The sequence below is a fragment of the Apodemus sylvaticus genome, chromosome 17, assembly GCF_947179515.1.
Source record: "Apodemus sylvaticus chromosome 17, mApoSyl1.1, whole genome shotgun sequence".
In the NCBI taxonomy this organism is placed as follows: Eukaryota; Metazoa; Chordata; class Mammalia; order Rodentia; family Muridae; genus Apodemus; species Apodemus sylvaticus.
The window spans coordinates 11,357,107-11,501,285 of NC_067488.1; the positions used below are offsets into that span (position 1 = coordinate 11,357,107).

General features: G+C 36.8%; 1 protein-coding gene across 1 annotated transcript; it reads left to right on the plus strand.

Moving 5' to 3' along the window:
* The first annotated feature begins 33,576 nt into the window (after positions 1 to 33,576).
* Emc2 (ER membrane protein complex subunit 2) lies at positions 33,577 to 74,158 on the plus strand. Its single transcript, XM_052161175.1, has 11 exons — positions 33,577 to 33,693; positions 47,059 to 47,172; positions 48,429 to 48,493; positions 49,038 to 49,123; positions 52,068 to 52,125; positions 60,708 to 60,793; positions 60,932 to 60,991; positions 63,842 to 63,923; positions 64,771 to 64,881; positions 67,092 to 67,196; positions 73,794 to 74,158. Exons 1-11 carry the CDS (start codon positions 33,654 to 33,656, stop codon positions 73,878 to 73,880), a joined length of 894 nt encoding a protein of 297 aa, XP_052017135.1. The 5' UTR covers positions 33,577 to 33,653; the 3' UTR covers positions 73,881 to 74,158.
* Positions 74,159 to 144,179: the final 70,021 nt, after the last annotated feature.

The following is a 144,179-nucleotide window of genomic DNA, read 5'->3' on the forward strand; positions in this document are numbered from 1 at the left end:
ATAAGGTTGAGCATCTGTGGCATCTGAAAGAAAATATAAATGCATATATTTCCATAGGTAGTAAAAACACAGTGTAGCATATTGACAGATATGTCCTATTAACAATAGGGAATCAGCTTCTCTATGACCATGATGAATAAAGGAAAGACGTAAGAGATAATTCTTAGTTATGGGATTCACTAAACTACTCTGTGGCTACAGTGTCTATGAGAATATTTAACCTAATATATAGGAAGTGCTGTGATATTTTATTCAAGTCTATTACTTTAAGGTAAATATCATTTGTTGTTAGATAGAATCCAGTCTTGGCAAGTATTTTAAGAGCTGTTTTATAGCATAAAATTTAAATATAATCAGAAATAGTGAAAACAGTGTGGTTATTAATTCAGCACTGAAGGAAAAGAACTCTTGCTCCAAATATTTTAAGACTAACTTTGACAAATGAGACCCAAGGGGCAAGAAGGATGATCAGGAGGTGTTGGGATTGGATACACACATCCATTACTATGTTACAGCTGGGTGATTGGAGATCCCAAAGCTAATGCATATCACCAGGAATCAGAAACTCCCTCGAGGGCCATGTGTACATGTGTAAAAATAACAGAATCTGAACACAAGTGTTTGTACTCCACCATTTAGTCTGAAATTCGAGCTTATTTATCCAAGCCCTGAGAAGTGTACTGTTTTAGCATGAAACATCCCAGCTTTAAAAGCAAAATATTATTATTACCATAGATGTGCCCACTTTTCTAGGCAGTCTTCATTTCATATGTTCTTAATAGAACTCTGACATTGCATCTAATCAATCCATATTACGAGGCAAGCAATAGGACTTGACATTTCTTCTGGAAAATTACACATGTCAGTATAAAATTTGGGCATTTGCCACAGAGTTGTTCTGTATTAAGTGAAAACTGCTGTTTAAGAGAACAACAAAATATTTCCTGAAGAAGGTTTGGAACTTTTTATCCAACTTAATTTGATATAGAAATGCCAAAAAAATGAGGCAGGATAATAGATTGCTTTTTCTATGATGTTATTTATGCACCAAAGAAAACTGTTTTTGTTGTTTGTGTCTCTGTGCCTTTCTTGACACAGTTTATCCCATATTAAATCTAATTTTAAAACAATAATCTTTTGAAAACTATTAAAAAAAACTTATCCTGAGGGAGAAACTCAGTTACAATTTGGGTAGAGGAGGGTAATTGGATAACTAGACACAGCATTTTCTAGAGAGTCTGTGGTTGCACTGTGGGCAGCTTACAACTGTTCTTGAGATAGAAGTATTATATAACAGCAAGACAAAATGCAACTCTTATGAATTTTAACCTGATAGAATAGTTGTCTTTAGTGCCAAAGTCATCAATGTAAAGATTTCAACATTTAAGAAGACATTGTGTAGAGGCTGTCCTTCTTCTATTAGACACTAATTTGTATTGTCGAAAAAGTGATCATTAACATTATCCATTCAATCTATATTTACTCAGTTTTTATAAGCTAAAAACACAAGCTCAAATTAAAATCTTATTTGGCAAAGTCACAGTTAATGATAGTAGATTTGATGAGAGTATGAATATGCCAACATCACAGACATCTTCATGTTGTGCTTCCCAGTAGCTAAGTCTCTGTTGCTCAGAGTCTAAGATTTTCTTTGATCTCACTCTTCTCTCCTCTTCAGCTCAACTTTTGTGTATGGAAACTTTAGGTTTTAATCTTGTATTCTTTTCTATTTTCTGTCTAGACCTTGTTCCTAAGCTCCGCAGCGTGTTTACTTACTGGGCTCTAAAAAGCACATGTAGAAGACACCACTCACCTCAGGTGCCTTTTCATCCCCACTTGGAACTATGTTCCTATGAGAATCTAGCCTTCAGAGGGTAACCAACTAGAATTTAATCATCCTTCTTTTCTTTCTGGTTGAGCATCTTCATTGACGTCCAATTTCTCTAAGAATTAAATTCAAATTCCTCATCATAGTCTAAAAGATTTTGTTTTACCATTTTCTAATTCTTCCCTTCATTTTTCACAGGTCAGGTCAGAGCACTTCTGGTCTCCCGGTTGCTTGGAGTGAATAATAGCATTTTGTTTTTTCAGGGTTTTACATGTTTGTGGTATCCTCACATACACTTGTTCTCACAGACTTGCTTATCTTCAACCCCTTTGTCAAGGTGACAAGATTATGATCTCGACTTCCTCTGAAAACTTTTCTCTAGGGCTTCTTTTTCTGTTGGCTGAAACATCTCACACAAATTGTTATTTATACTGTCATTTTCTTGTTCCTTATTTCTTCTTCCTCTCCTTTCTGCTTCATAATCATGACAGGTTTTATCTCATTTATTTTCGATATTTCAATTTCTATGAATGTGTGGTTTTTTTCTTATATTGCCTAGGTAAGCCCTACTTTCTCTTCAACTAGATACCTCAAAGACTCAGTTGAATGCTAGCATATGGTCACTGCAACCAAGAATGCTAAGAAAAAGGAAGATTCTCCTTACTTCAGTGATACTAGAAATGGTATTTGGCTTATTTATATAATTTTTAGATCGTTTGTTACAGGTTAAAGTTAACTTCTAAGTCCCACTTGTCCAAGAAAAGATAACCTCCTTGAATGCTGGGGGGGGGGGGGCTGTGGTCTCATATATAACACGTATTTTTGATTCCCCCTACACATGTTTGTTTGACTCATCTACACCAGATGTACTTGGTTGGGTGGAGGTGGGAGATTGGCTGTGGGCAGGAAGTATGTCAGGATACATGCTTGCCCCCGATTGGCTCTGATGAGAAAGACTCAATGGTTTTGCCTTTCTAAGACTCTGCAAAATGTGACTCATAGCCATTTTCTGGGAATCTAGAAATAGAGTCCAACATCCTGTCCAGTATTTTAAAGCTTGCTTCAGATTTGGCTCAAAAATTGAGGATCAGGTTTTCCTCTTGCAATTCTCAGGTTTAACATATTTTTTTTCTTAAAGAAATTTTTTTTTCAGAGGAAAGTGTCTCTAAAAATGAAGATTCTTTTTCTATGCCTATTAAAATTTTTTTTAAAGTAGACCAAAAGATTAAAATTGTGACAAATGAGTTGATAAATGAGAGCCTGTGAAGGCTTCATTTAAGGGCAAGGTAGAGTAAGGGACTTCATTTGGTCACTCTGTTCAGGCTGAGCTGAACAAAGGGAGAGGCTATACTGCACCCTCTGCCTTTAAGGGACCCAGCCATCAGCATTTATGGGACAGCATTTTGGAATGCTATCTACCAGCCGAGATGCTGAGTCAGATGCCTGAGTGAATTGTCCAATCTATAAAATTGAATTATTTTGACCTCATCAAATCTTGAGGATAAGAGTAACTAATACTTGTACAGCAATTAAAGCAGGGTCTGCTAGGAAGAGGACAGTACTAATTATTATCTCCCTATCTGATAATCTCTGACTCAGTGTTAAAAGTTGTAGGCTATGCTTCATTCTCTCTTGGAAGTCATGAAGGCTATTCGATTTCTTGTCTGGTTTCTCTTCAAGTCCTTGTGTCTCTATACTTTGAATTTACTTTTTGACTCATAAAACACTCATACTCCAAAATTATTAAGCACAATATGGATGGGTGACACCCTATTCAAGTACTTCTCATTCCTCCTAAAAGAACATCCTTATCTATGCTGCAGGTTTCTATACCAGCTGTGTTTATATAAATTATAAAATTTTAAAATTTTACTTTCCCAAAAAAGTTTATTTTCTCTGAGGAACTTTATCAGGCATACTGTCAACTTAATTTTTGAAAGATCTCAAGAGGAATTTATATGCTATTCTCAAATGTTATGTTTTTATAAACTGAAAATTCCTCTAAGTTGATTTATTGTTGGAAGAGGCAATACACTCTTCTATTCTGAGCCTAATATGAATGTTCCCATCTCATACTTAATGGCATCATTATTATAACAACATGAATTCATAGCCTAATCATTCTCAATTTCATGTTGTTATATCCTTTCTTTTTGTGAGACTGCTTTACTTAGAAATATATCATATCCATTTGTGGAACTTATAGAAACCATACTAATTAAGAGCATATGGATTGGTACTCTTGGCTTGCTACACAGACTATAATTACCTAATAGACTATCAGAAAGAGAGCAAGGAGAATTAAATAAACCTTAAGTCAAAAGAAAAATTTTAGATTTGTCTCAAAGAAAATGTATATTTATACCTCAGGCAACTATTACTAAGCAGTTATTCTAGGGGAACCTTTAAAAATATAACAGTTCCATGGCTACAGGTTCTGGAATGCTTCCTAATTCCTGTCAAGCAAATTGTTACTGACACACACACAGATATACACAGACACACAAGTCACACACACACACATAGACACACACACAGACACACACACACACAGACACACACACACACACAGATACACGCACACACACACACAGATACACGCACACACACGCGCACACACACAGGTTTAAGTTTCCTTTGACCAATCAAACTGATTGAGTTGATTTCTTCAAATAACAGTTCTAATTTGTGCAAGTGTTGAATTTTATCATGCTCCTAAAACTATGGAATCACCAATATGGATATTTGTGCTACAATAATCAGACCCTTTTTCCTTTGCTTATGAAACCTTCCTTCTTTCACTCAGTTTGGTGCTACTATTGGAAAAGCATTTGCATTCCATGGAACTCTGTTTTAACCCAAGTGTTTAAGCATGTTTTTCCACCCTCAGGAATGTCTTATTTATTCTTACCTTCTGTCCTATTAAATACCCTTAGCTTTTTGCACTAAAGTGCCCCTAAGTCTCATCTTGTTTACAAAAAGTGTGAAAAAAAGGTATGATATCTTTTAATTTAAATCCACAAAGTGGGACTAGTTTAAGGTAAGTATTAATTTTGTTTTTTTCTAATCATCCCTATCCTTCTCTATCTCATTGACTTCACCCTAAATCTCTAGCTCTATACATTTTACTAGCCCTTAGTTCCCATTCTCATGAGCCTTCAGCATTCTTTAGCATTCACTTTGGTGAGGAACAAACTTGAGCTAGTGTGTGAAAGTGGACATGTGATAGGGCAGATAGAAAGCATGTGATCTAAGGATGTGAGCTTAGACAAGGCAGAGGATACTTGCCATCAGAAGTGGGAACTAGGACCAACCACCATCATTGCTAGAGTTAGGAAAATGCACCATTCTGGCTCTTTATTTAGCACATGATACCCATTTTAAGCTTTGTTTCTGTAAAAAAAAAAAAAAAAAAAAAAAAAAAAAAACCAAAAAAACCAAACTTAATGACTACTAACAATCTCTTTAGAGAATACAGTGCTTTTAAAATGCCAGGGAATAAACAGAACTCATTGAATCCAAAATTTATCAACTTAAATTAGGTAAATAACAACTACATGACTTCTGATTAGATATTATTTCTCTTGAGCATGTTTTGACACATGAACCAATCTAAGGGCCAAGTGACTTCATTTTTGTTAGAAGGGTGGTTTACCAGCATGGAAAGTAGTATTGTGCTTTTGAAATAGACCGTGTGGCACATTTGTCACAATTAAGATATTTTGAAGGAAATAGTATATGTCTAGTTAAGGGTTTTATTGCTGTGAAAAGACAACCATGAATATGGCAATTCTTATAAAAGAAAACACTTAATTGGGGCTGGCTTATAATTTCAGAAGCCTAGTTCATTATTGTCATAACAGGCAGGATGGTTGCATAAAGGCAGACATGGTACTGGAGAAGGAGCTAAAGAGTTCTATGTCTGGATCTGCAGGCACCAGCCAGAGAGCGGAGCCACTAGACATACCCTGAGCTTCTGAGACCTCAAAGCCCACCCCCTAGTGAAACACTCTCCACCAAGACCTCACCTACTCCAACAGGGACCCAAGAGAATATTTAGGAAGGTTGTTTGTGGTTTTTTAGTAACCATGGTCAAAGAAGAAACAGAAGGAAAAATATTAGACTTGGATAATTTCCTAATTCCTCTTTCCCCTCTATTCTTGTTTCTTTCCTAGTTAGTGTTAGGGGGAAAACAGGGGGATAAAGTGTAGGAAAAAGAAGAACCCACAAGATAGCAAAAACCAGCTACAAGTATGAGAGGGTTTAATAAGTAAATTCAACATTATTAAAAATTTATATTATATTTTGGGCTGGTGTCAACTTAGTCTTTTATCTATTTGTTTTTAAATATATTTTAAGTTGAAATAGAGTTACATCACTTGTCCCCTAACCTTCCCTCACTCCAGCTTATCCAAACTACTGATTTACACACTTCTCTTATGTCTCCTTGTCTATCAAATTTATGACATTTTACAATTCATCTTTTCGAGATTATAATATAATTAGATCATTTCCTTGTTCTATTTCCTCCTCTCCTACCAAACCCTCCTTTCTTCTTGCTCTTTCAAATTCATGCCCTCTCTTTTTATTCATGTTACATGAATATGCTTGGTATTGGATAACCAATTGGTGTGATAGTTCCTAAGGAAGACTATTTCTCTCTTCTTCACATTTCATAGTTGCCTGTATTTGTGTATAGGGAAGGCCTTGTGAGATCTCCTTGTCCACTTTGACATATCTTATTGGTGTCTCTTTCCAGTTTTTGGTTAGGTAGTCATGTTGGTGTTGGTGAGAGTTTATGATGTAGCATCTGATATTTCCAGGACATATAGTTCCAGAGTAAACTCTTCTGACTCTTAACAGTATTTTTGACACCTCTTCTGCAATGTTCCCTGAACCTTAGGAGTAGGTGCTTTCTAATGTAATTATATTATATAAAAAAGACAATAACAATAAAAACAACAACCCCCAAAATTTAATGAGTTTGTAACCCAGGCATTCCATGAAGATTTTGATGGGATTTACTAGCACTTAAAAGAATGCAGCCCCTGACCTGCTGCTCACATATTCTCAATAAGTACAGTTTGGGAAGGATGTAAACATGCAAGATTAGGTAGTGATCACTTTTGTAAATTCAAAAGATCTCTATTTAGTTCCTGAGTCACTGAAAAAGCATTGACTCAAAAGTCAGGAATAGAAAATTTATTAATGCAATCACACTAGCACCATATTAATAGACAAAAAAAAGCATAACAGAGGACACATGGAATGGACGGACATTGTGAATAGGAACATGCCTGAAAATAAGGGAGAGTCATACTAGTATATGTCATGAACACAAGGCTAGAACAAGACGTCCACTGGGGCTAGATAAAGGGGAGAAATTGATAGGCAATGAAAATGGAATGACACTCAATAATTAGGCTACTGTATTTTCCATATGTTCAAAGTATGGCAGAAGCTGTGGGGTGAACTTTAATTGAGAAATGTTGAAGCAGAATGGTAGCACACATTTGCATACTCAGCACCGAAAGGTAGAGGTAGAAGACAGGCTACAAATTTGTGGCTACCATTGGTCACATAATGATTTTGAGGCCCGCAAAAGCTACACAGGAGATCTCCATGTCTTAACAGCAACAAAACAAGTTATTTTTTTTAAAAAAATAGTTTTTATATTAATTCTAAAAATACAAGAGGTTTTGCAAGAACCAGCAAGAAAGTATTTGTAATAATCCAAGTGTGAATGATTTGTGATAAAAAGTGGTAAAATTGTGTATGTTTTAAAAGATAGGGTCAACAGAATATGCTGACTGATAGGATTTGAGGAGTGAGAGAAAGATGATAAGGTTTTGGCTTGAAAAACTAGAAGGATAAAGATGCATGTACTGAGGAAGGGAGACTATTGGGGAAGCTGGCTTAGAATAGTTGGAAGATTAGAACATCAGGAATTTAATTTAATCATGGTAAGTAGGAAATGCTTACCAGACATCTAGTCGGGGGTATTAAATAGACAGACATACACAAGTCTGAAGTCAGGTAACAACTTTTGGTACTGAGAAGTCACCAGAAGAGAGTGACATTTAACATTCTGGGACTTGTTGGCAATATTAAAGAGTGTCATCTCAAATACAGCAGCACACCAAAGACACATTTCTAACCAAGTTTAGCTGGCTGAACCAATACACTTAATCTTTTTTTAATAAAGTTTTATTTATTTATTATATGTGAGTATACTGCAGCTGTATCAGACATTCCAGAAGAGGGAGTCAGATCTAATTAAGGATAGTTGTGAGCCACCATGTGGTTGCTAGGATTTGAACGCAGGACCTTCGGAAGAGCAGTTAGTGCTCTTCACTGCTGAGCCATCTCTCTAGACCTCTTAACTAGGTTTTCTTACATTAGCATAGATGAGGAGGCCTAAAATAAAATAGATTTACATATGATTGTTGCAAGAGAGTGAAACACTTAGGAAATGACAATATATGCCCAAGACAAGGTTCAGAAGTTTCAAGAAAGTTCCACTTAAGTGTTTTGGTAATAGTTATATTTGTAATTTTGGTGGCTTCTGAAGTTCAAAGTACTTTATAAAAAAAGTCCAGTACTCATTGTACATGGTATTATATTACACAAATCCATTCTCATACAAGCATACACTGTGTGTTGAACACATTTGCTCCTCCATACCTATCTTCCTTCCTTGTCCTTTCCTGTCCATTCTCTTCTGTTTTATTCTTCCAATAGATATTTTCACTTGTACTTTTATATCTTATACATATGATTTTATGTATCTACACAAAATCTAAGAAGCACATATAAGAGAAATTACATGATATTTAATTAGCGTTGTATGATTATTGCCAGTTACCTCCATTTTCCTGAAAACAATTTAATTCAATCTTTATGGCTAATTTCTTTTCCATTCTCTACATGTGCCTTTTTCTTTATTCCTTTTTCCTTGGCTATCTAAGTTGTTTCCATATTTAGGTATTGTATATATAAAGTAATGTACAAGTATCCCTATGATATATATTTTTTATTATCAGATACTTTATTATTTACATTTTAAACGGTATGCCTTTTCCATATTACCCCTCCTAAAACCACTCTATCCCATCCCCCTATTTTCCCTCCCCAATTTCCTGACTTGTATTCCCCTATTCTGGGGAATCGAGCCTTCAAAGGACCAATGGACTCTCCTCTCATTATAACTAAAATGGTCATCTTCTGCTACATATGTATCTGGAGCCATGAGTCCCTCCATGTGTACTCTTTGGTTGGTGGTTTAGTCCCTGAGAGCTCTGGGGGGCACTGGTTGGTCCTCCTGCGAGGCTGCAAACCTCTTTAGCTCCTTGGGTCCTTTCTCTAGCTGTTCCTTTGGGAACCCTATGTACATACTATTGGTTGGCTGTGAGCCATTGGTATTTTGATCTACTTTTCAATAAGGATCAAAGTATCCACACTTTGATCTTCCTTCTTCTTAATCATGTGGTCTGTGAGTTGTATCTTGGGTATTTTGAACTTTTGGGCTAATATCCACTTACCAGAGAGTGTATAACATGTGTGTTCTTTTGTGATAGGGTTACCTCACTCAGGATGATATTTTCTAGCTCCATCTATTTGCATAAGAATTTCATGAATTCATTCTTTTTAATAGCTAGTAGTACTCCATAGTGTAAATGTACCACATTTTCTGTTGAAGTACATCTGGGTTCTTTTCAACTTCTGGCTATTATAAATAAGGCTGCTATGAACATAGCAGAGCATGTGCCCTTATTACATGTTAGAGCATCTTGTGGGTATATATATGCCCAGGAGTGGTATAGCTGGGTCCTCGGGTAGCGCTTTTTCCAGTTTTCTAAGGAACTGCCAAACTGATATCCACAGTGTTTTTATCAGCTTGCAATCTCACCAGCAATGGAAGAGTGGTCCTCTTTCTCCACATCTTCTCCGGTGTTTGTTGTCCCCTGAGTTTTTGATCTTGGCCATTCTGACTGGTGTGAGATAGAATCTCAGAGTTGTTTTGATTTGCATTTCCCTGATGAGTAAGGATGTTGAACATTTTTTTAGGTGTTCCGCAGCCATCCAGTATTCCTCAGTTGAGAATTCTTTGTTTAGCTCTGTACCCCATTTTTAATAGGGTTATTTGCTTGTCTGGAGTCTAACTTCTTGAGTTTTTTTTTATTCGATATATTTTTTATTTACATTTCAAATGATTTCCCCTTTCCTAGCCCCCCCACTCCCAGAAAGTCCTGTAAACCCCCTTCTCTCCCCCTGTCCTCCCACTCACCCCTTCCCACTACCCCGTTCTGGTTTTGCTGAATACTGCTTCATTGAGTCTTTCCAGAACAAGTGGCCACTCTTCCTTTCTTCTTGTACCTCATTTGATGTGTAGATTATGTTTTGGGTATTCCAGGTTTCTAGGTTAATATCCACTTATTAGTGAGTGCATACCATGATTCTTCTTGAGTTTTTTGTATATATTGCATATTAGTCTTCTATCAGATGTAGGATTGGTAAAGATACAGGGGTAGGGAGAGGGTATAGGGGATTTGCAGGGGGGTATCTTAGAAAAGGGATACCATTTGAAATCTAAATAAAGCAAATATCTAATAAAAAATAAAATAAAAATGCTATTCACTGAATTTTACTATGTAATAGTAGCAACTTGATTGGCAACTTTACTTTCAAAATGATACTAAGGGGTTATGGAGATGGTTTACCCCATAAAAACTTTTGCTGTACAAATCCAAGGACCTTGTACGGTTCCAGAAACCATGTGAAAGGCCAGATGTAGTGAAGGGCATTTGCAACCATCCCAGCACTGTTGTGGAGATGAGGTCAAGAAAACTAAGTGGACACTTGAGCAGTGGAAGAAACAAGAGGGAGTGAGATGGCATTTGAACAAAGACAAAGGCGGAAGAAACTGACTCTAGAAAGCTTCTCTCTGACCTCTGCTCACGTGCTGTGGTAAACTGCTGCCAGCCCACCTGCTTTTACAGAAGTATGAACATTATTTCATGTTTTCATTTTATGAGTTTCATTATATCATGATTATTAATGAAAGTAAAAATGGACCAATAAAAATAACTCAGTTGTTTTCCTGATAATGTTAGTAGTTACATCCATACAGTGTTACTGACATGACTGACTAAACATGAGTGTACAAGAATACCAACAACAATACCAGCAACAGTCATGCCAAAGTTTCTGGATGGGGGTGGGGCAACCACAGGTCTCTACAGAATAACTACAGGCAACTTAGGGATGCTGAAAGAAGGAGAAACATTCTTCCCCAGGAAAGAATATGTAATTGGTTATTCAAATCCAAATGTTTATCTCTGAAAGCATAAATACAAGTAACATTATAAGACTAAGAAGGTTACAATATATATATATATATATATATATATATATATATATATATATATATACACACACATATAATAAAAACTAATGAAAATGGACTGTGACCTTGAAAAAGAGCAAGGAGGGATATGAGATGCTTGAGAGGGAGGAAAGGAAAGGGAGAAATGATGTAATTATATTAAAATCTCAGAAATAAAATAATATTATTAAAATGATACAGGAATTAACCTATATTGTACCGTAGTTGTAAGAAATAAAAGCAGACTCAAACTGGTTGAACACTAATGGAGAAAATCTTAAAGAGAGGTTGCATGAGGCTGGAACAAGAAAATGAAGTACTATCAGGATTTAAGATATTTACTTCCTGTTTTTAGTCTCTTTGTATAACATGTCTTCTATGTTGAACCTGAATCATTACTTTCTCTAAGAAGAGATTTTTCTATGTGTCACTTCAGAAGTTCACATACACCCACTAAAAGGCTACTTTTATTTGATCTTAGATGCCCCCAATTTTTCGCCTAGAATTTCTGAATGTTACATAAAATAGTTGAAAAGAGGATCTGAGCAACTCATTTTGAGAGAACTACCTAGACCTGATTTAATCAAATGTGTGTGTGTGTGTGTGTGTGTGTGTGTATGAATGTGTGTGTGCATGTATATATGTGAGTATACGTGTGTGTATGTGTATGTGTGTGTGCATGTATATATGTGAGTATACGTGTGTGTGTGTGCATATATCTGTGTGATTGCCTTGTGTTTGTGTGTGTGCATGTGTGTGCATATGTGTGTGTGTGTGTTTGTGTGTGTGTGTTGGTAAGGAGGATTGCTGATATGATATTAAAATCTTAGGGAATGTGGGAAGTAAAGAGTTCATGGGAAAACACGGCATGTTGATGCACAAGTTTGCTATTTAAGCTCATTTGATATGGACCAAAATGGTCTCTTTCAATTTCTAGCTCAACTTCAACAAAGTAAAGAATAAATAAATATGGGATGATTGATGGGAATTCTAAATGATGTGGTAAAGTATAAAACATATACAACAGAATGTATATCTCTCTTCTCATACTTGAATTACTCATTCATGTGTTTTTTTCTGGGATTTTAAATCAAAGGTGTTACAGAAAACCATCCAGACATTTTATTTCCCAGACATTACCATAACTGAACAACATTTTAGGACAGATTGAGTCCCTCATGAAGTGATTTGTTCTGGTGGATTTTATCTTGGTTGCCACCAGTATGAGGAAAGGCCTTGTATCCTAGTTTGTCTTCTAGAAGTTCATATTCATACTGCTACTGCTTTGCTTATTAATAAAGGATTACGATTACATTTGTATTAAAAAATGTGTGAAGCCATTTCTTATTTTTCCATGTTCAAGCAAGGAACAGGACTAGGAAGATGAGAGATGGAAGGGGTAGATTACAGAATCCAATATATCTGAACTAGTATGTCTTCTGCTGTGAACGAACCTTATATGTCCTCTTATTGACAATTGTCTTCACTTCCGTTTGAAGTTGTAAATAATTAAAAACATTAAAGTTGTACTATTTGACACTTGTATCATGGCTTTTTATAGTTAAAATGTTTAAAGAAAAATCTAAACAGAAAAAAAACAGAAGAAAAATTGTGTTTGTTAGTAAGTTTATCACTGGTAGTTTTATGGCTAAAGAGATAATAGTTTTAGTTACATATAGCAGGAGATAGAGATAGACATGACTATAGCTCCACTTCACTTGAAATTTTCATGGGTTTCTTTGATGATTTTGTAAGTATATGGAAATATTTGAGCTTCTTTGATTTCTTGCTGAATATTCAATATATTCTACATATTTGACAACTTAAAATATATAGATTGGTAAAGTATAGATAAAACGCTAACAAAAACCACCTTTACTCCTTCTGAGGTTTTTTTTTTAAACCTACATCAGTCATCTATAATTGTCACTAAGCAAATATTACAGAGTTTGCTAGATCATCTTGTACCAGAACTGAATGATAAATGGAAAAGAAAACAGAAACAGTCCAAGAAATGATGACTTCATTACAGTGATTATTTTAACCACTTAAGACTTATTCATGTTAAGTATTGTGCTACACTTTCAGATATTTTTATATTTGACCTTCTAAGGTATGTAGAATTAGCTTCTATTCAATAGGGTAGTCAGACTCATAAGCTTCTGTGTTTGTTGTTTTTGTTTCGCTTGTTTGTTGTCGTTGTTATTGTTTTTGTTTTGGTTTACTTTTTTTTTGAAACAGGGTTTCTTTGTGCAACAGAGCCCTGGATGCCCCTGGACTTGCTTTGTAGACCATGCTGCCTGGTCTCAGACGCACAGAGATCAGCTGCCACTGCCTCTGGAGTTCTGAGATTAAAGGTGCATGCCACCATGCCTGGCAAGCTTATGTTTTTAAATACCAATAATGCGAGAAGTTGAGCCAGATTAAGATCTTAAGAACAGCAGTGCTGGGGCATACCAGCTACAACTGAAAAACCAAACCAAGTGATGGAGACTCTCTTACACACAGTGATCAAGGCAAATATTACGTACCCATATTTGTGCAATGTGTTTGTTCAATGTATTTGCATGATTATAAGTTCATTTGAGTATCTATTTCTCAACGACATTTCTTCAAAAACACCATTCCCTCTTTATATTTGCCTGTTGATGAACCAAGGAAAGCTTCAGAAGTACCCAAGTTTTTCAACAAATAATTTTATTTTGAATAAATACACCCTTTCCTCTCTCAAATATTAAAAAAGTATTTTTCTAGTTTTGACAAATTCTCTACTCGAGTTAGTTTCATATAGCTTCATTTTAAGTGACTATAATCTGAAAAGGCAGTAACCACTCTAAAAATGAAATCTGACCAGTGCACTCTGGTTGACCTGTTGTTTTCCACTTAATTGTGCTTAGCATGCAACGCATTGTTGATAGTCTTGCCTGTGTTGACACTTGGGTATTTATTCATTGATAATATGCTGCCAATTATAACTAGTTTCATGAGTGATAAACCAAACTTAGTTCTTGATAGTACAAAAATATTTAACCATTATCATTATCACTTCTCAAAAATGATACCCAAATCTTTCACTTTTAATATTTTTAGAATGTCAAAACTGATGAGGATTTATTAATCTATTTATGAACTAAATGAAAACTTACAAGACCAATTCACATTGTAAAGTTTTATAATACAAATCTGGTTTCTTGTGCTTTTTACTCATCTTGTGTTGATTATATATATATATATATATATATATATATATATATATATTCACATACACACACACTTTGGACTATTAAATTATCTCTTAAATATAAATTAGGAAGTTTCTTAATGACTGCAGCCAATTTATTAAAACACTTTTTTAATGTTTGATTATTTAGGTCATTTACTTCAAAACAAAGTCAAATATATTTTCAAAGAATTGTGATAAAATAAAATCCACCCCACTATGTAATGAAGCCACAAATAACCCTGTGAGATCATAGTATTAAGAGAATTATAATTCATAGTATGTTCAACTTTTTATTCCTATATAATGATATCCCTAGGTTTACTACTTTATTTGAAGTTACAAGTTTAGTTGGGAAATATACCCACAAAATTGTTTTATAACAGAAAATAACATGATTTCTTTTAACAGTAGTATTGTAATTGAGTATAAAGAGAATAATAAGGCATATTTTCCCTCCATAAGGATAGCAAGTAAGTTACAACCGAAAGTAGGATAAAATAAGGAGAGAATATAGATCTGTAATTATCGAACCACTCATATTTGATTTATGACAACAGGCAGTACATACAGGCAGGACTTACAAGGGAGTTTCCTGTATCATCAAGAGTCTTACCTCACATCATCGATTTAATATTTTCCATCTCCTAATTTTAATGACTCTGCTTTCCCAAAGACTGCTGTAATTTATCCCACAGTCTCCTTTTAAAAAGTGGAATTTAAAACAGAAACACTGTTGCTGAATTTTATTGTCTTTTCCATTTGTTAATACCCCACTTCAACACACACATATCTGTAGACATAACATCACTCCTTGTTCTTATTCTAATGAAAATGGTTTTTTATATATTCACTATTTGATACTGGAGCCATTTTTATGTTTGTGAATAATGTGTACACCACTTTCTCTGCTCCAGTGTAAAATTTAAGAAATTCAATTTTGTTGAATTTATGAGACAAGAAGTATATTCAAATCAAATCTGCCACAAGTTTGTGCCATGAGATACTTAAAGTGTAATTTTATTTTTTTTCTTAGATCAGACTGGAACGATCCTTCTCCAAACATGGTTTTAAAATAAACAAAGTTACAGTAGCTCTTGCTCTCTGACTTGTTCACTCCTTCAGAGATTTACTTAGAAAAGAGAGGAGAAAAAAATTGAAAAAAGTCCCAGCTGGAAACCATATGCCAACACTCTCCGAGTCTTTTTTTTTTTTAATTCTTTAAAGATACAGAAAATAAGAGTAAGAATCAAGTCTATTTATTTGGAAGAGTTATCCAGAAAAAGTTGTTCTAGAATAGGTGAATGCAGTTTCCTATTGGGACAAATGTCTATCAAATGTCATTTAGAAACTGTCAGCATTACTGCAAGTGTGCTGTGAGGCTATTCCAGATAGAAGTTGGCACTGTTTTCTGGTAAACTTAGATATACTCCTTTTCCAGGAATTTTCTAGCAAATCCTTATAATTCCCTTGGTGTCAAACAGAGGAATTTTAAGATACAATACTGTGAGGGTAAATAGTGGCTATTATTTAAAAAGACAGTTGACACATTTTTCACTTTTCCTGTATACTCTATTCCTTATAACTCCACGAGTCCAAAAAGTTCCAAAATTGGTAAAATAAAATAATAAAATAAAATGAGATAAATGTTCTGATGGGGTTTCTGCTTTTCTACAAATCTTCACTGAGTCTCTGAGCATACGTGTTGAACATGACATGACAATGTGAAGAAGGTTTTACAGTTTACTGAAAAGCAAAATAGTATTTATAAGAGAACAGGGTAAGTGTGTCTAGGTAGCAGGAAGTTATCTCCTTCCTCTACCTTGTCCTTTATCTATGCTGTAGGTATATGTGTAGGCGAAGGAGGCCTTTACAGAGAGCCCTTTGTAAGATGGCTTTACAGAGAGCATTCGACAAGTAGTCGCTAACACTTAAAATACTGCTATTTGAGCTCAGTGTGGCTGGAGAGATGGCCCAGATGACCTCAGCATCTCAGTTAAGGTGTGAGGACTGAGACTTTGAAGCTAGCCTGGACTACATAATTAGACCTTGTCTCAGAAAACATCTACAAACCCTAAACAAAAAAAAAAGTTGCTACGAAGAATGAAGAATTGTATGGTCGCTATTTATAATTCCTGTCATAATTAACAAGTGTCACCGTAACCAGTTTACATTTTAGGAAACTAGGGCTCGGGAAACACATTGTTAAACATCTGTCAACATGCTTAAGAACAACTTTTTAACTAAAATCATTGAAGAAAAAAATGCAAATCTAGTGCTACTAGTGATCACTATTAGTTACTAATGGATGATTTCCTATTTGAGTTTGTTTGATGCTCTCTCATGATTAGATTGAACTTATAGGGCTGGAGAGATGGCTCAGCAGTTACAAGTACTAGCTGCTCTTACAGAGGTACTGAGTTCAATTTCCAGCAACTGCATGGTGGTTCACATCCATGTGTAATGGGATCTGATGCACTCTTCTGGTGTGTCTAAAGACAGTTACAGTGTATTCATAAATAGATTGAACTTATAGTTTAAATCTCAAAATATTTCCATTATTATAAAATTATAGAAATGGAAGCCCTTCCTATATAATCTTTGCTGGATGAATGTTCTAGTATATTATTTTAAGATTCAAAATAAACATTACAGAAATACAAAGAACAAAAGTAATCTCTAATATCATGGCAAACTACTGAAGTTATAACAGTATGAATTAAGTGGTAGCATTTTATGCACATTTATGTTGATTCTTATTTCATAATTTTATTTAAAAGAAATCTGAAGTGGAACTTATGTTGCCTAAATATGTCTAAAATGTTTTTTTTTTCAGGAGAGAAGGTGGTGAAATATTGTGGGGTTGATGAAATGGACTTGGAAGGTAGGCACATTTTCTGGAAACATTCTACCAAGAAATTGGCCTTTTACCTAAATAAATCTATGGAGCTGACTACGTATTGCTCTCTTATGAGCAACATGGCTTGTGATTTATGAGCTGAAAGATGAGACTTTATGCTCAGTGTGGTTATTTGCCTTTAAGCTAATTCTAGGCAAAAGTGTGATCAGTGAAAGAAAAAGAGGAGCAGTAAAGTAAGTGGTTGGTCGCTGGTGGCCAGCGTAGACAGTTCACAGTTATGGGTCTAAGAGAATGATTTAGTCACTTGTAGGTAGAATGCTATTACCAACCCATTTATGAGAGGGACTACCCCAAAATGAAAATTGCATCTCTAATAGCAGAACACATAATTATTAGCATATGCATAAAATAATATTTAGTGTTTACTGAAATAACTACTTTTATAGGCATTTTTTCATGTTTTGAACCTATGCTTTTGTGCAAAATAGAGTCAGGGTTTCTCCAGGGACCACTGGGTCGCACAGTACTTGTACTGAGGGACTTCTGCATATTCAGTATTCACGATGGATATTTTTGAATTTGTATTTTACACGAAAACTGTTACATTTACAGATGTATGCATGTCTCTGAATAGAATGCACTATGGGAAAATTAAGCAAAAATTGTTAGAAAAAGTGGACTCTTAAATATGGTTATAAATCTCAAAGAGAAGAAACAGCTTTAATTTATGACCCACGTGGGATAAATTTCTGGGTGTTTTCTTTCTGGATGTACTCTCTCCTCTCTCACACAACTGTGGCACAGAGGGGAAATCACCAGGATGAACTCTACTGTGAAAGGTCTGAAATGACCTCACTGAAAATCATTCCCAGAGATGCTTCTTTGCTTTCTTGAGTAATTGAATATGAAATCTATGGCTAGTGCTTTTAAATCTATATACATCACAAATGACAGAAAACATCAAAATGTTAAAAGTGCCCAAAATACTATCGTTCAGACAGAAAAGGGAGTTGGAGTTTTTGTGTTTTAAAGGATGATATCGAATTACATACAATCCTTTAGAAATGTATTAAAAACAATGTTTGGTATAGTCCTCCAACAATTCCATGTCCACCTGACTTTTGGTAAATAGAGCTATCGGTTTCCTTCCAGATATTTTGTGTTAGAATGAAAAATTTATTGAAATGAAATGAAGATTAAGGAGCAATTATTCTTTTAGATACAAAATGGATTATAATTTTAAATTTAGTTATAATGTACTAATCAAGAATTATATTATAACATAAAATCTATGATAAATCTGTATTTAGCTGTTTTAGTGAGAGCAGTTTACTTTAATATATAATTGACCTGGTAAATATATTGTGCTATGCAACATGAGCCATTTTAATTCACTATGACTAAGAACAAATCAATAAATCAATTCTACATAAATAATTTGGGGGAGAAGATGAGTATTACAAAATCAATTAACACAGTATGGCACCCTATACTATTAAATAATGAACACTGAATAAATGGCATAAAGACTATTAAATATAAGAAATTGTTTTAGTCTTCCATAATATCTGCAGATAGTAAATTGATTAGATAAACCACAAAACTGTGCACTCTGAAACTTTTTGTATCTAATTTAATAAGTAATAAAAAGTTTATCCCATTTCAAAGAATATCAGCTCCTTCAAAGTTATTCCTGTCTATCCTAATGTAGATCCTAATCACTTGCTGTTTTTCATTGTGTTGAGATAATCAAATGAGCTAGTGCCTCACATCATGCCTGACACATTTACTCATAATGTGGGTGGTATGATAATTCAATATTTAGATGTTTATATATTTTATTCATATTTATCACAATCATGTGCCAGTGTCCAGTCAGATAAGGTAAGAATTCTTAGTTTAAATCAATAAAACTCATTTTCAAATAATGACAAAGTAGGAGGCAAACTCTTGAGACTATTATCTATGGGTAAAATTGTTGAATGTAACACATGTCTCACTTTAAGGGTTATGATCTTATCTATAAAACAGCAAATTTACAATAGTTCAGTTGTATTAATTGAATATTAATAAAGAAAAATTATTGTTAGTGATGGGACAGAGTTTTCCTGAGTGTGCCTAAGTAGAGCAAATTGTAATAGAAATGTATAATGTTATAGATTATAAACAATCACTTTTCTTCAGGAAATATTATGTGTAACAAAATTTCCATTGGAATTGTACTTTTTGTATTTATTATTAATTATTCTTATGCATAATAACAAGTTACATTATTATACTTTCATATATATATATATATATATATATATATATATGTTTATGTTTATTTGTTTATAGTCATTTCCCAACTACTCTCTCTCTTGTCTCTTTTACTGGTGTCTTCCTAAGCATGGTGTAGTTTTCTGTTTTCATATCATATATATATATATATATATATAAAATCATATATATATTATATATATAAATCTCTATTCTAAATACTCAAGAAAAGATGTAAAACCTGTCTTTCCATTTATTATCCTGTTTGCTTCCTCCTCTATCTCTTACGTTGAACCTATCACCCTTGATATAAATACTACTTACATATAAGTTCCACTTACATATCACACACACACACACACACACACACACACACACACAAGTGCACACATGCATATACACTGTATATCTCAGATATTCAGCTTGTATCTGTGATCTTGCATAGCATCTCTATAACTTCAATATGAGTAATCTAACTTCCTTACACTTAGTAGTGAGAATTTGTGCATATCATTTTATTTAGGCTCCAGAAAAAGAAATACAATGCTCATTAGGGTATTTTGAAGTACAAGCCATGATCTCATTGGAGTAAAAAATACAGAAAGTAAGAAGAAGAGAAAAATGTTAAACAGCATGTATGTTTTCATGATAGGCATAAAGTCATTAACTAAAAACCATGTTCTTTCATGGGGTAGTCAAGAAAGACCTCTATAGATAGACACACTTAAAAAAAAGATCTATTGACAAAAGATATTTAACACCAGCAAAGCACCATCTTAGGAAAAGATTTGCAAATTCCAGGTTCAAAGCACATAGAGGCATGACATATTTAAGGAATTAGAAGCAGGTAAGAATGGCTGGGGTCTATCTGAAATAGGTAATACAGGAATTAAGAAAGATACATGTGTGTTACATTAAAAAAGTCCCATATATCCACATGAAACCTTTGGAGCATATTTTTAGTGTTACAGCAAAATATTTATTAAGAGCCTCAAGCAAAGAATATCTGAGGTCTGATATATATAGCACATATATTTTTGTACCAGAATGAAACAAAGCTTAGGCATGAGATGGTGATAGCTTAGATTAAGGTGGAGCTATTTAAGAAGTCAACTTGGAAGTGTTTGGGATGAGAATTTTAGAATTTGCTGACAGAGTAGATGCAGGGGAAGTATTTAAAAAGGAATTCAGCATACTACTTCTTACTGGCTATCATTTGCCTCCTGCAAGCAAGTAAGTGGTTTAGTCAGTTATAAAGAGGAATAACAATGTGCATCAGAAACCCAAAGTTCTGACTGGGATCTATACTGTGATTACATATTAGCCAACATTCTAAATGAGTATGCCAAGTGAGCACAAGGTACTTGGAGGTTTATGAATTTAGGAGGCATCAGGATATAACAGATTCTGTAGCAGTATCTTAGTACCAAATAACGAGATGAGTTCTCGAAAGGCACTGGTTTTCAGTCCACATGGTAAAGTCAACGCTAGCAGAGGATGGCAGCAGTGCAGTGACAGGACAGAAGAATTCCTAAGTCAGAAGTGAAGCAGGCACCTTTCTCCCTTGACTCCTTTGTTCCTGTGCTGCACTGGGAAGGTGCTACTTACACTAGAGAAGGATCTTTCTCCCTACAGTAGTCTTACCTGTAAACATATTCTCAAGTGTTTCCAGAACCCTGTCTCTTAGTTGATTGCAGATCCAACCAATGTTACAATCATTAAGCCCCAAAGTGTTTTCTTTTGCCTTAGGCAATATTAGATTTTTACATATGAGCATCTTTGGTGCTCAAGAGAGACACACATTTTTAAAGTCATCCAACTATTAAATGGTGAGGTTTTGAATAAGATCTAAGTGTTCTTTTTAAAAATAATTTTCTTCAATAAAATTCAAAGGAGGTGGTGGGAGAGGGAGAGGGAAAAGGAGAGGGAGGAGAGAGAAACTTTTCAGTTAGAAGACATGGGAGGAATTGTGGGAGGGGTGCATATGATCAAAACACACTTCACACTTGTATAAACTATTCAAAGAAATAACAAAGGAAATATATCAACCCTCTCATCCCTCCCATTTCCCCCTCCAAGTCCTCTCATGCTCTCTTATATGTATCCTTCTCATTCCATGTTTTTATAAAGATTTTATTTTTATTTTATGTGTATGGATTTTCTGTATGCACATATGTCTGTGTGCCATTCATATGTAGTAACTAGAGGGCAGCTGATCCTTTGGAGCTGGAGTCACAGAGAACTATGAGATGCCAGGTATGCTGGGATAGAACCCTGATACTCTGGACAAGTGATCAGTGTTCCGAACCCTTAAACCATCTCTCCAAGCCTCTCTTTATGTGTTCTGGTTCATCCTGTTATATCCTTTCTCCCTTAATTTACATAAGAGTGAATAGTGGTTTGTCACAGATGATGCTTATTATGCTCAAATATCATGAATGGATGTTGGGGTTGTCACGGGGCTATTTCTGAATCAACTGAAGTTATCATATGTTGGTACTTGAGTCCACTTACGAAGTGAATTATATTTATTATATGTATGTATGTATGTATGTATGTATGTATGTATGTATGTATGTTTTACTGGAATGAAGCCAACTTCATCACCAACTTCAATGATATTTAGATAGGTACTTGAATAGATTTTGCAAGTACTTTCTTGAGAATTTTTTTGTGTCAATGTTCACCAGTGAGATTATTCTATAATTCTATTTTCCTTTAAACTTTTATCTGTTTTTTTTTTTCTGTCAGGATAATACTGGTTTTTGAATAAAGCACTTAGAAGTACTCTTTCCTATTTTACAGAATAATTTAAGGAATATTACTGTTATTTCTTCTTTTAAAATGTAATATAACTGTATCCCAATTCATATGACCCTGAATTTTAAGTTGAGAAACTTTTATTTACTGTTTCTATTTCATTGGTTGCTAAGTTGTGTTTAAGTTATTCACTCCATATTGGTTTAAATTTGGTAGATTATAAAATCCATCTTTTTTTTGTTTTTTTATTCAATATATTTTTTATTTACATTTGAAATTATTTCCCCTTTTCTAGCCCCCCACTCCCCGAAAGTCCTGTAAGCCCCCTTCTCTCCCCCTGTACTCCCACCCACCCCTTCCCACTTCCCTGTTCTGGTTTTGCCGAATACTGCTTCACTGAGTCTTTCCAGAACAAGGGGCCACTCCTCCTTTCTTCTTGTACCTCATTTGATGTGTGGATTATGTTTTGGGTATTCCAGTTTTCTAGATTAATATCCACTTATTAGTGAGTGCATACCATGATTCACCTTTTGAGTCTGGGTTACCTCACTTAGTATGATGTTCTCTAGCTTCATCCATTTGCCTAAGAATTTCATGAATTCATTGTTTCTAATGGCTGAATAGTATTCCATTGTGTAGATATACCACATTTTTTGCATCCACTCTTCTGGTGAGGGATACCTGGGTTCTTTCCAGCATCTGGCAATTATAAATAGGGCTGCTATGAACATAGTAGAGCATGTATCCTTATTACATGGTGGGGAATCCTCTGGGTATATGCCCAGGAGTGGTATAGCAGGATCTTCTGGAAGTGAGGTGCCCAGTTTTCAGAGGAACTGCCAGACTGATTTCCAGAGTTGTTGTACCAATTTGCAACCCCACCAGCAGTGGAGGAGTGTTCCTCTTTCTCCACACCCTCTCCAACACCTGCTGTCTCCTGAATTTTTAATCTTAGCCATTCTGAGTGGTGTATGGTGAAATCTCAGGGTTGTTTTGATTTGCATTTCCCTAATGACTAATGAAGTTGAGCATGTTTTAAGATGCTTCTCCGCCATCCCAAGTTCTTCAGGTGAGAATTCTTTGTTTAACTCTGTACCCCATTTTTTAATAGGGTTGTTTGGTTTTCTGGAGTCTAACTTCTTGAGTTATTTATATATATTCGATATTAGCCCTCTATCTGATGTAGGATTGGTGAAGATCTTTTCCCCATTTGTTGGTTTCCGATTTGTCCTCTTGATGGTGTCCTTTGCCTTACAGAAACTTTGTAATTTTATGAGGTCCCATTTGTCAATTCTTGCTCTTAGAGCATACACTATTGGTGTTCTGTTCAGAAACTTTCTCCCTGTACTGATGTCCTCAAGGGTCTTCCCCAGTTTCTTTTCTATTAGCTTCAGAGTGTCTGGCTTTATGTGGAGGTCTTGATCCGTTTGGACTTGAGCTTAGTATAAGGAGACAAGGATGGATCAATTCACATTTTTCTGCATGCTGACCTCCAGTTGAACCAGCACCATTTGTTGAAAAGGCTATCTTTTTTTCCATTGGATGTTTTCAGCCTCTTTGTCGAGGATCAGGTGGCCATAGGTCTGTGGGTTCATTTCTGGATCTTCAATCCTGTTCCATTGATCCTCCTGCCTGTCACTGTACCAATACCATGCAGTTTTTAACACTATTGCTCTGTAGTATTGCTTGAGGTCAGGGATACTGATTCCCCCAGACTTTCTTTTGTTGTTGAGAATAGTTTTAGCTATCCTGGGTTTTTTGTTATTCCAGATGAATTTGATAATTGCTCTTTCTAACTCTGTGAAGAATTGAGTTGGGATTTTGATGGGTATTGCATTGAATCTGTAGATTGATTTTGGACAAATGGCCATTTTAACTATATTGATTCTACCGATCCATGAGCATGGGAGGTTTTCCCATTTTTTGAGGTCTTCTTCCATTTCCTTCTTCAGAGTCTTGAAGTTCTTGTCATACAGATCTTTCACATGTTTGGTAAGAGTCACCCCAAGATACTTTATACTGTTTGTGGCTATTGTGAAGGGGGTCATTTCCCTAATTTCTTTCTCAGCCTGCTTATCCTTTGAGTATAGGAAGGCCACTGATTTGCTTGAGTTGATTTTATAACCTGACACTTTGCTGAAGTTGTTTATCAGCTGTAGGAGTTCTCTAGTGGAGTTTTTTGGGTCACTTAGGTAGACTATCATGTCATCTGCAAATAATGATAGTTTGACTTCTTCCTTTCCAATTTGTATCCCTTTGACCTCCTTACGTTGTCGAATTGCCTGAGCTAGTACCTCAAGTACAATATTGAAAAGATAAGGAGAAAGGGGGCAGCCCTGTCTAGTCCTGATTTTAGTGGGGTTGCTTCAAGTTTCTCTCCATTTAGTTTGATGCTGGCTTCCGGTTTGCTGTTTATTGCTTTTACTATGTTTAGGTATGGGCCTTGAATTCCTGTTCTCTCCAAGACTTTAAGCATGAAAGGATGCTGAATTTTGTCAAATGCTTTTTCAGCATCCAATGAAATGACCATGTGGTATTTTTCTTTGAGTTTGTTTATGTAGTGGATTGCATTGATGGATTTCCGTATATTGAAACAACCCCGCATTCCCGGGATAAAGCCTACTTGATCATGGTGGATGATCGTTTTGATGTGTTCTTGGATTCGGTTGGCAAGAATTTTATTGAGTATTTTTGCATCGATGTTCATAAGGGAAATTGGTATGAAGTTCTGTTTCTTTGTTTTGGTATCAGCGTAATTGTGGCGTCGTAGAAGGAATTAGGTAGTGTTCCTTCTGTTTCTATTTTGTGGAATAGTTTGAAGAGTATTGGTGTTAACTCTTCTTTGAAGGTCTGATAGAATTCTGCACTAAAACCATCTGGTCCTGTGCTTTTTTTCGTTGGAAGACTTTCTATGACTCCTTCTATTTCTTTAGGTGTTATGGGACTGTTTAGATGATCTATTTGGTCCTGATTTATTTTTTGTATTTGGTATCTGTCAAGGAAATTGTCCATTTCCTCCAGATTCTCCAGTTGTGTTGAGTACAGGCTCTTGTAGTAGGATCTGATGGTTTTTTTGGATTTCCTCAGTTTCTGTTGTTATATCTCCCTTTTCATTTCTAAGTTTGTTAATTTGGATACTTTCTCTGTGCCCTTTGGTCAGTCTGGCTAAGGGTTTATCTATCGTGTTGATTTTCTCAAAGAACCAGCTCCTGGTTTTGTTGATTCTTTGTATGGTTCTCTTTGTTTCTACTTGATTGATTTCAGCCCTGAGTTTGATGATTTCCTGCCTTCTACTCCTCCTGGGTGAAATAGCTTCTTTTTGTTCCAGGGCTTTCAGGTGTGTCATTAAGCTGGTAATGTATGCTCTCTCCATTTTCTTTTTGGAGGCACTCAGGGCTATGAGTTTTCCTCTTAGCACTGCTTTCATTGTGTCCCATAGATTTGGGTATGTTGTGTCTTCATTTTCATTGTGTTCTAAAAAGTCTTTAATTTCTTTCTTTATTTCTTTTTTGACCAAGGTATCATTGAGTAGAGTATTGTTCAGTTTCCACATGTATGTGGGTTTTCTCTTGTTTTTGTTGCTATTGAAGACCACTTTTACTCCATAGTGTTCTGATAGGAGGCATGGAATTAGTTTGATCTTCTTATATTTGTTGAGGTCTGTCTTGTGACCAATTATATGGTTGATTTTCGAGAAGGTACCATGAGGTGCTGAGAAAAAGGTATATTCTTTTGCTTTAGGATAGAATGTTCTATATATATCTGTTAAATCTAACTGGTCCAAAGCTTCAATTAGTTTCATTGTGTCCCTGTTGAGTTTCTGTTTTCCTGATCGGTCCATTGAGGAAAGTGCAGTGTTGAAGTCACCCACAATTATTGTGTTAGGTGCAATGTGTGCTTTGAGCTTTAATAAAGTTTCTTTTACGAAAGAGGGTGCCCTTGCATTTGGAGCATAGATGTTCAGGATTGAGAGTTCTTCTTGTTGTATTTTTCCTTTGACCAGCAAGAAGTGTCCCTCAGGGTCTCTTTTGATGACTTTGGGTTGAAAGTCAATTTTATCTGATATTAAAATGGCTACTCCAGCTTGTTTCCTGAGACCATTTGCTTGTAAAATTGTCTTCCAGCCTTTTACTCTAAGGTAGTGTTTGTCTTTGACCCTGAGGTGTGTTTCCTGTAAGCAGCAAAATGTAGGGTCCTGTTTACGTATCCAGTCAGTTAGTCTATGTCTTTTTATTGGGGCATTGAGTCCATTGATGTTAAGAGATATTAAGGAATAGTGATTGTTACTTCCTGTCATTTTTGACGTTATTTTTTAAATTTGATTGGTTAACTTCTTTTGGGTTTGATGAAAGGTTACTATCTTGCTTTTTCCAGGGTGAAGTTTCCCTCCTTGTATTGGTGTTTTCCTCCTATTATCCTTTGTAGGGCTGGGTTTGTGGATAGATATTGGGTAAACTTGGTTTTGTCATGGAATATCTTAGTTTCTCCATCTACGGTGATTGAGAGTTTTGCTGGATATAGTAGTTTTGGCTGGCATTTGTGTTCTCTTAGAGTCTGCCTGAGATGTGCCCAGGATCTTCTAGCCTTCATAGTCTCAGGTGAAAAGTCTGCTGTGATTCTGATAGGTCTTCCTTTATATGTTACTTGGCCTTTTCCTCTTACTGCCTTTAATATTCTTTCTTTGTTTAGTACATTTGGTATTTTGATTATTATGTGACGGGAAGTATTTCTGTTCTGGTCCAGTCTGTTTGGAGTTCTGTAGGCTTCTTGTATATTCATGGGCATTTCTCTTTAGGTTAGGGAAGTTTTCTTCCATAATTTTATTGAAGATATTTGCTGGCCCTTTAAGTTGTAAATCTTCACTTTCATCTATGCCTATAATCCTTAGGTTTTGTCTTCTCCTTGTGTCCTGGATTTCCTGGATATTTTGGGTTACAAGCTTTTTGCATTTTGCATTTTCTTTAACTGTTGAGTCCATGGTTTCTATGGTATCTTCAGCATGTGAGATTCTTTCTTCTATCTCTTGTATTCTGTTGTTGATATTTGCATCCATGTCCACTGATTTCTTCCCAAGGCTTTCTATCTCCAAAGTTTTCTCCCTTTGAGTTTTCTTAGTTGTTTCTACTTCTGATTTTAGATCCTGGATGGTTTTGCTTAGCTCCTCCACTTGCTTGTTTTTGCTTTCCTGTAATTCTTTAAGAGATTTTTGTGTTTCCTCTTTCATGACCTCAGCCTGTTGACCAAAGTTCTCCTTTATTTCTTTAAGTGATTTTTGCGTTTCCTCCTTATTGGCTTTTGTATTCTCCTTAATTTCTTTCAATGATTTTTGTGTTTCCCTTGCAAGGGCTTCTAGCTTTTGATCCATTTTCTCCTGAATTTCTTTAAGTATGTCCTTCATGTGTTCCTGTACCAGCATCATGACCAGTGATTTTAAATCCAAGTCTTGTTTTACTGGTGTGATGGGGTATCCAGGACATGCTGTTAAAGGAGAATTGAGTTCAGATGCTGCCATATTGCCTTGATTTCTGTTAGTGACGTTCCTGCGTTTGCCTTTTGCCATCTAGTTCTCACTGGTGTTAGTTGGTCTTGTCAATGCTGGACTCACCAGTGCAAGCTGCCCCTTCCCAGGTGGCCTCTGGTGCACAGCTTACCTCCTACACTGCCTGGAGACAGGCTGCTGTTGCCCAGGCTGTTCAGATCCCGAAGCAGGCACCTGCTGGGGCCTGCTGGATTCACTGGAGCACACCGACTTCTCCCCGCTGGCTGCCCGGAAGCCCCTCTTGCCTCTTGCAGGACCTGGAGATGTGGTGTTGCTGCCCAGGCTGATCTGGATCCGGAAGCGGAGAGATCTGAGTGCTCCTGCCAGAGGCCTCAGGACTGGAACCTAAGCTCCTTGCCACAGGAGCTAGCTGTGCTGTGAGCTCCCAGACTGCCTCTGGGTGCACACCAGGTCTCCTGCACTTCCTGGAGACTGAGTGCTGTGGCTCAGGCTGTTCAGATCCCAAAGCAGGCACCTGAAGGCTCCTGCTGGGGCCCGCTGGATTCACGGGAGCACACCGACTTCTCCTATCTTTTTTTTAGATGTTTCAATTTGGTGAAATATAATTAATGTAAATCCACATGAGTCTTTTTTCTTAATTCTACTTTTTATTTTTATCTCTACTTTTATTAATGTAGATCTCTCTTTTGTACTTATATTGGGTAAAACTTTGTGAATTTTATTTATCTTTTCAATGAACCAACTGTTTTATTGATTCATTTTATTGCATTATCTTTTATTTATTAAACTTATTTATCTTTTGTTTATTAAATTCTACCTTGCTCTTTACTATGTCTCTTCATTTACAACTTTGCTGTTTGGGTTATTCTTTTGTTTTATCCTTTTTGCACATTTATTAATTAATTAATCTATTTTATTTCATCTTAACTGTTGCCCCTTTCTTATACCTCTAACAGAGTTCTTTCCCCCATCTTCCATTTTGACTCTACAAGAATGTTCCTCCATATGTGCCCCCCCCCCCACACACACACTGAATTTATCACTAAGGGATTAGGCTCATCTCTCACTGAGGCCACACAAGGCAGCCCTCTGCTACACATGTGTTGGGGTCTCAGACCAGCCCGTGTATTCTTCTTGGTTGGTTGGTGACTCAGTCTCTGGGAACCTTTGGAGATCCAGGTTAATTAACACTGTTGGTTTTCCTTTGGGGATGCCATCTTCTTCAATTCTTTCAATCCCTCCCCTAATTCTTCCACAGAGGTCTCCGATCCATACAAAGCTTGGCTATGAGTATCTGCATCTGTCTGTCAGCTGATGATCTCAGAAGACAGTCATTTTAGGCTACTGACATGCATGCCCTTTTGGGTCTGGGTTATCTCACTAAAAAGAATGATATTTTCTAGTTCCATCCGTTTGCCTGCAAAATTCATGATGTCTTTGTTTTTAATAACTGAATAATATTGATTGTGTAAAAGAACCACATTTTCTATAGCCATTCTTCAGCTGAGCATCATCTGAGTTACTTCTAGTTTCTGGGAATTAAGAATAAGGTTGCTATGAATATAGTGGAGCATGTGTCCTTGTGATATGGTGGACATCCTTAGAGTTACACTAAGATGGTTTATATTATTTGTGATGATTTAAAAGGGTGTCATTTCCCTAATTTCTTCCTCAGCCCATTTATCATTTGTGTAGATGAAGGCTACTGATTTCTTTGAGTTAAGTTTATATCCAGCCACTTGGCTGAAGTTGTTTATTAGCTGTAGCAGTTCTCTGGTAGAATTTTGGAGGTCATTTATGTACAGTTTTAAATAATCTGTGAATAGTGATACCTTGACTTCTTTCTTTCCAGTTTGTATCCCCTTGATCTTCTTTTGTTGTCTTATTGCTCTAGCTAGAACTTCAGGTCCTATATTGAGTACATAGGGAGAGAGTGTTCATCCATGTCACATCCAAGATTATAATGGGATTGCTTTGTTTCTCTACATGCAATCTGATTTTCCAATGCTGTAATATCCATCATTTGATGTTTACTTCCAATTTCTCTGATCTTTTTTGTATTGTATAGGTTACTTAGAGCTATATATAAACTTTCCTCTCTGAAATTACCTCAATTTATACCATTGGATTGGGTGTTTTCATTTGCATTTACTTCTAGGATATTTTAATGTCTTTCTTGATTTTTGCACTGCTCTACTCTTCATTCAATAGGTTGTTGCTCAATCTTCATAGGTTTGCATATTGTCTGTAGTTTCACCTGCTGTTGATTTCCATTGTGGTCAAATGTAATGCAGAATGTTGTTTCAATTTTCCTGTATTTGTTGAGCTGTGTCTTACGTCATAATATGTGATCTATTTTAGAGGAAGTTTTCAGGGTGCTGAGAAGAATATGTATTGTTCAGTGTATGAGTGGAACATTTCCATTGGATCCATGATGCCATTTAATCGCATTGTTCCTTACTTATTTTCTATACAGATATTTGTCCAATAGTGAAAGTAAGTTAATGAAACCATCAATTATTACTGTGCTGTAGTAAATCTATGATATTAAATCTAATAGTATTTTCTTTACAAAATTGGTTGAGCTTATATTCAGTGCTTATATATTAGAATTATAATTTCCTCATGGAAGTTTTGCTCCCTTTAACTGTATGAAGTAACTCTCTGTGGCAGTTTGAATAAGAATGGTCCTCATTGGCCTTATATTTGAATGGTTAGTCTCCACGGAGTGGCACTGCTTGAGAGGGATTAAGAGGTGTGGCATTCTTGGGGTAGTTGTGGCATGCTGGGAGAAGTGTGTCACTGAGAGTGGGCTCTGAGGTCTCAATAGCCCAAGCCATAGCCATCGGCTCTCTCTTCCTGCTTCCTCCAGATCCGAAGGGAAGACTCTCAGCTTCTTCCAGCATCATGTCTGCCTGTATGCCACCATAGTCCCCCACCATGATGATCATGGATTAAAACTCTGAAACTGTAAGCAATCCCCAGATACATGCTTTATTTTATAAGAGTTGCTATGGTCATGGTGTCTCTTCACAGCAACAAGAAACTGGCTAAGATACAGTCTTTATGTTGTTTGACAGTATTTGGTTTTGTAGCTATTAGAACAGGAATACTTGTTTGTTTCTTGCTTCTATTTGCTTTCAGCTCCTTCTTTTGAATTTTTTCACCATAGGATAGTGTTTATATTTAGTGATAAACATGTTTCTTGAAGCAGCAAAAAAGAAAGATTCTGTCTTCTAAATAGTCGGCTAGTCTGTCTTTTTTGATGTGTGATTTTAGAGTTTTTATTGAAAGGTGTATATTGTTCCTTGTCATTTTATTAATCTTTTTGCGTTTGAGAATTTCTCATTCTTCTGTTTAATGAATGATGGGAGATTTGCAGCATTATTACTTTTTCCTCCTGTATCCTCTTTATCGTGCTCATTTCTTTCTTTAGACGGAAGTATTCATTCCAATAGTCTCTGCTGGGCTAATTTAGTGGTCAATAATTCCTTTATCTTGCTTTTTATCATAGTTTTTCTTTCACCATGAATTATGGCAGACATTTGTTGGGTACATTAGAGAGGTTGTGCAGTTATACTCTTTCAGAGTTTGAGAGATATCAGCCATTTTTGAGTTGATGGATTGAAATGAAAAAGTCAGCAGCTTTCCTGACTGGCCTGCATTTCTATGTGACTTGGTTCTGTTTTTTTTGTATTTTCAGGACACTCTCTCTGTTCTGTAGATTTAAGGTTTTAAATATACAAATAAGGAGTTTGTCCTGCTTCTTTGTTGTTCCATATGTGTCTTGTATCTGGATAGGCTTCCTTTCAATATATTTGAGAAAAATATCTTCCATGATTTTGTTAAATATTTATGGCATTTGCATGAAATATTTATTCTTGGATATTTACAATATGTAGGTATTGCCAGTTTTTGACATCTTCTGTTCATACATTCAAAAGTCATAATCGACCTCGACCAACTCATCTTACACTTCACTGTTTTCATATCTTCATACATGATATTTTATCTCCAATAACATCCATTCAGTCAGTGAGGATATCCATTTAACTTTTTATTTGACCTATTTTATTTTTCACTTCCATTATCATTCCGGTTTTATTTTTTCCAGTATTTTATCTCCTTATTAAATTCTGTTTCAACAACATAAATAAACTTCCTTATTTCATTTTGCTGTCTGTATTCTCTGGGATAATTCTGGAGTCCAGTGTGTGTTGTACCTTATTGAAAATCATTTCTAAAATTCTGTATATGAATTTCTATGGTAGTCATTTTCGCTGGAGGCCATTTGAATGAGGTTGGTAATTTTTGGAGGCATCATGTTGCCTTAAATTTTCATGCTTCTTAGGTTCATCTCCCGGGATACAACTACCTGGGGATAGATTGTTGGTTAAGACTGGAGGTCAGCTGTAGTGCTGTACAGTGTTAGGTTAGATTAGTGTTCCAGCTACCAGGCTCTATCTTTTGACTGCTCCTGTGGGTTGAGTATTGCCTATTTGCCATAGATTATTTGACACTATCCAGTAGTTAACCCATTTTGATAGCAGTGGATAATAATAGGATGGAAAATGACTATAAAACGGATGCTTTTTAAATATTAGTTCTTGAAGTGGGCAGCCCATAATACTGTGTATACTGATAGTATGGGTGGAAGGGAGGCAAAAGGGAGCAATTGCAATGTGACTAGCGACAAGTATTGGACTGTTAGATGGGAAGAAGAGGAAGGGGCCCACATAGGACTTAAAATAATTGAGTAAAAGCAAATATAGGGGGGCTGTGGGATATTTGGTTAATGACAGACTAAAATGAAGAGATAAGTTGTAAAGTAGGCCTGCCTTTGAGCTTTGGGAGATGGAAAAGTAATGGGAATGGGTATAAGAGAATGGGGAAAACAGATAGCGGTAGACATAGCTAGAGATAAATAGAGAGGGATGGAGGAAAAAGAGAAGCAGTACGGAATAATATTTACATTGTTCTATTTTATCAGAGCATTGGTATGAATTTGACTGAAGCATTTAATTTTTTAGTCTGCTTACTCTGAGGAGAAACTTGCTCAGAATCTAACCCAAGTTTAAAAGTTTTCTAGCCTTTTCTGTCCTTCCATGGCTCATTTCTAGAAGATGATAATAAGTTCCCGCCTTCCTCTGCCTCACTTAAAAATTGCCAAGGGCAGTAATGGAGAGATGTTGATCAAAAAAAGTATATTTTTGTTTATATGGAGATTTTAGTCAACAGTATTTGATGTTTTGGTAAAAGCTATTACGAGTTCTTTACATTTCAACAGGGTAACTATTAGAGGAGATAGATAAGTAAATTAATTGTGGTAATAATCTCAAATCATTACCCTATACACTGTAAATATATGTACTTTTGTCAATGATTCCTCATTAAGTCTGAGGTATCACTGAAGACTGTAAAAGAATTGACTACATCTGTGTAAATGAAAATGAAAAACCTGGAGCGGCGGACACTAAAGACATTACATTTGATAAAATCTCAGGAAAAATAGAAAGTTACCTCCACCCAAGCACCTCAGCCTCAGCTGTCTGTCACAGACTCCTTCCTCTGCAGCTAGGCAGCTCCTTGCTGGCCCCACCCTCCGGCCCCGCCCCCTGGTCCCGCCCCTCCGACTCCGTTCTGCTCCTCCGTCCACTCCAGCCTCCCTGGCTCCGCCCTCTGTCCCCGCCCCGTGAGTCCTTTACAAATGAGAGGAAGATTCCGCCCACTCCCCTCTTTCGACCAATAAAAAATTGCTTCGTCATTTGCCACTTCCCGGTCCGGGGTGACGTGCAGCGTCTCCCCCGCCCTCTCTCCCTGCGGCTTCTGGGTTCTAGGAAGATGGCGAAGGTCACCGAGCGTTATGATGTGACTTGGGAAGGTAATTGTGGGCGGGGAGGGTGCAGGAAGACCCAAAAGCTCTGGGAAATGATTCAGAAGTACCCAGGATCCCCGGAGAGATTCGTCCCCCGTTGTGTCCTCCGCCGGGCGGCTCTCCCTAAACTGCCGGAACCTGGTAGACACTGGGGCTGGTTCCTTCCTGGGCCCGGCCACGGTCTGCGGCGTACCGTGTCGTGTTTGCTGGTCCGTACACCGATCTACCTGCCTCCCTGTGCACGGGCTCTGTCATCTTCTGTTTAGGAGGCAGGAGGGACACGGGGCTGCCACTGTCACACAGCATGTGGTTTCTGGGAGGCGTGGAGGAGGCGGGGCCTATTTGTTGAAGCTTGTTTGAAGCCAAGAGATTGATAGCCACAGTGAGGCCCGTGCTAAGTGTTTGGAAGGGTTAAAGTGTATAGAAAAGGTGTGTGGGAGATCCAGAAACAAATGTGTTTCTTCAACATGCACTTTGTTTTGTTCTGTTTTCAGCAGAACTGGGTTTAGGAAGTCTCCCCTTTTAACTTTCTTGGCCAAACCTGCTCAAAGCACACACAGTGTACCTTCCTACTTACTTTCTGCCAATTAATTCGTTTTCAGAAGGAGAATGTGATTGGTTAATTTGGAGGCATGTGTTCACATGTGATAGTCTTCCTGTTTGGTTGACCAAGAGTGGAGAATCTTTAAATAAAATATTCAGATCTTGTATCAGTACGGTATGAGCTGTTACCTCTTTCAAAAAATGTTGGTAGGAGTCATGATTAAGACAGTAAATGAGTTTTTTAAAAACATAGAATTTCTTTCTATATTCCCAGCACTTGGCACAGTACAGTGTACTTCAGTAGCTAATTTGCCCATTGAATGCGTTTGTGGGATCTTTAACATGTAGAGTAAAACTTACATGAATTGTTCAAACGTGAATAAATCTTAAATATTGTAAGAAGCAGAAGATTTTATATTGAATAAAAAAATGTAAGTGTTAGTTCTGTATGTCAAGTAAGACACACCCCCAACCTTCAAAGAGTTTACAGTTTAATGGAAGAACAAACCTGTCAATTCATTTTTAAAAGGTTCGTGTCAACATATAACTGTAAAGTAGATAGGTAAGTAGGTGTTCATTTTAATGCTTTTAAAAGTGTTATAAATATTTTATGATTTTTGAAAATTGCTATTATGAAGGTATGTGAAGGATAGCTTTTAGAATCTATTAATGTGTACAATCAGGGGACAAGGATTATGTCATGGTTGGCAAGCAAAATGATTCTCCGTAGCCCCATACTCTCCTGTGGGCATTCTAAAGTGCAGCAAGATAACTAGATTTGGAATAGTTACTGCTGTGCAAGTTTGTTGAGCAACGAAAGAAGAAATTATTTTAAAGTGGTCGATAAGCTTCTAACCTGAGAGCAACGGTTTTGTTGTTGGTCAAAGGAATTATGTCACTCTGCTGAATGCTCTGGCTCTTGGTGGCATCTAGCAGGAGCCACTGCCTGTCCCCGCTCTGAGCTGGCTCAGCTTGTCTTGGCTAGGTTGCCTAAATTGCCAGGCGCTTGTCACACTGGATTCCTTCCACCAGCAGTGTTCTCCCCCTCACAGCCTCAGTCCTCACTCTTTTTTTTTTAATTAGATATATTCTTTATTTACATTCTAAATGTTGTCCCCTTTCCCTGCCCATCCCCCGAAAATCCCCTAACCCAACCTCCCATCCCCTGCTTACCAGTTCACCCACTCCCACTTCCCTGTCCTGGCATTCCTCTATAATGGGGCATCTAGCTTTCTCAGGACCAAGAGCCTCTCCTCCCTTTGATGTCCAACAAGGCCATCCTCTGTTGCATATGCATCTGGAGTCATGGGTCCCTCCATATGTACTCTTTGGCTGATGGTTTAGTCTCTGGGAGCTCTAGGGGGGGGGGGGTTACTGGGTGGTTCAAATTGTTGTTCCATCTATAGCGTTGCAAACTCCTTCAGCTCTTTGGGCCCTTTTTCTCGCTCCTCCACTGGGGACTCTGTGCTCAGTAAAATGTTTGGCTGAGTGTGTCCCCCTCTGTATTTGTCATGCACTGGCAGAGACTCCCAGGTACAATTCACAGACCAAATGAAGCTCAAGAAGAAGGAAGAACTAAGTATGGATACTCTGGTCATTCTTAGAAGTGGGGGCAGGGGGGGGGAGCCGGACAAAATGCCTACCCACAGGAGGAGATACAGAGACAAAGTGTGGAGCAGAGACTGAGGGAAAGACCATCAGAGACTGCCCCTCCTAGGGATCCATCCCATATACAGTAACAAAACCAGACACTATTGTGGGTGCCAACACTCCTCACTCTTAAATGGTAGTCTCTCAGAATCATGCTCAAAAGTTACATGTTGCAGGACCCTTTAGCATGCTTCCTCTCACTCCTGCCACCATATTTATAAGAGAAGTAAAGAGGAAAAACAAGAAAATGAAAATCCCAAGCAACTGAATGGAACCAACCCTGTTCCTGGATTGTGCTTTCTTACTGTTGAAGCACTTGCTTGCTTGTGGTACCTCAGGTTTTTGTTGTTGTTGTTGTTTGTTTTGTTTTGTTTTGTTTTGTTTGTTTTGTTTTGGTTTTTTTTTTTGTTTTTTGTTTTTTTTGTTTTCCTCTTAGAATGATAGAAACCAGGCCTACTTTGCTCGTTACTATGTAACTGGTGCTCGACACAGGGGAGAAAGGATTTATTGATTGACTGAATTATTGAAAGTGTTAACAGCCAACACTAACAAGTTGGTGAGGGTGGGCACCCCAGTGACTAGAACACAGTTTCCTTATTTTGTAAAATGAAGGTTTAATTTTTCTGAAAACCTGTTCTATGAGAATATGGATGGTTGATGAGACAGATAGAGTTTTGTTTGGATATGGTTGACAGTGTCAGCTGTCTCCTTAGGACCTCCATTAGCATCATAAATGGGTCCAGAGTACAGTGTGTGTATGTATGGGTTTGTCTGTGTGTTTCTGTGTGTAAATATGTGTTACATGTCATACATGAGAATGCGGGTGTACAGAGGCACAGAGATGCCAGAAGAGAAAGTTGGATCTTACTTTACACTTTTTACCTTATTTATCTGAGGCAGGATTTCTCACTGAACCTGAAGCCAGGCTAATAGACAGCATACCTCAGGGAGCAACATCTTCTCCCCTGACCCTGTTCCTAGTTCTGGGGTTAGAGCCAAGTAGGGCTTTTTATGTTTTGCAAGGGATTCATCTCAGGTTCTTATTCTTGCAAAGCAAGGCCTCTTACCCATCAAGAGCTCTGAGCCACTGAGCATCTCCCCAGACCCTGTAGTTCTTGTAACAGGAATGTTTATAAAAGACTTTAGTAAGTTTAACACTCTTTTGAGTCTCAAAGAGATGATAGAAACAAATAAAATGTTCATTTCGTAAGCTAGTTGAAAGCATTTGCTATGTAGAATATTATTTAGAAATTTGGAGGTAGAAAAAAGAGTTTAGACTTGTAAAGAAAGTAGTCAAGTTTCCTGAGAATATATATTTAGGCATGGCTGGATAAGATGCCTTGTGCAGTGCCTAGCATAATAGACATGAAATGAGTTTTTAAAATATTGTAGAGAATTTTGTTTGTATTCCTCTGTTTCTACATTATCCCTTAATAAACCACAATTTTGACCTTTCCTGGATGCAGCTTCCCTCTCAAATCTAGAAGACACAATCTCACAGCTGACATCATGCTTTGCTGACGCCCAGCTTTTCTGCCCCCGTTCTAGGACTTTTTCTGAGCCTGAGGTACAGAGACTGGGTTGAATATGCATCAACAATTTGGTTTCTGTGTCTTGTTTTTTTTCTTTAAGATGATAAGAAGACCTTGTGCCAATTCAAATGTTTATATTTTATATATCTCTGTTATGCTTGCCATTACAAATAGCCTTCTATGCAAGATTTTGATTTTTTTATCTTTTTGTATGTATGTGTGTGTATATGTATATATGTATGTATGTATGTACGTATGTAGATGTTATTAAGTTCCTGCTGGGTGTTTGTCTATCGATTTCTACCTAATTTACCCAAACAGTTTGTCTAACTGCACCTTGAACTCACTGATTGGCTGGACTGATTGACCCGTGGGTCTCCTGGATCCACTTGTCTGTGTTCTTATAGCTAAGGGAGAGTGTCGCTATGCCCAGCTTTTTGCAAGGGTTTGAGGGATTGGAACTAAGGTATTTTTCCATTCTTCTGCAGCAAGCATTGTATCGTCAAATGAGCTGTCTTTCTAGGTTCGCTTATTTTTTTTTTTTCACACTGTTCTTTTGATGGGTTCTCTGTATCCATTTGCTGCCGAGTGCTGGAACACACTAGATTGACTTTGCATCTCACTAGTGCACTGTCATACCTAAATGGAAGAACACTTCCACTGGTTTCTATACATTGAAATAACTTATATTTTGCCTCCAGATTTAGTACCCACCCCATCCATTAAGAGCCATAGCAGTTACGTTATCACTGATTTAGTAATCCAAATTTTGGGACTATGAATAATTGTTTAAAAGTATATACTGATTCATGTAAGTGAATCTGTAAATGGTCTTTGAGAATTTATATTGGAATGGAGGAAATACAGAGAGAAAGGACTTTTATACAAAAGAAACAGTAGGAAGCAGTCTATTTCCTCATTTCTCCAGGTTCAGGTGTCTTAGCACAGTGAGACCTAGTCCTTAGGGAAAGATGCACAGGATAGCCCCTTTGTAGGCAATCCTATTGCGATTGCACCCTAGTACAAAGGCAGGAGTTAGCAGAATGTACAGAGAGTGGTGAGTAGCTTACATGTAAAGGATGCAACAAAGTGAGCTTGGGTTTGAAGAGAGCGCTGCCTTTGCGGAACAGCTTTAAAAAAAGTATGCTCAAAGGAGGAATGCTCCCCCAATTTATTTCCATCCAGATGTTTTCCCATATTTCACTTACTTAAGGTAGCCAAACCTTTTGTAGTGCTTTCTGTTTACTAGAATATTTTCTATAAATTACTTGAGAGTGGGAATCCTAAACCCAGACTACATGAATGGGGGCAACATGTGTATGAAGTTGGCTGAAATACTGTAGCAATACCTATGAGGAATTCACGAGTGCTAGTTATTGAAATCCACTTAGAAGCAAAACAAAAATCCAAACCACAGCATTTTTCTAACATGGGCTCTCAGTTTTGCTGTATTTAAGTTTCATGACAGACCTATAAAGCTTATAACCCTGTGTATTTAATAACGAAAGTGGTAGAAATATTCAGTGATAAGTCCCAAATCACCACTTTCATGTTGATGAGGCAGAGTTGATTTAGTACTAGTCCTCCAACACTATCCCTTGATCTTTCTGCTTCTTAGTGCCTAGAGACAAGCATCAGCATATACTTTTATAAAGAAGTCAGCAGCTTTATGTATTATTTGGCTTGTATTGGCTCTTCCTTTAACATTGCAGCACAGAAAAAGAAATCCTCCCCAAAACGTAGGTTCCAATAAAAGTTTGCTTGCAAAACAATTGGGTACAAATTTTGGCCATGGTAGTTTCTTGACTCAAGTTTAAATTTTCTGATATAAATGCAAAGTGAAGAGCAAGCCAGAGATAGTATAATTAGAACAAGATTAATAGTGTTTGCAGTTATAATTGAATAGAGGCTGAAAAGGGAGAATCATCAAAATAGCAATATGTATAAAACCAAACAAAAATTCTATTTTCAGCACACACAATAATTCTCACTACAGTAGCCAAATTATGAGTATTATTTTTTAATTGATGGTGGCACACACCTTTAATCGATATGTACTTTATTTACATTTCAAATGTTAGCCCCTTTCCACATTACCCCACCGAAAACCCCCTATCCCATCTCCCCTCCTCCTGCTCACCTCCGCCCCCCCAATTTCCTGATTTGCATTTCCTTATTTTGGGGAATCAAGCCTTCACAATGGCCTCTCCTCTCATTGATGTCTGTAATGGTCATCTTCTGTTACATATTTAGCTGGAGCCGTGAGACCCTCCTTGTGTACTCTTTGGTTGGTGGTTTAGTCCCTGGGAGCTCTGGGGATACTGATTGGTACATATTATTGTTTGTCCTATGGAGCTGCAAATCTCTTTAGCTCCTTGGGTCCTCTCTCTAGCTGTTCTATGGGGGACCCTATTCTCATTCTATTGGTTGGCTGTGAGCCATGGGTGTTTTGATCACTTTCCAATAAGGATCAAAGTATCCACACTTTGGTCTTCCTCTTCTTGAGTTTCATGGGGTCTGTGAGTTATAGCTTGGGTATTCTGAACATTTGGGCTATTATCCACTTGTCAGCGATTGCATACAATGTGTGTTCTTTTGTGATTGGGTTACCTCACTCAGAATGATAGTTTCTAGCTCCATCCATTTGTCTAAGATTTTCATGAATTCATTGTTTTTAATAGCTAGTAGTACTCCATTGTGTAAATGTACCACATTTTCTGTATCCATTCCTCTGATGAGGGGCATCTGGGTTCTTTCCAGCTTCTGGCTATTATAAATAAAGCTGCTTTGAACATAGTGGAGCATGTGTCCTTATTACATGTTGGAGCATCTTCTGGGTATATGCCCAGGAATGGTATAGCTGGGTCCTCAGGTAATGTTATGTCCCCTTTTCTGAGGAACCATCAAACTGATTTCCAGAGTGGTTTTACCAGCTTGCAATCCCACCAACAATGGAGGAGTGGTCCTCTTTCTCCACACCCTCTCTAGCATTTGCTGTCCCCTGAGTTCTTGATCCTGGCCATTCTGACTGGTGAGAGGTAGAATCTCAGGGTTGTTTTGATTTGCATTTCCCTGATGATTAAGGATGTTGAACATTTCTTTAGGTGTTTTTCAGGCATCCAGTATTCCTTAGTTGAGAATTCTTAGTTGGTTCTGTACCCCATTTTTTAAATAAGGTTATTTGGTTGTTTGGAGTCTAACTTCTTGAGTTCTTTGTATATCTTGGATATTAGCCTTCTGTCAGATGTAGGATTGGTAAAGATCTTTTCCCAATCTGTTGGTTGCCATTTTATACTATTGACAGTGTCCTTTGCCTGCAGAAGCTTTGCAATTTTATGAGGTCCCATTTGTCAATTCTTGATCTTAGAGCATACGCCATTGGTGTTCTGTTCAGGAAAATTTCCTCTGTGCCCATGTGCTACAGGTTCTTCCCCAATTTCTCTTCTACTAGATTCAGTGTATCTGGTTTTATGTGGAAGTCCTTTATCCACTTAGACTTGAGCTTTGTACCGGAAGATAAGAATGGATCAATTTGTATCCTTCTACATGTTGACTGCCAGTTGACCTAACACCATTTGTGGAAAATGCTGTCTTTTTTCCACTGGATGGTTTTAGCTCCTTTGTCAAGATAAAGTGACCATTGGTGTGTGGGTTCATTTCTGGGTCTTCAATTCTATTCCATTGATCTTCCTGCCTGTCTTTGTACCAATACCATGAAGTTTTTTTTATCACTATTGCTCTGTAGTATAGCGTGAGGTCAGGGATGGTGATTTTGCCAGTTCTTCTGTTGTTGAGAATAGTTTTCGCTATCCTGGGTTTTTGTTATTCCAGATATATTTGGAAATTTCTCTTTCTAACTCTATGAAGAATTGAGATGGGATATTGATGGAGATTTCATTTAATCTCTCGATTGCTTTTGGCAAGATGGCCATTTTTACTATATTAACCCTGCCAATCCATGAGCATGGTAGATCTTTCCATCTTCTGAGATCTTCAATTTCTTTCTTTAGAGACTTGAAGTTCCTGTCATATAGATCTTTCACTTGCTTGCTTAGAATCACACCAAGGTAATTTTATATTATTTGTGGCTATTGTAAAGGGTGTCATTTCCCTAATTTGTTTCTCAGCCTCTTTATCCTTTGAGTATAGGAAGGCTACTGATTTGTTTAAGTGAATTTTGTATCCAGCCACTTTGCTGAAGTTGTTTATCAGGTTTAGAAGTTCTCTGGGGGAATTTTTGGGGTCACTTAAGTATACTATCATACCATCTGCAAATAGTGATACTTTGACTTCTTCCTTTCCAATTTGAATCCCTTTGTCCTCCTTTTGTTGTCTTAACTGCTCTGGCTAGGACTTTGAGTACTAGTATTGAATAGGTAGGGAGAGAGTGGACAGCCTTGTCTAGTCCCTGATTTCAGTGGAATTGCTTCAAGTTTCTCTTCATTTAGTTTGATGTTGGCTAGTGGTTTGCTGTATATTGCTTTTACTATGTTTAAGTATGGGTCTTGAATTCCTGATCTTTCCAAGACTTTTGTCATGAAGAGATGTTGGATTTTGTCAGATGCTTTCTCAGCATCTAATGAAAAGATCAAGTGGATTTTTTTTTCCTTTGAGTTTGTTTATATAGTGGTTTACATTGATGTTTATATAGTGGTTTACATTTCCATATATTGAACCATCTCTGCATCCCTGGGATGAAGCCTACTTAATCATGATGGATGATCATTTTGTTGTGTTCTTAGATTTGGTTAGCAAGAATTTTATTGAGTATTTTAGCATTCATATTCATAAGGGAAATTGGTCCAAAGTTCCCTTTCTTTGTTGGGTCTCTGTGTGCTTTAGGTATCAGAGTAAATATAGCTTCATAAAATGAATTAGGTAGTGTTCTGTTTCTATTTTGTGCAATAGTTTGAAGAGTATTGGTCTTCTTTGAAGGTCTGATAGAACTCTGCATTGAACCCACCTGGTCTTGGACTTATTTTGCTTGGGAGATTATTAATTACTGCTTCTATTTCTTTAGGGGTAATGGGACTGTTTAGATCATTTCTCTGAACCTGATTTAACTCAAAGAAAAAAGCCACACTATCATTTCATTAGATGCTGAGAAAGCATTTGACAAAATCGAACATCTCTTCATGATAAAACTCTTGGAAAGATCAGTAATTCAAGGCCCATACCTAAACAGTAAAAGCAATATCCAGAAAACCAGTAGCCAACATCAAACTAAATGGAGAGAAACTTTTATTTTTTAATTGGTACCTGGTATCTGTCTAGAAAATTGCCCATTTCCTCTCGATTTTCCACTTTTATTGAGTATAGGCTTTTTTAGTAGGATATGATGATTTTTTGGATTTCCTCAGTATCTATTGTTATGTCTCCCCTTTCATTTCTGATTTTGCTGATTTGGATACTGTCTCTGTGCTCTCTGGTTAGTTTGGCTAAGGGTTTATCCATTTTGTTAGTTTTTTCAAAGAACCAGCTCCTGGTTTGGTTGAGTCTTCATATAGTTCTTTTATTTCTACTTGGTTGATTCAGCTCTGAGTTTGATTATTTCCTGCCATCTACTCATCTTGGGTGTATTTGCTTCTTTTTATTCTAGAGCCTTCAGCTGTGCTGTTAAGCTGTTAGTGTATGTCCTTTCCCGTTTCTTTTTGGAGGCACTCAGAGCTATGAGTTTTCCTCTTAGCACTGCTTTCATTGTGTCCCATATGTTTGGGTATGTTGTGCCTTTGTTTTCATTAAATTCTTAAAAAATCTTTAATTTCTTTATCGTCCTTGACCAATTTATCATTGAGTAGAATGTTGTTCAGTTTCCATGTGTATGTGCACTTTCTGTTGTTTTTGTTGTTATTGAAGACCAGTCTTAGTCTGTAGTGATCTGACAGGGTGCATGGAATTATTTTAATCTTCTTATATCTGCTGAGGTCTGCTTTGTAATCACTCACTCTCTGCAGAGCAGTACTTCCCTGACAGGATAGGTGCACAAAGCACTGTGGAGATGCCTAGCCCCTGGGTGCAGGCCAAGTCCAGATGGACCCAGCTGTTCTGCTGTTCTTGGGTCCCTGCCTCCTGACTGTACCTGCCCACTCAGTCACTGGAGAGAAGATCATGAGCATTATTTTTTATCTTTACTTGGTAGATGAGAATATTGAAATGCCAAGTGAATGTCCAGGTAGAAAGTGTCAGTGTTGAGATTTGAAGAGCAGATGTTTGAGTATTGCATTTTTACTCTTGATCTGTGTGTGCAGATAAAAATAAGAAAGATGTATGTTCTCAGGTAGATACTTAATTGTACCTTAACAATCTGTCTTAGCTCAGGCCAATACAACAAAAACACCACAGTGGATGTCTTAAACCATACATTGTTTCCATGTGGTTCCTGAAGATAGGAAGTGGAGAGGCAGGTCCTGGCAGATCCAGTGTCTATCGAGGAATAGAAAACTAATGGCAGAAAGCAGAGAAGACAGAGCCTTTTTCGTCTTGTGGGAACACTTATTGCCTTCCATAGGCCTGTTGCCGCTTAAGGTCTTGGGAATTTTAGTTAAGTTTTTAATTAATTTGGAAAATCGTAGACATTTAGCCTGTAATATTGTGTAAAAGGAACCAGATTAAACATGCTTTTAAAATACTTAATTTTGTTTTTTATTATATTCAGATCTTAGTTCTCCAGAATGGGATTTTTTTTTTCTTTTTTTTTTCTTTTTTTTACTCGATATAATTTATTTACATTTCAAATGACTTCCCCTTTTCTAGCCCCCCCCCTCCCCAAAAGTCCCGTAAGCCCCCTTCTCTTCCCCTGTCCTCCCACCCACCCCTTCCCACTTCCCCGTTCTGGTTTTGCTGAGTACTGTTTCACTGAGTCTTTCCAGAACCAGGGGCCACTCCTCCTTTCTTCTTGTACCTCATTTGATGTGTGGATTATGTTTTGGGTATTCCAGTTTTCTAGGTTAATATCCACTTAATAGTGAATGCATACCATGATTCACCTTTTGAGTCTGGGTTACCTCACTTAGTATGATATTCTCTAGCTCCATCCATTTGCCTAAGAATTTCATGAATTCATTGTTTCTAATGGCTGAATAGTACTCCATTGTATAGATATACCACATTTTTCGCATCCACTCTTCTGTTGAGGGATACCTGGGTTCTTTCCAGCATCTGGCAATTATAAATAGGGCTGCTATGAACATAGTAGAACATGTATCCTTATTACATGGTGGGGAGTCTTCTGGGTATATGCCCAGGAGTGGTATAGCAGGATCTTCTGGAAGTGAGGTGCCCAGAATGGGATTTTTATTTTATTTTATTTTATTATTTATTTATTTACTTACCCATTTTTGGTCAGTGGTTCTAGAGAAGGCATTCTGGTTTCCAACTCCTGGGAAAAGACAAAAGCTGTGTACAGAAGACATAAGGGGTTTAATTCATTTTTCTTAAAACAAACAAACAAACAAAAAACCCAAGAACTTTCTTCTGTCCTAAATAACCACCTGAGATAAATAATACTCCTCTCAGCTCACTCCTAGGATAAGGATATTGATCCATTCAGTAGAAGAGAAGCCATAGGATCTGATAACACCCAAAGGGTTCTGCCACAATCTGGTTGTATTCAGAATCAGATTTCCAATCTGTGAACTTCCACATGAGAGGCACTTAAACTATAGTATTTTTTCCATTTATTGGATATTTTCTTTATTTGCATTTCAAATATTATCCCCATTCTGAGTCTCCCCTCGGGAAAACCCCCTATCCCATGCTCCCTCCCCTGCCTCTATGAGGGGAGGGTTCTCCCCCACCCACTCCCATCTTCCTTCCCTGGTGTTACCCTACACTGGGGCATCAAACACCCTTGGGCCCAAGGGCTGCTCCTCCCACTGATGTCCAACAAGGCCATCGTCTACCACATATGCAGCTAGAGCTATGGCTCCTATCATGTGTATTCTTTGGTTGGTGGTCCAGTCCCCAGCAGCTCCAGGGGTACTGGGCTGTTGGCACTGTTGCTTACCCCCTTCGGAGCAACAGCCCCCCTCCCTCCCAGCTCCTTCAGTCCCTTCTCTAATTCCTCCATCGGGAAGGGAAGCCGCACTCAATCCAATGGCTGGCTTTGAGCATCTCCCTCTGTATTTGTCAGGCTCTGGCAGAGCCTCTCAGGACACAGCTATAGCAGGCTCCTGTCAGCAAGGACTTCTTGGCATCCTCAATAGTGTCTGGGTTTGGTGACCCTACACTGGGGCATCAAACACCCTTGGGCCCAAGGGCTGCTCCTCCCACTGATGTCCAACAAGGCCATCATCTACCACATATGCAGCTAGAGCTATAGCTCCTATCATGTGTACTCTTTGGTTGGTGGTCCAGTCCCCAGCAGCTCCAGGGGTACTGGGCTGTTGGCACTGTTGCTTACCCCCTTCGGATCCACACTTTGGTCTTCCTTCTTCTTCAGCTTCATATGATCTGTGAATTGTATCTTGGGTATTCTGAACTTTTGGCTAATATCCACTTATCAGTGAGTGCATACCATGTGTGTTCTTCTGTGACCAGGTAGATGTATTAGTCAAGGTTCTCTTTTATATAGTTAGGGAATTTGTTGATGACTTACAGCCTGTAGTCCAACTCCCAAGCAATGGGCAGCAGCAGCTGTGGATGGAAGTCCAAGGATCTAGCAGTTGTTCAGTTCCACCAGGCAAGCAGGCAAGGAAGAGTGGGTGAATCTTCCTTCTTCCAGTGTCCTTATATAGATCTCCAGCAGAGGCTGTGGCCCAGATTAAAGGCTGTAGGTCTCCAGAAGAGGGTGTGGCCCAGATTAAAGGTGTGTGCCACAGCACCTTTAATCCCAGATCACCTTGAACTTGGAGATCTCCTTGTCTTAATCTTCTGGAATTCATTGCCACTATGCTTCAAGATTCAATGTCAAGATCCAGGTGGAAACTTGTATCTCTGAACCTCCAGATTAGGATCATAGGTGAGCCTTCCATTTCTTGATTGTAGTTCATTCCAGATATAGTCAAGTTGACAACCAGGAATAGCCATTACAGTAGTTCTTTAGTTAGGAATTTTCTGTTGAATTGTAATTTGCAAAGTTGTTCTCCTGTCTTATCCATTCAGCTAACAATGCAGTTGATCTTACTGACATTCATGTTGCATCCTAAGTTCAATCAAAGATTTCCTTTGTTATTGTCTTCTTGTTTACTTCCGTGCATGGCAGTTTAGTATTAAGGAAATATGAGTTGAATATCCCTTTGTTGTTGATAGCTCACTATTCTGAAAATTATTGAAACATTTTATATCTGTAAATAAGTTGCAAGAATACATTGAATATTTTGAGATATCTGTATGTAATTGTATGCTTTTATTTTATTATTTAGGAAATGATCTCTGGCTTTTTACCAAACCCTACAAAATAGTCTATATTTCCCCTTACCCCTACAATTAAGACCTACAATTGCCCACGGTGACAGAGGGCCTTGTAGATAACTCATGGCACGATGTTCTTTACATTTAAAGATGGTGGCGATGTCACAGATTTGCCTACACATTGGAGTTCATTTCCTTATGTAAATAGTTGATTTCATTTTGTCAGTATTTTGACATACATTATATGTTCATATATGTGTATGTGTAAAAAACTTGAATATTACATTTTTTTTAGAAATGCGAGATAAAATGAGAAAATGGCGAGAAGAAAACTCAAGAAATAGTGAACAAATTATGGAAGTTGGAGAAGAATTAATTAATGACTATGCTTCTAAGCTTGGAGATGATAGTAAGTTTTCAGTAATTTATGTAGGCTCAGCATGTTGTGTTTATGATTATTCATTTTAATGTATCTTTATTAATATTTTGATTATTAGTTATACCACTCCTTTGTTACAGGAGATATAATAAATGATACTTTAAGGAAGATTTATAGTTCTTGATAGTTGTATCTGTTAACTTTTCTATTGCTGTGATACAGCAACACACTGAGAGTTGATAGAAAGAAAAGTCTGAGCTGACTAGTTTTAGTCAGCTTGAAACAAGCCAGAGTGTTTATGGAAGATGGACCTCAACTGAGAAAACGTCCCAGATTGTCCTGTGGGCAAGCCCTGTGCATTTTCTTGACTGATGATGATGTGCATGGGAGGGCCAAATTCACTGTGGGCGGGGCTACTTCTGGGTCATGGGTTATAAAAGAAGGCAGGCTGAGCAAACCAGTGAGCCTCACTCCTCCATTGCCTCTGCCGTGGTTCCTCCTCTGACTCTCTTGAATGATAAATTTAAAACTGTAAGAGGATATAAACCCTTCTTCCCCAGATTGCTTTTAGCCGTGGTCTTTATCACATCAAGAGAAACTCTAGCTACAACAGTTTATTTGGATTTATGGTTCGAGGCTAAAACCCATAATGGTGGCAGGAGCAGGAAGCTGAAGACTGACTTCTTGGTCAATTATCATGAAGCAGAGGCTTTGAAATCTCAAATCCTGCCCCAGAGATGGGCTTCTCTATCAAAGCCACCCCTTCTCTCAGACCTCCCCAGACAACTGGGGGCCAAGTCTTCAAGACAGTGGAGGATAATCTTACTCAAACCACCGCAGTAGTAAAGCCATGAAACAAGCACTTCTGTTTGAAAGGCTCACAAAGCTGGGAAAAGTTTGGCCAATGTATATTTCAGAATGGTATTCTAATCTAGTTAAAATGTATTTCATAGAGAATTTTAGAATTTAGTATGTATTGAATATTCTTATTTCAGAAGATTTTATGTTGTTGAATATGCATTACAATGTATTCTTAAGTCTAAACTTAAGAATTATTTTTAAAAATAATTTTAAAATAAAGTAAATAATAAATAAAATAAAATAATTCTAAAAATAGATAAAATAGTTAAAAAATAAATTCTAAAAATATTTTATTTCCAAAAAGATATAATTACTAATTTTCAGCAATAAATAATATCCTTAAAATATTTAAAAGTAGAGGAATTTATTAATTTCTGTTTGGGAAATTTCTATATTAATTCCATTTTTCCCCATCTCATATCTAGTTTGGATCATATATGAGCAGGTGATGATAGCAGCCCTAGACTATGGTCGGGATGACTTGGCATTGGTAAGTATTGAAACTAACTGTATTTTACTCTGTATTTGTTTTATGAGTTATAAATTAGTAGTCAAGGATTATTATGAGGCATGTACTGAGTGTTTTCTGTAGCAAGTTTTGAATACTTCTTTAAGTACAAGGCTAGGGTTGTAACTCAGTGGTAGGATGCTTGGTTAGCTTGTAGAAGGTTCTGGGTTCACTCTCTAGCATCATGAACACAAAGAAAATGAATAAAATACCCATACCAATAAAACAGTAAATGAAATTACATAGTGTGGGACACAGTAGAAATTCATTAGACCAATTTTTTTTTTTTTTTTTTTTGATTTTTCGAGACAGGGTTTCTCTGTGTAGCCCTGGCTGTCCTGGAACTCATTCTGTAGACCAGGCTGGCCTCGACCTCAGAAATCCGCCTGCCTCTATCTCCCAAGTGCTAGGATTAAAGGCATGCGCCACCACTGCCTGCCTCATTAGACCATTTTAAATGGATTATGTATAAGATGTAATTATACTTGTTCAAGTCATTATTTTGTTTAACCCATTATGTTTTCAGTTTTGTCTTCAGGAGTTAAGAAGACAGTTCCCTGGTAGTCACAGAGTTAAGCGGTTAACAGGCATGCGATTTGAAGCTATGGAAAGGTAAACATCTCTAGTGAACAATTTAATCCCATCTGCAGATGCGCAAGATGTGTTCATAGTGCATCCTTGATGCAGAAGAGCTTTGCGCTCTGAGCTCTGTTTGACATCAGAGTGCTTCTCAGTACAAATCCCACCCATACTTGTAGGAAGCAGCATTTGGCATGAAGTATAATTCATTTGCCACTTCTAGCTAGTGAAATTAGGTCATGCCTTATTAGAAGAACTGAGTTTAGATATCAGTTCTAGCACTTTCTAGTTTTTGACTTGACAAATCAATATTGTCTTCTCAACAATCAATATTGTCTTTTATTCCTCTAAAATAAGAGTATTATTCACTTCTTAGGCTTTGAGGGAAACATAAACATACTCATGCATAGACTCTCAATGCAATGTCATTCATAGACATGGAATGCATGATCATCTTTTAGACCACACATGTTTAACCTTTTAGAAAAAGAAATCTGTTTTGAAAAAATACATTTAGCCTAGAGATCTCGAGAAGAGATAGTTTGTTTCAATCGAAACATAGGTGGGGACCCATGTGTACCCGTGTTGAAACATTAGAGGCGCGTCTGTAGAGAAGTCCAGGAGAATTAAGAGTTCATTGTAGCTTCAGTGTAAGGTGAGTTGGAGTTTTGGGTTAGGATTGAAGCTAGAAATAACAGGCAATTAAAGGTTGTGTACCACTAATACACCCAGTACATGGGTGTCTACTGAAAATAGGAAGAAAGCATTTTAGGTTATTTTAGAAAAATGACAATCCTTCTATTTACCTGTAAAACATTCTATTTATTATAGTCTAGTGAAAAAAGTTTTTGAGTATCTTATACTATTGCTATGAATGATAGCAGGACATAGAGGGCAGGTAAAACAATGATGAAATAGAAAATAGACTATCAATAACACTATAGAAGTGAAGGGAACAGATAAAAAGGACTTGGCTTTCTGTCTTTTTTGCTGAGTTCTTTTCAATCTAAGGAAACAAAAGAGACAAAAGTAAGAAATAGTATATTTTGGTATTATCATGGATAGCAAACTGAATCCGAGCAATCTAAATACATATTCTTTAGAGAAATGCCATGGGGTCAGAGCAGAGACCAGGATTGCCTTTATATTTTCCTGCCTGTATCTGTAGGCAGTGTCATCACTGTAATACACACTGAGAAATGCCAACCAGTGCTACCTGTTCCGAATACTTTCTTGCTGTTTGGCATTTTAAAGCACCTATCCTAGGGTTTTCCTGCTCCTTAGAAACAGAGAAATGAGTGTTGGTCCATTTGACTATAACTCTCATCTGTTTTGCATCTTGTCAACTTTCCCCATTGAGCCTTGAATATGTGTGTCCACGGCACTCATGGGCATTCAGTCTGCTGATTCCAGTGTGTCAGTAGCACTGAAACCTGCTGTTATTTTAAATCTTTCCTCTTTATTTCCAAGATGTAGCTGATGGCCTTTTTTCTACAGTTTTTCTCATGCATTGTGTTTCTGTGTTCTCTATTGTAGTTTGTGACTTTAATGCCACAGTCTCAAAACTGCAAAAAAAAAAAAAAAAAAAAAAAAAAAAAAAAAAAAAGCTATCTTTTAGCCTTTAGCCTTTTTACCATTGTATGTACATGGAATTAATGTTTTTGTTTTTGTTTTTTTTTTTGTGGAAAGTTTTTCTGTACTCTGTGAGTTTTGTTTTCTTAAAATGTAGGTTAAAGAACACCAATAGCGTATGCTCTAAGAGCAAGAATTGACAAATGGGACCTCATAAGGTTACAGAGTTTCTGTAAGGCAAAGGACACCATCAAGAGGACAGATCGGCAACCAACAAATTGGGAAAAGATCTTCACCAATCCTACATCAGATAGAGGGCTAATATCCAATATATATAAAGAACTCAAGAAGTTAGACTCCAGAAAAACGAACAACCCTATTAAAAAATGGGGTACAGAGTTAAACAAAGAATTCTCACCTGAAGAACTTCGGATGGCGGAGAAGCATCTTAAAAAATGCTCCACTTCATTAGTCATTAGGGAAATGCAAATCAAAACAACCCTAAGATTTCATCTTACACCAGTCAGAATGGCTAAGATTAAAAATTCAGGAGACAGCAGGTGTTGGAGAGGGTGCGGAGAAAGAGGAACACTCCTCCACTGCTGGTGGGGTTGCAAATTGGTACAACCACTCTGGAAAGCAGTCTGGCGGTTCCTCCGAAAACTGGGCACCTCACTTCCAGAAGATCCTGCTATACCACTCCTGGGCATATACCCAGAGGATTCCCCACCATGTAATAAGGATACATGCTCTACTATGTTCATAGCAGCCCTATTTATAATTGCCAGATGCTGGAAAGAACCCAGGTATCCCTCAACAGAAGAGTGGATGCAAAAAATGTGGTATATCTACACAATGGAGTACTATTCAGCCATTAGAAACAATGAATTCATGAAATTCTTAGGCAAATGGATGGAGCTAGAGAACATCATACTAAGTGAGGTAACCCAGACTCAAAAGGTGAATCATGGTATGCACTCACTAATAAGTGGTTATTAACCTAGAAAACTGGAATACCCAAAACATAATCCACACATCAAATGAGATACAAGAAGAAAGCAGGAGTGGTCCCTGGTTCTGGAAAGACTCAGTGAAACAGTATTTGGCAAAACCAGAACGGGGAACTGGGAAGGGGTGGGAGGGAGGACAGGGGAAGAGAAGGGGGCTTACGGGACTTTCGGGGAGTGGGGGGGGCTAGAAAAGGGGAAATCATTTGAAATGTAAATAAATTATATCAAATAAAAAAAAAAGACAAAAAAAAAATAATAAAAAAAAATGTAGGTTAAATATACTTTATCATTAAATAAAAATAGGGAGACTTGCATATCAGTTATGAATGAGTTAAATCTCTACTTAATATATTTCTATGTTATGACATTCGTGATATATCTTTCTTTTTAAATAGATATGATGATGCTATACAACTGTATGATCGAATTTTGCAAGAAGATCCAACTAACACTGTAAGTTTGTACATTGCCTTGAAGGTGACTTAATGATTAATATTAAGGGTAAAATGAATTATTTGAGGAAATACTGAACAGCTATTCATGGAAGCAGACTGTTCCTTTTTCTTTTATATAGATTAGGTAAGCCACTTTTACTTTAAAGACATTTGATGCTCTTTAGTAAGATTTGACTTTTGTTTTATTTAAAAAATAAGTTAGTTAAAACTTGAGGAGGGCAACTTTGCTTACACAAAACTCCAGCAAGTCTCTGTTTCTATAAGCTTATGAAATACAATTTAGTATGTATAAATACCTTTTGGTTATCATAATTAAAAATGAAAGAAGTCGTCTCAGTGATTGTTATATGGCATTAGTACATCTATTTCATTTTTGGTTTTTTTATTTACTATTTGAATGTAAAAATCAATGTAAATAATTATTTGTTTTAAAATTTCCCAGTTGTCTTTTTAAATGTGGTAATGTTTAATATAATGACATCATAGCTTGTCTATCTGTCTTTGACTAAATAGAAAGTTCCAGGGGAATTGTAGTTAATAACCATCTTTATGTCTTTCTATATTTCCATGTACAAATATGACTACAGCAAGAAAATATTTTTAGAATAAAAAATGTTTTAAAAAAGCTTTATTTTAATGGGTACTAATGATTTGCTCACATGTAAATCTGTACACAGTTGGTGTTTAGTGGCTGTGGAGGCCAGAAGAGAATATCAGATTCCTTGTGGTGCTAGAAAAACCACAAAAACTCTCTGGAAAGAGTAACCAGTACTGTTAAGGGCTGAGACATCTCTCTAGCCTTTACTTCTGGAATTTTTAAATAAGCATCAGGTTTTCTTTTTATAAAAAAAGTTATGTTCATATAAGGCAAATTAAGAAAGTATTTCTCCTATTTGGCAAATTACTCTTTAAAAAATTCATGTGATATATTTTTAAAGATTTTATGTTAGATCTAAAAGTGTTTAAATGAACAATGGTATCAATTAAACTTATAGAATTGTTGATGTTAACATTGGAAACTATTTAATAATATATAATTTTACAAGATAGTGGAAATAATTATTATATAATAATTATACAATTAAAATAAATGTATTCCTAAAGCATATTGTAGAGGCATTAATCAAAGTCTTTCTTTCTGCTTTCTCCTTTGCCATTAGGTAATGATACACAGTGTTACTGCAGTTAATATGTATATGATAGATTCATACATTTAGTGTTATCTCAGGGAAATTTCCTGTAGAAACTTATGTGGAGTTTTGCTTTGTTTTATATTTGTTGTTTATTGTTATTGTAGGTATTGGAATGGAAAGATTTCATTACTCCATAATTGTTCTCAAAATCTAGAAAGTGGAGGTAAAAGTTCAGATCATGACAATCCCACAAAAGAACAAAACAAGAATAACAACCATTACTTTGTCTAGATACTATTACTCTAAAGAGAGTAAAATTTGTTTTTAAATAATTTTCTGATCCTAACTATCTTAATAGCTTGACATCTGTGTTAGAAAAAGTTAATTTTAAAAAGTATCTTAGGACTAGAATCTTACAGTTAAGAGCACTGGCTGCTTTTCCAGAGAACCCAGGTTCAATACCTAGCTCATAAGAGTTTGTAATTCCAGCTCTAGGGGATCTGATATCCTCTTCTGGCTTCTGCAGGCACCAAACATACACATAACACACAGACATTCATACATGCAGACAGAACACCCATGCACATAACATAGCATAAATTATAGGTTTAAGATTATATATTAAATTGTATGCATATATATATATATATATATATATATATATATACACACACACACACACACACATATATATGAGTTTACTGGCTTCCTTTGCCATTTAGCCATATATTGAAAAAAATAGTAAAATCAAGTTTCTGAGTTTCCTATGCTTTTCACATATAAGTTAATATAACTGGTAAATAATTTATTTTTGTGGAATAAAACATATTACTTCTGATTTAGTTTAAGTGGGGATATTTTTAATAAGTTACTTCACTTAAAGGCGAAGACTGAGGATGTAGCTTAATGATAAAATACCTGTCAAGTCCTGGTTTTCATCTCCAACACCACATGTGAGAAAGAGTTGGGAGTTTATAATTTAATATGACTTTGTCTTGCTTTTCATGTTTTATGGATTTTTTTGTGGTTTTTAAGATTTGCTAAAAGAGAAATCCACCTTATTTCCTTCAGAGTATGGGTGAGGTGACAGTAAGCAGATCCCATTAGTTAGACGTGGTAAACAAGGTGACTGCATTCAGGTCCCTCGAGTAGGAGCTTTCCAAGCTCCTCCTCTCTTTCCCAGCTATCTCTTGAGTATTTCTCATGACATAGCAATAAAACCCAGCTCTGTTCTTTTACTCTTAGGAATCAGTATACTAGGCATTGATGGGGCGGACATGAAGCCTTTCAAGATTTAAAAATATCATATCTACTAGAAGACTTCACTTTAGTATTAAGCAGTTGAGTTGCTGTGTTGAAGGCATCACTATGTCTTTTTATAAAGCAAATTTTGAGACATAACCTCAAAGGTGAAAGCCCTGCATTGTCTAATCCTTTCCTGACCCTTTTGTCTTGTGCTTCTATGTTCAATGAAGAAATGGAACTGCACATCCAGTGTTAGACTCACCTCATTCACACACATTCATTGTTCCTTCAAAAACATGGAGTGTTTGCACTTGGCGCCAGACAGAGGGTGCATTAGATACAGTGTTGCCTTGTCTCTGCCTCTCAAGAGGCTTCATTGCATGACAACCATCCTTTGAACCTTGAAATGGATTGATTCAATTTGATTCTTTTGTCATGTCCTATATGAGTTCTGACCCTCAGAGGCTGTAAAGAATGAATGTGGCTTAAGTGAAACAAAGACAGTGAGTTGGAGAAAGATATTAAATCCTAAGTAGATGGTATAAGGTTTCACATTATTAAATATCCTTAGGGAAGGGAAGAATATGATTACAATTAAGTTTCAGACTTTTGAGAAGTGGTGGTAAAAAGGAATAGTACCTAATTTTTATTTTTTTAAGTGTTAGATACTCATATAACAAACTATAGCCAGATAAAAATGATACATGAGAAAAAAAGTACATCATGTCCCTGAGCTCAAGTCCTCCTCCCTTTAGCTTGATTTACTCTAGTTTGCTTTTAGAAATGGTTTTGGGGGTTTGTTGTTGTTGTTATAGTTTTAAAGCACAGACACGATGCATACATGAATGTGTCTCTGCATGCACGTGTACATACGTGTTTGTCATTGATCAAGTACTTTAAGTTTTATATTGGATCTATTGCTTTTGTGCCTTTGAAATCTAGAGTTCGGGGAGTTGTAAATTGTGTTTTACTGGGTGGAATATGGTAATCCTTTAATCCATTTCTAGAGGTTATTTCTCTGCAAGCAATCTATTTTTAAAAGATGTGTCATGTCGTCAACAAAACTTACTACTGCTTAGCCCAATCATGTATAAGTTTTTAGAAGATATGTAATTAATTTGATGAAGATTTATTCATGATCTTAAAATTTAAAGCAATGTGTGTATGTATATGTGTGTGTGTGTATGCGTGTGTGTGTGTGTCTGTGTTGTTTGTTTGTTTGTTTGTTTGTTTTAGACAGGTTCTCCTGTCCTAGATAGGGTTATTATTGCTGTAATGAAACACCATGATCAAAAGTAACTTGGGGACACAAGAGTTTATTTGATTTGTACTTCTATATTACTGTCCTCATTGAAGGGAGTGAGGATAGGACTCACATAAGGTAAGAACCTGAAGTCAGAAGCTGATGCAGAGGCCATGAAGGAGTGCTGCTCACTGTCTTGATCCTCATGACTCCTTCAGCCATCTTTCTTACAGAACCCAGGACCACCATGCCAGGATTGGCCCCATCCTCAGGGGCTCCCCATTAATCACTAATTAAGAAACTGCCCTTATAGGCTTACCTACAGCCAGACCTTACGGAGGCATTCTGTCAATTGAGGCTCCCTCCTTTTCGATGACTTGCTTATGCTGAGCTGACATAAAACTCATAAGCACAGTAAAATAGGCTATCCTGGAGATCACTTTTGGCCCTGAGTGACCTTGGACCTTCAGTCTTTGTGTCAACTTCCCAGGTTAGGGGATATACACATGTGAAGTTGTGCCTATACAGAGCTTCCACGTTATCTGAATTGGAATAATCTCAAAGGAACAGTTCTGTTCACACCTATTTATCTCCTAGGCTGACTTTCCTGTGTTCACTTCCCCTTTATTGTTTGAGAACTTCTATGAGAATATTCTATGTGACTTAATGAGGATGCAAGTAATCCTAATGAGGAAACAGATTTAGCTTAGAAGAATCAATTCTCTGAAACTAGGTATTGAACCTTATTTATTTTGTTCATGAAGAAGAAGAAGAAAAGAGAATCAGATACAGGATGTATTATTGGCCATTTTATTCATTTTTTAGCACTAGAATGAATTGTTTGGGGTCTGTTGTATTTTTAGTAGATTCGTTTCCACTGTTATACATAGTTTCTTCAGAACTATTATTGTATTTAATAAAGTATCCCAATTGTTAATTCAGAATATTGATTGAGGGATACATTATTGCAGTTAGTACAGGCTAAAATTCTTAAAGGTGTGTGTGTGTGTGTGTATGTATGTGTGTGTGTGTATGCGCATGCATGTTGGGAACTGAACTCAAGTCATCTTGAAAAGCAACAATTACACTTAAGTACTGAGCCATCTTTTCAGCTCCTGAAATTCTACTTTTTATGAGGACAAAAATTTAGGTGCTAGAATTGATTGAAAGGTGATATTACTTATTTAGTATGTTCTGGTTTTGTTAATTCGGTTGTAAGTAGTGCATATGTATTTAGAAGAATAGCTTATGTTCTATGTTCTTCCCTACCACCACCTTAGAGTGACATCATAACTTTCTACCAAACAAAGGTGTGGTAAGTGCCTACAGATGGCGGGAGGCGGATAGAGTTGAGACTGAGGGTGAAATGTAGTGGTTTTGAATATTTGCTATGAGTCCTCACAGAGCTGAGCATTTACCTGTCTTCTGATAATTATTACCATCATCATATGATTTTTGTCAGATGTTACAACAATTTATAAAGGGACCAAATCATAATAAGAAAGTTAGGAGACCTCGCCTACCTCATGCAGTTAGTAAGGCACAGATTCTGGAGTGGTGGTTGGAGTTCAGAGCAGTGCATGATCATAATGAAAAGAGACACAGTGATGAAGGGATCTGGGATCCCACTTTGTCCTCCCTACAAAGATTCCGATCTGTGACTGTCACTCAACTACGCTGTAATTGGCACTATAGAGTGTACAGGAAGGCAAGCCACTTGCTTTTATTTTATACCTTTCTACTTCCTGAGTCTATATAATTTCTAGTGGTTTTTATACGAGTGAAGTCATGATAGGAAAAATAACTCCCTCTCCCCCATTTCTTTACATTTTTTTATTCGATATATTTTTTATTTACATTTCAAATGATTTCCCCTTTTCTGGCCCCCCACTCCCTGAAAGTCCCATAAGCCCTCTTCCCTCCCCCTGTCCTCCCACCCGCCCCTTCCCACTTCCCTGTTCTGGTTTTGTCTTATACTGCTACACTGAGTTTTTTCAGAACCAGGGGCCACTCCTCCATTCTTCTTGTACCTCATTTGATGTGTGGATTATGTTTTGGGTATTCCAGTTTTCTAGGTTAATATCCACATATCAGTGAGTGCATACCATGATTCATCTTTTGAGACTGGGTTACCTCACTTAGTATGATGTTCTCCAGCTCCATCCATTTGCCTAAGAATTTCATGAATTCATTGTTTCTAATGGCTGAATAGTACTCCATTGTGTAGATATACCACATTTTTTGCATCCATTCTTCTGTTGAGGGACACCTGGGTTCTTTCCAGCTTCTGGCTATTATAAATAGGTCTGCTATGAACGTAGTGAAGCATGTATCCTTATTACATGCTGGGGAATCCTCTGGGTATATGCCCAGGAGTCCTCGTCCATTTTTTTTAAATACATTTTTATGTGTTCTGAATAAAATCCAAAATCCAAGAGAAACCTGTTTTAAACTTTGTTTTGTGCTTGGTAATCATTCAAAACCTACACTATCCTTGCGGCTCTCTGAAGAGGTGTGGCCTGAGTTAGTGTGTGTGAATTGTAATTGGACAGCTGAGAAGTAAGTGTGCCCAGAAGGAGACGCTGCTGCAAACCGAGTGAGAGTGTACAGGAGCCCTGGGCTCTGCTCTGTAAGTTGAGACTGGCTTTGCTTATACAAAGTGAAGACATTTAATTATCCCTGCTCATTTTCAGGTTCTCTGCAGCTGTAAAATCTGTGAGACAGCTGCTTTCTGCCTTCCCTGTGTATCTGCATGCTCGCTGTGTGCAGCACTGCTGAGTGGGAATGAGCTCGCTGACACGTGAGCTTCAGTTCCCTTTCCTCTGTGTGGGAAACACAGATGGCAGCTGACTGAGGACTTCATAGATGATAGTCTCTACTTAAAATTTAAAGCTAATGGCAAGATTTTAAGGCTTGAATAGCTTTTCCTTTGTGATTCTACAGCAAAGGAGTATGTTTTGAAAATTCCTTTTTTATAATATAGATGTTAATCCAGATATAGAAATCATTTAGAAGATATATAATAAATTTCAAGACTTCAGTTGACTCCTGGCAAAATTTATCCAAATAAAACATTTAAGAATATTGGGAAAACGGTTATTCATTTCTGATAAGATGAACATTTTAGACTACTAGTGTGTTTCAGTGCTAATGCTGCCTTCTGTAGACCTTCCTTTTGGTTCTCTGTGTGGTTGTGGGTTGTTTCCTCAAGGAAGGTCTGCAGAAGTCAACTGAAGAAAGAAACTTAAAATCAGTTTCTTATCCGGGTCTGGTAATACAGCCCTATAATGCTAGCACTTGGTAGTCTGAGACAGGAAGATGAATTCAGTGCTAACTTGAGCTGGAAAATGAGACTCTTGCCTCAAAATAAATAAATAACAAAGATGAGGTTGCAGACGGGAGGCTGGGGGCAGAAATGAAAGAGTGAATCAGGTTATACCCCCCTTTTGAGTACATTGGTAAGGTTCCTACTGGGAAATATTCTTCTAGTGGCCTTGCAGCTTGACTTACTTTCAAAGCTTTAACATGTGAATTTTTTTAGATTTTCTAAATTTTACATTTATTTTGATGGTTTTGTTTTGAATAATAAAGTTTCCCCAGTCCCCCACTGAGAAAAAAATTATGAACTATTGAATGTACCTACTGTGTGACTTTGTGTAGTTGAATTTTAGCGTGAGCTGAATAATCAAGATATATTTTTAAAATATGCCATTAGTAAAGTACTGTTGGCTTCACTATATTTTTCATAGACTTAATAGTGAGTCTCTTTTAATTCTCATTTTTTCAGAACCAAACCAATGAGCTTCCATTCCACTATGCGCAACTGTTAAAGAGGCTTTCATCCATTTTCCCTTTCCTGTGTGCATCTTATAGAGAATGTATTCCATAAAGCAATAACTCATGTTCATAATATAAGGTCACTTGGCCCAAGTCATATTTTATTTTGTGTACCCTGTAACAGAGTTAGAGCTGGTGCACATGTGATTCTTTATACATAGTGCTGTCTGGTCCTAGCAGCTCACTGTGGTCTTGAACTAGGAGTCACATGGTGGTACTTTCTTCTACTTGTGCTTATCTGTCTCTGCTGGGTATAGTGCCCTACGTGAGCTCCGTGGCGGGCTGTGCTGTGCTGTGCTGTGCCTGCCTACCTTCACCTTTTCTATTTCAGTGTGGCTGTCTACATATGGAATCCTCATTGCTGCTTTTCCCTTTGCTCCTCCCACTGTGCCATAGTTACATCCTAGATATATCTCTCATTGCTCTTACTGCATAAAATTGTACTAAATGCATCTTTCTCATGAGATATCTCCTATAAAGAATGATTTATTTCCTGTTTTATTTTTATTATGTTATTATCTGGCACAGTACCTGATAAATAAGTTATTTAATGAATTAATAAATTAATAACATTAATTTCTATATCATTTTATGACTTTAAAATGTAAGTTTTAAATAATTTTATAATAAAGCATTTTTATTAACACCTATTTTATTTTTTAAAGGTTCATAAGTAATTTGTTTTTCTCTTAAAATTGTGAAAAAGTTGTCAGAAGCCAGATTTGTAGAATGACATTCAAGTGTCAGTTGAGTAATTTTCTTTCCCCCTAATCTCCACTGCCTCTCAAGATACAGATCCTGTGAATGAATCAGAGTAAAGAACATTAGGTTGGGTAGAGATTAAGATTCCCTGCTGGCTTGTAATTATAGGACTTTGGATGGTTATTTATTTGGATGAAATGATGCATATGTTTTTGCATGCATCAAAAGGAAAGCGTGTGTGATTGTTGGAGGAATGTCTGAATTCCCCAGTGGGATGCCATGGGATGTTTATAAACTCTCACCAAAGCAGTTCTTCTACAATGGAATTTCATTGGCATTGAGATAATAATTTGCACAGTCAAATTACTTTCCTTACAAAAAATCGTGAGGACCTAATCCTTTATTAATGTCAACCTATAGGCTGCCAGAAAGCGTAAGATTGCCATTCGAAAAGCCCAGGGGAAAAATGTGGAGGCCATTCGAGAGCTGAATGAGTATCTGGAACAGTGAGTGTTTACAAGAGGATTGTGTTTTGTTATTCTGATAAATCTTTTTTAATTAAAATGGAATTTGCATTTGATTTCCTAGTGTGTTCATTTATAGAACATTTACACATACTCTTTTTTTTTTTTTTCCCGTATCAGGTTTGTTGGAGACCAAGAAGCCTGGCATGAACTTGCAGAACTTTATATCAATGAACATGAGTAAGTTGTTAAAAGCACGTAGAATTTTAAGAATGAAATTGTAAAGTTCATTAAACTTTTTTCTACAAGACTGGAAAGAAGTCAATCACTTGTCATTTTAGTAGAAGAACTAATTAAATGAGCAAATAAATGAAAAATCATAAACTAAAATTGCAAGTTATATAATATGTGAATATCTTTTAACTGGTTCATTTGGTTTAAGTAAATTATTTTTGTTCAAGAAATAAGGTTTTCTTTCAAGTAGAAATGGGATCCTTTGGAATCTGAAAGGCCTTTTCCTAAGCTATTACTTTGGGGGAATCAAAATTGTGAATTTTGGAGTTCAAATTGTTCTCATACACAAAGAGTATTATGCTTCCTGCTGTTTAAAAATTCAGTCAATTGTATGCATTCATTAGCCTCAGTATTAAGAGAACCAACTCTTCCAGAGCAGAAGCGTTCTGTTGCCTGGGTTAAAAACGAAGTGTAATCAAGAATGTTGAATGCTGTAGGAACTTGGTTATTGGATATTTAAAGTTTTGTTAGCTTTTTTATTGCTGTAGTGACAAGGGGAAATCCCAGTGTGAAAGGATTAGCGCGAGCCCTAGTGGAGGTTTGCAGATATCTTAGCATTAGTGCCAGCTTCCACGTAGGGTGTGACAGCTTACTTCTTTTTCTCTCTTAGCTCTAAATCTGATGTCTATAACACATTGGATCTTCCCTTCATTGTGAAAGGATAGAATTAGATTCCCATGCACATTTTCTTATTGGTGTTAATAGTTAACTTTGGTCTCATACTACACACAGATGATACCAGAATTAGAATAGAATGAAGGTATTTGCATGTTGCCTTTGCAAAAGTCTATACTTGCAAAGTCTATACAAAAGACTGGAAATCACATTCATGATTTTAGTGAAAATACTATCTAGAATAAAAGCCATAACTGATATATAGTGAAATACATTTTACATTCAAGAGCCAATCTTCCTTTCTGTCAGATTCTGCCAGAATAATTTCTTATGGTAAGGGATCTCTTTACTGAATTATGAGAATAACACACACACACATACACACACACACACACACACACACACACACACATACACACGTTTGTGTGTATATTCTCTCAGGCATCTAAGACCACATATTAGATTTTATTTTTTAGGAAACACAAGACAATCACAATTTCTTTGTGCTTTTCAAAGTTTTCTGTGATCAAAAGTATTTTAAAATGTTGGATAATCAAGGAAATCTTTTTGTTCAAGGTAAAGTAATACCTAATGCATAAAACTTAGAAACTCCAATCAAACAAAGACATGACAAACTTCACTTCTACTTCTGCCCATCTCCTTCAGTGTTCCCTGCCTTACCTTGTTGTATGCTTCCTCAGACCCAGAGTGCGCTTGAAACTGTTTGAATCTCTTAACTGATCTATGGTGGCATTGTAGGTAAAGGAAGACTTTATTAGCTATGAGGAGAGGAACTGCTTTCTCCTCATCTTCTAGTTGAGTAAATATTAAATATGTCATTCCTGGTTTTATTTCAGATTTGTGTTTATTCATTTGTTCAGCTACTTATTGAATGGCTATCTTTTCAATAACAAATGCTAACTTTTAGGTATAAAATGAGAAGGGCTAAAAGGCTGCAGAAGCTGGATGGGAATCTTTGTGTAAGATCCTCCCAAAATCTAAAATATAATTTTTGGGAGTTTCTGGGATGAATTTGGTTTCTTGATGTCTTTGTGGGTTTTTCTGTTGTACCCACTGACAATTTGGGTACTAAATCAACATAGTTTTTTCCTAGTGTGTGGAGCTATGAAGGCAAGACAGGTAGTGGTTATGTAACGGCTCTCTGCAGCGGGACAGTTTGGGCTACTGTTGACTTCTCTGTGCCTCTGTTCTCTGTTAGGAAATTATAATATTAATTTCTACTTTTTAGGGTTTTGGTAAGATAAAATAGGTTAATACATTTAAATATTTTGAATAGTGCAGATGAATGAGTACTTTTTAGCATGTACATGTAACTCTGTCGGTAGGTGTGGATTTAGATTGTATATATTTCAGAAAAGATAACAAGTGTTAATATTCACATATTGATAACAAATACTAAAAATAACCTTACTTAGCCTTGTTCTATTGAGGAGAGTCACCACCTTACTGGGAATAAATCTTGCAATGTCTAAGTATTCTTTAGGTTTATCTGTAAATAATGAGGATGAATACATAGCTCTTAAGCATAGAAAAAATTAAGGTGGATTATAATCACATGTTCTAAAAGCTACTTTACCAAAATCATTCTGGAAGATCTATATAGGTTTTTATCACCACTTGATTTAATAATAGTGGAGGGCACTAACTTCATCTATAACCAATAGTTTTAGAAACAGAACCTTATTTTGATTTGATATCTGAAAATAAACCTTATGAGAAATCTTTACAAAAGAACATATTGATACAGATGTCTATGAAGGCTATGTAGCAATTCGAAACTATTTCATTAAATACAGTATTTTGTTCTGCTACTCTATTTAAACATTAATATTGAATGATCACTGAATTTATAGAAATGTAGAGCTCTCAGGATAGAAACCTGCATCACTAATGTGTAGATGCCTCATTAATAACACACATTTAGTAAAGGAATATCCACTGAGTATTCGTAGATTACTTTGGGATGTAGACCTAGATTTGTTTATTTAATTCAATAATGGTTTTGATGTTATTAATATTTGGAATCAACAAATGCCTTAAATCTGTTTAAATACTTTTAGAAATAAAATATCTAATGCCACTAAAGTTTTAAATTTATTTTAAGGTGTGTTTTTGAAAACTTATGACTTAAAATCAATATATCCCATTAATATTTTGCAGTTATGCCAAAGCAGCCTTTTGCTTAGAGGAGCTGATGATGACAAATCCACATAACCACTTATACTGTCAGCAGTATGCAGAAGTAAGTATTGCAGCAGCAACACTGGTGCTTCAGATTTTGCTGCTCTTCTCTGTTGTCTGTTGCTAAGTCTGCTTTCCTCACGTTAGGCAAGCCTGTCTAGTGAGTGCTGAGGAAATACAAGCTAACCATGTAAATACTGAAGTGAAGTACTTTTCAATTAATAGTTTAGATAAACTGACATTTGTTGTAATTTATTATAGTATTTGTGAGTTTCTGTGTTTGTGTGTGTGTGTGTGTGTATGCTTCTTTCCTAATTATGAATCAGCTACATCATAGTTGTCAATATTTAATTGTATGAGACATTTATGAAGATGATGGTTTTTAAATACATATTTAAAAAGTATTTAAAATAGCTAGAATGTTGACATGTTGGAAATATGTGTTTATTTTGCACACTGTTAAGAATCACAGTATAACTGAATGCCATAAGGTTACAAATATGCCATTATGAAAGTATATAAAAAGACTCTTGCTCTCATTTCTAAAGTACACATGGACAATCAGGAATTTCTGTCAAGGTCTAGATTTATAATACATATAATAGAAAATACAGTTTTGTGTAACAGCAAGGCTATTGATACGAAAATTGTGCTCTGCTTTTTAGTGCGACAACATTTTGGTTATAACAGCTACTCAGAAATCTTAATGTTCATAGGAGAGAATAGTTGAGCAAGAACGAGGGTGTGTTTTACATTTTAGATTAACTACCTTAATGTGCATTCTTTTAGCATGCTGCATTTGTTTAGAGAATATCTGTTCCCATTACATAATGCCTATGTATGATGGAACATACTACATTTCAAAGTAGTAAAATAAACAGGTTTCAGCAATCTGCAACTTTTAACAGGTCAAATACACCCAAGGTGGACTTGAAAACCTCGAGCTTTCAAGAAAGTATTTTGCACAGGCACTGAAACTCAACAACAGAAACATGAGAGCTCTGTTTGGGCTTTATATGGTGAGTTGATGTGCGTGTTCAACGTCACTTTATAGAGTCTGTCATTTAAAATGCATTTAACTGTACTTCCAATCTCTCTCTGCTTGCTTTTGTATTTATTGATGAGCATAGTTAATTATGACAAGATGGTAAAAAATGCTGTAATTGTGAATTTTAGTACATTCTTGCTGTTTGACATTTCAGTTGAGATGTATTTGACATTTCAGAATTAAACAGTATTAAATACTAAAGCTTAATTTTATATTGTCCATTTGTTTTGATGTTCTTGGATTTGTGCCTATTTTTATTGTACTTATTTCCTAACTAGGAAATAAATATAAAATGCATTTTAAGCTATGTCAATAAAAAGTATTAAAAATAAAGTCTCTAGTATATCAAATTTTAAACATTTTAAAAAGTGTAGAAAAGCAGTTTGGAAATTGTTTGTGAGATTAAATAGCTATCATTTATGCATGCCTCACAAAGAGCTTAGAAAAACCAATTAACAAGAGCTCTGGGAAGCAGGACAATTTGTAGAGCTTTAGAATATTGCTAAAATGAGCACCTGTTTGCAATCAGAAAGGCTAGGGAAATAAACTTTAATGGATCCCTTAGTTCTTTGAGATTGTAGTTACCTTTTTTTTTCTTGTTTATTTTTGAATATTTATCATTTGAGGATTTCAAACATGGATGTAATGTTCTGATAAAATTCACTTTCAACTTCCTTCTGCCTTTTGCTATGTCCCCCTACCTCTCTCAAATTCATATACACATTTTACAAATATACTTAGTCTAATTAGTGTTGACAATATTTTACTGGTCTTTAATTTTTTCATGGACTGTTTGATGGATGTCTTCTTGTTGAAGCCAACAAAAGAGAATTGCTTGAAAATACAGCAATAGTCAGAAACAAATGAGATGATTTTCAGGAAAGAAATAAGATTAAAATATGCCTCCAAAAATGCGAAGGAAGTTTTCTTTGATTCTGCTAAAAAGAGTTCCAGTGGCTTGGAGATGTACTGTTCGTTATTAGCAGTATCTAATAAATCAAACAGCCATCTTAAAAACTCCATGACTGTGGTCGCTAACCACTGCTTGCTTAGACAGAGTACCGGTGTGTTGGGCATTGCTCTGAGTCCTAGTTTTCATTTTAAATCAGCAGTTATTCACACTATCCATTTGAATAAATTCTCCAGTTGCTACCTGAATTTTACAAGTGGTGCAACTGAGATACAAATATAATTAATTTCCTCAAAGCAGACCGCAATGCTGGGATCCCAGCCTTAGAAGTTGACTATTCAGTTTTTTAGCCTCTGCCTTTGCCTAAGTTCATACCAAAAATGTGATAGTGTCTCACAGAGGTATAGAAACTGCTACAAGCATACAGATAACCCACTGACTGGTGAGAGAACAGAAAGATTGTGAAGAAGAACAGGTATAAAAGAAAAACTTAACCTTTCCTAAGTCTCCTAGGCAGGTCCTTATAAGGACAAGGTGTATTTAGGAATAAGAGCAAAGTTTAGCAAAAGATATAAGCATATATTTTAAAATCAGCCTCTTATTTTGGAGGTTTATAGGTTGTTTAATAGATGTTGGACTAAGGCTTTCTCATTATACTATGTTGTTTTTAAAGGTAGATCAAATTGTTGTGACTATTCTGGTTTTTAGAATATAATGGGAAAGCTCTTGGTATAAAGGCAAGTCAGACAGAGATAAATATCCCCTTTATTTCACAGATTTCCATTAACTTGCTTTGTTCAAGTTAGACTCTTTCTATTGTCCTGAATATATTTTCATCTCTTAATATTGGAAGTTGTGCTAAATTGTTTGAGATCTTTCTGTTAATATTTGATAATTATAATATTAGAGATTTTTTTCAGTAGCAAGAAATAACAGTAACCTAAGTAAAATGCTTTGTTATTTATAAAGAATCTTTCCATAGTGATAGCAATTTTAGCTATAAGAGATGATGTAAATACATAAGTAATAACACTTAAACTACACTTCAAAAATATTCTCTGTCTTATTATTTTGGACTATACTGCATTTTGACTTACATTTTAAGTTTAAAGTATTGATTTCATTTAACATTAGTTTTACTTTAAAATTGTTTTGTTTTAGTGTTGAAACTTGTTATCAAGGCCCTGCAGCCATGACTCTTTCATGTTTTTATTATCTTAACTAGAAGAGAGTTTTACTTTTGATGTTTCTATTGTTTTGTTTTGTTTTAGTCTGCAAGTCATATTGCTTCTAATCCAAAAGCAAGTGCGAAAATGAAAAAAGACAACATCAAATATGCTAGTTGGGCTGCTAATCAAATAAACAGGGCTTATCAGGTTAGTATTGGCAATTTTGTTATGTATATTACTGGATGTATTTCTTTGTCACTTTGATCTCTGTAAAGTACAAAGCTAAATGTCTATTATTGAAAAGTTTTTCTAATGCCTTGGGCCTTTAACAAATGTTTTTTAATGACCCTTCCCCAACAAAACAAACTATTAGTTTTATGATATAATTAATCTTTAATTTGTAAATCTCATTTGATAAATAGGGAAGAATTATAAAACCCAGATGTTAAACTAGAAGATTTAGCTTAGAGGCACATTGGATTTGAGAATGCAGATATACCTCAGAAAATAAAGAGAAAGCCCTGTTAACCAACTAGGCAGACCTTACCCTGAAGCCTGCCCTGCCTGTGTGCACCAGAGCTCCCAGCAGACTGCTCTGTTTGTTCTGAGCTCCTTTCTAGGGGAATTTTTCAGGGGACTTTTTTCATGGGAAATTTGTTCATGAGAAAAATACGTGCTTATATATTTTTGATGGCATTTATATTTGTAAAACCCTTTGGCAGTTTATTCATTGTTTGGCTAACATTTACTTACATGTTTTAACAATATTTTCACAACGGCTTTTCGAGAGAATGTTGCCCAGAAACCTAATGCTGCCCCAACTTTCACAAGTGATTTAAACTTTTGCTTGGTTGTTCAAAGGAAGTTTTTCTTTATCTTCAAGTCAATATGTAACATATTTTTGTTTGTTTCAGGATCACTATTTTTAAACATACAGAACAGTTGTTTCTAGGATTTAGTCCTGTTGAGAAAGATAATTCTACAAATTCAATTTCTTTCCTCCTTTAAGGCTCCAGTTATAGATGCATTCCTTTGCCATTCTTGCCTCTTTTTCTTTCTCTGTTTTCTGTGATTCTGTCATTTTAACATAATAATATACTATGGTGTTTGTACACTTTCTTGTTCTTTTTCCACATTGAGTGAGGTCCTGGGCAGTGTGGGATGGGCATTGGACATGTGATCAGGTAGCTTTTCTGGCCTTACTGTTTCCTCTCTTTGTTGCTGAGAACTCCCTTATAACCGCTGAGTGTCTGGTCTTTGTTCCAGTTAAGCCTGGCTTGGATTTCTGATTCTGGTCTTCGGTTACACCCGCTAAGTTCTGTAGGCCTGGAGTCCTCTGGGGCAGCTCTGAGCCTGAGTTGTCCACTGCTGCATGCCCTCTGCTGTTAGCTCCTCCTCAACTTCCTTGGACCATTTCTTCCTCCTGTCCCATGCTTCTGTCCTACGCAGCTTGGTTTTACATGTTAATCTTTTTCTTCATGCTTTGAAGCATTTATACTTCAAGAAACAGAAGTATTAACTGCTAGTTGGAGGTCTTATATATAGTTCAATTTGTTTAATCACATTTACGTACAATTTTCAGATGTGCCTATGATTTAAAGGCTGGAAAGATATGTACAAACGTTTGTTTTTGGATGTTTGTAGATTGATCACTTCTGGTCTCACTCTTTTCAGGATTAGTGTTTTCGGCTTTGATTTAATATAAGGAGTCATCTGCTCTCTTCTCCTCTGCTCCAACCTAGAGTCAGTTGTCTGTTGCAATCCTGCTGCCTGACGCTGGCCTCATGATCACACTGGAGTGTTTAGAAAACTGCTTATGATGGAGTTTTTGAAAGATGTCATTAGAGGGCTGGTGTTCTCTTCTGTTCGTTTGGTTTTCATGTTGTTTTAGCATTCCTTGGTTGGAGAAGATTGGGGACATTAAAAAAAATGCTGTGCCCCCTAATTATATCATGAAAATAACCTTTATTTATGTATATTACATATTATAGAAAATCTTAGTTCTGTTAGCATATTACAACTAAAAATGCTTATAAATAGCTACTCTGTGTTTCTTCAAATGCAGTTGGCATGGCCCATATCTTTGTGTGTGTGTGTGTGTGTGTGTGTGTGTTAAAGATAGGACCAATATAACATAACTAATAGCATGTACAGTGTATAAGTATGTTTAGGTTTTTATTAGAAACAACAAGCTACTGAGAAATTGATCTTTTGACATAGCATGAATACATTTTTAAAATCATGCTATTATTAAATTACTCCACATATGGAAACAAGAGCCTAAGTTATGAATCAGCATTTCAATGAACAACACAGAATAAGTTTATTAGGCTAGTAAGTATAAACATTACATCTTAGAAGATCCTCCCAATGGTCATTCCTTCTGTTCTTTTTCAGGAGGCCTGGCTAATCCCTCCTAGGTTACGAAATCACACAGTATTTGTCTTGCCTTTTCTGTTGGATTCACTGCTAGGTTTGAGGTCACCCTTCCATATGTATACAGTCATTCTGGTTGTACCAAGTATCTTACTTATTAATTGCTAATATGTAATTTATTTCTTGCTTTAGGGTATTAGGAATGATTCTACATTTAATTCTCTGTACCCATTGTTTGGTCTTAGTACATGTGTACATATGGTGTGTGTAAATACTTGGTAACACTGATTTAGAATATGTGGGTATTTATTATGGAGGACAGTTTTCTAAATCAGTATTTACTTCCATTTGTAGAGAATTGTCTTTTTACCAACAGATGTTCTGGTGTGTACCTAGTGTTACTGTATGTTGTTATATATGTATTTCCCTAATGTGCAGGGACGTTGAACATGTTCATACATTTCTTGTCTACTTAGATATCTTCTTTCATAAAATCTATCGTTCTGTCTGTTCATATAACTCTTAATTTTTGATCCATGTTTTGAGTGTATGTATGGCAAATATTTCTAAGAGCTTAATTTCTCTTTAAAATGAGTTTGAGAAGTAGATCTTCTGAAGTAAAATGTGTTCAAATTCATTAATCACTTCCTTTATGGTTTTTCATCTATATATTATGTGTAAGAAATCTGTGGATACTACCTGTAGTCAAGAGTGACACTTTTATATTTTTTGTTTCCCATTTAAAAGTCCTATTCACTAGGAAAAATTGATTTATAAATTGAAATAGGATCAGTTTTTACCCATATTGATATCTAGTTGTTTTTTTTGTTTTTTGTTTTTTTTTAATTACAAATGGTGGATCTCTATTTTCTGGGCTCTAAATTTGACTATGACATATACTGCCTATATAACATTGATAAATTGCATGCCATTGACCTGTATCTCCTGTTTTACAAATGTGGAAATTAAGGTACAGAAAGATTAATCTTCTCAGGTGACATACTGGTTATATAACAACTCTTGTTAACCCAGGAGCTCTAATACCTTCAAGGTTGCTATTCTAAAATCACAAGATGATGCCTCTCAAAACACAGGTGCTATCATAATTCTAACACCTTGGTCATTTATAATCTCATGTAAGTAATTGATATCATATCCTGCCCTACTTGTTTCTTCATTTTACATGCAAAATACTCTGTAATAATTAAACTAAAGAATCTGATTGGGGTGGGGCTTCCTACACCATCTTTCAGTTATATAAAGCCCCTACATTTCTTTTTTTTTCTTTCTCCTGTTTCTTTTTTTTTTTATTGATATATATTTTATTTACATTGCAAATGATTTCCCCTTTTCTGGGTCCCCACTCCCCGCAAGTCCCATAAGCCCTCTTCCGTCCCCCTATTCTTCCACCCACCCCTTCCCACTTCCCTGTTCTGGAATTCCCCTATACTCTTGCACTGAGTCTTTCCAGAACCAGCCCCTACATTTCTAAACAAGCATCTTTTCCCTTCTTTGTGAGACCTACTTTACCAATTGACATCATTTTGGTGTTTTAAGCCATTGACGACCTAAAACCTGTTCTTGGTGACATTTATACTTGCTTCAATATTCATCTTGTCCTTTCCTTCTTGTTCTCTCTGACCCTCTCTGATTAACTCAATAGCTCCTTCCCTTATTTATTTTGTTATTAGATTCATTTTACTTTTATAAAATGTAAATCTCACTGTTCCATACAGATAGCCCTGAGAGCATTGCTTGTGTGCTTGAGGTTCTGGCTGAGGCTCTGTAAGTTCTGTAGTATCCACTGAGGTAGAGTTCTGTTCTGCTTTTGCTTTTATGGGAGTGGGGGTATCTGGATTTTCCTTCATAGCTGCAAAGGGCCTGGTGGAACACAGGCTGTGGCCTTGACCATGTTTTATTCCTCCTGACTCAGGCTCCACAGTGCTGGATTACAGGTCTCTGTGCAGACATCTCCATGTCTGGCTCAGTTTCCCATCATCCTGGGTAACTAATACACCAGTACATTGGAGAGTAATGTTTTTTATTGTTTGGTTGTTTTAGTGTTCTTTCCAGTGAATTTTGTTGTTATATTTTTAAGATCCACAATACAGGTATGATTAGTTTGTTCAAGCAGGTATAACTGTGGTAGATATAAACTTTGTGAATGATATCAGAAGTATAGCTTCCAGACTCACATTTTTGTAACTAGATAAATTCTTAAGATGCATTTGAAAATTTAGGAATGTGAATTTAGGCATATGAACCAGTGCAAAGCATAAACAAATATAGATTCTTTACTGCAGTATTTTTCTAAATATTTACACATTTGATAAAATGAGGTTTTATCATCAGATTTTCTTTGCTTCCACTTAATGAAACAAAGTGTGACCACTGCCTGCTCTTTACTTAGAAACTTGTTCTATCATGTTGACTAGAACAGCCATCAATTTAGTGTTCAGGAAGAGGTTGTTGTGAACCTTAATGACAGTTCTCCATATCAGCACTTCTTCCTGTTAAATTTGCCTGTCAGTGATCCATATGATATTATGTAACTGTAGATGTAGGCCTATTATTGTTCTTTTGGGAAATGGAAAACTAAATTATGATTTGAGGGAAAAAAATGAGATCCTGGCTTAATTGGTTCATTTGCCATATAATTCTGGAATAGATAGAAATAATTGCATGTCAGAAAGAATTTGAAATGATAGATTTATATTTGCACCTTTTTCAGTGTATTCTGACATAAATGAACTACCTTGGCTTATCCTAAGTGTCAGTGGTTATTAGTGGTGGTGTCACTATCCTATGTGTGTATTTATAAATAGCTAATTATGAAAAAACATACTTTCACTTCTAAAAGTATATTTCATATATATTTTAAAATCCAGTCTTTAAAAATAGATTTTAAGGATTCATACATTTTTATTTTTATGTTATACTTAAAGAAATTAGAATAATTATTACTGTGTGGTGCCCCTATTGTATATACCCTTGCCCCAAACCCATCAAAGCTTTTCCTCAAAATTTATCCATAAATTATTTGATTAGAGCCATTCCTGCTTATACGGAGTAAGCAGTGGTAAAAGAAAAGTCTTTCTGTTCTGGTAAATCCCACAAAGGTAAATTTATCAACTGGATAATGCATGAGAAGCATACCTTCTCTGTAATCTTTAATTGCTAACAGAAGTTTTAAAGGTTTAAATATGATATTGTTACCATAATTCATAAACAGCACTGCTTTTTTTTAAACATTTCTGTCCTTTAGGCCGTGAGACCTTGTGGCAGGCTGGTGCCTTGCATTCCCTCACTGTCTCTAGGATGCTCTTGTATTATCTCCTAATGCTGTGGGATTTACTGTGCTAAATGTAGTCAGGTCAGAGGAGGTCACCAGTCATGAAGCCTGGGCTTCTGTAATCTGTGCTCTCATTTCGTCTTCTGAACAGGTCATTTGCCACATTCAGTTCATTACAAAAGAAAAGAAACACACAGTAAATCAAATGTTAAATACTTACTGTCATAAGACAATTGCTGGAAAATATGTTAACTAGGAATACTAGATGTTGCTAATAGCATATTCTAACCAATACTTAAGCTATGGGAAATTAAGTACTACAGATGAATTCACCCACCTTCACAGGGAACATTCACTTATTGGGTAAATCTGTTGTGGTAATCAGACCTGATGCAAATGACGGTGATTGTCAGCACAGTTAGAAAGCTCATTTTGAAATCAGCATGGGGTACTCAGCACTGATTCCCCAATGTATGAGCTTTGAATTTAATATGCTATGAATTTGCTTTTGTATACACGAACCTAGGACTTGATATACTATTTTTTTCATTATAAAATTTAATCCCAATTAGTTTTATAAAGTGAATTAGAACTTAGTAGGCAAGAAGTGTATCATCCAGCTAAGTAACAAATCTGAAATCTTAAAAAATAAAAATGACTATTTTAAATAATGTCAATGTAGTACATTTTTACTGTTAAATGTTTAATTAAGATATGTATATATATACTACACCTTTTTTGAAATTCCAAACATCCATTTACAGGGTAAGACAAGTAGATAACTCTATTCCTCTATATGTGTGTTTAAACTTCATATAAGTTATTCAATATTTCATAAATGTTTTGGAGTCTGAACCTATGGTAGTTTTAAAATCCAATCTTTGGTTATCATGACAATTAAAATCAGCTTAAACTACCCAAGTATGCAGTAAAATACTTGTACACTTCAACTGAAAATGAAGCCCTCATGCAAATATCCATAAAACTCAGAGTTAGCTCATACTATAAAGCAGGTGATTTCACACGAATGGTAAAATAATATTTTCCTCCACAATATGAAGATGAGGTGTGATGTTTAAAGTTAGCAGTGAAGTTGAGCCTACGTAACTGAAGTGTTTTTTTTTCTTTTTAATTAGTTTGCAGGTCGAAGTAAGAAGGAAACCAAATACTCTCTTAAGGCAGTTGAAGACATGTTGGAGACACTGCAGATCACTCAGTCTTAAGGTCTCAAGAACCCTCTGACATTAGATTTCAAAACTGCACAGTTGAACTTTTTGGCTGTGACTTAATAGACTAAATGCCTAGTGCTATTTGTATTCTGATTTTCTCTGAAGAGGTCATTATAAAGAATGTTTAAATAAACCTCAGCTTGCCTTGTTCTGCTAGTAAGCAGGAAGATGGAGGTAATCCATGGAACAGAGATTTAAGACCTATTGATTGTATATCCATCCTTGTATATCCCCCCACACCTTATTAAATAAACCGTGGTTTATTAAACTCAGTATTTAAATTCCAGTTTCTTTTGTTGTATCGTAACTCATGTATTGTCGTAGAGTTCATTTGTCAGCTAAGTTCTTCTCATTGGTGAGGAGAAACATACAAATATATAGCTTTCGGAAACAAATTATTTTGAGTATTTTTCAATGTCAGGCTAGATTTTTCTTGTACATTTCAGTTGGCTGTTTGGGTTTTTATTCTTTTCAAATTGTTTTAATGATACATTTTGCATAAATTATGTCATTCTTTACAATTGATGATATCACTGTGAAATTTTTGTTTGATGTAGACATTTATCCATAAAATGTTCCAAAGAAAATAATGGTCTAAACATTTAGAATTAACCCTTTTACATTTTATTACAACTTTTAATTGTGAATTTCATATAATATATTTAGAATCATAGAAATATCAAGGACTGGAATCTCCTTAGTTTTGGAGGGGAAAGGAAAAATCTATGTTTAGGAATATCTTCTCTGTTCTTATGTACAGTAACCTCTTTGCTGCAGTTTCTTGACTTTTTCTTTGAGTAGTGCACATCCAGTACTCTGCCTTCAATAGCACTTTGTTTGTCTCCATAGGTTAGAAAGGCCTGAGCACTGACCTCCAGGCCACTGTCTATACAGGGCTGTGTATTCCCCAGCTATGAGTAGGGTTAAGGAAAAACATTGACAGCTACCTTCATCAGCAGCAGCTTTTAGCTGTTTGAATAATTCTTTGTACCAGAAAATTGTTTTGTGTTTTATCTAATGTTTCATTTTATAGGTATTTTCATGTTATAAGCTCATGAGCCATGAACAGAAATTTGCAGTCTTCCATGAGCTGACACTGCCCATGTGAAGATAATTTTTCACCACCGTTATCTTAGCATAAAGATATACTTTTTGTGTATATAAACCTACTAACTACATCTTCCGCATCATGAGACATTTATGCTCATCAAAAACCTCGTGCCCACACCTTTTCTCCCTCTGGTCTCCTTACCAGTCTCTGGATACGAATGTACTTCTGAAGTTGTATTTGTGTAGTAAGAAATTTAGTTCTTCCTGTAGCTGCTCTCCGTGGTTTCCTTTGATCTTTTCAAAGTATTCTTAAAATAGCTTCCTGCCTGCAACTTTACTGGCAGCAACAGCAACAGTATCTTTAATATTAATTGTTGTTACTTTAGCAATTTATAAATTTCAGTATCAGTACACAGACCATTTCTGTTTCTTCTTTATTTACAGTGAGCTGCTTTGTTCAGACAGTGACAATTTCCTTTTTGTGACAGATGCAGGACATGAATGTAAGCTGTGTCAGAAATGTGAGGCTGATTATGTATTTGAAAATCAATATATTTTATAATAGAAAAATACTAGATAATATAGAAAAAGCATTTGGCAAACTTCAGGTTTCATTTCTGATTCAGAATAAAGCCTCAGAAACAAAAGAAAACTTTCCCTACTTGATGAGCAGAATCAATTGCAACTTAATGGTGGAAGAACTACATACATTCTCTGAAATATACAAAGCAAAGACTAACTTTCTTCATTTGTGCTCTATAATAACATAGAAAAGTGAAATAAAAGGCTGTAAAGTGGAAAGGAAGAATTACATCTCTTTGCCACTAAAAAGACTGTCCCCAGAAAAAGTTTTAGGAAGCCTCCAAAATATACTAAATTCTAAGGTCGGTACCCTAAATCAAGTTTTGCTTTGTTTTTGTTTTTGTTTTTTAGCTGAGCAAAATAGGAATATTTGATGAATATGTCTCAGGCTAATAAAATGTAGGTGAAAAATCATTCTTCTGGATTGAAGGCCTTAATATATTAACAACCATTTTCTCAGAGTGGTTCTGTAGACTTAATGTAATTTCTGTCAGGATTCTACATTTACTGTAGGTTGAAATTGATTCTGCAGTAAATGGAAAGGCATCGCTGTAGCTGAGGCACATTAGCGCTTGAAGACAGGGAAATTGAGGGATGGTGAAGCTAGATGTTTAGATATGGCTGCAGTGAGCAGGACTCTTGGAGCGGTCAGTACGGAGATCCTGGGAAAGGATAACCAAGAAATAGACCTATAGCTGGATGGACATTTGGTTTTTTGGCAGCACTGTTTGAAATAATGGAGGAATTGTGTTGAAGCAACTTTTAAAAGTACTCTGAAATAGTTACAGATCATTAACAAAAATGACAGCAAAAGTGTCTGTCCTCAAACCTACTTTAATGGAAGAAATTAACTCAAAATGGGCCATATAAATTGTGCGACTGAACACTTGTAGAAGATATCCCAGCGTGTGTCTGCGCATAGCATATGTGTTAAGGAATTAGGAAAATAACATTCTGGAAGTGGAAGTGGGAGAAGCTGTGTTCGAGACTAGCCTGAGCAACCTAGTAAGACCTTCTTTCACAGAATGGGGTCTAGGGGTGGCAGGGTGTGTCGTTCTGATGCATTGCTAGCCCAGCATGGGCAGGTCCCTGCAATCGGTTCCCAGCGCACATAGTAAAATGCATTATTCACAGTTAGGTATAGCAATGAAATAGACTACAGAACTGCAGTATCCTCACATCATGACTCTGTTGCCTAGCAAGGGAAGTCACTTCCAAAATCTAATAATCTACTCTAACAGGCCTTAGTTAGTGATTCTTAGGTGTATATCAGTTACTGCGGAACCAGTTAGAGCGCAGAGAAGTCCCTACTACATTAATCTACGAGGTGAGAAATACAGTGCAGTAGTTTACATGTGCTTTAAATAAAAGGAGGAGTTGGGTGTGGATCAAGTCCAGGGCCTTGACCTCAAGTGAGCTGTGCCCTACTAATTCCAGCAATTTGTGTTTTAGTATACCTGAAAGGTAATCCTGAGAGCCACTGAAATGAGAAAACCATTGTTACACTAAGCTGTTGGACAATGGAGACGTGTTGCTTTGTAGATCTGTATGTTATAGTCTTTGCTGCTTAACTATTTTTTTAATGTTAATATTCGCTGTATTATGATTTTCTGTTTTTGCTTTGTATCTTTTTTCTTTTATTTTTAAACTCAAACTTTTTTTCACCACAAACCATTCACCCTATGTAGTAGTATAAAGAAATGAAATATATGTATTTTATATTTTAGAGTATTTTTTTCTTTTTCTTATTCGTTGTATTATGATTTTCTGTTTTTGCTTTGTATCTTTTTTCTTTTATTTTTAAACTCAAACTTTTTTCACCACAAACATTTCACCCTATGTAGTATTATAAAGAAATGAAATATATGTATTTTATATTTTAGAGTATTTTTTTCTTTTTAATTTACGATTAGTTTATTACTTTTAAGCAACTGTATTACTATTTAATTTCTCAGACGTTAAGGTTAATTATTTTTATTTATGTTTATTGCCCTCCATAGTGTAAGAAACATTAGATATTTATAAAGCCGCCTGTTGATATTCATATGTAAATATTTGCCTATATGGCTATAAGTACATATGAGTATACACTCATATTTGCAGTATTTTTGCAACAAATTGTAACCATCACCATGATGTAGGGAAGATATATGCTTTGTATTACTGTATACAATGCTGCCCCCCACACACACAAAATAGCACAGCAGGAAGCGAGAATATGGATTTCTTTAGTCAGTGTTTTTTGCAATTAGATTTGGATATCCCTCAAAAAGTAAATTAGAAAAGCCTTCATTAAAAATGATTGAATTCCAGTATGATATCTGCATTTCTATTACTCACAAAAATTTTAAAACTGTAAGAATTTAAAATTCAGTTTAAAAATCATATGTATCTGTGTGTTTCACATGCATTATTGTCTGTGCACTATGTACATATCTGGGGCCCTTGGGAGCCTGAAGAAGTCATCAGATTATCTGGAACTAGAGTTACAGATACTTATGAGCTGCCATTTGAGTACTGGATATCAAACTCTGGTCCTCTGGAAGAACCACCAGTATTCTTAACTGCAGAGTCATCTCTCCAGTTTATAAAATTCATTTTTTTAAGATTTTTAGATTCGTGAAAAAATTCTCTACTTCTACAAATGGCTACTGTGTAACTTCGGAAACAGTCTTCTTACAAGTAAGTCACTATTAGGGAAACTTATACTTGGAACAGTCAAATTAAAAAATACATAACAGAATGAATTAGAAATTTGAAGAACTGTCCATCTCATGTGAGGTAAAGTATCGAGTGTCTTTTGTGACTTGAATTTATTTTCAAGTACCCTTTAAGCAAATGGGTCTGAATTACATGAAAAGGTGAGCGTGAGTGAGTCACATCTTGTGACACTCCTTGTCACAGTTCTGGCTGTCCACATTAATTGGAAACCAGAGTGAAGGTCTCCAGAGTGGTAAGAAGGAGTCACTGGTTTTAAACGTTCAGCTCAAATGACAACTGATTTTGGATCTAATTTCAGTTTCCTGGCCTACCTGTCATTCTTAGTAGGTCAGAGAGGATCAGAGACAATACAGCCCCATTGTTTGGTAACTCCCCAGTGACTTAAAACAAACGGACTGGAGTACAAATGCCTATCATTTTTATAGTTAAAATTTAATGAGGGGAATCAGGGTAGTGACAAAATGTTGAAGATACATATATATTATTATACGTGTATGTACACACACACACACACACACACACACATATATGTCTTACTCTAAAGAACTCCAAATAGTACCTTCTACATGGTAACAAACAAATGATTGGTCACCAGTAATAATCAAGATTGTAGGTAGCAAACACACCTTCCAGTGTCAGGAGCTCGGTTAGTGTGTCTGAGCCATCTGGTTGTCAAACAATATTGTTTTGTGAATATGTAGATTAATTTGAAAATAGAGCAATTAATAATGTATATTCCATATGACTCCAATTCCTGCACAAAAACATTATTATAAAGATTAGAAAGAAAACTGTTTTAAGATAGGACAGTTAAGGGTGTTGAACAAAATATTTGTTTTCATTTATAGGTGGGAAGCAATAGACTTCATATTCTTGATCGTATTCTTTAGCTTCCCACAAGGAAATATTGACTATTCTATAGCATACTTTGTAGTGTTAATTTACGTTAATAGCATATCTATAATTAATATATTAACAAATATCAATTTTAGTTGATTAGCTAAAGTTCATAACTTAGCAATCATTGATTTGAAATAACAATAAAGCTTTCATGTTCTATACTATTTCTTTCACAAGCCTGTAGAAGTACGCCACCTAGTGTTTACATTTTTTAAGTGTCGAACCCTCAGGCTATTTTATTATAAAATTTATTTATGCACTTTACAACCTCATATCAGCCCTTGCTCTCCTCCCCTCATCCCACCTTTCCCTTCTCTTTTGAAAAGGAGAAGTCTCCCCTGGGTATTCCCCCAACTCCCCTGCAGATCAAGTCACAGCAGGACTTGTCCCATTCTCCCCCACTGAGGACAGACAAGGAAGGACATTGAGGGGCAGTAGATGTTATTCTAAACTTCAATATGTGGTCATGTTCTATTCCGATCATGCCAGAGGTTAAAATAATTGTGGAGCATTGTCATGTATGTGCTCTAGCTTTCTGACATCAAACATTCCTAACGTTGTTACATATTTGATGGATGTTTTTCTTATTTAAGTATCCCACATTCAGCAATTCACTTAATATGCCCATTTTTAATAAATAAATAACAAATTAAGTTCAAGAGTTACAAGTTTTAAGGCATTAGGATTAATTTTAATATAATTTTATAATTATATATAATATTTTTATAATTATATAAAATATATTTATATATATTTTATAATTATATAAAATATATTTTTATATAATTTTATAATATATAATATATAATATAATTTTAATATATGATTATTATAATAATGTGCCTAAAACAATACATCTGTGTATGTCTAACAAGAGCAGCATCATTTATCCCTGGCCTATTCAGTGGGTTTATAAGTGTAATTGTCTTAATTGAGTTCATAGTCATTGAATAAGGTTTGATGATGGAAATTTGCATTTTGGATGCGCATTAGCCTGTATTCCAGTAGGAAAGGTTTTCCAATGCTTATCCAAATGTAAATTTAAAACCCTTTGATTTGATCCCTGTGACTTTTCAAGTAGTGTTGTGGTTTAAATTTGGGATAGTATCCATAGGCTCATGTGTTTGAACACTCGGTAGCCAGCTGGTGCTGCTGCTTTACAAGTTCTTGGAATCTGTAGTGAGGGAGGACTTGGAACCTGGAGGAAGTTCTTCACTTGGGGCAGGACTTGAGGTTCCATAGACAGGATCCCTTCCTCACTGCCCTCTGCTTCCTAATTGTTTAGGCAATGTTACCTCGTGTTCCTGCTGGCATGCCTTTGCTGTGATGTGATGGACTGTATTCACTTCCAAAGCCTGAACATAAAATAAATAAATAAATAAACAAAACAACCTTTCTTTGAATTTTCTGTTGTCGCAGCAATGAGAAAAGTAACCACTATGCAGGCAGACATGACCTGGAACCACAACAAAAAACAAAACAAAACAAAAACTAAGGAGGACAGGTTTTTAGATTTAGTCACAGGGATGAAGTGTTAGGGATTGGTTCTAATGCTTTGTCTTAATTCGGCTCCCCAAATCACACAGGAGTTTGCATCTCCAGATGCTCAGGGTCCCTATCCCCACTTGGGTTTTGATTAATCAGTAAAGAGCCAACTGCCAATGGCTGGATGGGGTGAAAGCAGTGGGACCTTTAGGATTCCCCGGGCAAGAAATGCAGAAGAGAGAAGGGAGAGAATCGCCACGCCACGATGGGGAAACTGATCAGATTTCAGAGCTTCGGAAGAGAAACCATCCAGCAACATAGGTCCGAAGGGAAAGCAGCCCCGTAGGAGGGCTGCCCAGAGGGAAAACAGGGCAGCAAAGATAAAAAAAAAAAAATGGATTTAGAAAGTGTTAGCTTAGGAATACCAGAGGCTAGCCCCTGGGGAGGTTTGGAAATGCCCAACCATTGAGCTGGTCATGGCATATCAAAATATAAAGGTTTGTGTGTTGTGTGTGTGTGTGTGTGTGTGTGTGTGTGTGTGTGTGTGTGTGTGTGTGTGCACGCGCGCGCACGCGCCTTTCATTTGTGAACCCAGAGAACTCTGGCGGTGTTTTCAGTGCAATCATGCTCCAGGAGCTCACAGAAGATTAACAATTCACCACAACAATAAAAGTCTTTAATGGAGACATTATCGCTTAAGATGTTGAGTTCTCTACACCGTTCAACTAACTGGGCAGTGCTAATAAAAGAGAAGGCATTGATATACACTAAAGATTGTGATAGAGATTTCATCAACATCGATTAAAAACTTAAAAATATGAAACTGAACCTACTTACAACTACCAAAATCCTCAGTTGTATCTTTGAAAAAAAAAATCCCTGTTCCTCATAGTTCTTACAAATGGCACTTGTAAGAGCTGCAGTATTTTAATCTGAGATTGGAATGTTTGTGGGCAAATGATACTGCTTACAAGAGGGGCCACACTGAGTTCAGGTTGTTTGCTGAAATAGCGCTTTCATCCGCTGGTGTTCGGTGTTTTCTACCAACTAGAGCAAACGCTCCCAGTAAGAATGTCTCTTGTTTCAATTTCGCCTCTCCTCTAACATATACTTGTCCTACAGAGAATGCTTAGGAAAGTGTGCTGACTTCATATTCTGTCTCCATGCCAACTGATGTCCGTGAGGAGTATCAAAGAAGTGCTAAGCTTCTCACCACTCAAGATGAGGTTATCAGACTGTGAATTTAATTAGCAACATTTGAAAGTTGTATGCTGGGTTTATTTTTAATTGATTATGACAAATTTTGCTTAAAGCCCAGCAGAAACGCCTTGACAGCAGCTACATTCTGCAGAAATTCAGAGTGAAAGATTTATGAAATTTCCCAATCTGCTAAGAATATGAACCAGACAGAAAATTATCCACTAAGTTACAGTAAATGTCAGTGGCTTAAAAAAAAAAAAAACTTAAACCCAAACTTACTTTTCAGTTCTAAAGGGTATATACATTTCATTTATAATATTGCCTTATGGCTTTTGTTGCCCAGAGTATCTTGCTGTTGCCATGGGGAGGTCTGTTGTTCGCCAGGGCAGGGCTCTCTGCTTGGCACCATATATATTTATGATGGCATCTGTGTTTGCTGGTTGTTGCTTTTGCAGTGGAACTTGTATTTCTGCCAGTTGAGGAGAAGGGAAAAGAAAGCAAATTAAACTTGACTTCTTGGCAGAGAAGCTGAAGCTTCTCATTACTTGCATCTATTCATTCCAAGAACACAATGTAGCTGCAGTCATGGTCCTTTGTTCTATATATGTGGCAGGCTTTTATAATAGAAAAATCCAGAAGATAAGAACGCTGCACTCTGTCAGTTGACAGAGCACTTGCTTTTACACTTGATCTTAGCCAAAAGGCCGAGAAGCGATGGGCACTTGCTTTTAATTGAAATTTTAATATGGGGAGTTGGCCTATGTGGCTAGTCAGAATTTTGTTTGCTTATTGACCAGGAATCACCAATATCATATAATGTAATGTATCGTTTACTTTAAACAAGTCAGTCACCAAACCTAACTTTGAATGCTTGACCCTTTTCCCTCAGGACTGGGATTTAGGCATCTTACTACATCACCCAACTGTGACTGAAAATCTAAATGAACTAATTTAAAACTTCAGCTTTCAGTGACAATGGAAGAACCTAGATAGGAAATGACAGTTAACCTATTAGTATCTGCTATTTTTTTTTTAAATAAATGCTAGTGTTTGTTTTAGATTTATCATACATTGACATTCAATCCAGTTTTACAAGTCTGCCTATGTCTACTACACAGCCCTGTTTGGTCATCATCAGACTATCATCAGGCATCCCAAGAACTATCAAGAATATAGAAACACTTTAATATGGGTCCTTAATATAAAGAATTAATGTTTAGGTATATAAATTATTTTCACTCTAATTTTGTGGATTTTTTAATTTTAATTTTTGCAGTATCGGAGATAGCATTTGCTTCAACAATGTTTTATGTCCCAGATATGGTGATCATATGAGTAAAAACCATTGTTGCACTGTTGACACTGAGGTTGTATCTGCCACGTCCAGACATCATTCCTGAGCTTGGCCGAAAATGAAGTACTCCCTTTTCTTAGTAGTTCTTCCTCTTCTCCAACTGACCTGTGGAGTCCGACCCCCAAGTTTCTACCTGAGGAATGTCACATAATCTTTGGAAAAATTACAGGATCAATTTTCTGGAACGTCTCTCCATGCAAATGAGGTATCCCCAGAACTTGAAGCCTCAGTCAATGAAACTTCACCCTAAGAAGAATACCTTCCCACTCAAGTTTCATGTATATAGCTTTGATTCAACCTGGAAAAAGTGTGAAAGTGTGTGTGTGTGTGTGTGTGTGTGTGTGTGTGTGTGTGTGCATAAGCTGTTTCAATGAACCTAACTAAACGCTAAAACGCTGCTTCATTGAATAGGGCATAAGAGAGCTGTAACAGTAAGGTCCTTGGAGAAGGCCTCCTCCCTGCTGCGTTTACTGCCAGACCTGGATTCTGACAACACATCAGTTCTGGACTGCCTGCCATTCTTCCCTACTTGGTATGCAGCAGTGTCTGGATACCCCGAGGTAAAAAGTGGAAAATGGAACCACAGGTAATGATCTCATTCGTAGATCTTACCCTCTAGGAGCTTTCTTTTAGTTTGAAAAATAGTCAATAAGAAAGAAAAAAATCTTTTTAATCACTAATCAACTTTCTTTCAATTAAAGGGTGAAGTCCAGCATCTCATAAATGAATGCTTATGATATGTAGCACCTTCAAATGAAGACGGAGCTAAGGGTTGGGAGGTTTTGTGTTCACTGGCATCCCATGAGTAAAGAGTTATACCTGCTGTCTTTTTTTTTTTTTTAGACAGGGTTTCTCTATGTAGCCTTGCCTGCTTGGAATTTGCTATGCAGACCAGACTGGTCATAAACCTCTGTCTCCCAAGTGCTAGGATTAAAAGTATATTCCACCTTCCCAGAATGTCCCACCATTGCATGACCAAGTATAAGGAGGAGAAAACAGACCACTTTAAAGTGATAGGTTTTATGTCTTTCTTGCTAGGATAAAACATTTAGAAAAGCAATGGAGAAGTGAGGCTAAGGCACAGCAATTGTGTTGTAGAACAGGTATTTCCAATATACTTTAAAACGTATAAGGGATACCTGTGCAATTTCCATCTATTATAAAGTACTTGTGGGACAGTATCTTTATTAGTACTATTTTTAAAATATACAACTAAAACCACAGGGGATTATTGTTATAGACTCTAACAACTAAAGAGCATCTAAAGAGAATGTTAAATATGTGATAAGTTTTCTTTTAAAGGTAAAACTCATAATTTCAAAAATGACACCAATTCTTATATTTTTCCCATATCTTAGAAAAATGTTTTACTGACCATAGTTTTATGGAGGCAAATTGATTGGTTTAAATTTCAATATTGTCTTCTGTTTCTATTTTTATTTTAAATAATCATACTTATTCATTACAAATATGTATCTCTGCACTTAAAATTTCATGACAGTGCTCAATAAAATCTGGTAGTGGTTTTCTTGGGTGAAAGAACATTATGATGTATTGTTTTCTGAAACAATGAAAGAATCTTAACATGCTGCATGCAACTGCTTTTATGTGCTACTGATTATATGGTTACTTCTGAACTTTTTGAATGAATAACCTCTTTCATAATACTGCATGGTTTTGATACCTCAAGAATTTAAGCTTATTTTCTGGTTTTCTGTGATAGTGGTTTTCTTGGGTGAAAGAACATTATGATGCATCATTTTCTTAAACAATAAAAGAATCTTAAAATGATGCATGCAATTGCTTTTATGTGCTACTGATTAGATGGTTACTTCTGAACTTTTTGAATGAACAACCTCTTTCATAATACTGCATGGTTTTGATACCTCAAGAATTTAAGCTTATTTTCTGGTTTTCTGTGACATGTTATAAAGATATCCTGGCAAAAATAAACTTTCAGAATTGTTGTATTTTATTCTCAAATTTTGATGAAATTGTTAGTGTTGTCAATTTAATAGCATCAGAAATACACTAAAGTATTCCTATGGGTAGATCTTTGGGGGAAATGTCCAAGAAGGTTTCCTGGGGAAGAAGACATTCTACAAGAATGGGCAGGTCCTTCCAATCTCAGTCCACATACAAAGAGGGTAGGTTGCAGGAGAAAACCATCTTCCTGCCTTGCCCCTCATTGATAAATATAGATATCTCATCAGTGCTACTGCAGTTGATGTTCTTCACTGATATCAAAATATCAAAGGCGTGTTCTTCCTTGGATTGAAGAACTTGGATTCTGTAGGAATCCTCCAGGCCTTCAAAATGTACTCTGTGGATTGAGATGCTCCTGGGTTCTCAACCTGTCAGTGTGCAGCCATTTTTGGATTATCCGGCCAGTAGCATGTATGTCATTTTAGTAAATCATTTCTAACTCATGTACTCTGTTCTCTTCCTCTGGATAACCTTGATCAGTAGAGATGGTGTGAGAGGAAAAGTTGTTATTAGTAAATATCCACAATTATACTCTATGTAGCAACTTTTACTCCTATCTAAGTTGAGTTGGATAGAATCATCACTATATTCAATCAGCCTCAATTTTAAATAAAGAAGTAGTGACATGCTTTAAATATTATGATCATACAAACAAATGGCTCTAAGATAATTATGAGGAAAAATTTGTACATTTACTATATTTTAACATTCTCTTGTGCTGATGAACATATAAATTCCATTTTAAGAGACCAGAAGTAGATACTTTGACAATAAGTAGTGATCATGCCTTCCTGGTGGCCAGTGGCTCACTCTCTGGCTGTGGTGGCACTTGGGGAAATTGTCACTAGTCCTTGATGGTCAGTCACACATTCTTTTTTCTTAAACTCCATGTATTTAGCTTTTTTTCTTTATTCTACTCTCATACAATACACCACAATGGCATCTTCCATACCTCCCAGGCACCCGCCCCCAACCTCTTCTCTCCTCTAGATCTACTGATCGTTCATTCCCTTCAGAAAAGAGCAAGTCTCCCAGTGATATCAAACACAGCATAACAAGAAACAGTAAGACTAGGCATAAACCTTTGTATCCAGGGTGGTTGAGGGAAACCAGTAGGAGGAAACAGGTCCTATAAGAGGCAAAAGAGTCAGAGATACCTACACTCCCACTGTTTGGAGTCCAACAAAACCCAACTACATCATGTGTGCAAAGGGTCTAATGCAAATCCATGCCATCCATCTCCATGGCATCTTCAGTCTTTGTGAACTTCTCTTGGGCCTTGCTTAATTGATTCTGTGGCCCATGTTTTCCCGGTGTCCCTGACCTTGCTGGCTCCTACAGTCCTTCTTCACCCTCTTCTTCAAGGGTTCCTGGAGCTCCACCTAATGCTTGGCTATGGATCTCTGCACCTGCTTACACCAACTACTGGAGAAAGCCTCTCTTCTCTGATAATCACTAGGCACTCAACTCTGACATACATACATACATGCATACATGCATGCATGCATACATACATACATACACGCATACATACCTATATACCTACATACATGCATACATGCATACATGCATACATACATACATACATGTATTTTTGCCAATTGTGTTTGGCTCTACCTTTTGTCTCTGAGCCACCCAGCTTCTGAATCCTGGTCATCCAGGCAGTGTCAGGCATGAGCTTCCTCTACTGGCTTGGACTTCAAGTTGGACCAGCCATTGGGTGACGATTCCCACAAACTCAGAGCCACTATTGCCCCAGTGCATTTTTTCTTTCTTTTTTTTTTATTTGATATATTTTTTATTTACATTTCAAATGATTTCCCCTTTTCTGGGTCCCCACTCCCTGCAAGTCCCATAAGCCCTCCCTCTTCCCTCCTCCTGTTCCTCCATCTACCCCTTCCCACTTCCCTGTTCTGGAATTCCCCTATACTCTTGCCCCAGTGCATTTTTGCAGGCAGCGCTGGTTGTGGTTCATCGGTTTTGTGGCTGGATTGATGTCCCAGACTCACCACTGAGAACCTATTCTGTCTATGGAAGATGGCCAGTTCAGACTCCATAGCCTCCCTTACTAGGAGGCCTCACTAAGGTCACCCTCATAAATTCCAGGAAGTTTCCACTTCACTAGGTTTCTACATCACTCCCTAAATATCACCTATCCAGTTGTCTTTCCCTGTGGTTTCTCTCTCCATCCCTCCCATCCCAACTTGATCTCTCCTGTTCCCATACCCTCCCGCTCCTAGTTCATCGACAATCTATTCTAGTTCTCTTTCCCAGAAAAATCAATGCATCCCCTCTAGACCTCTGCTCTTTCTATAACCTCTGTGTCTGTGGATTGTAGTATGACTATCCTGTACTTAACAGCTCGTGTCCATTTCTAACTCAATACATTCATGTTTGTCATTCTGGGTCTGGGTTGCCTCGCTCAAGATAGTTTCCTAGTTCCTTCCATTTGCCTGCTAATTTCACAATGTCATATTTTCTAGCAGCTGAGTAATATGCCACTGGGTAACATACCACATTTTCTTTATCCATTATTTGCTTGAGGGTTGTTTCATATTTCTGTCTATTATGAATAATAAATGTAGATAAGAAGTGTCCATGTGGTAGGACCAGCAACCTTTTCGGTATATGCCCAAGTATGTTATTGCTAGGTTTTCAGGTAGGTAGATCCCTAGTTTTCTGAAGAACAGTCATACTGATTTCTATAGTGACTAGATGAATTTCCACTCTCACCAGCAACGGAGGAATATTCTCCTTGCACCCCATCCTCACCAGCATGAGCTGTCATTTGTATTATTGATCCTAGCCATTCTGACAGATGTCAGATGGAATCTCAAAATAGTTTTGATTTGCATTCCCTACTGGCTAAGAATGTTGAACATTTCTTTAAATGTTTGCTCAAATAATACATATAAGTATTTGAGTGCTTCATTTGTAAGTGAGAATTTAAAAATTAGCTTTCGTGTCCATTTTAAAACAAATGCAACGGTCTTCTTGTGAGATCATGATCTTCTCAACCTGGTTATTGGAAAATTCTGAAATAATATTTTTTAAAAAAATTTATTCAGACAGAGGAGAGCAGAAGTTCATGACTGGATTTGTAAGGCTCGTTAAAATTTTGAGAGTTGCAAGAAAACAATTGTAAAGGAAAACAAATGTAGAAAATATAATTTACAGAGCTCTGTGTGCAATATGAGCAGGAAGGATAGAATTCAGAAAGTGGTAGAATTGTCAGGGTCCTCAAAACAGATTTCAGCATGAAAAAGAGGCAAGCCGCAGTCTGTAGTATTATGAATATGCCTTTCTTACTTTCGCATCTGAATTGGATCTTAGGCTTTTAGTGTTGTGCGTTACTCCTTCTTCACTTGCATGACCAAGGCTTAATAGAGTCTGACCCCAGAATGCACAGCAAACTCTGACTTCTTAGAACATGACTGATGTTGACTTAGATGATCATGTTTAAGGATCTCATAAATATTATATTTCCAAAATGACAACACAGCAGGTTGGTTCACAGGACATAATTAGAAGGCTAGAAAAAGAAGACAACATGTTTATTGGAGATAACAATAATGGAGAGCAAAATGGTTGGTAGTGATTAAATCACCTCGATTTTTCTCTATAATTCAAGAAGATTGTTGCTTCTACCTCTGCCTTACTGTGGGTCTTATCTACAGCCATCATAAATTGACACCGCTACAAAGAAGACTCTCTGGTTCATATTTTGTCTTTTTAAAGTTGATGGTGTTTTAGTTAGGATTTTACTGTTGTGAACAGATACCATGACCAATGTAAGTTTTATAAAAGACAACATTTAATTGCGGCTGGCTTATAGGTTCAGAGGTTCAGTCCTTGGGCTGGAGAGATGGTTCAGCGACTAAGAGCACTGACAACTTTTTCCAAAGGTCCTACGAGTTCAAATCCCAGCGACCACATGGTGGCTCACAATCATCTGTAATGAGATCTGACACCCTCTACTGGTGTGTGTGAAGACGGCTACAGTGTATTTACATATAATAATAATAAATAAATCTTTATTAAAAAAAAGTCCATTGTCATCAAGACAGAAGCATGGCAGCATCTAGGCAGGCATGCTACAGGAGGAGCTGAGGGTTCTACATCTTCATCTGAAGGAAACCAGGAACAGACTGCTCATGCTCAGGCATCTAGGAGGAAGATCTCTAAGCCCAACCCCACAGTGACACACTTCCTCCAACAAGACCACTCCCTGGGATGAGCATGCATAAACCATCACTGATGGCAACTTAGAAATTTAAAGATCATCCATGAAAATGTGCTAATGCTGATACTTTGTCAACAGATGAAGACAAGCATTCAGTGCAACCCAGTGCACATTTGTAAACTAAAAAACAGCAATGAACAGGGGAAATATCTGGCCACAATCCTCAGCAATTGCTAGACAAAATTCAGCTCAGGATCTATCAAAGTAAAAGCAGGATGTCATAGGAATGTAACAGAAGAATAGAGAAATAGTCACAGTACCAAAACCTTCCTTGTATATTATGCAGTTTAATGTATAGTTTATTGTATACATAATTGAAATTTACTCAAGTGTTGGGAGTTGCATTATCTTACTATTATGGACTTGAAGCAGACCTGTAGCGGTGGAGAAAACGGTGCTTAGAGTAATCTACCTAATGCAACAGAAGGAAACACGGAGGAGTTAAAAGGAGGGAAATGAACACATTTTTACAAATATTAAAACTTAAGATCTGGCTTGCCGGGCAGTGGTGGTGCACGCCTTTAGTCCCAGCATTCTGGGAGGCAGAGTCAGGCGGATTTCTGAGTTCAAGGCCAGCCTGTACTACAGAATGAGTTCCAGGACAGCCAGGGCTATACAGAGAAACCCTGTCTCAAAAAAAAAAAAAAAAAAAAAAAAAGATCTGGCTGTATTGAGAGATACCACAGTCTAGTAAAAAGTATTTTTCATTCATGTATGTGACTGCCTTAATGACACAACATTTAATAGGAAATAAAATACAGACAGCATACATTTTTATTGCAAGTTTCTTTAAAATAGGAATGTGGCCTTTAAAATTTGACTTACATAGAATACTACCCATCTTTCAAATTGGAATCATAAAGATGATGAAATTTGAATAATTTCTTTAAAATATCTTAGAAAATAAAAATGTATTAAAAACATGCAGAATAGTACTTTTAACTAACATACAATTAGTGTGTAAGTTCTAGCCATTAGATTGAGTTTAGGTTAGAGTTTAAAAAAATATTACTCACCACAAGCATATTACTTTTGCTTTTTTTTTTTTTTTTAGCTAGAGTGTCTATTGTTGTGATAAAACACCATTACCTAAAGCAACTTGGGAAGAAAAGGGTTTATTTTGATTTACAGCTCTTGGGTCATACTCCATTGCTGATGGAATTGAAGGCAGGAATTGGGATTCAGGAATTGAAGCAGAGGTCATAGAGAATCGTTGCTTACTGGCTTACTCCTCATGACTTGCTTAGCCCTACATGCTTAATCAACCTAGGACTGCCTGCCCAGATGTGACACCATACACAGTGAGCTGAGCCTTTCCACGTCAATCACTGTTAATAACTAAGAAAATGTTCTATAGGCTTGCCTGCAGACATTCTTTGGATGCATTTCTCAGTCAAGGTTTCTGTTCCCAGGTAACCCTTCTTGTTTCAAGTTGACAGGAAAAACGAACCATGACAGCTTCCTAGCTGTCATAAGCTAAAAGGCTTTCTGCAGGGCAGGTGCTATACCATCAAGGTCAGGAAACACAGAGGAAAGGTTCCTTAGGTTGAAATCTTTGGACCAAAATGAACCTTTGTTTCTGTCAAATATTTTGGCACAATGGCAAAGAGTCTACTTAGCATAGACACCTGAAACAGGAAGTAAGGTCTTTCGGTGACTATATAACCATGTAGTTCAGAAGCCTGTAAAGTGGTTTGTGGCAACAGTTTACAAAAATTAAGATACACTTTCAATGCTGTAAGCAGAGAGCTCAGAAAGCCAAATGCTGATAGAAATGTTGAGCTAAAAGCTAAGTTGAGGTTCTAGGAATAGCTGTCAAAGATACCTAAGGATCTCAGTTTAGACACCTAGCATTTATGTTTTTAAAAGCTATACATGATGGTACATAACTGTAATTCCAGTGCTTGAGACACATGTAATATCTGTGAAGGAGAGCTCTAAGCAGCAGGTCACCTGCCCTGCCAATAGCAGCCTCTATCATTCAACCACATGCTCTAATCCTGGACATGAAGGTAAAGAATTTGGTTTGGTTTTCTAAAATGTTTTTAGCATATTTCTCTAGGTTGTAGGGATGTGGGCTTGAATTGGAGATCAGAAGACAACTTGTAAGAGTTTTTCTTCTGTCATGTGTGTTTTGGGGACTAGACTCAGGTTGTGAGTTTTGGTGACAGATGTTTTTACCTACTGAGCCACTTGTCAACATGAGGCTACAGAATGTAATATTTGACCTCCGTGGTACTCTTGACTTTGTCTAATTTACCCTGCTATTCTTGTATTTATCCTTCTTGGGATGGAGATGTTTCCTCAATGTCATTGTACGTGGGAATCGTTTAACTACATTTTTAAATGTTGCAGGGTGTATAGATACACATGCCTTGATTTTTCACAGGAGGTTTTGCACTTGCACTTTTGAACAATAATGGAATTGTTATGACTCTATGTAGTCTTGAATATTAACCTCGTACATTATGTGATGGACTAAGGACTTTGGAAGCAGAACATGTTTTTTGATGTCAAGTTGACTTATGATGCATGGGTTGTCAACTGGACTGGATTGAGAGATTAAGCAAAGTTCACCCCTGTGTGTTTGCCAATCAGTTTCCAAAGAGTATTGTCTGAGGTGGGGGAGGGCCACCTTGAAAGTGAGTAACATTATCTAATAGGGTGGGAACCCAGATGGAATAAAATGGAAAGAAGGAACTCACTGGCATAGGGTATTCTCCTAGTTCCTGGGCTGCTGAGGTGTGAGAAGTTTTCATGCACTGTGCCCTTCTGCCATGATGTACTGTCTCAGAAAAGCAAAAGGGAAACCCCTGCAAAACGGGAGCCAAAATAATTCCTTTCCTTTGAGTTGTTGTGTTGCGTATAATGTCATGCTGAAGAAAGTCTCTCGTTAACACAGTAAGCTTGGATATGTTCATGTTTCAAAAATCCTTTGAATGCCTTTCTGTTCCTCAGTTTACTTCCAGTCATCAAATACGAAGAGAGGCTACATACTTCATGTCCAGCACTTCTTCCCCTGGGCTCAGTAAGGAAGACTGAGAACTGAAGACTGGTTTGGATATTGCTATTCTTGTTAGTTTTGTTCTGAGGATGAACAATGAACAATAGTGATCTTTGTAGCTCTGAGCTAAGCCTGTGTTTCTCTTCTGCATGGAGTTCTTCTAGGCATCACATCGTATTGTAGGTGCAAATCCAAACGCCTGACTGTAGTTTACAGTACTCATTGTCATGCAGATCAAATGTAGTCCCATATATATAGAAAAAAGGCTAGTGTGTGTGAACCTAAAGCTCTTTCCACAATTATTCAGCTTTGCCATTATGGTGAGGAAAGCACCGTACATGCTACCTTAATATGTGTTACAATCCCAAGAAGGTTTTTTAAAAAAAAAAAAAAAACACATGCTAAAATATCATTTGTTAAACTAGGATCTAGACTTTTCACAGTAGCTATACTTTTCACAGTAGTACTCTGCATTCCTTGTTAGCATTATGATTTTCCATCAAATTAAACCTTGTTTTTAATATTCAGATCTTATAAGACCCCACCATTTAAAAAAAAGTCTTACTTTTAATTTTTATTTCTGTTCTGTTTTGTTTTGTTTTAATTTTTATTTGTATATCATTTATGGTTTGAAAATTCTCAATATATAGGAAGACTTGAACAACAACAAAATTTTGTTTATCTTACTTTTGAATGTACACTTTATAAAGCATGTAGTCAGACTTTATTTTTCATTTTTTGTTCATAGATTCTGAAAAAGACACTCATTTCAAACCTACAGATGTTTTCCTATCTTAAATGCTCCAGCATTTGGATTTTCTGGCATCTGGAAATGTTCTTTCAGAGAGTTATGTGAAACATTTTTGAAAAAGCCACTTAATACAATGAATATACATGTTGAAGATGATGTTTCTTTTTTGTGAGAATAGTTCCTTGACGATATTTAATAGGAAACTTGCTCTTAGGATTTCTATTTGTGAATATTCAGTTTGCCTTGATTCATAACACTGTCACATAGTTTAGCATGAAACCAAGAACACCCCCCCCCACATCTATAAATGATGACATTACTTTATCCACTTAGCGCACAGTTGTAAGACTTAAAACATCGCTGAGGCTCAACAAAACTGCTAAACATTTTTAGCAACAAAATGAACGAGATTAGCAGCACTGCAGTGTAACCCTGGATGAAAATATCCTTTGGAAAAACAAGAGACTGGCCCATATGCAAGAGGTAGGAAGAAGTTAGACACAACTGTTGCACGAGAGGCTTGCATTTAGAAATGAGGCAAGGAGGCAGTTCATTACCACACTAAATGTTGCCTTCTGTTTAGCAGACCTTTGTTTTGTTAGAACAAATGATAAAATAAGATCTGGATTATTTTTGTAGACTGGGAATATAAGATAATGTCTCTTTTATTTATTTTTGTCACAGGTGTGTGTGTCTGTTGTGGATGGCTATGTGCTGCTTGTACTTTTATATTAATTCTGCTACAAATGAGGAATGAGTCACAGTGCTTAGGTGGCTTGTTGTGAAGCAATCCCCTAAGGAATACAGGAGCCAATCACTGGGCGAGTAGGCGGGACTTCCAGGTTGGACAGAGGAAGAGAGGAAGTGGGAGAGGGTTAGGTCCTTTTGGTATGGCAACAGCAGAGGGGTTAAAAGTAACTGCTAGAGTTTTCAGCTATCAGGGCATATCTGCAAGGATTTACCAACAGAGGATTTCGATTTAATGAGGCTTACATGATTAGGTTTTAGTTGTTGTGCCCAGAGATTGAGTTACCATTGTTTCTGAACGAAGTTTGTGTTGCATTTTCCTTCAGTGGCAGCTCGCCTGAGTTCCGGAGAGAAAAATATGGCCTCAAAGCATGGATTTGCCAGATGCGCACCACAAAGGCAGAGGGGGATTTGAAGCACAGGGTTGGCATGGTAGCAACCTGCCAGTGGTAACTTAGCCAGCTGGGTGGAGAGACTGTGGAGTTCTGAGTCAGAGTCTCTGAGATAAAAACACGTCAGTCATAGCCTGCCAGTGCATGGCCAGCCAGGCTGCTGGGGCCGAGGCTCAAGCACAGGAGCTTGCTGGTTCATTATTATTATTTTTTTTTAAATATTTTCTGCAACATGTGGTGTGTGTATGTGGTGTGTGTATGTGGTGTGTGTGTGTGTGTGTGTGTGTGTGTGTGTGTGTGTGTGTGTGAGATGAGTATACTGACATGTGGGCACATGTGTGGAGGCCTGAGGTTGATGTTGAATGGCTTCCTCAATTACTTTTTCACATCTGCTATTAAACTAGAATCTCTAACTGAACCTGGCTCTCTCTCCTCAATTCAGGACATTGATTGGTAGGCCAACCAGCTTTCGGGATGCACCCGTCTGCTTCTCCAGTGTCAGAGTTACAAGTCAGATATGACACTTAGGTTTTTGTTTTGTTTTGTTTTTTAGCATTGGGTATCTGAACATATGCTTCAGGAGTTCCTGTAAGCATCTCTTCACGATTACATGGCCAGCCATCGCCTCAGTAAATCCTTTCTCTTGTTGTATTTCATGTTTTTACAGTCCATTTGATGCCTCCCTCCTTGTCCAACCTCCCACAGTCGCTCATTCCATTTTCCCTCCCCCTGTCTTCAAGAGAATTTTCTCCACACCCCCTGCCCCCACCGGATTTCCCCATTCCTTAAGCCTCAAGTCTCTCGAGGGTTAGTCATCTCCTCTCCCATGGAGGCCAGATAAGGCAGTCCTCTGCTGTGTATGTGTCTTGTATGATGCCCAGTGAGTGGCTCGGTGTCTGAGAAATGTCCAGGATCTGGCTTAGTTGAGGCTGCTGGTCTTCTTATAAGGTTGCCCTCCTCCTAAGCTGCTCCCAGCCTTTCCCTTATTCAACCACAGGGGTCCCCGACTTCAGTCCAATGGTTGGATATAAGTATCTGTATCTGTCTCAGACAGTTGCCCGTTGTGCCTCTCAGAGGATCGGCCATGTTACCATAGTATCAGTAATAGTGTCAGGCCTTAGATCCTCCCCTTGAGATGGATCCCTAGTTGGGCCTGTCACTAGACCTCCTTTTCCTCAGTCTCTTCTCCATTTTTGTGCCTGCAGTTCTTTTAGACAGGAACAATTTAGGGTCAGAGTTTTTGACTGTGATGGCAACCCCATCCCTCCACTTGATACCCTGTCTTTTTATTGCAGGTGGACTCTTCAAGTTCCCTTTCCCCACTGTTGGGTATTTCATCTAAGGTCCCTCCCTTTGAGTCCTGAGAGTCTCTTACCTTTCAGTTCTCTGGTACTTTCTAGAGGATCCCCTAACCTCCCACCCCTGAGGTTGCATATTTACATTCATTCTGCCAGCCCTCATGGCTTCTCTCCTGTCTCTTCCCCACCCCTGCCTACCTGATCATTGTTCCTCTTTTCCTCTCACCCACGCAAGCCCCTCCCTCCCTCTGCCTGCTATGAATAGATTTTTCTCCCTCTCAAGTGGGATTGAGGCATCCTCTCTTGGGCCCTTTTGCTTGTTAACCTTCTTGAGTTCTCCGGATTGTTTCCTAGGCATTTTGTAATTTTTTTGGCCAATATCCACATTTTAGTGAGTACATACTATGCATGACCGACCTTTTGGGTCTGAGTTATCTCATTCAGGATGATATTTTCTAGTTCCATACATTTGCCTGCAAAACTCAGGATGTCCTTGTTCATGATAGTTGGGTAGTATTCCACTGTATAAATGAACCACATTTTCTGTATCCATTCTTCCATTGTGGGACATCTGATTTTTTTCCAACTTCTGGCTATCACAAACAAGGCTGCTGTGAACGTAGAGGAACACATACCCCTGTGGCATGGTAGGGTATCTTTTGTGTATATGCCTGTGAGTGGTGTAGGTTGGTCTTAAGGTAGATCCATTTCCAATTTTCTGAGGAAACTCCAGATGGATTTTCATAGAGGCTGTGCAGTTTGCAATCCCACCAGCAACACCAGTAGTGTTTCTCTTTCTCCACATCCTTGCCAACATGTGCTGTCCCCTGAGATTTCAATCTTAGCCATTCTGATTGATGTAAGGTGGAATCTCAGGATATTTTGATTTGCATTTCTCTTATGTTTAAGAACTTTGAACATTTTTAAGGGCTATCTGGCCATTCAAGATTCCTCTGTTGCAAATTCTCTGTTTAGCTCTATACCTCATTTTTTGATTGAGTTGTTTGTTTCTTTGTTTTGTTTTTTGAGATTAGGTTCTTGAGTTATATATAGATATAGATATAGATATAGATATAGATATAGATATAGATATAGATATAGATATAGATATAGATATAGATATAGATATAGATATAGATAGATATAGATATAGATATAGATATAGATATAGATATAGATATAGATATAGATATAGATATAGATATAGATATAGATATAGATATAGATATAGATATAGATATAGATATAGATATTATCCCTCTATTGGATGTGGGTTTAGTGAAGATTTTTTTCCCTATCTGTAGGTTGCTGATTTGTCTTGTTGACTATGTCCTTTGCCTTACAGAAACTTTTCAGTTTCATGTGGTCCCATTTATCAAATCCTGATCTTAGAGCCTGAGTCATTCAAGCTGTTTAGGAACAACACCTAGAAAGCGCCTCCCCACACCAATGAGTTCCAGGCTCTTTTTTACTTTCTCTTCTATTAGATTTAGTTTATCTTGTTTTATGTGGAGATCCTCTATTGACTTGGACTTGAACTTTGTGCGAGGTGACAAATATGAATCAATTTTTATTTTTCTACATACAGACTGCCAGTTAGACCACCATCATTTATTGAAGATTCTTTCTTTTCACCATTGTATATTTTTCACTTCTTTGTCAAAGATCAAGTATCTATAAATGCGTGGGTTTATTTTCTGGGTCTTCAGTTCTATTCCATTGATCAATCTGTCTGTCTCTGTACTAATGCCATGTAGTTTTTAATCACTATTGCTCTGTAGCACAACTTGAGGTTAGGGATGGTAATTCCCCAAGATGTTCTTTTACTGTTAAGCATTATTTTTGCTATCCTGGGGACTTTGTTTGTGTTTTTGGTTTATTTCATATGAAATTGAAAGTTGCTCTTTCCATATCTGTGAAGAATTGTGCTGTAATTTTGATAGGGATTACATTGAAGCTGTAGATTGCTTTTGCTAGAATGGCCATTTTTACTATGTTAATCCTACTAATTCATGAACGTGGGAGATCTCTTCATTTTATGAGGTCTACTTTGATTTCTTTCTTGAGAGACTTGAAGTTCTTGTCACAGATCTTTCACTTGTTTGATTAGATTTACACCAAGATATTTTATATTATTTGTGACTGTTGTGAAAGGTGTTGTCTCCCTTTCTTTTTAATACTTAGATATATCTATTCATGGTACTACAGTCTAGGCAAATTTTTTAAATTAAAAAATTCAGGAGAAAGAATTTGAAGGAATAAATTACATTAAAGAAGGCTGGAACTGATGAATTTTATCTCCTATTAGCATATGTTTTTAAATGCCAGGCTTATACTTTACATAGACCAAAAGCCACATACTTCCTTTCAAAAGCAACAAGGTAGAACATTTTTAAAGGGTAGGATGATGGAGAAGCCTGAGTATAGGAAAGAGCTCAAATCCCAGACATAGTCTACCATCTGTAGACACCCTTGTTCTGTAATAAACAACTACAGGTTGTATAGAAAGTGTTATGTGCAATAATGAACTACATTAACAATTTGAATTACACCCACAGAATTCACAAAAAAGTAGTTCAGCGGAATCAAAGTCATTAGAATCTAAAAGTGGAATCTCATTTGTATCCATGGGAAAATCTAGTCTCCCTACCTTATTGGTCACTGGTTTATTTTTCTCTTCAAAATGCACTAAGCACAACTTATTTGCTTGTTGAATTCTGAGGATTATTCAGCTTCCCCTCCCCCAACCCCAGTTCCTACTTTGTGATCAAACCCAGGACCTTCAACATACAAAAAAAAAATCTCCTTAGCTTCTTTTAAGTCAAACCCATGTTTTATCCCTTGATTCAAATTCTTGATTCTGTAAAGCTAAGAGCTCTGTTCTTTTGCCATTTCCTTCTTAAGAGTTTTTTGTTTCTTGGAGTTTTTTGTTTTGACGTTGTTATTCTTCGTTTGTTTGTTTTTCACAATAGGACTTGGCTAGAAGGATGTTAAACATTATGGAAGATTTAGATTTTGTTATATAAAGATAGTCACCTGGTAAATGCCAGACTACACACATACACACACACACACACACACACACCACACACACCACACACACCACACACACCACACACACACATACACATACACATACACATACACACACACCATACACACATACCACACACAACACATACACACCACACACACATACACACACACCACACATACAACACACAACACACACACAACACACACATACAACACACACACATGCACACACACAACACACAACACACACATACAACACACATATAACACACATACACACACACACACACACACACACACACACATTTTTAAAGATTCAGCCATCAAGTCTATACCTGTACTTGGTTCTGAGTTCCGGACAACAATTTACTAAAGTTGTTATAACTTAGCTTCAAGCAGAATGCTGCTCTTGCATTGGGGAGTCCTGAGGGAAAGGGAGTGTTTAGCAGAGCCGAGTATGCTGTATCAGTAGCATTTGAGAATAGAGCAGGCACAGAGCACAGGTATTTCCAAGATTACATTATACATATTAAATTTTACTTTTCAAGTAGAGTGATAGCCCATTTCCAAACACTGTGGACAAGTAGGTTCTTATCATGAAACTCAATTTTAGGATTTTAGCATTGAGTCTTTAAAAGATCTGTCCTGAGATTTGGGGCACAGTGAGAGTTTCAAATGTGCAGAATATTCTTGAATCACTGTGTTGACTTTCTACCACACTCCTCTGAACAGGTGAGGTCAGCAATGATGGGGTGGGGGTGGGGGTGGGGTGAAAACCTACCCTGTTGAGTGTCTCTGTCTTCTTTCTAAGCAATAAGCAGATCCAACTCTGCTTCACTTCTGAAAGCACAGAGCTGTCAAATAGTAAAAAGAAACAAAGTACATGAAGTTTCTCTTAAGGTGTAGATGTGGAATAGTGTTTCTGTTCTTGGCTCTTAGAGGCAGCTTCATCACAGTACAAAGGGATTTTCCTGGTATCATGGGGATTTATTGGCACAAGATACAATGTGCTACAGAGGTATCATTCCCATCAGCAGAGTTATGTCTAATAGATGACAAAGCAAATATACAACAGGCTCCTGACACATGATGTTCAGAGTCTGAAAAAGAGGAGGGGGGAGCTTGAAAAGAAAAGCAAGAAAGCAGAACAGAGAAATAAATTTGCTGCTTGACCTCAACCTTGCTTAATTATAGAAATCAGAAAAGGCATACAGTTAAAAGTAAAGCAGACATAACAGGCGTTAGATTTTTGGCTAGAGGAAGAGAGGGGCTCTTCTGCGCAGAGAGATCAGTTAGAAGGCATAGAATAAAACTGAAGTTCAAGAACTACCTAGTCTCAGAGGAGTCTGGGAAGATCATTCATTGGATAACCTTAAAACATCAAATTGGTAGGCCTTTTGTGATAAATTTATACCACTTTTAGTATGTTTGAACTTGGATCTGCCTTAAAATAAATGTGGTAACCTATGTTTGAGGATTAAAATTCTGGTCTTGCGAATTTAGCCCATATATATATATATATATATATATATTCAGACCATTTAATCCATGAAAAAACACAATTCTCACTACAAACAATAATAATGAAATACAACTGTTCTACCCAACTATGTATCAATAAAATGATCCCTAATGGCATTCTGCTATAGCTATAAATCAGTGCCTTACTCAGCCATCACCAGAGACCCACAACCCAAAACTAAGCAGAGAGTGAGAGACCTTGGAATGCTCAGCCCTAAATCAAATTGTGCCCCTCAAGACTCAGGGACCCCTGTGGCAAAGAAGAGTGAAAAAGTGAAAAAGCCAAAGGGGACAAAGGACACCAATGATACAAAACTTTGTAAATCAATATGATCAATGTACGTATGTACTCGCGGAGACTGAAGCCGAGTATGCAAGCGTCTACAGCGCATCCTTCGCATGTATATTATGGCTTCTATTTTTAGCGTTTTTATGGGATTCCTGAGAGTATAAAGAAGTGGCTCTCTGTGTCTTGTGCCCTCTCTTGGGCTCTTTTCCTTCAGACAGAGAAGCACCTACACAAAATTTGTTTTCTTGTAGTAATAAATGGAGCATCTTGAGATATTTGTACATGTGTCAACATACAGCAAACAAATTTGCGAAGGAAGACTATCTCCCCTGTTTGTGCTTTTGTTTGAGGATGGGATATACATAAATAATTGAGTAATTAATCTACGGGAAATAGGGCCAATCTGCCAGTGTAGATATTATATTTGTAAAGGCCTAGGCCATCCAGGCTTATAAAAATTTTATATTCTCTGATTAACTTTAGAAATGTCTCTGACTAAGGACCAGAACTTTCAAGAAAATAGAACAATATTGTCCAAAGCCTTGTTAATTTCCATATAGGTCTCTTGGGCTTCATTCATGTAGGAGATGCTTCCTGTGTGCCAGGCATAATTCAAAGTATTGGCAATACAATGAGACTATGATGAGCATGGATCTGAATGTTAAATATCCATGGTCTGAGCTCCCAAACTCTTAGACAAGTTTGAATCTCGTTATAATTTAATATAATTAGAAGAAAGATTCCTTTGTATAAATCTAGATTGTTGCTGAAATTATTTGTAATTGAAAAGGACTGGTGATACACTTCTAACCCATTTAAAAATCACTAGTAGTTCTAGATAAATCAGATTTTCTAATTTATGCATGATGTGGTACAATAGAAAATATTTTTATAGGTCTCCAACAGCAGCATTGGGAAGAGAGGCATGCAAGAAAAACACAATTTTAAGTTTTGCTTTTCATTTCTAAAATGGGTTTCTGTCATAACTCCTAAAAGGCATCACCATGTAAATTATCATTAAATAGCTCTGGCATAATTTATGTTAAGAGGTTTTGGCCTGTTTATGTACCCTAGAATTTGCTAAAATTAGTAATATGATATTCCATATTTAGCAAACCTACAGAGCAATGAATAAGAACTCATGTCTATTGGGGAGTGCCGTTTGTTTAAATTCTTTTTGTGGCATTCACGAAATGCAAGGGACTTCCAACTCAAATTCTGCACTATTAAGCTGCAAGTTCTACTCTGAACCAAACCAGATGGTGATCAGCTCTATTCTTATTATCAGCTCCGTGCAGGGATGGTTACCAGACCTTACTTGCATTGTTAACATTTGGAATAGATTAGCAGCAGTTAGGCTGAAATGAGAAACCTTCGTTTTCCTAAAAGGTTCAGAGCATATCATATTATAAAATCTGAAAGACTAGTAAGAAAAATTATGAGGGAGAGAGTTCACTTTCTACCTTGGTTTCTTCATGAAGGATGTGTTATTTTTCCTTTCTAAAGAATGTTGATGTGGAGTATTGTGGGGTTATGGTTTATAAGACCATCAACCTCCCGAAGTGCCCATTGCACAACTTGTTGACTTTATCTCTAAATTCAACAGGTCTTGAGCAACAAGAGGACTGCTTACACTTTTGGAGGGATTTTCTTTGCAAAATGTCTGCACATTACACAGACACACACACCTGTTTCGCATAACACATACACACAACACATGCACACGTACACATGTAGAGACATACACACATCACACATGCATATACCACACACATATGTACCACATGCATGTACACCACACATTTATACACACATAGAACCACACCTGCTCACACAGACACACACATTCACATATACCACACATACATTCACATACCACATACATGCATGTGCATACACACCATGCATACATAAGCATACATAACACACATAAAAATCCCCCAAATACATACCAAACACAGCACAAAAATAAATACACATACCACACATACACACACAGCCCTACACATATATACATACAGCAAAAACAAATATACAGCATGCACTCTAAACACACACACACACACACACACAAACCCATGTATAACTTCAGAATTTAACTTAGTCACTGAGATGCATAAAACATTTCAGCTGCTAGAGTTTTCATTTGTATTCTTATATTTGGCTAAATGCTTTGATTTGTGGGGGCATGTCTTCTGTTCACCTTAAACAATCTTAGTTGTATATTAGCTAATATGTATGAATTGCACATATTAGAGGAGGTTAGTGTTAATTTTCAGCACATGTATAAAGTGTGCACAGATCCAATTGGAATTTAATTTTCACAATGTCTCTGTGCTTGGCATTTTCAAATTTGAGTTTTTGACCTTCACAAAATGCAGACTAGATTATGATAAATTATAGTTATCCCACTGTGTTGCATAATATCAACACAATGTGTTATTGTTTCTATTTAAATATGATATACAGAATAGCTAAGTATAAAGTCAATCTAAATATTATTGGATAACGGGACAAAGAAAATGGAATATATATTATATATGCATACATATATATTAATATTATCTAGTCACACAAAATAATTTATACAACAATGGGAAAACTGGGGGAGCTCATAAAATGAAGGATATCAGATTAAATAAGCCACATGGAATAAAATAATATACAACCAAAGTGTAGAATGACATGAACTAGAGCTAGGGAGGGTGTAGAAATAGATAAAAGGAAGCAGAGTAATAGCAGTCATATTCTTCTGGGTGTTTTTTGTCAGCTCTATCCCTAGGGCTTCATGGCATTAGGGCAAGTCATGCCATATTATTTACCTCTAATCTGTATATAGCTAGCAACAAATTAAGGGATACAGGAAGGTGCTATCTTAGATGTACTCTTGTCAGAATTAAATTCTGAAATATGCATACAAACAAAAGTCATATACAAAAGTGATATTCTATTTCACTACAGAAAGAGCAGTGAGAGGTCACAAAGATGCATAACTGGTAAGAAAGCTAAACATGATGAACACAAGGTATGGCTGGGATGCACGTGCCAACATCTTTCTTATTGTCATTTACTGATGCAGGAACAGGTAGAACATCCACTCTCTATGACCAAATGGTGGCAACATAGAAAGAGCAGATCTCACCCTTATTCAAGAGAGCCAAACAGCTGGCTAGAAAACACTACAAAGAGAAGCCAATTGCTTTTGCGTATTGTTTATTCTTTAGCCAAGACCTTGTTTCAAGGATCATTGAAAAAATTGCCGTTTATTGGTGTGACAGGATATATAAATTTCTTTTTAGCTGTGTATATGTTGGAGCCATTTGTACTCCACAGTTAGAAAGAGTAAAAGCAATATATATAATTGTAGATGGCCGTATGTGTGTCTACTTGAGCAGAATTTTGGGGTGCAACAGTTAAGGATGAAACCAATGAGGTGAGAAGTGATCTGTAACAGAAGGAAGAGAAAAAGACGTGACAGAGAACAAAAAGGGGAAGGGAGAGCGAAAGGATGAAATGGAGACAGTCAGGGAGACGGAGAGAAAGAGGGCAAAGGGAACAGGCATTGGAAGCTTAAATGCCTATTTACCTTCCAAGAAACACTTCAGTACTTTTTTTTTATCATTATATATAACTTTTTAGTCTCTTCCCGTCTCTTTCTTTTTTTTTTTTAAAAAAAATTATCTTTAATCTTTTTCTAACAGTCCAGCGGTTATTCCCCTCCCAGTCTGCCTTCCCACAGCTTTCATCTCATTCCTCCTCTGCCCTGTCTCCAAGAGGATTCCCCCACCGTCCCACCCTCAGCCCCACCAGACCTCCTTACTGCCTGGGACCTCAAGGCTCCTGAGGGTTAGGTGCAGTTTCTCTCACTCAGGCCAGACCAGGCAGTCCTCTGCTGTCTATGTGTCGGAGGCCTCGCACCAGCTAGTGTTGCTGCCTGGTTGGTGGCTCAGTGTCTGAGAGATCTCAGGGATCCGGGTTAGTTGAGACTGCAGGCCCTCCTATGAGGTCGCCCTCCTCCACAACTTCTTCCAGCCTTTCCCTAACCACAGGGGTTTCTTTCTTATGTTCATTGGTTGGGTGCAAGTATCTACATCTGTCTCAGTCAGCTGCTTGCTGGGCCTCTCAGAGGACATCTGTCTGTAAGCACACCATAGCACCAGTAATAGTGTCAGGCACTGGAGCCTCCCTTTGAGATGGATCCCAAGTTGGACTTGTCACTAGATGGCTTTTCCCTCTGTCTCTTCTCCATTTTTGTGCCTGCAGTTCTTTTAGACAGGGACAATTCTGGGTCAGAATTTTTGAATTTGGGATAACCCCATCCCTGTACTTGACACCCTGTCTTTCTACTCGAGATGGATTGTTCAAGTTCCCTCCCCCCACTGTTGTACATTTCATCTAAGGTCCCTCCCTTTGAGTCCTTAGAGTCTCTAGCCTCCCAGATCACACTTCAGTACGTTAACTGGAAATGTGACAGGATCTTCAGATTACAACTGTGTCTTTTCAGAGTAGAAGAAGAAATAAAGACCAAATAGGGGTTTATTTTCAATAGATAAAATAAATGATTTTTGACTTATATGGTTCTTTAAAAAATTTTTTCTATTCATATTTGTATGTACTTATGTCTATAGCTTCATGTATTTTAGAAAAATCACATACTATTTAAATTATTTGGCTTTTACAATATTATGAGTATCATTGAATTTGAATCTACACACACACACACACACACACACACACACACACACAGTGCTGGAAGCTCAAACATTCTCATCAAGCATTATTTCACCAATCTATACTCACAGTCCTATACTCACAGTTCTTACTTCAAACACTATCCTCTTGTGACGGTCAATTTTCATTATCAACTTGTTCAAAATCACCATGGAAACACAACCATCTTTGAAAGCGTCTTTAGATATTTAAGTAAGAAGGAAAACCTACCTTGCATTTAGGCATGTGTGACACCACCCAATGGGTTGAAGTCCCTGAATGAATGGTAAAGAGAATCACGGCAATTGTAAAAGAGAAATAAGGCACTGCGACCATCTGATTCATTTTCCTGACACCAGGCTTTTCTGGCCACGAAGGACTGTATAACCCCAAACTATGAGTCAAAATAAACCTTACCTTTCTTTTTTGTTTTTTTTTTTTTTCGTTTTTTAAATGTTATTAGATATTTGCTTTATTTACATTTCCTCGTTTCCCCTCCTAAAACCCCCTATTCTATCCCCCTCCCCCTGCCTACCAAGTCCCCTGTCCCACTTTCTTGACCTGGCATTTCCCTACACTGGAGCATTGAGACTTCACAGAACCAAAGGCCTCTCCTCTCATTGATGTCTGACAAGGTCATCCTCTGTTACATATGTAGCTGGAGCCATGGGTCCCTCCACGTGTACTCTTCGGTTGGTGGATTCAGTTACTGGGCACTCTGGGGAGACTGGTTGGTACATATTACTTCTCCTCCTATGGGGCTGCAAACCTCTTCAGCTCCTTGGGTCCTTTCTCTAACTCCTCCATTGGGGACCTTATGCTCAGTCTATTGGTGGGCTATGGGTCATGGGTATTTTGATCCACCTTCTAAGAAGGATCAAATTATCAACACTTTGGTCTTCTTTCTTCTTGAGCTTCATGTGGTCTGGGAGTTGTATCTTGGGTATTCCAAGCTTTGGGCTAATATCCACTTATCAACAAGTGCATACCATGTGTGTTCTTTTGTGATTGGGTTACCTCACTCAGGAAGATATTTTCTAGTTCCATCCATTTACCTAAGAATTTCATGAATTCATTGTTTCTAATAGCTGAGTAGTACTCCACTGTGTAAAAGTACCACATTTTCTGTATCCATTCCTCTTTTGAGGGACATCTGGGTCCTTTCTAGCTTCTGGCTATTATAAACAAGGCTGATATGAACATAGTGGAACATGTTTCCATATTACATGTTGGAGCATCTTCTGGGTGTATATATGCCCAGGAGTGGTATAGCTGGGTTCTTAGGTAGGGCTATGTCCAGTTCTGATGAACCACCAAACTGATTTCCAGAGTGGTTTTACAGTTTGCAATCCCACAAGCAATGGAGGAGTGTTCCTCTTTCTTCACATCCTCTCCAACATTGGCTGTCCCCTGACTTTTTGATCTTAGCTGTTCTGTCTGGTGTGAGGTGGAATCTCAGGGTTGTTTTGATTTTCATTTCCCTGATGATTAAGAATGTTGAACATTTCTTTAGGTGTTTCTCAGCCATCTGGTATTCCTCAGTTGAGAATTCTTTGTTTAGCTCTGTACCCCATTTTTAATAAGGTTATTTGTTTCTCTGGAGTTTAACTTCTTGAGTTTTTTGTATATATTAGATCTTAGCCCTGTATTAGATGTAAACCTTTCCTTTCTTATATTGTTTTATCTTCACAGTGTTTCTTCGATTCTATCATCCTGTGAAGGTGTCTTTTCTCTTTCAAATTTAGAGTTTCTCTGTCTGTCTTTCGTAAGCATTTTTGTCATGTAACTCTTACTTGTTAGGAGATAATTCTTCATTGATCCTTCACACTTCTGTAAATTTTAGACCTGCTATTGCTGCTTCTGTGTTCTAAATTATCATTGCTAGGATGCTCATATGATAAGCAGCCACTGTGGAGAGAATATCTTCCTCTGGGATGAAGACCTATTCTTAGAGTACACTCACTTAAAGATTTTTCACTTTGTATTAATTGACAAATTATGTTAAAAGCATATTTTTAAAATTTCTTGAATGGATAGGATAGCCTTCCTAATCTGTAGGTTTGACACAGCTTTAGTCAATTATGGGGTGAAAATACTCAGAAAATTTGTATATATACTGAAAATCTGTAGTATTCTTGTTGCTAATATTTCTTGACCAATGCAATGTACATATTTATATGTCACTGAGATTGCATTAGGTGTTACAAATAATTGAGAGATAATTTAACGGATATGAAAATGTGTGATGGTTTTATAGAGATACCAGGCCATTTTTAACATAAGGGATCTGGGCATGTACAGATTTTTGTGATTGCAGAAGGAATGGTAAAGCAGGGTTTTTGAACCAACCCCCTGTGGATACTGAAGAACAACCGTTTGTCTGGGAAGACAATCTAATATGCGCAACTTTCAACTCCTTCTTATTATATAAGAATGCGAGTTGGGCCTCAAATATTTCCTTACCAAAAGATAGAGTCTTAACAGTATATACGGAATTGAAAACTTGTGTGAGAATGTTCCTTTCTGTTTCAGATTTCTTATGTACCCTTTTACTATGCTTAAATCCATGTTCTTCAGTACCTGTCCTACCACAATACTGTATCTGTTCCCTGCAGAGAGGGGGATAAGGCCCTTATGCTGCCACACAAAAGAAAACAAAGCAGGCCACTAAGCACTAAGTCACCAAGGTAACTTCCATGACACAATGGAGTGAGCAGAAGTACTTAGGTCTCTGCTTTTGATTGCAAGTAGCAGATTCTATATTCCCAACAAAATCTATATACCAGTAGCATTTTAAAAATGTACACTTAGGTATTCAATCTACATTGATGAAATAATATTTATTCTACTTTCCTGGTTTTTTATTAGTCAATTATTTGTATCTAAAGTGATGAAACATTGTAAAATTATTTTATTTCAAAGCACACTTGCATTTTTATTACAATCCTCTATCTACTCTTATTCCTCCAACTCCTATAGGATCTTCACCACCTTCCTATTCACCAAACTTTCTTTTTCTAGCTCTCTCAAAAAGAAACAACAACAACAAAAAAACCCAAATAAAAACATCAAAACCAAAACCAAAACCAAACCAACAAACAGAAAACCAAACCAAACCAATAAACAGAAAACAAATATTAAGTAAAAACCCAACAGGGCAAAACACAACAAAACAAAACAAAAACTCAAAATCAAACTAAACCAAACCAAAATGCACAAGACCTCAGAAATTTGTTTCACATTGGCTAACTATCCCTGGGAATGAGGCCTCCCCAAGAATGTCCTTGATATTCCCAGTGGCACCCCATTTGAAAGAACTCCCTTTACCATCAAGTATGAATTGCAAATAGTTTCTTGATAAGGGGTGAGACTTTGTGTCTCCTTCCCTTTCTCCATGACTGGATTTCCCCCCCTCCCTGCTTTGAACTTGTACAAGTTCAAAATCTTGTGAATGTTGTTAAAGTCTCTGTGATTTCATATATCTATCAGTCCTGGAATATGCTCTTCCCCTGGAGTTATCTACCACTTGAGCTATTTACCACTTCTGGTTCTTAACCATCATTTTACCTTCTTTTCCACATAGATCCCTGAACCTTGAAAGTAGGGGACTGATGAGAATATTCCATTTAGGGTTGAAGGTTTCAAAGTCTTTTACTCTCTACACATTGTCAAGTTATTGTGGTCTAGGTTAACTATCATCTATTGCAAAACCATCATTAACAACAATGACAATAACAACAACAAACTTTGTTGATGAGGTCTGGGTAATGAACTATTCTGTAGGTATAACAATATGTAATTCGTTGTCATTTTACTGCCATTTTCTCCTAGGAGAATAGTGATTTCTTCTTAAGGCATATATATATATATATATATATATATATATATATATATATATATATATATATACATACATATACATATATATTTGGGTCCTCGGCCAGTTTAGAAGTATCAGGTATGAATTCCATCTCATGGTTCTTAAATACACCAAAAAGTGCTTGGTTAATCCCATAACATTTGTGCCACTGTTACACCAGTATACCTTGCACGTGGGTTGCTGCTGTAGGTTGTGGATTCTGTAATTCGATGATATCAATGATTATTTTTCTCTTCCACTGACATACAAAGTACCTTCCAGCATCACAAACACTTAGTTGGTTAGAAGCTAAAATTCTCTGTATTCAGTGATATAAGTTAGTGGTGCCTTCAGTAAAAGGGCCTTACCATGAGGTTGTAGAGGGGAGCTTTCTTATTTTCTATTTCTGTGATAAAACACTATGATCAAGGTAACTTACAAAAGAAAGTGTTTATTTTGGAGGTTATGGTTTCAGAGGGATGGTTGGTAAATCCCATAACATGTTTTCATGATCATCATGAAAGGGAATATGGCAGCAGGCAGACAGGCATGGTGTTACTACTGTAGCTGATAGCTCACATCTTCAAATAAAATCATGAGGCAGAATGAGCTAATTGGGAATAATGTAGGCTTTTGAAACCTCAAAGCCTACTTTCAGTGACACACCTCTTCTAACGAGGCCTCATCTTCTGAACCTTCCCAAATGGTTCCACCAATTTGAGATCAAGTATACAAATATTTGAGCCTGCTGAAGCCATTATTATTCTAACTATCACAGAGAACCAGATTTGTCATTGGCCTATTATTGGGGGGTTTACCCTATGGATTCTTTTGGACCAATGATTTCTCAAGATGTAATTCATTCCTTGCACTGGGGGGTTTTATTTGGTGGTTTATCTAGTTGGGAAATTCTCTTCCTTGTTATATAGTGACTCAGTTTAAGTGTCTTTAGTTTATGTGGAAGCTTCAGTAGTGCTGGATTTCTGTATGGCTTTTCAAAAAAAAAAAAAAAAAAACCCTTTACTGTTAGTTTCCTGCCAGGTAGTTTTTCCTTTACTCTGCCCTCTCATATTTCCTCCCTCATTTAATCGACCTATTGCAGTTCCTATTCTATCTCTGTAACATATATTCTATTTATTCTTCCATTGAAGAAAGTACTCTCCTCCTTCCTTGGTCCATTATTACCTACTTACTTCTTTGATTATTCAAGTTGAATCACAAATATCTAAGGCTAACATCCACATATAAAAGAAAATATTCAATATTTGTCTTTTGGGGTCTGGGTTACCTCACTCAGGATGATTGTTTCCAGCTCCATTCATTTACCTGCAATTTTATAATTGAATTTTTCTTAGATAAATAATATTCCATTGTGTAAACATACCATATTTTCATTATTAATTGATCTTTTGGTAGACATCTCTGATGTTTACAATCTTTCATTGTGATAAATAGAGGAACAACGGATATGAATGAGCAAGTATCTCTGTGGTAAGATGAAGTCCATGATATATCTTTTGATAGATCTGTTCCTCCCTTCCTCCCTCCTTCCTCTATCCTTTCCTTCCTTTCTTCCTTCCTTCCTTTCTTCCTTCCTGTATATATCACATCATCTGTAAGTAAGGATACTTTGTTTTCTTCCTTTTCTATTCATGTTTCCTTGGTATTCTTCACTTGGCTTGTTGATATGGCTAGGAATTCAAGTACTGTATTGAACAGGTATGGAAAAAGTGGGTATCTTTGTCTTTTTTCTGATTTTGGTAGAAATGGTTTGGATTTCTTTTCATATTGGATGATGTTGGCTCTGGTCTCCTTGTAAATTGCCTTTGTTATGTTGCAATATGTGCCTTGTATTCTAGTTTCTCAAGGGATTTTATGAAGAGGGATGTTGGACTTGGTCAAAGGCCCTGTCTATATCTAATGAGATGATCATGTGGTTTTTGCTTTTTAGTCTGTTTATGTGATAGGTTATGCTTACTGATTTTTGTATATTGGTTCATTCTTATTCCTCTGGGATGAAGCCAACTTGATTTTTGTGGGTAGTCCTTTGGATATGTCCTTGAATTCTGTTTGTAAGTATTTTTTTTTATTTTCTATATTCTTTGTTTACATTCCAAATGATTTTCGCTTTCCCAGTTCCCCCTCCCCATAAGTCCCATAAGCCCTCTTCCCTCCACCCGTTCTCCTATCAACCCCCTCCTACTTCTCTGTTCTGGTGCTCCTCTACAATGCTGCATCAAGCCTTTTCAGGATCAGGGACCTCTTCTTCCTTCTTCCTGGGAATCATTTGATATGTGAATTGTGTCTTGGGTATTCAGAGCTTCTGGGCTAATATCCACTTATCAGTGACTGCATTCCATGTGTGTTCTTTTGTGATTGGGTTACCTCACTTAGGATGATATTTTCCAGTTCCAACCATTTGTCTAAGAATTTAATGAATTTATTGCTTTTAATTGCTTAGTAGTATTCCATTTTCTGTATCTATTCCTCCAATGAGGGACATCTGGGTTCTTTCCAGCTTCTGGCTATTATTGAGAATTTTTACACTTATATTTAGGAAAGATATTGGTCTGCAATTTTCTTTTTGAGTTGAGTCTTTGTGTGGTTTTGGTATCAGGGCAAGCAGATAACCATGATAATAAGAACAGTTAAGAAATGTTCCTTTACTTTCTATCTTGCAGAACAATTTAAATAGTGTTATTGTTATTTATTCTTCAAATGTTTGGTAGAAATCTGCACTGAATCCATCTGTCCTTAGCTCTTTTTTGTTGGTATTTTTTAATTACTATTGCTATTTCACTAGGGACTACAAGTCCGTTTAAGTTGTTTATTTCATCTATAATTACTTTGGTAGCTTCTAAAAGAAATTCGTCCATTTCTTTTAGGTTTCCCAATTTGGTGGAATATAGGATTTTAAACATATGATGTTATGATTCTCTGAATTCCCTTTATACGTGCTGTAATGTCTGCCTTTCATCTCTCATTTTATTGATTTATATATTCGTGGTGTATCTTTTGGATAATTTGATTAAAGGTTTGCTAATCTTTATATTTAAACAAACAAACAAAAACACTCTTTGTTTCAATGATTCTTTGTAATATTTGTTTCTATTTCATTGATTTATTTAGTTCTGGGTTTAATTATTCCTTTCTATTTACTGTCTTTTACTATAATTTCTAGAAGTTGCTAGACTGTCATTAAGTTATTAATATGAGATATTTCCTGCCTTTGTTACATAGGCACTAAATGCTATGGGCTTGACTCTTAGAAATGTGTTTCATCCTGTAAGTCTGGATGTGTTGTAATTTTATTTTCATTCAATTGTACAAAGTTTTTATAATTATTCTTGATTTCTGTTTTGACCAAATATTTATTCAACAGTGGTTTGTTAAGCTTTCCATGAATTTGTATTCTTTCTGAGTTTCTATTGTTGATATATTAATTCCTGTTATTTTCCTGTGTGGGTACACCCCTCCCAAGCCTCTTTTGATGAACTGTTCTGGGATTATTTATTCTTTGTGTTCTCTTGGGTATAGATTACCATCTCTTCAGACTAAAATTTTGCTTCTAGTACCCTTTATAGAACTGTATTTGAGGACAGAAAATTTTCACATTTGTTTTTATCATGAAATATTTTTATTTCTTTGATGATTGTCACTGAAAATTTTACTGAATATGATAGTTTTGAGGGCATCTATGGTCTTTAAGAGTTCGTAGAGCATCTATCTGGGCCCTTCTGTCTTTCAGAATCTACATTAAAAAGTCAATGTTATTTTAATTGACCCACCTTTATATAGGGATTGGTCTTATTTTCTGAACACTTTATTATATTATTATTATTGTTGTTATTATTATTATTATTATTTCCTTATACACATTTAATGTTTTTAACAGTTGTGGAGATCTTTTCTCTCTCTGGTCCTATACATTTTATAGTCTATACATCTCTTGTACCTTGATAGGTATCTCTTTCTAGATTGAGAAATTTTTCTTCTGAGTTTTTCTTCTTTTTAATAATTTTTGCTCCTTTTACTTGGCTTTCTTTCCCTTTCTCTGTATCTGTTACTCATAGGTTGAGTAGTTTCATAATGCCTTTGTTAGGTTGTCTATTGCTCCAATGAAGTGTCATAACTAAAAGCAAGTTGTGGCTTCCTGCCCCCATTTGCACCTGGGAGCTGGGCAACTCCACAGCCTTCTGTGCACAGCCCACCAGAACAGACTGATCTCCCAGCAGCACTTTCACTTCTGAGCTTGGAGGTGAGATTTCCACTTTCTCTCTGGAGGGGAACAGCTAGAAATGCATGGGCCATAGGATCAGTAGAGCAGCTTGTACAGAGGTCTTCAGGCTACCATTTGCACCAGGGAGCCAGGCAGCTCCACACCCTTCTGTGGACAGAACATGCCCGAAGAGATTCGGTCTCCCAGGAGTATAGAAACAGGCTTATAGTCCCACAGGAGGGACAAGCTCCAGCCAGAGACAGTAAGACCAACTAGCACCAGAGATAACCAGATGGTGAAGGGCAAGAACAAGAACCCTATCAACTGAAACCAAGGCTACTTGCCAATATCAGAACCCAGTTCTCCCATCGTAGCAAGTCCTGGATACCCCAACATACTAGAAAAGCAAGATTTGGATTTAAAATCATATCGCATGATGCTAATAGAGGGCTTCAAGAAGGATGTAAATAACTCCCTTAAAGAAATAGAGGAGAACATGGGTCAACAGGTAAAAAGCCCTTAAAGAGGAAACACAAAAATACCTTAAAGAAAAACAGCAAAACATAAACAATCAAGTGAAGTAGCTGAAAAAAAAAACCATCCAGGATCTAAAAGTGAAAGTAGAAACAATAAAGAAATCACAAAGTGAGACATCTCTGGAGATAGAAAACCTTGGAAAGAATTCAGTTGTAGAAGCAAGCATCAACAGAATACAAGAGATAGAAGAAAGAATCTCAGGTGCTGAAGATACCATAGAAAACATTGACACAACAGTCAAAGAAAATGCAAAATGCATAAAGCTTGTAACCCAAAACATCCAGGAAATCCAAGATACAATGAGAAGACCACACCTAAGGATTATAGGTATAGAAGAGAGCAAAGATTTCCAACTTAAAGGGCCAGTAAATATCTTCAACATAATTATAGAAGAAAACTTCCCTAACCTGAAGAAAGAGATGCCTACAAAGCCTACAAACAAAGAAGCCTACAGAACTCCAAACAGACTGGACTAGACCAGAAAATCCTCCCAGCACATAATAATCAAAACACCAAATGCACTAAACAAAGAAAGAATATCAAAAGCAGTAAGGGAAAAAGGGCAAGTAACTTATAAAGGCAGACCTATCAAAAGTACACCAGAATTCTCACCAGAGATGATGAAAGCTAGAAGATCCTGGGCAGATCTCATACAGACCCAAAGAGAACACAAATGTCAGCCCAGACTACTATAACCAGCAAAACTCTCTATTAGTATAGATGGATAAACCAAGATATTCCATGATAAAACCAAATTTACACACTATCTTCCCACAAATCCAGTCCTAGAAAGGATAATAGATGGAAAACACCAACACAAGGAGGGAAACTACACCCTAGAAAAAGCAAGAAAGTAGTCTTCTTCCTTCAAACCCAAAAGAAGATATCCACACAAACATAAAAATAACATCAAAAATAACAGGAAGAAACAATGACTATTCCTTAATATCTCTTAACATCAATGGACTCAATTCCCCAATAAAAAGACATAGACTAACAGAAATATTTTTTCATGTAAATCTTCAATTTTATCAGAAAAATATTTGTAATTCCTCTTTCAACTAATTTAGTAATTTTTTATGCCTACCATTTTATCTGCATTATTTTTCATGATAATCTTCAATTTAAACATGTTTTTCTATATATTTCTTCTATTTTATCAGAAATGTTTTCCATGTAAATCTTCAATTTTATCATAAAATGAAAAAATTGAAAAATGAAAATGAAAAATTCCTTTTTCTATAAAAGAACATGCTTTTCAAAAAATAAAAATAAAAGTAAAAATAAATAAAATAAACTAAAAGCAAGTTGTGGAGGAAGGTTGCCCTTCCCCTGCTCATCAACCTACCCACTCCTGCTTCCCTGTCCTGGCATTCCCCTTCCCTTGTGAAGGGAATTGAGCCTTCATAGGACCAAGGGCCTCTCCTCTCATTGAAGTCCCACAAGGTCATCTTCTGCTACATATGCAGCTGGAGCCATGGCTCCCTCCATGTGTACTCTTTGGTTGGTGGTTTATTTCCTTGAAACTCTGGGGGTACTGGTATTGTTGTTCCTTCTGTGGATGTGCAAACCCCTTCAACTCCTTTGGTCCTTTATCTAGCTCCTCCATTGGGGACCCAGTACTCAATCTAATGGTTGGCTGATAGCATCCACCTCTGTATTTGTCAGGCACTGACAGATCTTTTCAGGAGACAGCTATATCAGGCTCCTGTCAGGAAACATTTATTGGAATCCACAATAGTGTCTGGGTTTGGTAACTATATTTGGGATGGATACCCAGGTGGAACAGTCTCTGGATGGCCTTTTCTAAATCTCTGCTCCACACTTTGTCTCCGTATTACCTTCCATGGTTATTTTGCTCCCCCTTCTAAGAAGGACCAAAGTGTGGACACTTTGGTCTTCCATCTTCTTGAGCTTCATGTGCTCTGTGAATTGTATCTTGAGTATTGAAAGTTTCTGGGCTAATATCCACTTATCAGTGTATATGTTGTGTGTTCTTTTGTGATTTGGTTACCTCACTCAGGATGATACTTTCTAGTTCTAGCCATTTGCCTAAAAGAATTTTATAAATTCATTGTTTTTAATAGCTGAGTTTCCATTGTGTAAATCTACCACATTTTGTGTATCCATGCCTCTGTTGAGGAATACTGGGTTCTTTCCACCTTCTGGCTATTATAAATAAGGCTGCTATGAACAAAGTGGTGCATGTGTCCTCATTACATGTTGGAGCATCTTCTGGGTATATGCTTAGCAGTAATAAACCTGGGTCCTCAGGTAGTACTATGTCAAATTTTCTGAGGAACTGCCAAACCGGTTTCCAGAATGGTTGTACCAACTTGGAATCCCACCAACAATGGAGGAGTGTTCCTCTTTCTCCATATCCTCACCAGCATCTGCTGTCACCTGAGTTTCTGACTGGTGTGAGGTGGAATCTCAGGGTTGTTTTGATTTACATTTCCCTGATGACTATGGATGTTCAACATTTCTTTAGGTGCCTCTCAGCCATTCGGTATTCCTCAGTTCAGAATTATTTGTTTAGCTCTGTACCAATTTTTTAATAGTTATTTGGTTCTCTGGAATCTAAGTCTTAAATTCTTTGTATATATTGGATATTAGCCCTCTATTGGATGTGGGATTGGTAAAGAACTTTTCCCAATCTGTTGGAGACTGTTTTGTCCTATTGACAGTGTCCTTTGCCTTACAGAAGCTTTGCAATTTTATGAGATGCCATTTGTCAATTCTTGATCTTAGAGCATAAGCTATTAGTGTTCTGTTCAGGAAATTTCCCCTGTGCCCATGGGCTCAAGGCTCTTCCCAAATTTGTCTTCTATTAGATTCAGTGCATCTGCTTTTATGTGGAGGTTCTTGATCCATTTGGACTTGAGCTTAGTACAAGGAGATAAGAATGGATCAATTTGCATTCTTCAACATGCTAACTTCCTGTTGAACCAGCACCATTTGTTGAAAATGCTGTCTTTCTACTAGATGGTTTTAGTTCCTTTGTCAAGGTTAAGTGACCATAGGTGTGTGGTTTCATTTCTGGGTCTTCCGTTCCATTGATCAACCTGTCTGTTGCTGTACCAATCTCATGCAGATTTTATCACTCTTGCTCTGTAATATAGCTTGAGTTCAGTAATGATGATTCTGCCAGTTCTTTTATTGTTCAGAATAGTTTTCAATATCCTAGTTTTTTTTATTCCAGATGAATTTTGAAATTGCTCTTTTCTAACTCTATGAACAATTGAGTTGGAATTTTGAGGGGATTGTACTGGATATGATGAATGCTTTCGGCAAGATGGCTATTTTTACTATATTAATTCTGCCAATAAATGAGCATTGGAGATCTTTCCATCTTCTGAGATCTTCAATTTCTTTCTTCAGAGACTTGAAGTTCTTGTCATACAGATCTTTCACTTGCTTAGTGAGAGTCACACAAAGTTATTTTATATTATTTGTGACTATTGTGAATGGTGTTGTTTCCCTAATTTCTTCCTCAGCCTTTTCATCCTTTGAGTAGATGAAGACCACTGATTTATTTAAGTTAATTGTACATCCAGATGTTTTGCTGAAGTTGTTTATCAGGTTTATGAGTTCTCCAGTGAAATTTTTTGGGTCACTTATGTATGTTATCATATCATCTGCAAATAGTGATGTTTTGACTTCTTCCTTTCCAATTTGCATCCCTGTGACAACCTTTTGTTGTCTAATTGTTCTGGCTAGGACTTTGAGTACTATTTTGAATAGGTAGGAAGAGAGTGGACAGCCTTGTCTAGCCCCTGATTTCAGTGGGATTGCTTCAAGTTTCTCTCCATTTAGTTTGATGTTGGCTACTGGTTTGCTGTATATTGCTTTTACTATGTTTAGGTATGGGCCTTGAATTCCTTATCTTTCCAAGACTTTTTACATGAAGGGATGTTGGATTTTGTCAAATGCTTTCTCAGCATCTAATGAAGTGATTGGGTGTTCTTTTTCTTTGAGTTTGTTTATATAGTAGATTACGTTGATGGATTTCCATATATACACCATCCCTGCATCCCTGGGATGAAGTCTGCTTGATCATGATACATGATCATTTTGATGTGTTCTTGGATTCTGTTCATGAGAATTTTATTGAGAACTTTTGCATTGATATTCATAGGGAAAATTGGTCTGAATTTCTCTTTTTGTGTTGGGTCTTTGTGTGGTTTAGGTATCAAAGTAATTGTGGTTTCATAGAATGAATTGGGTAGTTTTCCTTCTCTTTGTATTTTGTGGAATAGCTTGAAGAGTATTAGTATTAGGTCTTCTTTTAAGGTGACTGCTTCTGTTTCTTTAGGGGTTATGGGACAGTTTAGATCATTTATCTGATCCTGATTTAACTTTGGCACCTCATATCTGTCTAGAAAATTGTCCATTTCATCCAGATTTTCCACTTTACTCATAAAGACTTTTGTAGTATGATCTGATGATTTTTTAATTTCCTCATTTTCTGTTATGTCTCCCTTTTTATTTCTGATTTTGCTAATTTTGATACTGTCTCTGTGCCCTCTGGTTAGTCTGGCTAAGGGTTTATCTATCTTGTTGATTTTCTCAAAGAACCAGTTCCTAGGTTTGTTGATTTTTGTTTTTACTATGTATAGTTATTTTTGTTTCTACTTGGTTCATTTCAGCCCAGAGTTTGATTATTCCCTGTCATCTACTCCTCTTGGGTGTATTTGCTTCTTTTTGTTCTAGAGCTTTCAAGTGTGCTGTCAAGTTGCTAGTGTATGCTCTCTGCAGTTTCTTTTTGGATGCACTTAGAGCTATGGGTTTTCCTCTTAGCACTACTTTCATTGTGTCCCATATGTTTGGTTATATTGTGTCTTCATTTTCATTAAATTCTAAAAAGTCTTTAATTTCATTCTTCATTTCTTTCTTGACCAAGTTATCATTGAGTAAAGTGTTATTCAGCTTCCACGTGTATCTGGGCTTTATATTGTCTTTGTTGTTATTGAAGACCAACCTTAGTCTGTGGTGATATGTTAGGATGCATGGGATGATTTCAATCTTCTTGTATCTGTTGAGGCCTGTTTTGTGACCGATTATATGGTCAGTTTTGAAGAAGATACTATGAGGTAGGTGCTGGGAGGAAGGTATGTTCTTTTGTTTTAGGATAAAGTGTTCTTTAGATATCTGTTAAATCCATTTGGTTCATAACTTGTTAGTTTTACTGTGAGTCTGTTTAGTTTCTGTTTCCATGATCTGTCCATTGCTGGGTGTAGAGTGTTGAAGTCTGCCACTATTATTGTGTAGAGTGCAATGTGTGCTTTTAGCTTTATTAAAGTTTCTTTTATGAATGTGGGTGCCCTTGCATTTGGAGCATAGACTTCATAATTGAGAGTTCTTCTTTGTAGATTTTTTCATTTGACCACTATGAAGTGTCCTTCTGTAGTGGCTATTCCTGGTTGTCAACTTGACTATATCTGGAATGAACTACAATTTAGAATTGGAAGGCTCACCTATGATCCTAATCTGGAGGCTCAGAGATATAAGTTTCTGACCTGGATATTGGCATGGAGATCTTGAAGTATAGTGGCTATGAATTTCAGAAGATTAAGACAAGGAGATCTCCAAGTTCAAGATTATCTGGGATTAAAGACATGGAGGCACATGCCTTTAATCTGGGCCACACCCTCTGTTGGAGACCTACAGCTTTTAATCTGGGCTACACCCTCTGCTGGAGATGCATAAGGACATTGGAAGAAGAAAGATTTACTCACTCTTCCTTGCCTGCTTGCCTCGTGGGACTGAGCAACTGCTAGGTCCTTGGACTTCCACCCACAGCTGCTGCTGACCATTGTTGGGGAGTTGGACTATAGACTGACTATAAGTCATCGACAAATTCCCTAACTATATAAAGACTATCCATATGTTCTGTGACTCTAGAGAACTCAAACTAATACACCTTCCTTATCTTTTTTGATAACTAGGTTGAAAGTTGATTTTATTTTATATTAGAATGGCTACTCCAGCTGGTTTCTTGGAACCATTTGCCTGAAAAAATGTTTTCCAGCCCTTTACTCTGAGATAGTATCTGTCTTTTACACTGAGGTGCATTCCCTATATGCAGCAAAATGCTGTGTCTTCTTTACATATCCAGTCTGTTAGTCTATGTTTTTTATTAGGGAATTGAGTTCAATAATATTAAGAGATAGTAAGACAAAGTGATTGTTATTCCTTATTATTTTTGTTGTTAGAGGTAGAATTACGTTTGTGTGGGTATCTTCTTTTCTATAATTTTGTTGAAGATATTTACTGGCCCTTTAAGTTGGAAATCTTTGCTCTCTTCTATATCTATAATCCTTAGGTTTGGTTTTTTCATTGTGTCCTGAATTTCCTGGGATATTTGGGGTTAGGAGCTTTTTGCTTTTTGCATTTTCTTTGACTGTTGTGTCAATGTTTTCTATGGTATCTTCTGCACCAGAGATTCTCTCTTCTATTTCTTATATTCTGTTGGTGATGCTTGCATCTATGACTCCTAATCTCCTTCCTAGGTTCTACCTGCAGAGTTGTCTCCATTTGTGATTTCTTTATTATTTCTATTTCTGTTTTTAGATCCTGGATAGTTTTGTTCAATTTCTTCACCTCTTTGGTTGTGTTTTCCTATAATTCTTTAAGGAATTTTTGTCTTTCCTCTTTAAGGGCATCTACCTGTTTACCTGTGTCTCCTATATTCCCTTAAGGGAAGTATTTATGTCCTTTTTAAAGTCCTCTATCAGCATTATTATATGTGATTTTAATCCAAATCTTGTTTTTATGGTGTGTTAGGGTTATTCAGGACTTGCTGGGGTGGGAGAACTGGGTTCTGGTGATGCCAAATATCCTTGCTTTCTTGTGCTTGCCTTTGCTATCTGGTTATCTCTGGTATTAGTTGGTCTTGCTGTCTCTGGCTGGAGCTTGTCCCTCTGTGGGCCTGTACGCCTCTCTAAGGTCTCCTGGGAGACCAGTTCTTATAGAATCCAGGACCACAAGTCCCTGCATAGCACCACCCACAATGAGCTAGGCCTCCTCTTATTGATTACAAATTAAGAAAATGCCTTATAGCAGGATAATATGAAAATATGTTCTTACTTGAGGTGCCTTCTCACCTGATGACTCCAGATCGTGTCAAGTTGATATAAAACCATCCAGCACACATACTGTAACATATTTTCTGGAAGTTTTGTGCCTGATTATTTAAGAAAATATATAACATTTTATTTCACTGAACTCTGAATTTCTTCTAACCTTGTCTTCAAGACCAAAAATTCTGTCTTCACATCTTTTACTTTGTCAGTTTAAAACATTGCTTGTGTTTTTGTTTGACTTTCTGATCTTTTCATTTTCAAATTGACTGTTCTTTAGAAATTTATTTCTTTGTTGAATTCTACTTTCATTATTAAATTATTTCCCATATTTTACTCAATAATTTTATTGTGTTTTAATTGTCTTCATTAAAGGATTTCTTTACATCCTCATTAAGGTCCTTGAACATGTTCATAATTGCTATTTTGAAGTTCTTTTTGAGGCTTCAGCTAAATTGCTTTTGTCAGGGCCTATTCCAGTAGGTCCCGGGTATCGAAGGAAGCATATTACCTTGTTTGTGTTTTTGTACTAGGATCTAGGGCATCTGGAATTATGATATTTGAACTTCGTCATGACCCAGCCATGTGTGTATATTTCCTTATTTGATAGTGGTTCTGTAGTTTTACACGGAGTCATAGAAGAAAAGAGGTAGAATAGAAGAAAATACTGAAAAAGTTAAAAGAAGAATTTGTGGTAGGCCCAAGTCTGTTCCTATAGTCACTGGGCAAACATAACTCTGGGAGTTTGACTGAGCTTACCCCATTCCCCTGCCGGACTGAGTGTTCAGCTTTAGGGAAGAGCAGGGAGACACTGCTCTGTGTTCTGGGGGTGGGGGTGGTAAAGTGCGGTCTGAGATGTGGGAAAGCCTGAGCTGGTTTGGGGTCTCTGGGCTTGAGACCAGGCCAGGGGCTGTGAGATTCTCAGACTCTTGAATATCTAGGCACTGCTGGGAGTTGTGGAAGAGCCCAGAAAGGAGCCAGAAAGGCCAGCAGCCTAGAGACAGTGTCTAACCAGGGGTGGTTCTAAACAGTTTATTAGTTGTTCATGGTGGAAAAAGGATGCATAAAAGCATACCCCTTTCTCAGGGTAGCCCTGACATTAAATATCTTTTGCAGGGAGGAATATCTGGGAAGTGAAGCTTATTTGGCTAAGCCCCTTAGGCTTCTAGGTACCTCAGCATGGAGAACTTTGTTTTGGACCTACAAGACCATAGGACACATTTCTTTATGTGAGTAGTATGGCACACCTTCAAGGCTCAGAGTCTGGCAGGGAGCTGGCAGTTACCTAAGCTTCTGATCTGTGTCTATCTAGTCTCCCGCTCTCAACCTTCCCTACCTTATCAAACTTCCTGGCATGGTTTTATGTCTCACAGGATTCTGTGTTCAAATCATGAGGCTGAGTCCTAAGGGGATCAAGGGGAGTTGGGAGGAGTGCCTTGATCAGACAGACAAGTTGGGCAGACAACATCAACTCTAAGACTACAATGCAGAGTCTAAAATGGAGGACATTAAAGGTAAAGTTAGCCTGAGTCCTAGCCAGTTGACAACTGTCTCTGGTAGAGAGAAGTTCAATAGATTATTAGCAAGGAGTCATGGAGGAATGGGGATGGGCTAGACAGAATGGCTAAAAGGCACAGCAGGGACAAACAAAGGGAGCCCTGGGACTATACCATGAGGCTGAGCCTCATAATTCATGACATCTTTAATAATTCAGTAGTATTTGGCACAGATTCCTGGGCTAAAATACATGCTAATGGTGCTGTAACCTGAATGGTGAGAACCAAGCAGTTGAAAATGTATTTTTATTCTAAGAATTTTGTAGTTGTGTCAAAACAGTAATGCACATATGTTGAAAGAAAAATGCTTTTATTTTAATCTTAATCACCATTGCTTGTTAATGAAATATGTGGGCCTCTGAGTCCCTATGTACTTCTCAGATGCTGGAATAAGGTTGGATGCCAGCACCCTCCATTCCTTCTACTTTGATTCTCAGCACTTGCCATAACCACCACAGTTGAATGTGGAAATGACACGGCATTTATAAAAGGAGTGTAGTATGATATAATGTTGAATTGATCCGTTACCTTGAACTAGCACTTCACACAATGGTTGACAGATCTCAAGTATTAGTGTATTCCCAAATATTTGAGCACATCACACAGTACTTGTGTGCTTCTGAGGATACTCACCCATGCTCTTAGTAGTTAGCAGAGCAGAGGCTTGAACTCAAGCCTTCTGGCTCTGAACTTTATTGCACCAGGCCATGTGTCATAAGATTTGTGGGATTAAGGTTTTCACAGCTTCCTCTCCCCATGACCTTCCCTGGATTTCAAGCAAAATTGAAATTGCTATTTTTCAAAACATATGGAAGTGTTTGAAACTCATGAAAATGATTTTAAGTCATGTCTACATTTTTTTTTTATTTAAAGCACACTTCCTAGTCTGAACAGAGATGAAATAACTTTACAGTGGTCTTAAAATGGCTCAAAAAGGACTGTTTAAAGTTTGAAATCATGACAGTAAATTTCACATTAACTTGTAATTATTTTATAGCTAATTTTTAATGTGACCTGAAGCAAGAGCCACATATCACGTTTCTCCAGCTGTTAGGATAGTCTCTGTAAATGCAACCTTCTTCACCAGCTGCTGCCTCGTTCGGCATGGGCCACACTGGAAAACATCCAGTTCTTCCTGCATGTAATTTCTAAATCTCAACAGACCCATGCAAAAATGAAACATAACTATAATCTTTCATGTCGGTCATAGTTTTATTTAATTATCTGAAACTTGACCTGATAAATAGTGCAATCAGAAGACTTGGCGTTTCACAGTAACTACTTCCACACCATTGCTGCCTTCATCTAATGTGAAACAGGTCTTGAAAATTTTGCTCTAAATTATGTAAACTCTTAATCAATGATTAAGAATCTTCAAGTTGCTTTTTTGCTTTGTATGGTGGTGCCTAAATGTCAATAAATTTCAATCCATCCAAATGAAATTTTTGCTCATATGCTTTTTCGGACTTTATTTCACCCTAAAATTATTGAAGTGATGAAAGATAAGTAGTTAAGGCTAAGAAATAATAAATCATTACAAAGGAAATTTCTTTTCAAAGAAACAGTCACTGAACATAAAATTAAAAACACATTTATATTGCATCCAAGAAAGAGCACAGTTTAAAAAGACTTCTGACTAGTGGAAAACTGGTCTCCATTTCAAAACGAATTTGTCAGCACTTAGGAATAAGCTAACATTAATGGCATATCTTATGTCAAAAATGTCAAGAAGTTTGTATTATCATACTTCCTGAATCTTAAACACACCAAGGAAAACCTGCATTTTGCAGATGGGAAAATGATAGTTGACTGATTAAACAAATCTCCCAACTTGAATAACCAAGGTGTGGTTTACTTCATAGACATTGCTTTCCTGACAAGCATGCACTGCCTTAAGGTAAAGACACATGTAGTGAGGACCTCGTATAAGCATTGTTGTATGTGAAAAGAGTATATTGAGTTTTATTGGCAAACTATTTAGTTGAAATATGAAATGGGATATGAAATTTTCTAGGACCCAATTAGGGCCAACTGTGATTGTTGACATTTATTGAGACACCTAGATTTTTTTTTTTGTCTCTGTAACAACATATACAAGCAAAATAACTTATACACAGAAATATTTACTTGGGATTAAAGATTTTAAGAAGTCTTGTTTCATGGCAGGAGGGGAGCGGAGAACAGGAAATCACTTTATAGTGTCCAGGAAACAGAAGGAGAGAGTGGGGGTGGGGAGTGCCGGAGGAGGGGTGAGGACCAGAAGGACAGAGAAAGAAACTCATTCAGAGCAGGTTTTTCCTGGTTAGTGATTTTTTTCAGAAAATATCCTCACAGAAATACTCAGAAGTGTCTTTTATTCATCCCCATGACATATCTCACTCCAGTCAAATTCACAACCAAGATTAAGCAGCACAAATTCAATAACTTCATTACGGTTTCTAAAAGTGATTCTTTTTTTTTTTTTTTTTTTTTTTTTAGTTCTTATGTTGTTTATAGCACAGACCTCAAAGATGAGATGGGTGAGAATCTACAATATGGAGCAAAAAAGTTTGTCTTGGATTCCAGTAGCACCATGTTTGCACTTTCTTTTCATTGTCTCTTTGATAGGCCCGAACATTATAAATGGCAATCTTACCAAAGCAGAGCAGAACACATCTAATAATGATGATTCATGCTACTCTAGAAGGCTGAGGTGGAAGGATCACAAATTCAAAGCCATCATCAGCAACTTAGTGAAAGCATGTTTCAAAATAAAATAAAATGAAAAGTTAAGATATGCCTCAGTGATAAATTGCTTGCTAAATGTTTAAGCCCACTGTATTTTATCAAGTATTATTATATATGTATATATTTAATATCACATATATTTAATGTCATATATATATATGAAAGCAGAAGAAAGAAGATATATGAACATAAAGGGATAATGGCCATATTACAATAGAAGATTAATAATATATTGGAGTTAGTCTGTTACACGCCAAGAAACACTAAGAATTGTTGACAATTACCGGAAACTAGCATAGGAAAATGAAGGCTTTCTTGTTTAGAGCCCACAGAGAGAGCAAGGCCCTATAGAACACTTGAATTTAGTTTTGTCCTACAGAACTATGAGAATACAAATCTTGTTTTTAGGGCCAAATTTTGAATGCTTTGTTATATGGAGAACTGATGAAATAAAACATGAGGTGACAGTGAGACTAACATCCTGTTATGTTATACTGATAACACTAGCAAGTCAAAGGAGTGGTATTCTGTAACTGTTCTCGTGTTCTGTTGCTTAGAAGAACATTAGCCATTTGCCTATGATGAAAGGAGAAGGAAATGCAAGGAAATGAATCTGTCTGGTCATTTTAAGATTGTCCTGTCACATCAGTACAAAGTTAGATTGTCCTTAGGAGAGTGGTGTATTATAGTCAGAGTTCTCTAGAGGAAAAGAACTCATAGAATTAATGAATATGCATATACATATACGTGTGTGTTTGTGTGTGTGTGTGTATGTTTGTGATTTCTTAGAGTGTTTAACAGATTGTGGTTCAGCTAGTCCAACAATGATTGTCTATCAAAAGAAAGCTCAATAACTAAAAGCACAAGGCTGCGTGTATCAGCGAGTTCTCAGTATACTTCAGAATTCTAAAAAAGTAAGATCTAGAATCATGGAAGGAATGCACTTGCCAGCAAAAGTACAAAGTAAAAAGGGCAAGCAGTCAAAGAACAAAGTCCTTTTTCTACCTTGTTCTTTATCTAGGTTAATATGAGAAGGTGTAGTCCTGATTAAAGGTGGGTGTTCTGATATCAAGTGATATAGATTTGTTTCTTCCTGTATCAAAGGATCCAATTAACTTAAAATCCCCAACAGTGTGCCCACTGACTTGGAATTTAGTTAATTACAAATGTAGTCGATTTGACAACCAGAACAGCCATCCCAAGAAGGTCTTTAGAATAGAATTAAATAGCTTTATCTAAGGTTCTTCATGTTCTCTAATGATTTCAAATCATTCCCTAGAGCTGTCCTGGGCTACTCTGTGGGTTCTTCTTTTTCCACTCTTCTCCACCCCTTTTCTTTCACCTGTTCTTTATCTGTAATACTAGATAAAGAGAAAAGAGGATAGAGAGGAAAGAGAACCATGAATTAACTCAGGGGTTGGAAAAATGGTGATATTATAATTAGACTACTTTCTGTTCATTAAGGCATTGAGTTCCTTGAGGGAAGTTTGATCTTCATAATCAGAATATCTAATTTCTTCTTTTTTTTCTTCTTTGCACATGGCTACCTAATAAACCGTGATTAACAACAACCAACAACAACCAACAATCCATCCCACCTTTCTGCACACTAGCATTTATTTACTGTTTGAAAAGTCTTCAGAATTCAAAACATCACATAATCTCAGACACTCCCTTCAACAAGCAAATAATCACAGCCCTGTATGAGCATGAGGCAAATCATAGTCAGTGGCTATGGACAATCTGAAGCAGCCCTGTAGCCTACACCTAGGATTACAACAAAAACATATTTCTGTGTTTTTTTTAAGGAAATCAAACTTCCCAAATTTTCACTATAATACCATAAAGTATCCATTCATACCTGTCTTTAAGACTCTTTCCTTTCTATTGGATTTCCATATCCAGTCTTGATATGAATCTTTTGCTTTGTCTTATTGTATCTTGTTTTATCTTCTTTGGCTATCATCTCTTGGAGGCCTGCTCTTTTCTGAAAGAGGAAGCAGATGGAGAGTACAGATGGAGAGTAAATTTGGGAGAGAGGGGAGCTATGAGGGAGCTAGGAGGAGTTGGAGAAGCAAAAATTGTTTTGGATGCTCTGTATGAATGAAGACTATTTTCAACTAAAAAAGAAAGAAATGTAAAAAAGTAGAATAATCAATATATTTTCAAAATGATGGTACTTTTACTGAAAAATCTATCAGTTAACATTGTGTGTGTGTGCATGCGCGTGCGCGCGTGCGCGCGCGTGTGTGTGTATGCACGCGCATGTGTGTGTGTGTGCGCGCGTGCGTGTGCACACGCATGTGTGCTTAAATGGGTTTTATAATAGGTAAGCTGTAGGTTATTTTTTAGGTGAAAATTGGATGTCACTTGAAACTACAAACAACAGAAATATATTAAAAACTAAACTGTACCCTCTTAAAACATTCTTAGCCTTCTAAGAGACAATAGTTACTTGATATTACTCTACTGGCCATCTACTATATAATCAGCATCTTGCAAGCCTGTTAAGGATACTTTAGTATATAATCAATATTTCAAATGACACATGATGTGGTTAGAGGGAAATTGAGATGTGTCAGACAGTAAAATCATTGCTCAAAGTTACTGTAGCTAAGATATATTTACATAAAACATTATTATGTTCAACAGATACTTACCAACTTTTACAGAATTGGTGTACAATTAGCAAAAACCAAACCAAACCAAACCAACCAACCAAACAAACAAACAAATAAAGCTTATTCTACTGTTGACCTTTTTTTCATAGCAGTTTATTTTCAATTTGTTTTTTTTGAGTTTGCCATTTAGCTCAGGCTGACATTGCATTATTGATCTTCCTGCCTTAGCTTTTAAATTTGGGGATTAGAATCACTTAGCCCCAAGTTGCTCTTCTTTCCAGCCTCTCTGTATATGTTTTTGTCTGTCTGTCTGTCTGTCTGTCTGTCTGTCTGTCTGTCTGTCTCTCTCTCTCTCTCTTCTCTCTCTAGTTTTTACTTTTACCAATATGTGTCATGAAAGATGAAACTGAATGCCAGATTAAGATTCTGTACTATTCAAAGGTAATTTTCTTCTCCTTGCAGTCACGCATTCTTCACCATTTTATACACTTAGCATTTTCTTTCTTTAAGTCTTCACTGTAAAGCATTAAAGGAGAATTTTTATGTAGTTGTAAATATGACTTTTGGAGAAGCTAAATGCACAGCAATCACATGTAGCAAGAGCACATGCTAATTTTTCACTTTCCTTTAAAAAAAACTAGAGTGTATTAGTGGTGAACATGAGCTTCACTGCAACAATATTTCTCATTTATTTTATGCTTATGAGTGCTTGGCTGTATGTATGTATGTATGTATGTATGTATGTATGTATTGTATGTATCTGGTGTTCACAGAAGCCAGAAGACAATATCAAGTTGCGTTAAACTGGAGCTAATAGATGTTTCTGAGACACCACACTGGTGAAAGGAACAAAACCTATGTCTTATACAAGAGTAGCATGTGCGCTTAGCTGTTGAGCCATTTCTCCAGTTCCAATTGTGACATTTTTTATATACATAAGAAATGTACTTTGATAAAATTTATTCTTCCAATATTGTCTTTCATTCCTTAACCCCTTAGAATTCTCCTGGTTCTACTTTCTTCTACATTCATGCATTTTAAAATTTCAAATCTATATTTGGCATCCAATTTTGAATCAAAACCTTTACCAGAACTGTGAAATACAGTCTGATTTTTGAGCTAGACAAATCTGTGATACTTACTATGGATTTCTCTCTGAGATATCTGATAGAGAGACAAAGGTTTTTGTTTGGATACAACCAATGAATTATCTTTTCTGGTAATCATTTGTTGTAAGCCTTAGGGAATAGTACATATTTTTCTACATATAATCTTCATGCCTATCATAGTGCAAAACTATTCTTGGTGCATAGTCTCAGTACATTGTGAATACTTCCTGAGGATCAAATTTCACATTCATAGATATCTTGCTTAAAATTCTATTAAGTATGTCAAAGGAGGTAGGGGTTTGCATATGTTCTTATGTAGGTGTTGTAAAATCATGTCCCTAAATAACTCTTGATTTCATAAAAATTGCAATTAAAATTCTTTCTAAATTCCTATATTTTACCATTATATGAATTATCCTTTGGTGGTACTGGTATTTAATACAGGAAAAAGATACAATAAATACTGTAACCCAGTAAATATTATGTATAATATATAATACAGAAAATGCAGTACATTTTAGATATCTAAGCTTAGAATTTCTGTGTAATATATTCAAGTGAAATTTCTTTTTTTATTTTCTATATTCTTTGCTTACATTCCAAATGCTTTCCCCTTTCCCAGTTCTCCCCTTCCATATGTCCCCATAAGCCCTCTTCTCTCTATCCATTCCCCAATCACCCCCCTCCCATTTCTCTGTCCTGGTACTCCCCTACAATGCTGGATCAAGCCTTTCCAGGACCAGGGCCCTCTCCTTCCTTCTTCATGGGAATCATTTGATATGCTAATTGTGTCTTGAGTATTTGGAGATTCTGGGCTAATTAATATCCACTTATTAGTGATTGCATTCCATGTGTATTCTTTTGTGATTGGGTTACCTCACTTAGGATGGTATTTTCCAGTTCCAACCATTTGCCTAAAAGTTTCACGAATTCATTGTTTTTAATTGCTGAGTAGTATGACATTGTGTAAATATACCACATTTTCTGTATCCATTCCTCCATTGAAGGACATCTGGGTTCTTTCCAGCTTCTGGCTATTATAGATAAGGCTGCTATGAACATAGTGGTGCATGTGTCCTTATTGCATGCCGGGGAAACAACCCTATTAATATCAAATGAAGCTCAAGAAGAAGGAAGAACAAAGTATGGATACTTTGGCCCTTCTTAAAAGGGGGAACAAAATACCCACAGAAGGAGATACAGAGGCAAAGTGTTGGGCAGAGACTGAGGGAAAGACCCTCCAGAGACTGTCCCACTTAGGGATCCATCCCATATACAGCTACAAAACCCAGACACTATTGTAGCTCCAGTCACAAGTGCTCGGTGACTGGAGCCAGATATCGCTATCACATGGGAAACCCTGCTAGTGCATGACAAATACAGAGGGGGACACTCTCAGTCAGCCATTGAACTGAGCGCTGGGTCCCCAATGGAGAAGCTAGATAAAGAACCCAAGGAGCTGAAGGGGTTTGCAGCACCATAGGAAGAACAACAATATGAGCCATTCAGTACTCGCAGAGCTCCCAGGGACAAAACCATCAACCAAAGAGTACACATGGAGTTACCCATCGCTCCAGAGGCATAGGCAGCCTTGTTGGACATCAAAGGGAGAAGAGGCCCCTGGTCTTGGGAAGGCTCGATGCAGCAGTGTCAGGGAATACCAAGACAAGGAAGCGGGAGAGGGTTGATTTGGGAACACAGGGAGCTGAGATGGGTTATGAGACTTTCGGGGTGGGGGGACCAGGAAAGGGGACAGCATTTGAAATGTAAATACAAAATATATCTAATAAAAAAAGAAAGAAAAATAATTTTGTTAAATACTTATATCATTCTCTTTTTGAGTCAAAGAACTGTATACAACACTTAATCAAATCTTGGGAGCTAATGGTGTTTCCAGTTGTCTTTGTAAGCATCATGGACTAAAGGAATTCTTGTCAAGCTAACAAATTTGAAATCAGCTGGATTAAGGGTTAAAATAAAGTAGAGTTGCAAATAGAAATGGGCAGAGTGTCTAACAGGTCTTGAGTATTATGACCTGAAGATGAAGGTGAAGTATAACAACTAGGTCTGAAAAAAGCTGGGTTAATAGTATTTTAAATTTCACTAGGATTTCAGCTAATATGAATCCTAAGCCCTGCAGTGGCATCACTATCAAATGTATTTCTTTTTTTTAACACTCTGTATCTTTGGCACTGGATTAATAATGCAAAAATCACGCTTCCATGTTTCTGAGAGTTCTGTGAAAATTAAAGTAAAGACAATGTATGATTTCTTACAATATTCTTTTCAGCTTCCCAAGGTGAGAATAGGAAAGATTTCATCTCACGAATAAGCCCTGTAAAGATCTAGTTTTATATAACAAAATATTTTACAGTTACTGTCCATTTTAGACCCTAAACTGGATACTTAAAACCATGTGATTGACTATGAGAATAAAAGCAAAATTATTTTTTAAAAAAATAAACAGAACCTCCTAAGTGGTGCATAGAAATGATGTCACTGAAATCTGAAAACACTCTCCAACAGTTTATGTTTATATAATAATGTCCTGCTGATGCACTGATGCAAAAAAGGCAAAAAGCCTTAGAGAAAATGAGCTACTTGAACCCAAGCTGCTGAATGCATTTAAGCCCTGTAATTTTGTCAGAATATTACATCATCCAAATGGAGGAGATAAACTAGAGGTGTAAGGGATATGAAATGCACTTTGTGTTCTTGACTCCTGAGGCAGTAGATTTCAGAAGGCGATAAACTTATAACTACTGAGGAGAAAAGGTAAACTCCAGAGCTGCCTGTGATGAGTCCTGGCTGGGGAGGAACCAAGGCACTGCCCTTAGCATAAAACACATGGACTTTTCCTTTTATTATTAAAAATGTAATTTTCAAAGGGTGGAGATAATATAATTTCTACATTATATATTATACATTCTATTATTAATCAAGAAATCTTCCGATTTGAAGTTATTAAGACAGGCACAAAGTCAAACTGCTTTGGCTTTTCAACAATGAGAGAAAATTTTCGCTGGGCATAAGTAGTAACAAAATCAGGAAAAATTATGATAAAATAAGTACAATAAAAATCATATCTTCCTAAATATCAGTCCTAAGAGGTAAATGACTCTGTCAGTTCCTGAAATTGAAAATGGAGTTATTTTATTCATAAAATACTGATGTTCTTTAGCGCATCTAGTTTTGCGTTGAGGAGAAAGAGGTCATTCTGTTACCTCCACTGACAATGATTTTTAATAGGCTATTAGTCTATGCCAAATTTGCTGAGTTTGGCCCTGTGGATATCTTTAGGGGCAGGAAAGGGCAACACCCAAGAGCTTTACCTCTGCTGCCAGGCTCACAAGCTGTCAATCAGCTCACCATTATTTATGTTGGACACAGTATGTTTTATCTTGTATTTCATTTATACTGTCACAAAATAAGGATAATAGTTTTATTTCATAGTATTACTATGAACAATAATTGCATCAATGAAATATATAGTATTATCTTCCGGTATTGTAGGAACTTTAAAATGTTAGTCACTACAATGATATTTTAAAAATCTATAAAGTAATCCATGTAATTTAACAAGAACTTTTTCCAGAAAAAAAAAAAAAACAACTTATGAAAGAATTCTACCTTGTTTGTAATTCAGCTCAAGAAGTTTAGGATTACTGGCTCCCAAAGTTTCAAAATTTAGTGTGCAAATAATAGTACAACTTTTTAAAACTATGTATGTTTATAAAAATTAAATCCTATCCATCCATTTGCAGAAAATGGGAAGTGTGTCAGTGAAACTTCAAGGTTTATTTCCCCTTGAGAAAGGTTTGAAAATCATGAGTTCTGCTGAGTTATTTCTCTTTTCATCATACAAAGCAGATATTGTGTAGAAAATGTAATTACCTTTTCCTTTAGCTCCTAATCACCACCAGGGTGTTTTTTTGTTTTGTTTTGTTTTGTTTTTTGTTTTTGTTTGTTTTTTGTACTTGTTTTTTTGCTTCAGGATGAGAAACATCAGCATGTTTTCTTATTGAAACTGTTGTTTTAGATGGAAGACTTACAACACTTAGAATCAACTCATAGCATTAACTTTATAGTTTTGGGGTTTTTTTTTTGGTTTTTTTTTTTTTTTGCATTGAATGTGGCCATTATCATTGTAGTTATATGAGTTTTCTTTTTTTCTTTTTATAATATCTACCAAAATTGGTGAACAGAAAGCAAAATTTAAATAAGCCTGACTTTAGCAGTATAGTAATTCAAGAATGTTTTAAACCTTAAGTTCTGGAAAATTCCTGAAACAAAGAAGGATAGACTGATGAGCCTTTGACATGGCTTGGGTGTGAAGTGTCCCCAGAAGACTGGTATGCTGAAGACTTGACCCTCAGCTGGTGGGTCCAATCTCTGACAGGTGATTTGATCATTAGAAGTCTGATTTTATCAATGGATTAATCCATTGATGAATTTCTAATTCAGTGGCATTATTGGGAGATGGTAGTGGGTTGGGCTGGTTGGAGATAGTGCATTTAAAATGTAGCTGCCTTTGATTCCCTTTCCAGACACCTGGACACCATAAAATCTGATTCATTACACCCCTATGTCCAGACATTCTGCCTTCCCACAAGTACAGAAACTGGAGCTAGCTGACCATAGAGTGCTACCTCTGAAACCATGAGCCAAACTAATTCCTATCCTGAGACCATGTTAATGTCTGGGTCTGTGGTTCTGCTGTAGCCAGGGTCTGTGTCTATGTCCATGGTCCGTGTTACCAGCCAGGCCATGTGGATCTCTGTGGTCTGTGCTGCCTCCTGAAGCCACGTTGATGTTCATGGGCTGTGCTGACACCAAGGGCAATGCTGACATGAATGGGCTGCACTGCCACCTAAGGCCATGTTGATGTCTTTTGCCTGTACTTTCATTGGAAACAATGCTGGCATCCATGGCACAAGCTAATGCCTGAGACTATGTGGATGTCTATGGTCTGTGCTGTCAGCAAAAACCATGAGTAAGGTCATGTAACTGATGACCAAAGACTCACAGTTGAAAAACGAGGGGCATATAAGACTTCTGTGACAACCTCTACTTTCCCCTCACCCACCAAGAGTAACAGCCTAGACAGAAAGCCATCAAAGATAACTCTTAAAATTGAATTAAGGAAGCTGACTCTCCACAATTGATGGTTTAGGGCAGGGGTGCAGGAAGGACTCAGTTTTATTTAAGGGGCTGGTCACTGGGCTTTGACCATGCTCTAGTGAGTACATGAGCAACACAAATCAATACTTCTTTTTCTCCTTCTCCTCCTCTTCTTCCTCTTCTTCCCCTCTTTCTCTTCCTCCTCCTTCTTCTTTCTTCTTTCTTCTCCTGTTGTGGAAAATATTAAAAAAGCTGAGCTTACATGTTCCCACGCTCATGCCTCTTAATTCTCTGCCCTGGCGGCCTGGGCAGCCACGAACTGGTAGGCAATGGCCCACCTGGTTTTTATCTCGTGGAGAGTAAATGGACCAGAGCTCCTAAAATGTCTCCACCCAGGTCATTAGTTTCCCACTGGTGGGTTGCTACCACACCATCCCCACACTTCAAATCCCTCAGGGCCTTTGTGGAGTACCTCAGGCAAACTCACACTTGGCCTCTCTACCTTTCTCTCTTGAAACTAGATGAGCTGCTGGTGTGGAAAACACAACACAAACTTCATTTAGAAACAATGGTAACTCAATCTCTAGGCGCAACAACTAAATCCTAATCTTGTAAGCCTTATTAAAATCTGATCCCTTTGGTGGCAGATGCACAGGGATCTGCCATGATACTAGGAAACTGTAGCAGCTATATCTTACTCCTCTACTGTCCCAGCTCCAAAGGAGCTCCATAACTCTCTCCTGCCTCCTCTCTTCCTCTGTCCACCCAGAAGTCCTGCCTACTCACCCAGTGATTGGCTGCTTTATTTATTAGGGGATTGGAACAAGAACAGCACCAGCACCAGGCCCATCCACAACATTTTCCTCCTCCTCCTCCTCCTCCTCCTCCTCCTCCTCCTCCTCCTCCTCCTCCTCCTCCTCCTCCTCCTCCTCCTCCTCTTCCTCCTCTTCCTTCTCCTCCTCCTCCTCCTTTTTCCTCCCCCTCCTCCTTCTCCTCTTTCCCCTCCTTCTCCTCCTCCTCTTCCTCTCCTCCTGTTCCTTCTCCTCCTCTGCCACCTCTTCCTTACCTAACCTTCCTAACCCTAACCCTAACCCTTCCTCCTCCCCCTCTTCCTTCTTCTTAGGGGGAGGTTGAGGTCACAGGAGTTGGGTGTTCTTGGTTCATGAGGTGAAATCACCACATCAAATAATCAATGAAAATATGGAAAAAATTGCTATTTATCACAGTGAAACGACCTCGCCCCTAGATGAAGACTTCCAGGCAATCAATGGTTGCTGATAGAAGGAGAATCAGTTTTCTCGAGGAATGCATTTCCTGATAGTTTATTCAATTCTAAATGGTTATCCCTAACACATGTACATAAGAGCCACACTAATGAAATATATATTCATATGCAGATGTATGAATATATGTGTGTACAATTTATGTATTTGTGACTATATAAAGAGATTAATATAATATATATTATATAGAGAGAAAGTGACAGAGAGACAGAGAAAGAGACAGAGAGAGAGAGAGAGAGAGAGAGAGAGAGAGAGAGGAGTTTGTGTGTCTGTGTTATTTAAGGAAGACAAGGTTATGAATTTGAAAAGGAGTATGAAAGATATGGAAGTTGTTGGAAGGAAAAGAGGAGGTGGAAATGATGTAAATACAAGACTCATTTATAACATACTCAAAATAATAAAATCTTTTAACAACACTCATTCAAAATAATAAAATCCTTTAATTGTAAAAACTGGTCTTTTGGCAACTTGACTGGGTTTTTATATCTACCACCCTTTTCCACCCTTTCAACCTCCAAACACTTTGTAGGTAAGAAAGAAGGTTAAAGGGGATCTCGTTAGACTACTTCTTGGGGCAAGTATAATCATCATTGCAATACCTTCAGTTTCTTCTCCTCATGTCTTTTTTTTTTCCCCTCATGTCTTTACTCATGACCAGTTGACAACCCACCACAATAGGAGCCAGAAACAGCAGCTTAGGGGATCAGTAGCTACCACCCCCTCTCAGAGCTCAAATATTTATATACTCTCTAAGAGTCCCCAGAATTCCAAATGCAGACTATCTTCAGATGGCAGAATCATGTCCCTGCCAAATCATGCTTCAAAACACAGTTAGCCTCTGTGGACAATCTGAAGAGGCCTATATTGCACACTTCGAATTAAAACAAAAACCTATTCCCATAACATAAATGGGTTTTTAAAGAAACACAAACTCTCACTACAGCTAACAGTTCCTTGCTCCATAGTTCCGCAGTACTGTGGCTAAGGTGCTCACCTTCTGAATAACTGGATTCAATTCAGGTTTGCCAGCCCTTGTCTATTTTTTCCCTTCATGATAACTCAGGTTCCTCTTTGTTTTTTTCTTAAAGGCTCAGTTCAGTTCTACTCCTTTCTTGGGATTTTTTTTTCAATGTTGATTTTCCTCTTTATAGTATCCATGGCATTTTGCACATACCCTTTGAGGGCAAACTTGTAATATTTTTATTCCATCCTGTCTAGCTAAGCTTCCATAACATGGTTGGAGGCTCTGGAATTTCTGTGACTGCAAATATTGCTCTGCTGTCATTTTTCTGTTGAGACAAGGAACAAAAATTGCTTTACGTCATTAACTCTGTCGCAGGGCCGCCTTAGTCTATGATTACTGAGTTTGCTGATGTTAACTAACACAGCATGAGTAGTTCTCTGGTCTCTGTTTTCTATAATTAACTAAGTCTACACTCATTCCTTCTGAGTTCTTTTATGGGAATCACAATTATTTTTGAGCTCACTGGAGTTTGGTATGACTTGGAAGCAGTCCCCTCTCATAGGGTTCTACGATTCAGTAAATGTCATAATCAGATGATGAGGGCTGCTTCCTCAACATTGGGCAGGCACGAAAGAGGCATCAGCGAAGCCAAGAAAACCACAGCAGTGAGGCAAGAAACATTACCCAAAAGGAGATTTGTAGCACCGATGACACAGTGTCCTGAGGTTTTATTCTTACGCAGGAAGCCAAATTTTCTTGGAAGAATCCCACTTATGGTTTTAGAGCTCTGTACACTATACAATTCTATACACACTGCACCATTCTATATACACACTATGCATTTCTATCAGGAATAGAGCCTGCAAAATATTTTGTGATCCAGAGTGATTTCATCCAGAGCAGTTGCTTCAGTGCCCATACCACAAATCTGTTTACTGATAATTGTCATATCTTTCAAACAAGTGCCTCTCCAGCAGATTACTATTAACATAGGCAGAAGACACAGCCATGCCCAATGACAGAACTTTTATATTCCAGAAGATATAAGAAGTGCTCTGTTCCAAAGAGGATGTGGACTAAATCTCTACAGGAAGGCATTTCCAAACTCTTGTTTCAAACTCATGAACACATATTCTGCAATAAAATCCCACCATTCTTTGGTTTCTGAAGGTAGTAGACAACGTCTTCAGTTTCATTCGTGTATGAAAGAGAAATTGTGGCTGCATTTTCCTCTCTGGCCTTCAGAAAATTCAATGTCTAAATTTTGTTGGATTTTATTTAAAAATACTTTACCTATATTTCTAGAATAACCTCATGTATTTACTTTTAAGAATAGAAATCCTTATGCTATTTTTAAAGAAGAAATTAAATGGGGGAGGGGTCAGTGAGATGGCCCAACAGGTAGAATCATGTACTGCCAATCCTGAGAATCCAAGTTCAATCCCAAATAGAGAGAACTGATTTCTTCAAGTTGTCTTCAGACACACACACACACACACACACACACACACACCACAATAATTTAAATAATGTATTTAAATTGAAGCAGAGTGCTCATGTAACCCAGGCTGGACTTCACCTTGCTATCCAGCCAGGACTAAAATTTGTAATTTTTCACACCCAGTCTCTCACATTCCACTATAGGCCTGTACCACTATGCACAGCTCCTAGGATATTGTTTTTACCAAAATCATCCTACACACAAAGTACTCTGATATCTGTTCATGGGGAAAGCATTGCCCATAAACAAACAAATAAACAACACCAACCCTATTCCTCCCAACAAAACATGCTAAGACGAAATCTTGTTTTTTTTCTTTGTGCTAACAAAACTCATTAGGGGTAAAAATACTCAGACTCTTTCGATTTTGATGCATTTTTTGAGGTGTCTTAGTACACTGCTGGGAGGTAGCCTGGCAAAGGTTGCAGCAAAGCAGTTAAGGTAAAGCCCCTATGAACTGATTATGTCATTTCTGTGTAACCACACATGTTCATTAGAAACTTCCATTGGAAAAAAAAAAAGCCAGGTGGTGGTGGCCACACACCTGTAATCCCAGTACTTTGGGAGGCAGAGGCAGACTGATTTCTGAGTTCAAGGCCAGCCTGGTCTACAGAGTGAGTTCCAGGACAGCCAGGGCTACACAGAGAAACCCTGTCTCGAAAAAACCAAATCCAAAAAACCAAAAAAACCAAACCAAAAAAAAAAAAACAAAAAACAAAAAACAAACAAACAAAAAACCCCCCAAAAAACAAAAAACCCAGAAACTTCCATTGGAATGCTAAATAACGCACCCCTGGAAGGCTTTATTGAATACACAGATGTTCCATTTACCTGTGGTAACAAAAGGAGGAGAAGTGGCAAGAACTAACCTGCTAGACAAGTATGTGGGCTTGGGAAGGATTTGCAAGTGAGAAGACTCATTTTCTTTCCTAGATCAGGAATACTGCCCAAGAGAATGCTAAAGAATTGTAATGTTTTCCTTTCCCTGTCTCTGCTTCTCTGTCTGTTTTTCTTTCTTTTTTCTTTTTTTTCTCTCCTGATCTATTTCTCTCCTTTTCACCTCCACAACTAACAACAAAAATACATCTCAATCAATAATTATGTAAAAGACCCATAATATTAAATTGCTTGCAACAGAAATCTTTCCACTTAACAATGTAGAAATAAGAGGCTATCAGTGTGAGCATGCTGGGATCAGTAGTTATTTCCTGGACCTAATCCACATAAGATACGCTGTGGTTTGATTCTGTTTTGACATTAGATGGGAAGAGGAGCAGCCTCTAGAACAGTGGTTTGGTGAATGTGAGTGCTGAAGAAACCCCATTAGTGTGGCAGTAAGGAATGAAGATTTGTGTCCTGCTTTGTAGACAGTAGATCTACAAGCAGCTAAGACTTGAGAATCAGGAAAGCAGTCTCACCTAAAGTCTCCAGAGCGAATCTTGTAGAAGAAGCCAGGATAGATAGAATGTGTGTTATAGTTTGTATGAAAAATTTCCTCCAAATGCTAATTTGTTTGAACACCAAGTCCCCATCTGATAATGCTGTTTTGGGAGATTACAAACTCTTTCAAATGTGTGCAATAACTGGAGGACATGATATTCATCTTCAATTCTTTCCTGAGTGCTGCTGGCTCTCCTCTTCCATAGCAATGTGAGCAGTGTCCTTTACAAGCAGCCTACACTCCTGCTGCTATACCTGTCTCACATAATGTGTTTATATCTCCTGCATCTGTGAACAAGGGTATATCCTTACTTAAGTTAAACCTCTGCGGTTTAAGGCAGTAATGAGGAAAGTGACTCATTGAGTGGGCATGAAGTAAAGCACACTTCTCTATTCATACATCCCATCTGCCAAACTGTCTCATCGACTGGCCTCCTTTTCACTCCAATTCTAGATCGCTGGGACTTCAAATCGCTCTTTCCGTATGTTAAAAAAAAAAGAGTCAGTAATGGCCATCCACGCTCTCACAATATGTTCAAGTATTATCTCTTTTATGTCGGCTTTGCTGTTTCTACTTTCCAGTGGACTTCACAAATGCATTCCCTGTTGACTGAGCTAATTCACACTTAAGTTTGAATAGCTAATAACCTTCTTATTACTTCTTGTTAACATCCAGAAAAATCTATATTTTAGGGTGATTCCTAATATAAAACAAATCAATATTTGGAACCATTTCAGACCATGAAAAAAGATAAAATAATTTAGGCAGTTTGGGGAAGATTTTCTGGTGAGTGACGTCAGTAGACAACTGCTCTAGCTGTTGATAGAACAAGGCAAGGTCTGTGTTATAATAGCTTGGACTGAAAAGCCACAAAGTTTACAAAATTCCAGTTAAGAATGAAAAGGGCCTTGTCTTTGAGAAGAAAATATCATGAAATGGGTCAGATGTAGACAATTTTTAATGTATCTGGGCTAGCCATCTCTTTTTTAGTAGTAAGCAAAGAGTAAAGGCTGTTACCACCTGAGGAGCATTTGCTCCATTTACTGTCAACCACGAGTTGGGGAACCATTGGTGGTGGAATGGGATCTATGTGCCAGGTTTCTCTGCTGAGGAAGTGCATCTACTTTGCTCATGCTGCTCCATGGAACTTTGGTGTGGGGGGCAAGGAGGTAGGACAAGAAGGGTGGACAATGAAGGTGCTGGAGTGGCTTCCTGATTTTGGATCCTGAGCACAACATTTCTCTGAATGCCAGTTTTTTCCTCTGTTTTGATGAAATAATTGTGACAATTTACATGCTCAATGTTGTTGATGGTGAAGATTCATTGAAACAATGCAGAACATAGTAGATAGCTAGGTTGGGAGGTTCTATAAAAATGTAGAGCCTTTGCTTATCAGTCCCTTATCAGCTCTATTTAAATGCAAAGAACACTTGGCACATAAAAGCCAGAATATATATGGTGGTGACTTTCCATGACCTTGGTTTTTCCTTCTGAGTATGTGTGTTATCCCATCTTCTTTCTATGTCTTTTTAACCTAAACGATTTTCACCCACTTGTCTTTTTTTGGCCAATGCATCTATGTTTTCCAGAGGTTTAATCATATTCACACAGCTATTTTTCCTATGATGAGCCTAAGCTGACGGCAGGGAAATAAGTTAACTCACTGGGTAGGATTCTCTTTGGGGAAGTATAGAGGATTAAGGAAAGTGTCTGTGGGATGAGACAACATTCTCCTTGGAAAAACCTCAGTTACATTATTACAAATTCCATCAAACAAGGCTACTGATGACCAAAATTAGAAAATCTCCATGAATCATAAAACTTGAATCATTGCCTACAATATAACATTATACATATCATTTACCTATTTATAATCAGTTGGAAGAACCTGAGAAGTCTTCCTCAAGTGTAAAAGACCTCCATATGTTCAGGGTCGACAAGTTGGCTCCAGCAGAAGAGGAGATGGGAGACAAGAGAATGCATGTTCAAGGAAAGTGGCATCCTTCTCAACTTAAAGTTAAATGGCTTTAAATTTGCTTCCAGCTTTTGCTTATGATTGCTGAAGATAGTTCCATTAGACATGTTAGCATTACATCATAGAATCCATAGTCTGGTTGAAAGCCAGAGCTAACCTAATCTATTTCCACCCTCTTACCTCTCTTTTCCCTTCTCTATTCCTCCTTATTTCCTTGCCTTTTCCTTTGTTTCCCCTCCCCCTTCTTTTATTGAAATTATTCTCTCTATTTTTTTTTGTAACTTTTCTTCCTTTCTTATACTTTTTCTTTGTTTCTTTCTTCTTTTCTTCTTTCTTTTCTGTTCTTTAGTTTTATACTTGTGCAACTGAGTAGGTTGCAATTCTCATTTTATACCATATTTATCCACACATAACTTCCCTTTTATATTAAAATATTTATGATTTGATTCTCTCTATCCCTCAACTCAAAATCTATTTCTCAGCCATAAGCATCTACTTTTTCTGCATTTATGCTGAGCTTTTAAAAATCGCCCTTTACATATTTGTTTACAAATATATTGTCATAAACAATAAGTGAAATGCTTTTGTTCTGTGTTTTTAATATGTAGATGCAGTGTTACTCTCTCCATTCATTCAACATGCTTTTAAGTCTATTTGTATCAATATGTATGGAACCAGTTCATCCCTCCTAATTTCTATATATTTCATCTATTTCTCCTATTTATTAATCCTGACCTTTCTTCTAACTAGCACAAAGAACATCACCATAATGAAATCTTACGATTCTGGAACAGTAAGCCCAAATAAACTCCTTTTTCTATAAATTGCTGGGCCGTGGTATTTTATCATAGGAATAGGAACATAATACAGCAAACAAAAGGAAATTACTGTAAGATTTTATCGGTGGATAAGGTAAAAGCATTTACTACAGTCAGCACAGTAATAAAAATATTGGTAATAGAGTGATATAAAAATTCATTTTAAAACAAAATAGGAGACACTATACACAAAAATCAATAGAATTTATTTTTTACTAGTTATTGTTAAAGAGAAAGTATAAAAGAAATGCAATAAGATTAAACAAATAAACATTTTGATATGCTGTGGTGGTTTGAAATAGAATGACCTCCTACAGGCTGCTGTTTTTGAATATTTGATCCTCAGTTTGTAGAACTATTTAGGAATGATTAGCAGATGACATCTCATTGAAGGACATGTGTCACAAGGGGTGGAATTTGAGGTTCCAAAAGCCCAAGTTATTCCCTGTTCTCTCTCTCTCTCTCTCTCTCTCTCTCTCTCTCTCTCTCTCTCTCTCTCTCTCTCTTTCTCTCTCTCTCTTCTTTGTGTTTGTATATCAGAGGTAAGCTCTCAGCTACTGCTCCAGCACCTTCTGTATATTTTTGACAAAATGATTTGTGGAATATAACTCTTTGAAACTGTGAGCCTCTAATTAAATGCTTTCTTTCATAGGTTATCTTGGTCATGCTGTCATCACAGTGATAGAAAGCAATTTTTTTCTCCATCTAACCTATAAATGGATGCAATTAAAATAAAATCCCAGTACACAAATAGCTAACAATTAGGAAAAGAAGTAACATTAATCATTAAGATACCAAAGCTATCACAAATATGTCCTAAATTATTCTAGGACAAAACAGATTATTGGGTTATTAGAATAAAATATTTATTTCCAAAACCAAAAGTAAGGCTAACTGACAAGAATAGATTAGCTGAATCTTTTGTAAGGATGACTTAATAGTTGAATATAATAAAAAATTTTATTTACTGAACACTTACTATGTTTTAGTATTTTTTTAGTTGAAAGATATATTGGACTTATTTCATAAAAACCACATGAAAGTGTTTTGTACCTAATTGTAAGTGATTAAATTCAGAGATATGCACAGAAAAATGAACTATCATGAAGATTCCTAAGCTGGAATTCCAACCTTTTGGCTCAGTATCTGTAAAATTAAACACTACTCCAGGCAGTAATCTCAGAATAACATTGGTTTATTATAAGCAGGAAAATAAAATTAGTTCTGTATTCAAAGTCAAACACACAAAAATAACCTCTGGAGAGTCAGCTTTTTTTTTTTTTAAATCTTGTGATATAACCTAAGATTTCATATCACTATCCCTGGTGGGTGGTGACTAATTCAACTCACATCATAAGTCTAAACATTGCAAATGTCTGAGCATTTCCTCTTGACACCAGGACATTAGTTTTCATCTATACTGCTTAAATTCTGTCTGGTCTATACTTTACAGAAGAAACAATAATCAAGTTAGAAGAAGAAATAAAAGTGGAAAACAAGGATTGTCAATTACTATCTGAGACATTGCTTAGTGGCAGAGTATATAAGGTTCTAAGTTCTAATGCCAGCACTAACAAAAACATTAGATGATCTTGCAGGAAAAATAAAGAAAGAAATAAGTGACAAGCCATCCCCAATCTATATCAAAAAAGAAACCACCACCTAGAAACTGTATATATTTTAGAGAAAAACTGTTGAAAAGGGGAATTTTGATCCAAGTTGATCTACACACACTTGGAAGAACTTGGGACATGTAATCTTAATGCCAAGCCTTTTCCTGAACATTAGTTATTTCAGGAATCAATAAATGCTTCATTTCTAATGATGTGGAATCTGAAGATAAAGATGTATGTCTAGAAACCCATATATTCCCCTCTACATCCAACTAGTGATATAAAATATATACTGTCCTAGTTAGGGTTTTATTGCTGTGAACAGACACCATGACCAATGCAAGTCTATGAAAAACGTTTAATTGGTGCTGTCTTACAGGTTCAGAGGTTCAGTCTATCAAGCCAGGGACATGATAGCATCCAGTCAGGCATGGTGCAGGAGAAGCTGAGAGTTCTATATTTTCATCTGAAGGCTGCTAGTGGAAGACTGGCTTCCTGGGAGCTAGAGTGAGGTTTAATAGCCCACACCCACAGTGACACACCTACTCCAACAGGGCCACCACACCTTCTAATAGTGCCACTTCCTGGACCAAGCATA

Excerpts from the sequence above, each read along its gene's own strand:
- Emc2 (XM_052161175.1), top strand. The coding sequence starts at position 33,654 with ATGGCGAAGGTCACCGAGCGTTATGATGTGACTTGGGAAG. Across the intron at positions 33,694-47,058 it reads TTATGATGTGACTTGGGAAG|AAATGCGAGATAAAATGAGA; the intron begins GTAATTGTGGGC and ends CATTTTTTTTAG. Across the intron at positions 52,126-60,707 it reads AAGAAGATCCAACTAACACT|GCTGCCAGAAAGCGTAAGAT; the intron begins GTAAGTTTGTAC and ends GTCAACCTATAG.